This window comes from Stegodyphus dumicola, chromosome 7, assembly GCF_044657685.1.
Source record: "Stegodyphus dumicola isolate Sdum_Otavi_A_Nest chromosome 7, ASM4465768v1".
In the NCBI taxonomy this organism is placed as follows: domain Eukaryota; kingdom Metazoa; phylum Arthropoda; class Arachnida; order Araneae; family Eresidae; genus Stegodyphus; species Stegodyphus dumicola.
In genome coordinates, this window is record NC_140774.1 from 26,864,853 (window position 1) to 26,974,181 (window position 109,329).

General features: G+C 33.3%; 2 protein-coding genes across 2 annotated transcripts; one reads left to right on the plus strand and one right to left on the minus strand.

Annotated features, from left to right (window-relative positions):
- The first annotated feature begins 12,180 nt into the window (after nt 1-12,180).
- On the plus strand, nt 12,181-27,159 carry LOC118185761 (inosine triphosphate pyrophosphatase). Its single transcript, XM_035355667.2, has 4 exons — nt 12,181-12,405; nt 14,605-14,694; nt 26,483-26,695; nt 26,780-27,159. Exons 1-4 carry the CDS (start codon nt 12,391-12,393, stop codon nt 27,047-27,049), a joined length of 588 nt encoding a protein of 195 aa, XP_035211558.1. The 5' UTR covers nt 12,181-12,390; the 3' UTR covers nt 27,050-27,159.
- A 12,637-nt stretch (nt 27,160-39,796) lies between these two features.
- LOC146996136 (cytochrome P450 3A11-like) lies at nt 39,797-100,350 on the minus strand. Its single transcript, XM_085820003.1, has 14 exons — nt 100,126-100,350; nt 89,496-89,592; nt 85,632-85,684; nt 79,410-79,506; nt 77,354-77,470; nt 74,240-74,328; nt 68,838-68,983; nt 62,824-62,936; nt 61,815-61,983; nt 61,400-61,560; nt 56,353-56,441; nt 53,403-53,549; nt 42,503-42,665; nt 39,797-39,963 (listed from the first exon to the last, which is right to left on the minus strand). The coding sequence occupies exons 1-14, from the start codon at nt 100,176-100,178 to the stop codon at nt 39,850-39,852; spliced, it is 1,608 nt and encodes a 535-aa protein (XP_085676129.1). The 5' UTR covers nt 100,179-100,350; the 3' UTR covers nt 39,797-39,849.
- Nucleotides 100,351-109,329: the final 8,979 nt, after the last annotated feature.

Consider the following 109,329-nt stretch of genomic DNA (forward strand, 5'->3'; position numbering starts at 1 on the left):
ATGGTCCCCACACATTACATCTATTATCAATAAGTTCCGAGTTCGTAAAGTATTACTCAACCCTTTAATTGCTCGGAACAGTGTGTTATCCATAGATAATAAGTTACATATTTACAAGTCCATTCTCAAACCATTGCTTTGTTATGCAAGCCCTGTTTGGGCACACACTAGGAAGACTAATAGGCAGAGACTGCAGGCATGTCAGAATATCGCATTAAGGCAGATAATCAACGCTCCTTGGTATGTCAAGAATAATAGAATTCACCAAGAGCTTTGTATGGAGCAGCTGAGTTCACATTATTACAAGCTGGCAAAACATTTTCACGAAAAACAGGCCACTTTAAGCAATCCAAGTATCAAAATATGTAACTACGACTATAATGATCTTAACAATATGGATAGGCTTTTGGCCCAGCTAAATGTCACCATCATGTAACCCAAGTACCCACAGATTATATGTGCCATCACTTTTTATGTTATGTCTCTGCCTAGTTTACTGTATCTGTAAATGTAACTGTAAGTTGTAATGTTTGTATGTTTTGTACTGTTTTCTGGTTTAATATTTGATATTTACATAAGGATTCAGACTGTGAAAACTTGTAACTTACCATGTATGTATTTTATCACCAGCTCCACTGCTTCTGTGCCAATCCTTACAGCTTATCTTCCCAAAATCTCCTATTGAATGACACATGCAATAGTATAAGTAACACAGGCAGTTAAAGTTTAACTTAAATTAATTATGAATAATAATTAAAAAAATTAGTAGGATGAAAGTGCATAAAATTAACAAATAGTAGAAGAATTAATTAAATGCTTCATTGACAGTTAATCATGTCAACTTTCGCAATCACAAAGATTTTTTCTACAAGGGTTAGAGCCTAGGGTCAGGCACCCTGGTGTTGCAACACCGCTCCACAGAGGTCAGGGTGCAGTTTAAGTAATTATTTTATATTACTTATAAAGATAAAAATACAGTATACTCTCAAATATCCGGGCTAATTGCGGGGAAGCAGGATAACTGAAAAACGCGGATAATCCAAGCTACGAGTTTTCAAGCGTATTATATGTGATTATTTCTTAAAAAGATCAATAATTTTACTTTGTTTTATATATCTGCTCAAATATCACTGCGTATTTTTTGAAGTGCTATTTTATCATTGTGTTTGAATCACCTTCGTTTGAATTAATCCAACAGAGTTTTAATACGCGTCATTGCTGTCTCTGAGCTAATGAAATTATAAGTATTTGCTTGTATCATTCTTTGGGTCTTCTATTGTGACATGTGAAACGATATTTGAATCACTCAATCCTTAAAAGCCTGGCTCATTCGAATCGCCATCGAACCCATTTTTCTCAATATTTTCCAGATCAAGATTTTCATTTTCGTGTGATACAACTTCAGTTTTTGCCTCGACATTTTCATAATTGATAAATATGCGCAGAACGAATTGTACGAGCTAATCGTTGAAATTAAATCTAAAGACGCAATTCAACGGGTTAACTCAAAAACTAAAATAACTCAAAATCTGATGATTAGTATCGGTGGCAATGTAAAAAGTTTAAAACAGGTAATACATTCTAAGTGTCTAAAGCAGTGTTTCTTAACCTTTCTAGCGAGTCGCACCCCATTGAATCTAAAAATATATCTTCCGCACCCCATTGAAAAATGTGTTTTAATTTTTTTAGTCTAGAAAAATACATTTTTTGCGAAACTTATTGTTTATTGAAAAACATTGTACATTTTATATAAACACAAAACAATATTATTTTTATTAATGACTAGTCTGTTGTTGTTTGTTCATTATTATACTGGCGAAGCGAGGTTCCTTTTTTGAAAGACATTACGCGTAAGTCATCACTTGCATTTAAGCGATTTCTCGCTTTAGATTTTATATGCAAAAGCGATGAAATTCCCATTTCGCACAAGTAGGTGGTAGCAAAGGGTAAGAGTAATTGCAGTGCTCCGTTCGCCAACTCTGGATAACGTTGTAACTGTGAACACCAGAATTGTTGCAATTCTAATTGTTCGAATTCCATTTGAACATGTCCACTTGCTCGCATTTCAATAAGTTAATCTTTTTTTAGATCACTATCATCCGTCAAATTTAAGTCAAATAGAAATGGTCTCAGTATCCATCTCTGAGTTCTGTTATATTTCCGGTAGAAAAATATCCATTAAATGATTCTCTCAATCGTCTTAAATGTATTACAATGTAGGGTATAATTGTATTCTTTTCATTTTTCGCAATAACAGAATCAAGCAAGGGAAAGTTTGCAAAATTCCCCTTTTCTACTAGACGTATAATTTCGCGATAAATGAAGATAATTTTTCACTAGATATTATTATATTTATGCCAAATCCTTGCATTGACAGATTCAATTCATTTAAATGGCTAAATATGTCTGCTAAGTAGACCAGTCTCAGCACTGCATCATTACTCTCAAAATCTTAACAGTTGTGACTAGTCAGTAAATGAATAATTTCCTCATGCAATTCAAAAACTCTGTTAAGCATGCGACCCTTAGATAACCATCGTATTTCGGTGTGATATAGGAGCACGGTATGATCAGCACCGATTTCTTCGCAAAATGCACGAAAAATGCGATGATTAAGCTCTCGCCCGTCGGATGTCTCGTATTTTACTACATTTACTGCTGTAGTTAGATGTTGTTTTAAACTTTCTGGCAATGCTTTCGACGCAAGTGCATGACGATGCAACATGCAATGCGTTATTATAACTTCCGGTAATTCTCTTTTCATGTGTGAAAAAAATCCTGAATTTTTGCCTAACATTGCTGGTGCTCCATCAGTGCATATTGAGCCAATCACGTTCATTGGTAATTGATATTTAGTAAAAAATCTTTGATGCGATTGAAAACATCAGTTCCTATCGTATTCACCTCCAGTGGCTCACAAAATGGAAATTCTTCTATCACCTCTTTTTCCTTCACATACCTGACAAATACCAAAAGTTGGCTACAATTATCAACATCAGTTGACTCATCCAGTTGCATGCTTATTTTAGTGAACTGATTTTTATGTCTTCAATTACTTGCATTAAAATATCTTCACTGAGATCTTGTATTCGCGATCGTATAATATCATTCGATAATGAAATCTGTTGGATTTTTTTATGTGCTTCCGAATCTAAAACTGTTTTAGCAATAATTCAAGCAGAAGGTTTAATCAACTCTTCAGCGATCGTGTGAGGTTTCTTTTATTTTGCACATAAATATGCCACTTGATATGACGCTTCTAATAAAGGTTTTTGAATTGCTGGTCCGCACAATTTTAGGATAGTTCCCCTGGTATCAAACCGAGCCTTCTTTGACTTCAAGCTGTTCATGCTATGCGTTTTTTCGCCACCATGCAGATTATTGAAATGCTCTAATATCTTTGATGATTTGAGATTGCTGTTTGAAAATATTTTGGAACACAAGCTGCATTGCGGTCGTTGCGTGCCATCTTTTTCAATTGTGCAGGAAAATCCATAACCGGCATACTTATCGTTCCATTGTCCTTTTTTTTTTTTTTTTTTTTGGACATAGTGGGGTTCACTATAATCGATTTAATTATTTAGAAATAATGTAATATAATATATATAATGTTCTTACGTTTGTAACATCACTGAATCCTATTCGGCTTGAACGGGCAATTAAGAATGTATTAGTCTCAAGAGGTTTCTGGACAAGTCAGAATACACAATACACATGTCGCAGACACAATAGTTGACTCAACTTGACTCAACCTAACACAGGCGCAGTAGATGCAGATACAAATCTGTGAATTCGTAGTTCCATTGGAGTAGCACATATCGAACTCAGCGCATGCGCAAGCTGGGATAACGTTCTCCGCTTGTATTCCCACAAAGTTTTTTTTCTTTTCTTCGTCACCTAGCTGCCTGTTCGCGTTCGTTTGTAGCGTTTGATGCCTTTTCGTAGCGTAGTGTATACGCCCATCGGCACCGGCTCTTTCCTGTGTCTTTTGCCGATTAGTGAGCTATAGGTGCTACCAATTTTTATGAGCTTCAATATTGGGGACACTATTGCAGATTTCAAATATTTTATTATAAGAAATTTAATAAATGATATTTAATAATTGTTATGGTTAGGTAGGAGCTTCTCCCGCACCCCCAAAAATGTATTCCCGCACCCCCGGTTAAGAACCACTGGTCTAAAGGATTATCGATAATGACTTTCCTAAATATCCTTTTTGAAAACATAACGATATTGCAGTTATTCGCAAATAAATTCGATGAAAACAATAAATTTTAAGATCTGATGCTCGGAAATTTAGCTGTGATGTTAAAAAAGCAAACATTAAACAATTAAAAGTTCGGACACCCATGTAAACTTTCCAAAATGAAACGCCTAGAATTTTCAAGAAATATTCATTTGCTCTCTAACTTGTTTGTAATTTAAGTCATTGTAATGAGCGTATGAAAGGTACAAATTGCACTAGAAGCTAAAATAAAAAAAAAATTAAAATAATAATAATAATAATAATAATAATAATAAAATTTTGAAAAAAATGTGTATTTGGCCAAGAATCAAATTTCACTAGAAAGGAAATTATTTGAAAAATGACCGAAAAGTAGAAAAATATCCATATAGAATATTTTGACAATGTTTGAATGTTTCGAATATAAATTTATTAGTAAATTTATTATTAAAAATTTATGTTCGAAATTAATAATTAATATGTTAATAAATTAAAATTAATAATAGTACACTAAATTCGGTGTCATTTTCATTAAAACTGCACTAAAGAGTTTCTGGTAAAATATTGCTTAAATTTTTTAACTGGAGTTAAACATGATTTTGTCTCAGTCATTTGCATGATATGTAATGCAATGGAAGAAACAAGGCTAGCAGCTGTTAGGTTAATAAAAAGCAATTTATTTTTGAATGGTTACTTAAGAGATACTAAGGAAGAAATGCTCCAGTTAAAATATGGAAATTTTTCAAAAAAAAAAAGTCCTTTTTCTTCTGTCAGTGGAATATACACTGCTCGACACTGAAAATGTAACACCAAGAAGAAGTGGTCAGAAAGTGATGAAATTTGGAGAAAAAGACTGAGACAGCAAGCTGCAATAAGTGACCTTTAATTCAAAATGATAGTCAGAATACAGAGCAGAACGACGTCGGCTCAGCAGGATTAGGAACGGGGGACGTGGGTACTGTTATGGTTAATTGGTTTAGCGCCACGTCCTCCAATATCCAGAGCAAGGCCAGAATAGGCCACACGACCACCGCGGACAGCGATGCACGAAAAAACAAGTCTAGGCATAGAGTCAATAAGAGTGCGGATAGTGTCCTGAGGGATAGCTCTCCATTCCCTTTCAACCATTTGCCACAGTTCTTCTTCTGAACGAGGCAGGGGCAGAGTCTACAAACGCCGTCCAATCACATCACACACATGTTCGATTGGTGACAGGTCAGGAGAGTACGGTGGCCAGGGAAGCATCTGTATACCTTACAGAGCATGTTGACAGATGCGAGCACTGTGTGGTCGGGCGTTATCCTGCTGAAAAATTGCATTAGACAGCCCCTGAAGGTAGGGGATTGCCACCGGCCGCAGTACATTATCCAAGGATCGTTGAGCCATCATAGTGCCCTGAATACGAACTAGAGGTGACCTGGAATCGTAGGCAATAGTGCCCCAAACCATTATGCCACGTTGTCGCGCGGTGGGGCGTTCCACATTTACTGCTGGATTAGATCTGTCTTCACGTCGATGCCGCACACGTATGCGGCGACTGTCACTGGATAAACAGAAGCTGATTCATCTGAGAACACGACGTTTCGCCATTCTGTCATCCACATCGCTCCAGTCCGGCACCATTCTAAACGTTGGCGTCTATGCTGTGGGGTCAATTGCAGTCTTCTTAACGGAAGTCGTGAGAGCAGGCCACGTTGAAACAACCGACGGGAAATGGGTCTGGTCGACACGAGAACATCAGGGTATTTTGCACATGCTGCAGAATCGCGGAACAAGTGACTTGCGGGACCGCCACAGCTTGTCGGCGGATGCATCGATCCACGCGTGCTGACGTCACTCTGGCTGCACTTGCAGCCTTCCTTCTTCCCACATTTACTTGTTCCAACCATGTTCGTCATCGCCGATGCACCGTGCTCGCATCCATGTGGGTATCAGCTGCGTAAGGACCAACCCGCCCTTCTCAGTCCGATCACCGTACCCCTCGTCTATCTGGGGCTAAAATCGTCTATCTGGGGCTGGAAGTGCCTTCGTTGACGGCAGCCTGGCCATTCTCTCCTATTACACGTATCCTCAAGGACAAAAAATAACTTTCTTCGATAATTCGTCTGGCAGAAATAACGACACGAATATTGCCCATTCTGCACGTTCCTTCCCTTATATCTTACTTCACGTGCGTCGGAGATTTATGCATTTCATATCATTCGCATAACTCAGTGACGTGCGTCTACTCTAAAATTTGCATAAATTTCTAACCACTCCTTCTTGGTGTTGCATTTTCACTGTCGACCGGTGTATTAATATTACTGAAATGCTATTTAAAATAACATTTCTCCATCACGTCAAAAGAAATTATCACGACAAGGATTTTGCTGTGTAATGAAATTAAAGATAGAGAGAAAAATTATGCAAAAAAAAGGGGGGAAAGCAAATCTTCAAATTATTGAAAAAATTTAGATGCTATGGCTTGAACTTTAAAATGTCAATTCTGTTAAAACCTCAACATTTAAAATTTAATTTCACAGAAACATGTAACTACTGAAAAATTTGGAAAATTTTCTTTAATAAAAGTTTGTTTAAAAAATGCATATGTGTTGTTATTTAATTGGGATATAATATGGTCTTGTATACGCGACAGTCCTACATCCGAAATCATCGGGACTTCGACAGTCGCAGCTTTCAGATCATCAGTTCCAGTCAAATAAGATGACATATAGAAATTATAACATTAAAAATGTGAAATAATTGTTTACGAAGCAACTTGTGACATTACAGAGTTAAAATTTACAACAAAAAAACTCTCAATATTTATTTTACTTATTTATTTTTTAAATTTCTTTGAATGTAAGATGTTTAAGGTGTTTCCTTCTTCTGTGGTAATAGTTTCTGTCTCTCTCTCTCTTTTTTTTACAGTTAGACACTTGTTCAGTTACAAAGTTTCATTGTTCAAATCTTATAATTTGCTTGTCTGAAAATTCCCACTAAACTATCAATCGAATTTTTTTTATTCTCAAAAATATCTTTGCCGCTATCCGCAGCGGTATTTTATAAATTTAAAACCCCGCTACAGATTTTATAAATCGATCAGTTTAAGGCACCTCGAAGCCATTTCTGGTCCCCGAACTGTTAGTAATAACTATGGCAACGACATTAAGTGGTCAGAAGTTAAGAGGTAAGAAAATTTCTTCTAAAGCAAGCATCTACACTAGAAAGGAACGAATTTTTTTCTTTTTTAAGATGAACTAAATCATCAAAATAAATAAGCAATAATTGTTCTTTCCGACAAGAGCTCAGTTAGTTAAATTCTTATAGTGTTAATGTTTGAAAGATGTCTTTAAAAAGCAACTATCAAACACGGAAAAATTTTTACTTTTACGACAGTTTTTAATTTAAAAACAGATGTTACAGGAAGCTTTTTGAATACACGCAGTGTGTGCATTTGGGAGGGGGAGGTAGAAGCGGGATTTCATTTTTGAGTATCAACCTATTAGTAGGTGCGATGAAAGAAAAGCAGATTTCCCCGTCGGGTATACTTTCCAATCTCCTGGGAATGTGAACGAAGGGGGAAGGGGGTCAGAGATGGCTAAACAGCAATCCTTTGCTTAATGAATTACGAATACCCACGATACCCCTACGCAAAGGACGTAGGGTATCTGAATAAACAAAATTTAGGAATGGTCTTGGGAGAAAATACATGCTGGCGGAAGACAGCAATAAATCAGGTACTGTAAGTCTTATAAAGATAGTTTGATGTCGCCGTAAACTGTTATCGTCCAAATGTTTCCAGAAAGAGAAGACGTGAAAATCAGGAAGAAAATAATTAAACACAATGCAAGAAAACAGTGATTCAGTTTTCTGTTGAAAGCCTCACAAAGCTTTACATTTACATATCTGCATTCTACTAGTCGTATTTATTTCTAACAAAATCAGAGAACTCATTCTACAATTTCAAGTAAGTCTTGTTAAACCTTTTAAATTATTTAACCTTTCATTAAAACAAAAAATAAAAGTGCTAAAGCTATTTCTGACATGATTTTAAGTAAGCTGATGCCCTTGATATAATGGACTGCAGCGGTCAAACATATGATAATGCTGCTGTCATGGCCGGAAAGCATACAGGAGTGCAATAAAGACTCAAAGACATAAATCCTAATGCTGAATTTGTACCTTGCTCAAACCATTCGCTAAACCTGGTTTGTTTACGTGCTGCTTCAATCGGAACCAATTCTGTAACTTTCTTCGGCACTTTAGAACGTTGTTATGAATTCTTTTCCATGTCAACACACCGATGGGACATTCTAATTGCTGCTACAGGTAAGATATTAAAAAGAATTCAGGATGAACGGTGGAGCGCAAGAGCTGAAGCAGTAGATATGGCATGGAACCACTATAAGCTTATTTTGACTGTTCTAAAAAAATTGACAGAGCCAAGCGAAAACTTAAGCACACGAACAGACTCAAAAACTTTGCTAGTCGCAATGGAATCATTTTCTTTTTAGTGTTTTTTGGGCCTCTGGAAACCTGTATTGCATGAGGTGAATGATGCCCAAATTTATTTACAAACGCAGGGATTCAACGTGCATCAGTGTTAAAAAAAATAAGTGATTTGCAGGCACTGCTCAAAGAGAAACGAAATGAATTGGTAGAGGGTGCAATGAATTATGCCAAAACTCATTTTAATGGAACCCCCCAGACGAATAAGGAGGAAGCAAATTATTGACGACGGAAGTAAAGATGCAGCTTTGTCCCACGAAAACGAGTTGAGAAGAAAATTGTTTTCATCGCTGGATAAGGTAACTGCAGAAATTCATGAGAGGTTTCAACAGTTATGGAATTTCTCGAACAAATTTGCTTTTCTTATTGGATGTTGAAGACCAGGATTTCAATTTAGAACCCGTGTCTCATGACATTGACAAAAAAAGTTCAAGTTCGAACGCGTCCGGCTAAAGACTTGTTGACGCTACGGGCAATAAAAATGAATTAATGAATTCAAACCCGCTTGATGTGTTAAAGTTTATTGTGCAATTTAAACTGGAAGTTTCCTTGCCTAGTATAATAATATTGCTTCGAATATTCCTCACAACGTCAGATTGGAGGAATATCTCAACATAATTTCTTTTTCGTACTGTAGACGCATAAAAATATACCTAAAAAACCTAAAAGATCACTTACCTAGAAAACGAATCGCTGAAGAAATGTGGAATAATTAAAAATTTGGAGATAGTTTTCAAGCTCAGGTAATCAATGATATTTCCAGTCATTGTTTCGTTAGACAGACAGACAGACAAAGTAGACAGATGTCTTTTGTTGCACCCGCTAAGTCTTTCTGCACCGATGGGCGAAAAATCAAGCATAGGTGCGAAGGAAAGGTATATAGAAAGGGGGGCAATTTCGTATTTCAGAGGAGAGTAAAAAGGAACTTCGTATATTTTATACGAGTTCGAAAGGCCAGGAAGAAAAGATGGGACAAAATAAAGTAAAAAATAAATGGCCCAAAAGTAATGGAGAGGAAAAAAAATTTATTTATAAAAAAAAGGGCCTATAGAAAGAAAAGGAAAGGAAGTAAGAGAATTTTGTTAAAAAAAAAAAAAAAAAAAAAAAAAAAACACGATTGTGTTCATGAGTGTTGTCAAAGTTGTTATCATTTACATTAAATACAGTCTTCCAGGTGTGTGTAATGAGTGTGTTTTGTAAAGCTGAATAGAGGTAAAGATGGGGAAAATTAATAAATTTTGGGGGTCCAGTCACATAACAGTATAAGTCAAGTTTAGAAGCTAACTTTTGCTATAACAGGGAAACTAAAATTTATAATTTTTAAAATTTAAACTTTTATTTTTTTACATGGAAACCAATATTAGCCTCTACCTTGAGACACAGTAACAGAAGACACATAAGATCAAGATACATATAATATCATGCAAAGTTATACATTAAACTAAGTAACATCATCTATTGCGGTTTCCAACATATTTATATATTCAGAAAACACCATCAGATAAAATCATAAATCCAAAACAAAGCGAGAACATATCAGCAAAAATAAATAAGTAAATAAATTACGGAGTTTTTTTATTATTATTATTAATTAATTTTTTTTAAAAAAATAAGCATTTTATTTATTTATTAAGTTAATGGTCATAATTTATTATATGTGTACTATTTTATCAATTTGAGGCACACTGTATTAATATATGCTTTTAATTTAAATAGATAGGAAATATAGATTAAAGGAGCAAAAACTACAACTCTGTACATTCATTGAGGGCCGAGATCGTGTTTTTAGCTCTTGAGACATTCCTCAAAGGGGCCCCAAACAAGCGCCTGGCCCCAGCCACCACCCCAAGCTCTTATTGGACAAGACTTCTGATGTCATACAGTGACGAAAAGAATTCTCTGCAGCATTTTTATGCGCCAAAAGCTTGAGCTCGAGATCATTTTAGCGCTGAAACAGGCGAAGCAATGGAATAATTTGCCATATTTGCGAAAAAATTACAAAAATAAAAAGCAGCTTCAGAAATATAGTGTTAATATACATAATATTAGAAAAAAGGTGCAATTCGATGTGCAGTCGATAACCGTTTAGCAGTATTTTGGTCATTAGACGAATATCGAAGTCATTTGAGAATAAACACTTTTTATAAGATATAAAAGTTAAGAAACAAAACAATAATACATAAAAAAACAGAATGATAACTCCAATTGATAAAGTCAAATAAACGATATTATAAGTATTTTTCGATTTAAAAGTATCTTATCACTTTATCTAATTTTTAACCATAAATGAGGAGAAATTAATGCCTAGGATTAGAAAGTAAAAAATTAATCTGACTAACGAACAATTTTGATACCAAGCAATCTCTATATGACAAGCAATAAATGAAAGGAAGGTTATTTAATTATCAAACAGTTCATTTTTATAAAGAAAGAACTAAATTTTACATTTATATCACTTTTAAAAACACTTTTCTGTAAAATAAACCGCTAATTCATGAAAACTGCGGCAGACATTATTTACACAGTAAGAGTTAAGTGCTATTTCTTGACATTACTGACGAAGCAAATCTTGTTAATGGTCTCCTTTTATATGAAATTATAAAATACATTTCTTAAATATCAGTATAGCGCTATGAATTGCATTGAATACAGATTGCTTAGCCAAACACTATTTACGCATTATAAAGTTTTATCTATTCCATTAACATGATTAAACAATTTATATAAAAAGTGCCGATATATTTTCTTATACTGTTAGGTTCGTTTTAATTGCAAATATTCTGTTACATTGCACAAATTCACATTAACACAGGAAAGAACCAAATCCAAAGTAGTTATAAGTTCCCCTTGACATAACTCAAACGAAACAGATAATGGAATCTTTTCAGCCTGACGTCATAAACGGCAACCAATAAGAACAGGGGTGGTGGCTGGGGCCAGGCGCTTGTGGCCCCGATGGGTAGGGCTAACACTACTGATAAGGGCTACTGATAAGGATAGCGTCCCTACGAGATGGTAACCAAAAAAGAACCACATGATTTAAAGCAATTACTAAGTATTTAATGCCAGAACATAATAAAATGAGCATAATAATAATAATGATCATAATAAATGAATGAATTTAAAGGTACTTTAGTGACAGATATTTGATTTAGCTTAGAGAAAAGAAGTTCTACTTATCTGAACGCTCCGTCTTAGTGATGCAAAAGATTGCAAGGAAGACAAGACCCCCCAGGTACAGGAGAACTCCCGGCTTTGAGAACGAGACAATGCAGAGGATATTCGCGAAAATTTTCTGAAATAAATGAAGATTTTCCGGAAAACACCTTTGAAAATTCTGGAGCTCTTCCAAGATCCTGCCTCCACCGTACGTGATCACAGCGCCCTCCATATAATAATTCTCATTGTTTCGTTTAAGCTAGATTTCGGTTAAACGAAGTTCGGTTAAGCGGGGTTTAGTTGTAGGAGTGTTAATTTTTTTTAAACGCTAAGTGCAATTTTTTAAGCGCATAAATTAACTCCTCGAGTCATGTTAATTTATTAATATGATAAATTTAATGGCATCAACTTCTCTGTTGATTAATGGAGCTCTGTTTAAAATAAGCAATTTAAAGTCATGTGAGCAACTGGCTTCTAATCTAACAAGTTTTGCTATTTTTTGTTAATCTTCAAAGATGGGAGAAAGCATGGTAATTTTTTGGATTTAACTGTGTGAAATAATTGTTGAAGTCATTCAGCCAGTGCAGTTTGCATGTATTATTTCCTTTTTGTAAATTAAAACGATAATGTGAGATTTTGGTGTGTTTTAATAAATAATGGTTTATGCCTTGTTTTGGTGCATATAATTTATCAGATATTATACTTGCTATAAGTATTATACGAGGTTTGTTTCTTACTCTGAACTAAGCATATAATTTAAACTTTAAATAAAAAAGTTCTGATAATTTTTCAGTACGTTCTTTGATATTTAAATGAAAAAAGTGTTAATTAGTTAATGTTGCAAATTTTTGTTTTAATGAAAACGTCTTATGGAGTGCTTATGGAAGTGTGCATTTAAGTATAGATTATTTCGGTATTAATTTATTTTTATTAAATGTATCAATAACAAATGGAGTAATCTGAATGAATTTTCTTTTCAAAATATAATGTAGACTAATAAGATCTTGGTGGTCATAATCTTTAGTTATGATATTTTTATAAAAAAACTTCTGTATCTTCAAACTGGTATGTGCTGTATGACATTTCACACCGTACTACTATATCAAGGAATGGCATTCATTTCTGCAGCAATAAAATGATAGCCAGGTAATATTTCAGTATTTCTCAGTGATTGTTTGAAAGATTAGGAGTCAACTAATTAATTGCTTTGATGAGGCACACCTGACAATTTTTGCAAAATACGTAGAGAAATCCAACAGGAGCATGCTTTCAAAGTTTGGTAATTTGGGGCACAGACATATTTACTTCGTTGAAAGCATATTTTATGTAGTGGAAGCAGATTTTTTTCTGTCACATTGAAAAGATGTCATCTTATTCATAAGCTTCATTTTATATTCCAAAATGACTGCAATAAAAAATTATGCATGCCAGTTCAAGAAATTTGATCTTGCACAAGGCTGTACATGTTTATGATGTCATTATGACCTCAAAATCATATTTAAAGTAATTACTTAGTAAATATAAAAGTTAAAAATAGGAAACCTGATCTAAAATAAAGGTCATAGACCTTGATGACAATTACTAAAGAAATGAACAGAAAATTAATCATGGTTTAAGAGGAGCATTCTATTTTATGGAGGTGAAGTGAAATAGATCCCATGCCTTTGCTCACAGATTAAAGAGTTAATTAATATGTAAAAAATTTGTGCTGATTTTAAGATGACATATGTAAACAAGGAATGTTTGGATTAATGCTGCAGTTATAAATGCCACTGCAGCAAGTTTGTCTTGATCAGATTCCATGAATGTAAAGATTTTTTTTTATGTAGAAAACTAAAAGAAATTTAGATGTAGAAAACTAAAAGAATCTGTATATGACAGAAAATGTTTTTATAAGCTTGGAACCACCACTGGCTAAGAAGCCAAAGCTATGAATTTCTTCTGACTCAACAGGCTGACTGTATCATTCCATTTTTGATGCTTTTCTGTATTGTAAGTATTAGAAGTCGAGTTTCTTTTGGTTAATCCTCGGTGAAAGCATCCATCATAAAGCATATAGTACTCGCATGCTTTGACATAATGAGTAACTCCAATCTATTCTTTTTGAAATACTGCAGTTTAATAATGCAAATCTTGTGGTATTGGAAATAATTATGAAATTGCAGGTTTATTGGATAGTTGATCTAGCAGAATTGCATTTATGAAATCTTTACATGCCATGAATTCATATTTATAATTTCTTATTTTAGTATTTATTATAATAATGCGAGTTATTAGTTTAGTATCTATGTTTGTATTTGTTAGTTTATCATTAGTTTAAACCAAATATGATTTTACATTGTAATTACTTTTAAAAACTATTCATAATTCTGATTATATTCATGCAATCCTTTTATATTTTCTATTATGATTCTAAACTTCCATTACAAAAAATATTTTTTTCTTATGCTTGAAATGATAAGTAGCTTGTTTATAATTAATGAACGAACAAAATATTTAGTGATTCGGTGTAATACATTTTTGTCCAGTTAAGCTAGTGAATATTATGCATTAAAACCATGATAAAAATAAATACCTTAGATTTTCAAGTTGAATTATCTCTTTATATGTATAATTGTCTTTTTATTTACCATAGAGTAAAAAATTCTTTTTATGTGTGGCAAGAGTGGGGTGGGGTGTATATTGAAAAGAATAAGCTCTTGTTGATTCAACCATATTTTATTACCTAGTTTCCTTCTGCTGATGCCGTAAGTTTTGTGTGTGGTAACCCAGGAAAAATAAGGGAAGCTGAATCAATAATGAAGGACAGTTACATAAAGGTAAGACTATGTTAAAATAATATTTAAGGCCAGAAGGTTTCAGCAAAATAGCTTCAGAATTTTTGTCTTCAGTTTGTTAATGAAATGTGTGTGACATATAGCCTGATTATTATTATTATTATTATTTTTAAATCAAAGATTTTAGGTGATTACATAGTGAGGAATTTCTAAATATTAAATATCTTGACTCTTTTTTTTTTTTTTTTTTTTTTTTTTTTTGGCTGCTGTTTATATTTTAAATTCTGTCCAAATTTTTAAATACTTTCTGATTAGCTGCATTTCCACTAAAAGTGGGCCAACTCATTGGTAACTTTGTGATTGGCAAAAATTTTTGTTTGATTATCCAATGGCTCATGAATACTGTTCTCTTCCTAAATAATAATATAAAGAATCATTTATACTTATGTATTATCCTGTTGACCAGCCAAGTAATACAATTTAGCGTTAATTCTGAATGATCATGTCCTTTAGAATTTCGTAGTAACAATTGCTGACCGTTACCGAAATTTCTGCCAACGGTTAGTGGGATAATATGTAAGAACCAAAGCAATTTTATAAGAAGTTAGAAATTTAATGAGAAAAAAATTATGCAACCAGTATTTATATTTTGATACTTAATGCATTGCTACAATAACCTCAGCAGAAATTGCTAAATTCTGGCAACTTTTTGCATAACAGTTATGTAGTTTGGCAAAGTAAGTTGCCATTTTTGTATGTGTTCTTTTTGTTGTTTTCCAATTTCCAATGGCTTTTAGACAAAATGTGATATTTTTTATATTGAATTAAATTTTGAAATATGTAGGAGTGTGGTTTATGTAGTGCAGTGAAAAAATTGTAGTACAATTTCTGTGGGAATTTAGTATTTTGCTGCACAATACCTAAAGAGAACTACTGCTTTCAATTTATTCTTAGTACAATTACCATGAAATTTCCACCAGAACAAAAGAAATAAAAACAAATTTGATTTTCAGGATAAATATCTAATTGAAAAGGGAAATATGTATGTAACAATTTTTTTGCAGCTGCGAGTTATCTTTTTTTTTTTTTCCCTATTAAAATTTTATCAGTGGTTCTGCTAATACCAGTATATATTTACAGCTACATATTAATGATGTGTATTTTTACAGCTGCTTCATACTGAATGATCAAAGATGGTTAAACATAAAGCATGTTTGCAAACATGTGTGGGTTGCCTGTTGTTATATATATACTTGAAGATATGTCAAAGATCTAGCAGTTGTACTAAAAATTGAAACTGGGATGTGATCATCATCAGAAAGCACCACATTTTATTTTTTAAAGTAGCATTCTGCATAGTTTTATTGTAGATATTTAATATTTTTCATGTTTTTTAAAGTGAGATGATTTAACTTTTTAGGTCTTTATGAACTAGTGAAATTCTTTGCAGAAGCAGTAAAGTAGATCTCAGTATTTTGAAATACAAATCAATTCTAAACTTTCTGTACAAAATGTAGGATAGTGATTGCTGAAACTAAACACTTTTATTAATAAATGTATCTCTGTAAATTTCACTGTGTGATGCTGGAGTATGCTGAAGTTAGGCATTATAATTAGCTCCTTTCTTTAGACTTTTTTCATAACATAAATTTTGCACATATAGTGTATGAAGCATTTTCTGAATATTTGGATTACTAACATTTATTGAGCCATACTTGACTATGAATAAATTGTTGTAACAATGTACAGTCAAAAGTCGTTAATTCGGACACCCATAATCCAGACCTCAAAGCTACAAACTTTCTGCGCATGCGTCGCATTGACGCATGTGCATAGGCATTTATGTGTGCGCGCGTAGGACCTTTACCGCTGCGAATATGCGTGTGCGCGTGCGCATAAAACGTTTACGCATGTGCGTTTAATGTATAACGGACGGTAAAAGCTAAGCTAAAATGATCTAAATCAGTTAATGTTACAGATTGCGTTGTTCCTTAATCTTCTAATTGGATCCGGCTTATTATTTTTTGCTGTTAGAGAATTTTATAAAAATAAGCTTGAACTTTCGATTATACCAAATAGAATTTCCGATATATATTATGGGTACTTACGTATTATCGCAACCAGGTTTGCGCGATTTGTAAGTTTGAGTAAAAAAGTATGAATAGAAAGAAAATGTACATTTATTAATTACAGATAATTTTTAATACAGTTTTTATATTATTTTGTTTTAAAATATAAAATAGCAATTAAACCCTTCCGGTTTCGAATTTGAATAAGTTGCAGAATTATTTTTTCGGCGGAAATCTTTTGGCTATTGCTTTTAGCACTCATTGAAAACCGTATTCGCCATAACCATGTACACGTCGACTTATTTTTACTTAAAAAAACATCTCAGAATTGCACAAAAATGGCATTGCGCACACTCTTGACTTTATCCATGTACACTGTTATTTTGCATGTGGAGATTAACAAAATTTTCCTGCATTTTCGTGCAAATTTTTGTAATTTATGAGAAAATAGCAGTGTACATGGATAAAGTCAAGAGGGTGCGCAATGCCATTTTTGTGCAATTCTGGGATTTTTTTTAAGTAAAAATAAGTCGACGTGTACATGGTTATGGCGAGTACGGTTTTCAATGAGTGCTAAAAGGAATAGTGAAAAGATTTCCGCCGAAAAAATAATTCTGCAACTTATTCAAACTTGAAACCGGAAGGGTTTAATTGCTAATAAATTACAAAAATTTGCATGAAAATGCAGGAAAATTTTGTGTATCTCCACATGCTCTTTTTACAAAACTACGTATAACACGTAGGGTTGTCGTAAGTAGGGTCGCCAAATTTGGCAATTTATGCGAATTTTGGCCTGGTTGTGTTAATACGTAAGTACCATATTTGCTAATATGTAAAGGATCTAAAGCGAAAATATGTTTCGAAATCCGAAATCTGTTTATCAATTTCACGCTGCTCGGCTGGGGGAATGCTGCGGCACGCAATGAATTGGAAGTTGATTTGTCAGCACTATCCTCATCTTCAGGGCAGATGTTTTTATTTTATTTGGCTTATAATACCTTACTAAATGTAGTATTTCATCTCGATGTACTCCGTCTTTGATATGATTTAAAACAAGTTCCTCGTCATTATAATTCGCTTCCGATAGTGAAGAAAGTGACAAAGGTTATTGAAAATGAAAAAATTTCGATTGACAAATTAGTCTGTATTTTCGACACATTATACGACTTGAACAGCGGAATTTTGTAACTAAAGAAGAAATTATGTCTGTTTAATAGAATTAAAGAGAAAGTATTATCACATGAAACGAAGCAACTTAAACAACTTACGTTGAAAGAAATGTTTAATAAAGTAAACAAATAAATATTAAGCTTTTCCTTTTTGTAAATTTTGATACCCTTTAGATCATAATTGTTCTTTATTTCATAAATTACGGTTTTATATTTTTAATTTTGTAATTTCTGCATGCCATCTTACCAGATTTAAACTGATGATCTATAATCCGGAATCGCCGAGGTCCCGAGTCCGGATTAACGACTTTTGACTGTACTAGATATAATTTTTCAAGTGATATAATCTGACCCCCCTTCCTCCAAACATTATTATATTTATGCTAGGAACTACATAAAATTAGTTGGTTCCATGTAAATATATGAATACTGTAAACTACTGTAAGCAAAAATGTTTGAAACTTATGTAGTTTCCTCATCAACTGTGGAAACTGGCAGAGAACTAGTTAAACTTGTGCCAGCTAATCTGATAGAAGTTTGAAAGAATACATCACTCTTTATTTGATTAGGTAATCAACAGATATAAGTTATGGATAGAGCATATAAAATCTTGGTTCTTATGATTAACGGGTACCGCTTGGCGAAAATTGGCAATTTTTGGCAATACATGGATACCAAGTTTGTGCAATTCTTTGACTTGTTATTTTGGCAAAAAATCGCTGCTACATAAAGACAAAATAGCAAGTCAAAGACTTGCACAAACTCAGTATCCAGTACACATTGACCTATTTTCACTTAAAAAAATCACAGAATTTCACAAACTAGGCATTGTGCACTCCTTTCCTTGATTTTATCCATGTACACATTGACCTATTTTCACTTAACCCTCTCTCTGACTGCTCAATTTGTGGACCGAAATCGCTTCAAAAATTGTGGAATTTTTTTTTTCATATTTTAAATCTATATATATTGAAAAATTGAAAAATGCATTTTTCCTTTCTAGAAAATATTTTTTTATATAGATTTTTATCATGAGAACCTAAGTTGCCAGAAAAACAAATTTCAGATGATATCACCAAAAAAAATTTTTCTTTAAAATAAATTTCAGTCGAATTACAGTTAATTTCTATTTATTACATTATATAAAATTTAAGTATTCCAGAGCGTCACTCTTGGTATTTTGACTAATGCTCATTATTTTGTCCGTAATGAAGTGCTACATAACGATCTCAAAATTTTACCCCTTGATGCCTTTTTTTCGGCAAAATTCGGCCAAGTTTTTCAATAGATTATCTCAGATTGAAAACCCAGTCCTGCATTCACTTCCTGCATATGACCCAGCAAAACCTAGCTCTGCTAAGCGACCTAGGAGCGTTCTAGATAGAACATTTAGCATCTTTCCTAGCGGAGTCCAAGCGGAGGTGTTTGCTTGACTAGGAATTCTTTCTAAATTAAATTACAACTAGCACTTCACGGGCCTAACCCGGCGATCCTTAAATATTTCTAATCACCCACCGGACCTAATCCGGCCTCATTCAACCGGCATATTTATCCGTGCTGCTAACTATATTATGCTCCTCCATTCGCCAAGACCTCACCTTTTCACAAGTCACAGTCCAGACAATTAGGATTTAAATCTATAATGGGAAAATAGCTTAAAGTTTTAATTTTAACTTCCTTAATTAATTTATTAAAGCCCAACTTAATAATTTAAATTTAACTTAACTCATGAAAATTTTTACTTAATACTGCACCTTAAAATATTTTCTTTTCATTAATTTTTACTATTTTTACTTCCAACATAAACTATTTTAGCTTAAAGCTCAGCCATTTAATCTTTAATAATTTCTGTATGCCATCTTACCAGATTTAAACTGAGGATCTATAATCCGGAATCGCGAAAGTCCCGACGAGTCCGGATTAACGACTTCTGACTGTATAACCTAACTTTCAGAATTTCTAGAATGGGGTCACAATCACCCCTGCAGAGCTTAATTCATAACTCTTTTACATATATGTAAGATTTAACCCTCTAAGCACCATGACCGGCTTTATTCGGTCACGAGATTTTTTTTTGTCACTTGCTATATACAGTACAAAGTCTGAAATCCGGACTCATCGGGACTTCGGCGATTCCGAATTTGGGATTTTTCCAGATATTAGATCATCAGTTTAAATCTAGTACGATGACATGTAGGAATTATAAAATGAAAAAAATGAAATCATGATTTATGAAATAATAAAGTATTTATGATTTAAAGGGTATCAAAATTTACAAAAAAAGATCAATATTTATTTGTTTGTCTTATTAAGCTTTTCTTTCAATGCAAGTTGTTTAAGTTGCTTCGTTTTTTGTGCTAATACTTTCTCTTTAATTCTGTAGACAGACATAATCTCTTGTTTAGTTACATTGCTGAAGTCCTTTAACTGCTGTTTCGAGAATTCCGACTAACTTGTCTCTGTCACTTTCTTCACTATCGGTAGCGGTATTTTCTGGATTTAGAACCATACTACATATTTTGCCATTCATTAATTGATTAAAGATTGAGAAACATTGTCATGGCAATGAAAAACTTCTTTTATATCATCTTCATTTATTACCACTTCTCCACATTTCTTTACAAAATCTGTTAATTAGAAAATTTCACCTTTGTTTTGCGATATCCAAAAACCTTTAAAATTAGCGGCTATCATCATCAAATTTAGCTATACTTCATTATACGTGTTTGGCTATGCAACATGAGCTTGGCGACTAACGACAAGTTGTTCCGTTAAATTTTATCATGCTTCTATCGTGCGCTAAGACAATTAAGCCTGAAATGTATTAGTTTAGTTATTTATTATACTTATATTTATTACTTGCACATGCTCAAGGCTTGTCTAAGTTCTGAATATTCCCACGTATACTTAAGGAAGGCCGTCGCTAGATATCTTACTGCCTGATGATATCTCTGCAGGTCCTAAATTCTGCTACCAAGTGTTTTCCTTTGTCTTCTCTAAATTCTGCCACTCATTTCTGGCTTTATGTGAATAAGAAATTAGTTATTCGTAATTCAAAGAGCAATAAATGTAATCTTTTGGCCTACGAGTATCATAAACAAAATCCATTTTTAGCATATGGAAAGAAATTTTTCCTCATCAACATTTCTTAGAAGAAATTAGTTATTTGTAATTCAAAGAGCACTAAATGTAATCTTTTGGCCTATGAGTATCATAAACAAAATCCATTTTTAGCATATGGAAATAACATCGTCAACATTTCTTAGCACATTTAAATTAACTTTCTTAGCACATTTAACTTCTTCTTTATCCTCGTCAACATTTCTTAGCACATTTAACTTAAATCATCTGTAATCATCGCCAAACATAGTGTCAACATATAAGGTTACCATACTCTTCATTATTCAATTACTAGCACAAAAAAAAAAAAAAAGTTTAGTCATCGCTATATGAGTGATTAGTCAAGTTGTCATGCGTTGATAAACATGTGGCGATGAAAGCAAAATACAATCAAAAGTCGTTAATTCGGACACCCATAATCCGGAATGATCTATAATCCGGACCTCAAAGCTACAAACTTTCTGTGCATGCGTCGTGCGACCTTTACGGCTGCGAATATGTGTGTGCGCATGCGCATAATACGTTTACGCTTGCGCGTTTAATGTATAACGGACGGTATAAGCTAAGTTAAAATTATCTAATTCAGTTAATGTTGCAGATTGCGTTGTTCCTTAATCTTCGAATTGGATCCGGCTTATTATTTTTTGCAGACTGTTAGAGCAATTTTATAAAAGTAAGCTTAAACTTTCGATTATGTCAAATAGAATTTCCAATATATATTTACTAATATGTAAAGGATCTACAAAGCGAAAGTATGTTTCGAAGTCCATTAAACAAAAAGTGGAATTGCTGCAAAAAATGAATAAAGGCATATCCTTCGTTTCCCTAACCATTCCGAAATCTGTTTATCAATTTCACGCTGCTCTGTGGCGCAGAAGGGGGGAGCAAACGCCGCGGCGCACAATGAATTGGAAGTTAATCTGTCAGCACTATCCTTATCTTCAGGGCAGATGTTTTTTTTTATTTGGTTTATAATTCCTAACTAAATGTAGTATTTCATCTCGATGTACACCGTTTTTGATATGATTTAAATCAAACTCGACGTCATTATAGTTCGCTTCTGATAAAGAAGAAAGTGAAACAGAGATTATTGAAAACGAAAAAATTTTGATTGACAAATCAGTCGGTATTCTCGACACAGCAATTATAGGACTTGAAAAGCGGAACTTTGTAACTGAAGAAGAAATTGTGTCTGTTTATAGAATTAAAGAGAAAGTATTATCACATAAAACAAAACAACATAACTTACATTGAAAGAAATGTTTAATAAAGTCAACAAATAAATATTAAGCTTTTTTTTTGTAAATTTTGATATCCTTTAGATAATAATTGTTCTTTATTTCATAAATTACGGTTTGATATTTTTAATTTTATAATTTCTGCATGCCATCTTACCAGATTTAAAGTGATGATCTATAATCCGGAATCTCCGAAGTCCCGACGAGTCCGGATTAACGACTTTTGACTGTATAATAAATAATGATTCACCAGCTTGGTGTCAGGCATATAAAATATTAGTAAATATAAATTCAAGGATGTATCTATATAGAATGTTTCAGTTTCAGATGTAAGCCAAGCAGGTAATTTGGCAGCTACAGAGCCAAGTAATTGATGATACAGATTTATGTTAAAATGATTGCTTGTTGAATAACAAGATAATTTATTTAGTGTCGAAGTGAAATTAAGAATCGGGACTCTCCAGATGTTTTATTATGTGCGGAGGGGGGGAATCAAATGCGCATGCGTAAAGACTACGAGAAAAACGTTGTTGGTGGTTTTGATGTCTGGATTTTAGATCATTCCGAATAATGGACATCAGGATTTCGGACTTTGTACTGTATTAGCTTACAAATTAAAGTAATTTGCCTTCTTACTTTCATTAATAATATAAATGCCATCTTGATGAATGCAAGTTTATGAAAATAGAGACTGAAATGGGTAAGTATACATGCTTAGCTAATAAAGGCTCTTTACATTGTGTCCGCCGAAAACGTCGCGGCAAAAACATCGCGGACGAAAATCACACAAGGAGAAAACATTGCGGTACAAAACATCGAAAATAAAGTGGTTCAAAAGCTCTACAGTTTAAAAACATCGTCATCAAAAATATCGTGGTAAAAAATAAAGTACCTACAAATCATCACATGACGATAACATTGCACACATCGTTTTCAGGTTTTTGAAAGTTGTAAATGCGTGTATGTATAAAGATCATAGAGCACAAGAAGGAAAGAAAGTTCCTTTTACTTCTTTATTTCATATATTTGAACGAACTAATAAATTTTTGCTGAAAAAATAAGGAGGAAACTTACGCATTTAAAATTTGAAAATAAGTAGAAAATTAGTACAACTTAAAAAGCTTAATAGAATTTTTAATTTATATAGTTAATTAACAAAGGTCAGTAATAAATTAAGCATTTTTTATAAAGTTATAACGAAAAATACAGTCTAGAAATGCTTAGAAAAAGGAAGATAAATAACTGCATGAGGTTACTCTATAAAAATTGCTTAGTTAATGATCAAATTATTTCCTTTCACATTTGTTAATCTAATATTTTTTTAATGAAAATTACATAGTGTTTTGTTTCCGTTTAAAGTGTCATTAACATTTTCATATATGGCGTGCAAGCAATTTTTTGGAGGCCGATTTGTTAGTTATGAACGAAAGTCAGTTACATAATCTGTCATTATGTGATTTGAAAAATGTATGTATGTGATGTTATCGTCATACCATCATTTGTAGGTACTTTATTTTTTACCACGATATTTTCGACGATGATGTTTTTAAACTGCGAAGTTTTTTAACTGCTTTATTTTTTACCACGATATTTTAGAACTGCGATGTTTTCTCCCACGATGTTTTGTACCATGATGTTTTTTCCTTACATTGTTTTCTCCGCGATGTTTTCGGATGTAATCCTTTAAATACAGGTCTTCATGATAGATCCAAACACCCGGGCTGCTCAGAGGGGTAAAGTAGGGGCAGCATGCTTTTAATGTAAAGAAAAGGAAAAAATACTTTAATGTTTGATTAAATTTTCCAATTTTTAAAAATAATATTATTATAGAGATGTTTTGGTAACTTTTAAGAAATTTATTTAATGACCTATTTATATGGTACAAAGTCCAAAATCTGTACATCCAATACCTGGAATGATCTAAAATCCAGACCACCATAAACCTCTTTTTTTGGGGGGGGGGGCATATTTTACCCATGCATATGTGATATTTTTTCATAATGAAACATGTGAAGAGTCTCAATTTATAATTTCATTTTGGCACTAAATAAAATACCTCCATACTGAAGAAAAAAAAAACATTTATTTGCATAAATCTGTATTATCAATAATTTGGCTCCATAATCACATTTTTATTTCATATATAACTCAAACTGAAACATTTTATATTGAAACATGGATTTTACATCCCTGAAGCTAACCTGGCGAATCATTATTTGTTATATTTGTTTTCATCATTCATGACTGCCAACACACAGCAGCTAGAAAAATGACTCAAGGAGAGATGTCTAAACAATTTTTTAAAAAATACTAGTACATTGTTTAAAAATAAATAATTTAAAAATATTAGTACATTGTTGGTAGCAGCAACAGCATGGCAACCTTTTATGTTGACATTATGCTTGGCGATGATTGCAGACTTCAGACTCGGACTGTGCTACAAAATGTTGAGTTGACGAGAAAGAAAAATTTAACATAAATTTCTTTTCATATGCAAAATATAGATTTTGTAAATGATACTTATAAGCCAAAAGTGAGTGCTGTGTGAATGAAGAGTAACAGATTTGTTATTCGAGTTAGAGAGCTGGTGCTGGGTGGCAAATTTAGGGGAGGTAAAATTTTTAGAAATGAGAATCGCCAAATAACAAAATTAAGGAATGGTGAAATCTTTAGAATTTAGGCAAGGCACTGCATCACAAAATTTTTAGAATTTAAAGAGACACTTGGCAGCGGAATATAGGAGCTACAGAAATTGAACCACAAAAATGGTCAGTCCCAGATACGCCTTAAAGCTTGAAGCATGTGCAGGAAATAGGCATAAGTGTAATAAATTATTAAACTATGTAATTCAGAAATTTCATCAGCGTATGATAAAAGTAATTTAGTGGAACAAAATGTCTTTAGTCTCATTATACATTCCCAAAAGTCTATAGCAGACGCTAGTTAAGCTTTATGATGATAGCCAGAAATCTGAAGCTTATCAGATATTGCAAACAAAGTGAATCTTTCCATTTAATGGGATTTATGGAGAAGTGATAATAAATGGAGATGATATAATAGAAGTTTTTCATTGCGATGACATGGCCCTAATTATCAATCAACTAATGGGTGGCAAAATATGTAGTATGACCGTTAAATCTGGAAAATATCACTACTCATAATAAAGAAAGTGACAGAGATGCTGACAGGAATGAAAAAATGTTGTCTAGCAATTTAGTAGGAATTCTGGACATGGCAGTTACAGGACTTAAACAATGAACTTTAATTGAACAAAAAATTATGTCTGTCTGTAGAATTAAAGTAAAAGTGCTAGCACAAAAAGTGAAGGAACTTGAACAACTTACATTAAAAGAAATGTTTAATAAAGTAAATAAGTACATATTGAACTTTTTTAAAATTAAATCTTGTTCTTTCAAGGTCATAGATGCTTCATTGTTTCTACTATTATAATTTCTACATGTCACCTTACTAGATTTATATTGATGATTTGATTTCCAAAGTCACCTGACAAGTTCTGAGTCCAGATCTTGGACTTTATACTGTATATTATTTTGGCATTACAGTACTGTAACAGTACAAGAATAATATTTTCTACCAAGACATTTTAAGTAAAATATATTCAGATCATAATTGCTATACTTAGTCTCAACCCAATTTTACATATTTTAATACTTTGAATTTTAACCCTTTGACTACTAACGGGACATATATGTCCCACTAAAAGTTTAAAAATTACTGTTGGGTCGAAGATTGCTAAGAATCTCCTACATGTTGGGGATCATCTTCCAATAGTTTGTAAATCAAGATGTCACTGTGCTTTGTTGTACACAAATGAACACAGAGAAAAGAACAAGTATGAGTTGCCCAATATGTAATGTTGGGTTACGCAAAGAATGCTTTACCCTGTACCATACAATGTAAAAATCGATTTCATATAATAGTTTCTCAGAATAATAGGTACTTATAGCAAGTTGATCACTACATGTGAGAATTGTGTATCCCACCATTAACTATGGCTGGGACATATGTGTCCTAGCCTTTGACTTGAAAACCTTTTGTCAAAAAAATATAGAATTCTAAATTTACCTTATTTATGACATATTTTGTTCACTTGGATAGAAAACAGGGTAACAATTTTTTTTTTTTTTTCAATTCATAGTCAAAGGGTTAAATATTTGTAAATGTTTTGTTCATAAATGCTCAAATAGTAAATAATTTTTTATTTCTTTTTAAGATTCATTATGTTAAACTGGATTTACCTGAAAACCAGGGAGATTCAGATTTTGTATCCAAATCAAAATGTAAAAGTGCCACATCAGTTGTGAAAGGACCAGTTATTGTTGAAGATACTTCTCTCTGTTTTAATGCTCTACATGGATTGCCTGGACCATATATAAAATGGTTTTATGAGAAACTTGGTTCAGAAGGTCTTCATAGACTTTTGGCTGTAAGTGTAGTTTCTGTCAGGCTGTACCTACAGATGTTATTTGTATTAAAATGATACTTGAATAAATATTTATTTATATTTCAGGGATGGGAAGATAAATCTGCATCAGCTGTGTGTACTTTAGCATTTACTGAAGGTCCGGGTAAAGAAGTATTCTTATTTTCTGGAGAAGTAAAAGGCACAATTGTACCCCCAAGAGGAGATTATGGTTTTGGGTGGGATTCCTGCTTCCAACCCGAGGGAAGTGTGAGAACATTTGCTGAAATGAGCTCAGAAGAGAAAAATGAATTCTCACATCGTCATAAGGCTTTGTTAAAATTAAAAGCTTATTTGATATCCCAAATAAGTGGGTGAATTACTCAGATTTATTTGCAGTGGAATTTGTGAATTACTCATTAAATGTAGAGTAAACAATAGTTTTATAATGTAAATATATTTATATAATAAAACTATTTTCTAGTATACTGATAGTAGCCCTTTTTAGGATCATGATTATTTCATTCATTAAGAATATACATTTTCCCAATATTCAGTTCAGCTGTTGTTAAAGTAGCTAGTATTTAATCCATTTTATCTTTGCAAGATTGTAGTCATCATCAGATTATTTTGTAGTGAATTCAAGCATAACATTTTCATAATGCTTGTCAATGAACCACATAAAACAAAATTCAGTAGATCATTTTTTAATATATTGTTAAGTTATATAGATTATTGTAGTATATCAATATAATATTGTTACGAATTTGGTATTTAAATAGCTAATGTTGATTCAGTTATAAATTAAATGGGTTTTTTTCTCGCGCAGTGCAGCGCGTGACGAATATTAAAAGAAAGCTAAGCCGGAAAATTGAAAATACAAGAGCGCGTGCATTAAATAAATAAATATCTCCTTTTGATTTCGAGAAAGTACTGGAAAATTCTAGCGCGTGATTTTTAAAATCTTATAAAAGGAGGAAAACATCTCAGTTCGCAGTCATGACTGAGAAAGTCGCAGTACAAGTAGAATTCGATGAGATATTTACGTTTTGAGCTTGTTCTTTTCAGTTCGTTGTTATGATTTTTTCTGAAGAATTTGATCAAGAATAATCAGAATTTGATTTTTGAAAAAGTTTATTTGACTGATTAATTACCTTCGGGTAGAAAATGTCCTTTTATAGGACACCACTCGATAGTTCTGATGAAGAGGACTACCGAAGCGAGCGTTCGTCCAAATCCAACAAGACCTATCCATTGAAGAAAGAGGATTTCATCCTTATGGCCAAAGAAAAGAAAAGTAAAGCGAAAAAGGCGAAAACTATGTCAGATACGGAAAGCGAACAACCAAGTAAGAAGAAAGATGTTAAACCTGGTAAGGAAAAAAGAGACATTCAAACACCGAATGGAGAAGCTACTGATGAACAGACACCAGAAGATTTATCAATGGGAAATGATGAGGACATGCCAAAATTCAAGTCATGTTCTAAAGAAGAAATCCCGGACCAGATTGCGAAATTTGGATTTGCTGTAATTTGCAATTACTTTCATAAAAGAACTAAGGGTGAGATGGATGTAGAGACATTCACGAAAAAATTTTATCCAGGGCAGATAACTGAAAGAGGAACAGACAGCAGGGAACAAGAATGGAGTTCTCGTAAGAAAACCGCGAAAGTATCAGAAAACGAAGCTCCAATGGAAGTTACGACGGAAAATCGAATTGAGCAGCTAAGTGAAGTAGAAGGTATGGAAGAAGAAGGAGGAGCCGAAAAAGAGGAAACTCCACCCCCAATAGTTTTCCAGCAAAGCGAAGTGGATTGGCCTAAAATTCATGAAATCCTTATCAATACCTGCAGTGAAGAATTCGAAGCTGATATGAAAATGAAACTACTATATGTTAATTTAAAGTCAGTAGACGATTACAGAAAAGCAACTCTGGTTTTGCAGAAAAGAAATATACCATTTCTTACTTTCCAGTTACTCAGCGAAAAACCTATTAAGGTTGTTCTTAAGGGCCTCCCATTCACGATGAAGGAAGAAATAATCCAGGCAGTTCTGGAGAGAAGGAAATTCCTGATAAGTAAAGTCAAGCAGTTTTCCAGACGAAGAGGAGACGCTATCGAGAAACTTCCGATTTTCCTGTTGGAGCTGAAGAAAACGAAGGAAGGACGTGCAATTCATGGACTCAACAATATGTTAAGTGTTAATGTCAAGATCGAGAAGTTTGCCCCGAAAAAACGCGTAATTCAATGCTATAGATGTCAAGAATATGGACATTCGCAACATCTTTGCTCAAATCCTAAGCGATGCTGAAAGTGTGGACAGCACCATAGAAGTAAAGAATGCCCTCTAAAGCCAGAAGAAAAACCTAAGTGCATCTTCTGCTCACTACCGCATGTAAGTTCATACAGGGGTTGCCCCGTGTACAAGAAGCGGTATGAAGCAAAGAAGCCAGCAGCTAAGATCCCTACGCCGGCAGATTTTCTGAAATTCATCGAAACAGAGAAAGACAGCAGTAAAACCCAGATGAAACCTCTCTACAGTGATAGAGTAAAGAAAAAATTGGAAAACCCACCCACAGAGTACAAGGATATCATAAACTGGATCCAAGATCCTAAAATAAAAAAAAAATTCTGAACAGTATGGTTGAGCACATTGAGAAGATCCGCGCTGCAAAAACCACGGCTGAGAAGTTTACTGCCGGGTTCAAAGCAGCTATGACACTGATGAGATTTGCTGAAAGTGAAGAGTAATTACCAGCTTAGAAGCATTTGAGGGAATTTCACTATGTTTACGATTTCTTTCACTTTTTTAACACACAGGTTCCCCTGTTTACAGCAGCAGAGCTCGGGGTCAGTACTTGGGTGGGTGACCACCCACGTGACCGGCCTCGACGTATCATCTTTCTTCAACTAGTGAAGATACATCACAGGTTGTACGGCGGCCATATGCTTGAACCCTCCTTCTCCAAAGTCTACTTGAGCATTATTAGCACATGTCCCTTCCTCACGTGCATTATTAGCACATGTCCCTGCTTCACCTTTGTAGGTGCGGTGTAAATCACCTTAATTTTTTAATTCTTCCCAACGCCTTAGGGCATATCTCCAACAGAGACGGTTAATGTAGCAGAGGCTACTAAATGCCGCCTAACCATTCTTTCAATTTCGATTTCAGTTCGTAGTAGTTGCTTAGTTTGTTGTTGTTTAGAAAACTGCTGTTGTTGATTATAGCAAATTCGCAGATTAGCGTTCTTTAGCTGTTTTGAATTACGTTCTATTGTACATTTGAGTAGTTAAAAGATAACTACTGTGAGATATTGTAATACTGCATGATAATTTGAGAAAATTTAAGCATTTTTGTTGTGATAATAATAAATTTTTGTTCATTTTTCATCGGACTTGTGCATTCATTTCATAACGAACCCGTACGCACGCAACAATTTTTGGTGTCAGAGGTGGGATTTGAATGCCAATCACAAGAGCGATGGAAGAGCAGTTAAGACAGCTGATATCAGCCTTTCCTGCATTTAAGGAAGAAATGAAATTGGGCCAGGAATCCGTTAAGGAAGAAATGAAATTGGGCCAGGAATCCGTTAAGGAAGAGATGAAATTACTTAAAGATGAGATGAAAGCAGGTCAGGACGAAGTGAAAAGAGAAATTACCTGCGTAATAGAAAATAAATTTGAGGCTATGGAAGGCAGAATAGACGCGGTTGAAACTAAAGTTGGACAAATAGAAGAAAGAGTTTCTTCGGTAAAAGAACAAGTAGAAGAAAGAATTTCTTCTGTAAAAGAACATATAGAAGAGAGAGTTTCTGCCGTCGAACAACAAATTGATGATAGGGTTTCTGCTGCCGTCGCCAAAGAAGTTGACAGCCTAAAGAAGTGCGTAGTGACGGCAGGAAACAATTCTGAAGGTTTCAAATTTTTATCGATGCCTGCTCGTTCCGTTCTGAAACTATCTACATATGATAGGAAGACCTCCTGGCAGGTGTATAGGACACAATTTTCTATCGTTGCGAATGGATGGGATTCTCAAGATAAGGCCTGTCATCTCGCCGCTTCTCTGAGAGCAGACGCAGCGGATATCCTGCAGACGCTTACCGAATTTGGAGCTGCGCTTCGGCGAGAAATGTTTAAAAGACTACAGCAGGCTCCAATTAAAATCTCGTCAACAGAAGCTCACCGAAACACTTCAAAAGCTCGCCACGGATGTTGAAAGGCTGTCACATCACGCCTTTTCGGAGTGCCCGACAGAAACAAGGGAAATCCTGTCCCTGCAATATTTCATCGATGGCATCCGGGACCCTGAAATACAGAAAGCACTGCGAATGGCGGATGTTAAAGATCTGAAAAGCGCTTTAGTGTATGCCATGAAATTTGAGGCAGCCCAGCAAGCCAACCGTCGAGATTAATAGATTTTAATATTGATTTTGAGGGAAAATTGATAAAGTTCTCTCTTCATCAGGAGCAAAGAAATATGCAGTGAAGGGAAAGTCACAGTTGTATTTATGCCCAAAAGGAGTAAAGCAAACAGGGGAAGGTAGCGACATCTGTCAGCAGAAATAGTAATGAAAATTAAGGTAATAGAATTTTAAAAGCAGGAAAGGTTGGAAGGACTGGATTTGAAATTAAAGTCATTAACTAAACAAGATAAAAATCTTGTCAATTTTGTCTTTTTGGACGTAAGTCAATTCTGCCTTGTGTTCCTTGATGCAAAACTTGGACATTCTTTTTAGTTTAGTGGACGTATCTCAAGATGTCAGTTTGGTTTGAGATATATATAATTATTATAATAATAATTATAGAATATATAGTTCTTCAATGATTAAAGTCAGAAATGGAATCTAAAAATTGATCCATGGATTTTATTGATAGGTAAGAAAATGATTTGAAAATTAAATGTCTGAAGAATCTGTGCAATTTTATATTTGACAGGAGGATGAAATGGAAGTGCAACAAGGTTATTAATGTTATTGCTAATAGAAAAATGTCTTATTTGATGGCAAGATGAAAATTTTTAAAGGCTTAATGAATTAAAGGCTTAATTAATAAATGAATTACCATGGAAGAAAGTTCTCATTCAATGGCAACTAATCTCAAATAATTGAGTTCGTTAGCAAGCAAAGTTTCCGAGAAACAAACTTTGAAAGTGCAAAATTCATAATAATAAAAAGAAGCCTTTTTTTTTTTTTGCTTAGCATGGGAGAGGCAAATAGAAAGGGATTTACAGTAAAAAGTAGTGCTAAAATCAGATTGATTGCAGATTATAAGAGTATCAAGGAAGGGAAGGGTATCATCAGATTCAGTTTCAAAAGTGAACTGGATGACTAAGAATACCACGAGGAGTGCAGCGTGTCCAGCTGGCTCAGATAATTTTTTTTTTTTTTTTTGCCAGTACGGCACACCACATGAAACTTATCATAACATGAGAAGCAGGTTTAGGCTGGGGGTAACCGAAACATCGCACGTGTGAGAAACGACCAGAAGGTAGCCAAAACAGAAAATAGTCAGAATAAGAATAAACTGGATAGTTGGATCATTTGAATTTATAGCAGATAAAATCTGGGATAAAGCTTCTTCATTATCACTGAAAAGTGTGAAAATGTCATTTACATAGTCAATCCAGAGATGAAAATATTATTTTTCAAATAATTTGACCTCAAAATAGTGCATATGAGGGTCAGCAAATACAGTACTGAGAGAATACACAGCTTATCCTTCAGTTTGGTGATAATATTCATTTTGGAAAACAAAGTGTTGAGTTTGACTCAGACTTTAGCAAGAGAAAATAATTCTTTAATTTCAGTATGTATGAAATGGAATTCTCGAATCCTAGATTCAAGACATTTTACTGCCTCTTTGACTAGAACATTAGTAAATAGTGATTTAACTTTTAAAGAAACCATAATGGAGCACAGGAGAGAAATATCTTTAAGTTTATCGACAACTTCAAAAGAACTTTTAACATTGTGAATATATAATTCTTCAAGAAAGTAAAGGAGATAATGTGAAAATTATGTATTTGGCCAAAGTATATGATGCCATTCCTTAAGTTGGAAACTATAGGTCGAAAGGAATTCCAGTTTTGTGGACGTTGGGAAGAGCGTAAAAAAACTAGCGGTTAGCAATAGAATGAGTGATTTTTTAAACTGAGTATTTGAGACGATTTAACAGCTGTTTTAAACTTCATGAGGCCCAGATGTCAAGCATCTTAAGGGATCGAGCAGCATGAGCCCTCATTTATCAATTTTGCGATTCCATCAATGTATATATATTTGTCCATAACAATGATCTGTCAACCTTTACAGCTTTTGAAATAAATAATGTTACGATTAAAATGATTTCATATAAGGACTTTTTCCATTTTGTTTAAATTCATGTTATGAGTAATTAACTGTATCCTTCTGAGTTTCTGAAATTTTAGAGAATTTAAAAGCTTTTTCAATAAAAGTGATTATTTGAGGAACTGAAGGTTAATATTTTAATAATTTGATCTGATCATACAAAAGATTAACACCAGAGATATTAACAAGAGGATTAGTATTTACAGTGAAAAATTAAAGAGATGGGTGGGACTGGGCAACTGGGCTGTGAGCTTCATTCATTCATTCATTACAAATTATGCCGAAATACTGCATTTGATGCAACGTGTCTGGCTCATGACAAGTACGCCCAAAGGGCACATGACATAAAAGTGTCTGGACCGAGTGATAGGAGGCAATAGGAAATGAAATAAAGAGGGGTGACCACAGGACGCCACAAGCAGAGAATCGAACTTAAAGCCCAAGACCAGGAGAGACAGCAATGTGTGGAGTGTCAGAGTTTAAAGTTGTTCATGATAGGTATGCTACGAAAAAACATGATATATTAGCAAAATACAATTTTATTACATAAGATAAATACAATAAGTGAGCATATACAATACAAAATACAAAAGAATACGAGTTATAATACGAAAATTTATGTACAATATATACAAAAAAGATGATGTTGCATGAAAGACTGATTAAGTAGGAAAATTAGTGTCCCTGGTAAGGAAGGCCGCTAATGGTCTGATTTTGATATCTTCAGGAAACATGGTGTAGTCGAAAACTTTAAAGTAATTCATGTACGAGCAATTTCTCGCCTTATCAAAAAATTTCCGATTTGCATTATGGAGGAAATTCTCGATATTCTCTATTTTTAAATCTCTATGTAGAGTTTCATTGGAAACATAAAAATGAGCATTCGTGATTTGCCTTAAAAATTTGTTTTGAGTGATCTGTAATTTCTTGATTTCATTTTTCGAATAAGTCGCCCAGGCTGGAGACGCGTAAGAAAAGATAGGCCGAATAATGGCAGTATAAATATGTCTTTCTTCGTAGGTCAAGTTTTGAATTTTTTCCGATTAATGGAATAAGATCTCTGATAGCCGCAACTGTTTTGCCTCTTACTTTTTGGATGTGGTCTTTCCATGTGAATTTATTGTTTAATACAACACCAAGGTAGGTAGCTTTGTTCACAAGCGGAACTTCGACATTAAAGATTTTAAGTTTGTTTACAAATGGACTTCTAGAGTGCCTTTTTCCTATGATTATAAGCTGGGATTTTTGTGCATTGATGGCTATGCGCCATTTCGTGCACCATTGCTCAATTTCTGGAATTTTATCCTGCAATTTAGAAATGACAAGTTCTTGATTGTGAGACTTGTATGCAAGCGCCGTGTCATCGGCGTAACATCCTAAATAAAAATTAGGGTCTGTGCATATTTTAGGGAAATCAGCAACATAAAATATAAAAAGAATTGGTCCCAAAATTGATCCTTGAGCTACACCAGCATTGAGTCTTCTGGGATCAGAGTTGTCGTTACCAATATTGACAAAGAATTTTCTGTGTTTAATAAAAGAATAAATGAGTAATATCAGGTCTCTGTCAAAATCCAAGGATATAAGCTTGAGAATAAGCCCCTCATGCCAGACGCGGTCGAAAGCTTTCGCCACGTCGAGCATGAGTAAGGCGACACTCTGATGTTTGAAAAGTGCAGAACCGATGTATTCACATAGTCGGACAAGTTGCTTGGTCGTAGACAATTTCTTGCGGAAGCCAAACTGTTCAGGAGGTATCTTATCCATGTAAGGCTCGATTCTCTTATAGATAACACGTTCGTAGATTTTGCCCAGACCGGGCAGTAAACTAATTGGTCTGTAACCCTCCGGGGAGGTAGCATTTTTACCAGGCTTGGGTAATAAAATTACTTTAGCAGTTTTCCATTTATCGGGGAAATAATTATTCTCAAGACAGGCATTTAAAATGCTGACATATTTCGTGATAACATTAATAGGCATGTTTTTGATAGCGACGTTGGTGATGTTATCAAAACCGGGAGCTTTTCTTATAAGCATTTTCTTATAAGTCTTCATTCTTTTGATAATCTCCTTAACTTCATTAGGTGAAGTATAATTAGTCTTGTTTTTGGGTCCCGGGCCATTAATCCAGTCTTGAATAAAATAACTAGTGTCATATGAAAATAAAGGGTTGCTTGGATCTTGGTTAGGAACAAATTGTTTTTCTAAAAAGTCAGCCATTACATTGGCTTTGTCCTTATTAGTGACGGCTATAATATTATCACCGTAAATTGGTTTATTGTTCGGCTTTTTGCCTCGTAGATTCCTTGCAAAAGACCAGAATGCATTATTCGGTTCATTGAATGTTTCAATTTTTGCGTTCCAAGACTCATCTCTGTGTTTATAAATACTTTTCTTTATTTCTCTGTTCAGTTTATTTAACTCTTTTTTGATTCTAGGATCCCAGGCGATATGCCATCTTTTGCGTAGTTTGTTTCTTTGTGAAATCAGGTTTCTAATGTTACTAGGCAATCTAGCACTGTATCAGCGGGAATTTTCTTAGTAGCCCTGTTATATGCACTAAGTATGCTATTATTGAGAACATCAATTGCATAATCAATATCAAATTTTGTTTTAAGGTGCTTGATAGCCGTTTTTTTTTTGGTTTTCAATGAGGTAATTATAATATTTATTCCAGTCCGTAGTGATTTTAAATCTTTCATCAGTGTTTTTATTTGTACCAAGCGTAGCTAAAACAGGCACGTGATCTGAAGTTAATTCAACTTTCACATCGAGATAAATCGGGATTGAAGTGGTGGTAAGAATAACATCCAGGATGTCTCCTTTTCTAGGGTCATCAGGAAGATAGGAATAGTCAGCAGGAGCATAAAAATAAATAGGATAATTATTAATGAATTCGAGTAAAAGTTCTCCATTTCTGTTGGTGCGTCTGCAACCCCATTCTACATTCTTCGCGTTGAGATCGCCAGCTAAGATGATATGTTCCGAATTGGGCAGCAATTGAGCGAGTTTATGCTCATATATAGGAATGTGTGGAGGGTTATACAATGCAATGAAATAAATGATGCCATAATTTGGTAATAAAACAGAAGCTGTAACAGCTTCGTAGCCGTTTCCTCTATCTTCGCTAATCAGGCATGATTGCAAGGAGTGCTTAACGTAGATAGCGGCCCCCCACCACGGTATTCACATAGTATTCAGTCTGTCACACCTGTAACGGTATTCAGTCTGTCACACCTGTAACAGTTGTAATTTGCGATCTTAATATTCAAACATGGTGTCGCAAACGTTTCAGTGACAAGAGCAACATCAATATCATAGGTTAGTAAGAAATTATGAAATTCCTGGATTTTATTTAAGATGCTATGAGCATTCCAAATCATGATTTGGATAGGAGCTCTATTAATTCTGTGCGGGCCCATTATCAGTATTGTTGAGTTGATTGCTTTCTTGATGATTTCTATTCAAGTCCTTAACTTGTTGTGTGAGCTGGAAAAAACCAGCGGATTTTATTGCTGAAACCAGTTCAGCGAGATCAGTGAAAACTTTTTTGGCCTCAGTAATTGTATCTGTGTAGATACCTGTCGAAAGAGCAGCTGCGAAAGATTTACCTTCAACAATTCTGTTAGAAAAAGTTTTAGGCTTTTCTGTTTTATTTTTTGGAAATTTTTCACATCCTTTGAAACTAGATGTGTGGTTGCCACCGCAATTTACACAAACTAAAGGAACATCTTTCTTATTTTTGTCCGGACAGTCTTTAACATAATGATTTTTACTACACCTGACACATTTCGGTTCATAGTTACAACCCGCCTGAGTGTGGCCAAAACCCTGGCATCGAAAACATTGTAATGGTCCCTGTCGGCCTCTGTATTCTACAATTTTGACTCTGAGGTCGCATAAATAGCGTTCATGATATATTTGTTTAGAGTTTTCATTTTTAGGTAGGGTAACAAGGAAAAGTGGAAGTTTCTGAACTTCACCGCCTCTACGTCGTGACATTTGCTTTATTTCAATTATTTGATAATTTAATTCAGTTAAATTATCCTTAATTTCCTCAATTTCAGTCGTGAGAAGTAGTCCATTAATTACTACTCTGAGATTTTTATCCTCTGGCAAAATGTACGAATGATGCTCCACTTTCATCTCTTTTAAGATCCTAACAATTCCCTTGCTGTGAGCTTTTGGAATTAAAAAAAGGACTTTTTTTATGTCTTTACATAAAAAACGGTGACAAGCAGCACCGGTTCTAGTCCAAGATTTATAATCAAATGATGAAAGAGTTTTGTGTTTAGGAACATGAATCTTATGTCTGAAAATGTGAAATTAACAAGTCTGACAACTACTCTTAGTTGGAAATTTAATTACAGTTTTGATTTTGGGTTTGCAGAAATTATCAAAATGCTGCTTCCATTCGTGGACTTGGTTTTCTTGATGCTTTTCACATTCACGAAGATTCATATTGTTTAGTTAATTCTTTTAGTTAATTCCAATCCCAGTCCTTTCTAATGCTTTTAAAATTTTATAAACTTAATTCTATAAACTAAATTCTATAAATCTTAAACTGACAGAAGGTGCTACCTTGTTCAGTTTACGCCTTTAGAGTATAAATACAACCATTGCTTTGATTTGTTGCAGATTTCTTTGCTGCTGATGAAAAGGGACCTCTACCGGTTTGCCGTCGAAATATTTTTATTTTGAATAAAGCAAATGCTCAGTTTTCTTTACAGTAATAGTGTTAAAAGAAAGTGACCTTTTTTCGTAAAATCTAATACATTATTACTACTATGGCATATTGGACAGTGAGCAGATGTCCAATATGGTCACACACGACCAAGGAAAGCAACAACATGCAGAAATATTGTGCATAAGAGAATTGATTAAATATAGACTATGTCCTTGAACAGTAATCATTACACATACTTCAAGTCCCTGCAGATTTAAATCAGTTGCATTGTACCTCTTTGCTCAATTCCAAATGATGGTGTATTTAATTATGGCAAAGCACACTGGGGCTATCTGCCTAAGAGGAGGGATGCCTTTCGTGGAGGACTTTCTAAGGGAAACTGGCTCGTATACATGTTACACATGGGGAAAACCACGAAAACACAGCAGCGGCTAGTCTTTCTAATGATGAGCTCAAGGAATTAACTGAACAAGAAGAAAACAAAAATGTTGACAGCAGTGATTCAGAAGAAGAGCAAAAAGAACTTTCGATGGCGTTTGTAAAAAGGAGTTTGTCTACCATAACTGAAATAATGGATCAATTCATTGAAAATGATCCGAATTTTGACAGGAGCTCAAAAGTAAGGCGTGGTGTTAGAGATGCTCTATCCGTTTATGGAGAACTTTTAAGAGAACAATGCAAAAGAAAAAGGCAAACAACATTAGATGCTTTTGTCGCAAAAAGGCAGAACACTGAAAACGCGGAAGGCTAACTAACTGAGAATTTTATTTGTTTTTTTTTTTAAGAATATTCGTTTTGTTATTTATATTTTGTTTTTATTTTTGCAAGAAATAATAATGTGGTATTAATTTGGGCTTTAAGAAATAAATGTTTGGTTTTATTTTTATTAAAATAACATACTTTTTAAATTTAATACCTAACCAATTTCCTAGCCATCTTCCCCTAACCCCAATATTTACATGTAAAGATAGGCTCGTTTAGCGCTGTTTCGCATTACGCTCTACTTTGATGGAACGTATCCCCCGCGTTAAGCGGGGTCTTACTGTATTTAACTTATTACAGTACTTTTGTATTTTGCCGCCGCAGGCGATAAAGTTGCCAAAAATGGTACAAAGGATGCCAAATGGAATATCTTCGCTGGTAACCTTTTCCACCTCATTTTCAAATACAAGTCGCAGCCATTTCTTATAAGATTGATTGTTTCTTTCAAAATTGGCATACAGTTACATATAATTTTTACTAGATAGTTCAATTTTATGCCGTAAGGCCATTCGCAGTAATTAAGTCAATTATGATGCAATCACACAGCCCACCTGAAGGCGAAAATGTTGAAAAGGTAAAGTCAAGGGTTAAATTCATAAATTCTAATGAGAATGCACTAGTGAAGTAAAGCACTTCTGTTTTACATAATTTCTGAGTAAGCTTTCGTACAAATTGAAATAATTCTTGCATTTAAACTTGTATTCCATATTAAGATTTAACTTGAAATTAATGTAAATAATTAATGAGAGGGATTAGATTTTTGTAGCTTAGTTTACGTGAGATGAGATCACTTGGGGTCACGTAATATGAACTGGCGGATCAGGATGTTGAACCATGAAAGCATAGTAAATTTTTAAATTAATTTTTACAAAATTTTAAACAATATTAAGATAATTATGCCTTCAAAATAAAAAAATTCTTAGAACTAATTACTAACATTTTTTATGTGCATACTGTGTGTTGTCGGCAATAAAGTCTGCTTGGCGAGATTTTCGCCGCCAAAACGGAAAAGTACACTTATTAGGTTTTATTTATATCTTCTTAGTGATGAAATGTCATTTAAAAAATAAGTATAATTAATTCAGGTGCATTTTTTGAAGATTTCAAATTTTGTTTTATTTAATAAAGTTATTTTTAATTTTATAAAGCGATTTCCCCTTGTTCTTTTTTTGAAGAATTCAAGTTAGAGAACGTTTAAGGAATTTTGTATTCATGTTAGAGAAAATTTGTTATTAGTCTCAACTTTAATTTTCTTTATCAGTTGGGAATTTGTTGATGCCCAGTGGGCTCTAGAGTTTTATTAACAATATGCAGAGTATTAATACATACAAAGTATATGACATAGCATTTTAATGAAATGTTTAGAAATATGAATTATTCACAATATTATAAGCACTGTTTTTTTGATGCAAGGTTATTAATTGCTGCTCTTTCTTCAACCATCAGAGGAAGTTCTCGGACAATCAGAAGACCAGTGCCCTTTTTATACTGCAGAGGTACCTATTAACCAAAGAAAAATTTATCATTGCAAGAAACCACAACAATTGCTCATCAGAAAGATTTTAATATTATAATTAAAACTCTTCATTTACCTTTTTATGCAATATTGTAAGAAAATATTAAAAAGGGTATCCTAAATTTGAAAAAGAGGTACAGATGATAATATGCTTATGTACACAGTGTGTCTACAAAGTTTTATACATATATATATATATATATATTTTTTTAAACAGATTCCAGCCATTCTACTAAACAATAACTGATAAACACTTGTTGTTAGGATAATCTCATCTAATTTTTCCTAAAATAGCATCCGTCTCGTACAGCATTTTCTGTGATCATCATTTCATTGTTTATTTGGGTCCAATAAACATCAGCTATCATAAATTGAAATGTGTAGCAATGAACAGTAATAAAGTTTTCCTATAACGTGGGAATTAAACCTTTTTCAAAATTGCTGTTTTTAATTAATCTTTTTTCAAGTGAATTCACTGAAATTTAACGCTTTTTTTTATGATCCTGAGACAAATTGACAATCATTTGCTGCAATTGCAGACTGTTCATTATAACCACAAAAATTTCAGTTTCATAAATCTTGAATAAATGCCGTGCTGATAAGCTTTTTTGATTGGAAAAGAATAACTCTGAATAAATTCCTTCATAAGGGACAGTTGATGAACTGCATGTTTTATAAAGATTTAAGTCAGACTTCTGAAGAATCTGCCCTTTTCATTTTTATAAAACATGGCGTTACATCTGAAAAAGCTCAGTTCAAATAACTAGTTTGCTATTTGCCGTCATGTATTTCCATTCTGGTTAAACAGTTTTCAGAAAAGTAAAATGTCGCAGTTCTCAAACATTTCTCTTAATCACCTGCAGATTTGGCATCTGCAGCGTGCTTTCTCTTTTTCAAAGGGAAGTCTCATTCCAAACGCCATTATTTTAATAACACTGTGTGAGGAGATTCAGAAAGCAGTAACTATAGACAGTACCAAGTGTAAGGCTAGCTAAAAGCCTAAGAAATGTTATTTTCTTCAATGTTCTGTGAACAAATTTAGTCCTAAATCTTTGTAGGTGAACAGTGCTTTAGTGATTTCTTTTACTATTGCGAAATAATACTGTTTGAACAATTTTAAATACACTCATGAGTATTTGAAACTAGTACTATTATTACAGGATAAAATAGCATCAAACTAAACAGTCTTGTAAGACTTTAAGAATTTTATTTTACAATGCAAATTATTAGAATAGTGTTTGATAAAATAAATGCAGTCAAATTCCGATTCAAAGAATTTTTCCTTTTCCTCAATGAAAGTTAAGCTTCACGATTTACCAAATATTTTATTTAAATGCAACAGAAGTGGTATAAATTTCCAATTTTTTCAATTTTTAATTATTTTCGAAACAAAAATTTCTGAGAGGGACCCACTTAGAAACGCACATGGGCGGAAAACTAGGGAGAAATTGGCCAAATTCGCACTGTCATCTATGAATTCTGCCCACCAGCGGCCGAGCGGTAAAGACGCTGAACACTGGTAGTTCGGTCTGAGGTTCGAATCCCGCGAACGGGCTGGCTGCATGGGCGTTTTCGTGGTTTTCCCCATGTGTAACGTGTATACGAGCCAGTTTCCCTTAGAAAGTCCTCCACGAAAGGCATCCCTCCCTTTAGGCAGATAGCCCTCGTGTGCTTTGCCATAATTAAATACATCAACATCAACATCAACATCTATGAATTCTCGAGGCGAAACTGCGCTCATGGCCTTGTTAAAATTCATGAACTGTAATCTTAGTTTAATGTTGATTCTTATTTTGTGATTCTGTTCTAATTGTTGAATTTTAGGTTACGTCCGAAGACTGGAATTAAATTCCCATTAATGCTGATATTCATGTGAACATTTTAAATTTTATTTGTACCTACGAAGTACGCGAATGGGCTGGCTGCATGGGTGTTTTCGTGGTTTTTCCCATGTGTAACGTGTATACAAGCCAGTTTCCCTTAGAAAGTCCTTCACGAAGGCATCCCTTCCCTTAGGCAGATAGCCCTAGTGTGCTTTGCCATAATTAAATACACCACGTACCTACGAAGTATAAAATCTTCGTAATTTTGAATACCCGTTTGATCTTTCATAGATTACTCATGCTTAAATTTCTGAATATAATGACCACTCTTATCCTGAAATTTGCTATCACTCAGTACATATTACCTTATTAGTTAAAGGATTTTGTTTTCCTATTTCTTTTATGATATAAGATGATCCCAACGAAGGGAATGTTACAGAATCAACGTAAGCAGTTATACAGATTTGGCTAAAAAGTGATTTTAAAGCAAACTAATTTTTTCCATCTTAAACATATTCCGTTTTTATAGTCATGACTGATTATTTGAATAAAGAGTAATACCTGCCAGCAGTTGACAACACATGATATCACAGTTTGATTAATAGGGACATACACTACGCAGTTCTAAACGAAAAAAATGCATTGATTCATATAAAGTTAGGAAATATGAATTCTAATTAAAGCAATTTATCTGAATTACCTTTGTTTTTTGAGACTTTTTGAATCTGTAGTGACGTAGTATGTTGGCCATACCCAGTTTTATTTCCAGCAGTGCGAAACGCATGCCCAAGCAATTTCGAGGACCAGCACCAAAGGGTAAGTATGCGTACTGTGGATGATTTAACTTACCTGAATCTTTAACCCTGAAAAATAAAAGTAAATATAGAATACTTGAGATATCAAACAGATGAAATATAATGTTACGGATGTAGTATTTAAATAGCTAAAGTTAGAATAATTATAAATTAAATTGTTTTATTCTCCGTGCAGTGCAGCGCGTGACGAATATTGAGAGAAATCTAAGAAGGAAAATTGAGATATGAAAAATGAGTGACGAATATTGAGAGAAAAGACGGAAAATATAGAATACTTGAGATATCAAACAGATGAAATATAATGTTACGGATGTGGTATTTAAATAGCTAAAGTTAGAATAATTATAAATTAAATTGTTTTATTCTCCGTGCAGTGCAGCGCGTGACGAATATTGAGAGAAATCTAAGACGGAAAATTAAAAATAGAAGAGCGCGAACATTTAATAAATACATATCTCTTTTTGATTTCGGGAAAATTCCAGAAAATTCTCGTGCATTTAAAAAGCTTATATAAGCGGCATGAAAACCTCGCAATTCGTTCATTCATTCTGAGCTGTGACTCCGAACTAGTAGGTTGTGCTGTGGTTACGCTTAAGATTTTCGAATACTGACCAAGTTCCGTAGGCGGTCGGTGATTATACCTTTGACTGATTAGTTACCTTCGGGTAGAAAATGTCCTTTTATAGGACACCATTCGATAGTTCTGATGAAGAGGACTACCGAAGCGAGCGTTCGTCCAAATCCAACAAGACCTATCCATTGAAGAAAGAGGATTTCATCCTTATGGCCAAAGAAAAGAAAAGTAAAGCGAAAAAGGTGAAAACTATGTCAGATACGGAAAGCGAACAACCAAGTAAGAAGAAAGATGCTAAACCTGGTAAGGAAAAAAGAGACATTCAAACACCGAATGGAGAAGCTACTGATGAACAGACACCAGAAGATTTATCAATGAGAAATGATGAGGACATCCCAAAATTCAAGTCATGTTCTGAAGAAGAAATCCGGGACCAGACTGCGAAATTTGGATTTGACGTAATTTGCAATTACTTTCATAAAAGAACTAAGGGTGAGATGGATGTAGAGACATTCACGAAAAAATTTTATCCAGGGAAGATAATTGAAAGAGGAACAGACAGCAGGGAACAAGAATGGATTTCTCTTAAGAAAACCGCGAAAGTGTCAGAAAACGAAGCTCCAATGGAAGTTACGACGAAAATCGATTTGAGCAGCTAAGTGAAGTAGAAGGTATGGAAAAAGAAGGAGGAGCCGAAAAAGAGGAAACTCCACCCCCAATAGTTTTCCAGCAAAGCGAAGTTGATTGGCCTAAAATTCATGAAATCCTTATCAATAACTGCAGTGAAGAATTCGAAGCCGATATGAAAATGAAACTACTATATGTTAATTTAAAGTCAGTAGACGATTACAGAAAAGCAACTCTGATTTTGCAGAAAAGAAATATACCATTTCATACTTTCCAGTTACTCAGCGAAAAACATATTAAGGTTGTTCTTAAGGGCCTCCCATCGACGATGAAGGAAGAAACAATCCAGGCAGATCTGGAGAGAAGGAAATTCCCGATAAGTAAAATCAAGCAGCTTTCCAGACGAAGAGGAGACGCTATCGAGAAACTTCCGATTTTCATGTTGGAGCTGAAGAAAACGAAGGAAGGACGTGCAATTCATGGACTCAACAATATGTTAAGTGTTAATGTCAAGATCGAGAAGTTTGCCCCGAAAATACGCGTAATTCAATGCTATAGATGTCAAGAATATGGACATTCGCAACATCTTTGCTCAAATCCTGAGCGATGCTGCAAGTGTGGACAGCACCATAGAAGTAAAGAATGCCCTCTAAAGCCAGAAGAAAAACCTAAGTGCATCTTCTGCTCACTACTGCATGTAAGTTCATACAGGGGTTGCCCCGTGTACAAGAAGCGATATGAAGCAAAGAAGCAGCAGGCGAAGCCAGCAGCTAAGATCCCTACGCCGGCAGATTTTCCGAAATTTATCGAAACAGAGAAAGACAGCAGTAAAACCCTGATGAAAACCTCTCTACAGTGATAGAGTAAAGAAAAAATTGGAAAACCCACCCACAGAGTACAATGATATCATAAACTGGATCCAGGATCCTAAAATCAAAAAATTTCTGAACAGTATGGTTGAGCACATTGAGAAGATCCGCGCTGCAAAAACCACGGCTGAGAAGTTTACTGCCGGGTTCAAAGCAGCCATGACACTGATGAGATTTGCTGAAAGTGAAGAGTAATCACCAGCTTAGAAGCATTTGAGGGAATTTCATTATGTTTATAATTTCTTTCACTTTTTTAACACACAGGTTTCCCTGTTTACAGCAGCAGAGCTCGGGGTCATTACTTGGGTGGGTGACCACCCATGTGACTGGCCTCGACGTATCATCTTTCTTCAACTAGTGAAGATACATCACAGGTTGTACGGCGGCCATATGCTTGAACCCTGCTTCTCCACAGTCTACTTGACCAACTTACGTATGCATTAGCACATGTTCCTGCTTCACCTTTGTCGGTGCGGTGTAAATCACCTTAATTTTTTAATTCTTCCCAACGCCTTAGGGCATATATCGAACAGAGACGGTTAAAGTAGCAGAAGCTACTAAATGCCGCCTAACCATTCACTCGATTTCGCAGTTCGTTAGTTGTTTTGTTTAGAAAACTGCGGTTGTTTACTGTAGCGGATTAGCTTTCTTAACGTTTCTGTTTTGAATTAAGTTCTGTTGAACGTTTTTAGTAGTTTAAAAGATAATTACTGTGAGATATTATACGACTATCTGAGATAATTTAAGCATTTTTTTTTGTTTTATTTGTGATATTAATAAATATTATTCATTCTTCATAACTTGTGCATTCAATTAATTCATAACGAGCCCGTACTCACGCAACAATATTTTTCAGGAAATAAATTGTTAGCCAAGGATTAACCAATGAATTTCGAAACTTTCATAGAATTTGAAAATTACAAGTCAAACAAAATTTGCTCTTTTCTAATAGCACGTTTTAAGATATGTACCTACATAGGAAGCACTTTTTTTAAAACACATAAAATTTGAATTAAACATACATGTTTTTGAGTAAGATGGGGGTATAAAACTCTGAATTTAAATGGGATTTTTCAGGAATTTTCATTATTTTTTTAAATATAGGCAATTTTTAGAAACATTTTAGTGCAAATTTTCATTTATGCCACATCTCCTATAATAAATTCTAATGAATATACTTCAGTAATCTTTACACAATATATGATTATAATACTTATCTATGCTCTGTAGCAAAAGATTTGCTGTACTTATAAAATTTGTTGAAATATTCCAAACTTCGTACAAAAACTCAAAATTAACCCCCCCCCTCCAAAAAAAAAACACTTTTCTTGAAAATACTGTCAATAAAATCAATAAATAAATACAAAGAGGTCAGATTTTGCTACAGAACACAGTTAAAGATCAATAAAACATTTTGGCAAAATTTCATTTCAATATTCTAAATATAGTTTGAGAAATGAATGTAATCGCAATCAAAAGTAACACAAAAACAGTTTCTCAGAAAATGCATTTAAAGATTTTAATACAGCACAAACAATTTTGTAGCCACTTTAGACCTTTAAAACTCACCATATTTGTATGTTAGGCCCTCTTCTGCTTCATTTTAAACTAATTTTGACTTTCTTTTAGCTTTTTTCTAAATAATTTTGTTGCTTGTAGAGATTGGAGTTTCGATTTCTAATTTCGCTGTTTGTCTATTCCCATGTAGCTTTCAAACATAATGGGATTAATTTGTCCTAAATATCCTCAATTAAATAATAATACAGCAATATATGCGCCTAAAAGCAATGTTTTCTGTTGGACAAAAGTTTCTTTAGGTAAAATAGTCCACAAAAGGTTATTAAAACAATGATTATTGTTCTGAGTCGTCCCATGTAGGCATTTACCAGCAAATTCCTATACCACACAGTGAAAGATACGTTGCTTTTACAGCTTTTATATTGTTTAATAATTATAAATTGCTGTTTAAACTCATTGTTTACATTTTTATGACTCTTTAAATGCCAACTTCCGGTATCCGAAACTTCACTTCCGGTTTATTATTTATACTATAACTTTGTTTCTAATTATCGTGAAAACAAAACTAAAGCATTTTTAGAAACCTAAATATGTGGCCTATAAAATGAATAAATAAAAATATTTGAAAAGTTTCACCAAAACGATGATTTTAGGGTAGGTACATACCTTAAGAAACAGCACGTTAATACGTTAAAGTCAAAAAAGTGCAGCCAGTTAGTAAACATTCTTTAACAAGAAAACAAAAACAAAAAGAAACATTCATACGAGAAGGTCGTTTGATTGCCATCAGTTCCCTGAATGCAAATGAATATAACGTGAAAATGGCATAAACGTCAAGACCAGGGAGCGAATTATGGCCCATCATAGCGTATGAAGAACTACAATGATAAAGGGTCAATTATAAAGGGCACAGAAGTCCTGAAAACGGTTAAGTTTGAGAGACGCTGTAGAGCTGAGCTGAAAGAAAGGCAGTTAATCAAATCAACCTGTAACTGACGGTATAGTGATTTGGGGAGACTGATGCGGTACTGAACCGCCCGAGTTCGAATCCCGGAGAAGACATGAATGTTTGTAAATATATAGTGTCCGTGAGGCATGGAGGCACTTTAAATGTGCAGCGAGCCGAACGTCCTCTCGTGTGGTTTAGTGGAAGAGGAGAGGAGGTGGGAGACCTCCGGATCATCCCCTGGGGTGCTCTTTAACAAATTGGGAGGGGGGAACAGAAGTCCAACTTCTCTTTGGAGTACTACTCTTCCATATAATATGGACGCCACAAAAACAACCTAGTATATGGATGAGTGACGTGGTTAATTAAACGATGTTCATGCCAATGCACAAATACAGCGACACGTGCTTATTGGACTTCCAGGATAGGACAGAAATCGCAATATATCATTTTTGAAACCTGTATGAATATCATAGATGCCGTTGCTTTCCACTTTCCGGGGCTGCATGATGTCGTCCTTAGCATGTTATGTTCACCCGAGTCATCACGAGAAGTAGCAGAATGGGCCTTGCAATCCAGGCCACTTTTTCGCACAGGGTTCGTACACATTTCCTTACATGAAAATTAAGGACTTTTAAGGACCATCAAAGAAAAAATTAAGGACCTATCAGCAAACAAAAAAATGAATGGAATAAAGCAATTATCCATACAACCGACTTCATGCTTGTAATTTCACTTTAAGAAACTAACAGAAGTGTGTATTATGCACAATTATTAAATTCAATTTAATACTTACCATAAAACAATTTTGAAAATTAAACTAACTACCTACAAGTTATGAAGTAGATAACATTAAATTAGGAACATAATTTCTTGAAAAACATGTATAAGTGTATTTTACACTAATAACAGTCACTATTTTAGAGATTTACATGATTATTATTTAACTTTATTTATTTAAACACAGTCAACTACTATTATAATCACAATGTAAGAATATTTTGCAGATTAAAATAACTGATCTGTAAACATACAATTTATTTCCTTGGTTTTTTGAAAGATACTAGAATAATAAACTGTACAATAAAAGATACAAAACATTTGTGCTTTTTTTAAATCTGAAATCTTTTCAGCTAATTTAACATCTAATTTATTTATGTTTATTTCCTTTTCTTTAAATATTCTTCTAAGTTCATTTGCTTTGATAAACAAATCAATGTTCCTGCTGGTCTCAACTTCATCTGCTAAAGCATCTACTTTTTCATTAATATCTTTAATGTCCCTTTGAAGAAATTTTTTCTTCTGCTTCATATAATCAATTTCTTCCTCAATAATATTTCTTTTCCTTTTTGAAGTTTCAGATTTAGTTAAAGATTTTTGTTCTTCTAAATACTGAACTTCTAAATAACGAACTCCACTTCTTGCAGAAGCTGCTGCTGATCTTATTTCTTTATTAATTTCGATATTAAGAACACCTCCAGAAAATTTTATGTAATCAAATACTGTGCGTTGAAAAATGTATGATGAGTCACTTAAATTTTCAATTTTAATTACTTTATTTACAGAGAAGCCCCTTTCCACAGAGGCTTGTTCATGTGACAAGATAAGAATACTTGTCACAGTGAATACTTGAATAGTGAAAATATACATTTTTTACTATATATATATACAGTAAGACCCCGCTTAACGCGGGGGATACGTTCCATCAAAGTAGAGCGTAATGCGAAACAGCGCTAAACGAGGCTATCTTTACATGTAAATATTGGGGTTAGGGGAAGATGGCTAGGAAATTGGTTAGGTATTAAATTTAAAAAGTATGTTTTTTTAATAAAAATAAAACCAAACATTTATTTCTTAAAGCCCAAATTAATACCACATTATTATTTCTTGCAAAAATAAAAACAAAATATAAATAACAAAACGAATATTCTTAAAAAAAAAACAAATAAAATTCGAAGTCAGTCATATTTAGTTAGCCTTCCGCGTTTTCAGTGTTCTGCTTTTTGTGACAAAAGCATCTAATGTTGTTTGCCTTTTTCTTTTGCGTTGTTCTCTTAAAAGTTCTCCATAAACGGATAGAGCATCTCTAACACCACGCCTTACTTTTGAGCTCCTGTCAAAATTCGGATCATTTTCAATGAATTGATCCATTATTTCAGTTATGGTAGACAAACTCCTTTTTACAAACGCCATCGAAAGTTCTTTTTGCTCTTCTTCTGAATCACTGCTGTCAACATTTTTGTTTTCTTCTTGTTCAGTTAATTCCTTGAGCTCATCATTAGAAAGACTAGCCGCTGCTTCTTGAATTATTTCTTCGACATCTTCCACATTTACCCCTTCAAAATATGTCTGTACAATACCGCACCAAACAAGAAATACAAGTACACTCATTCAGATATGTATTTGAAACCTATCGCTGCATAATATTTCGGGGAATCCCCGTATGCTGCGAGCGATTTCGTGGAATCCCCGGGTTGAAATAAAAGAGCGCTAAACCGAAACAGCGTTAAGAGGGTTCTTACTGTGTATATATATAATTTATCAAGCAAAGCAGTAATAACAATTTTGGTCAAGAAAACATCTTGCGCAATATGCTGCAAAATAAGTAAAAAATAAAAATTGTAGAAAGCTCGCCTAAAAGTTACCAAGAGCTGCTGCTCCAAAAGGTTAAAGACGTTTTCAAAAATTAATACACATGAAAAGCAAATCATTAGACATGTAAAACATAAATACAATAAAATTAAATAACAGAAAAAGTTAAAAAGTAAGCGGAAAATGGTAAATTAGCCCAATTCGACATCCAAACAGGCTTTTCAAGGGAAATTTCAATTATTTGAACGTCGAATCAAGCTAACCCCATTACGCGTTTCGCCGAAACAGACAATTGAAACTTTTTCGCTAAAAATTTTTTTGACAAAGTGTCTTATATATATATATATATATATAATTTATTTCCTAAATAATATTGATTAATTGATTATATTATCTCCTAAGTTTAATTAAAGTAGAATTATTTTAAAAGAGTGAATCCATACTGGTAAGTTATATTTTGAAAGATGTATATATATATATATATATATATATATATACAGTACAAAGTCCGAGATCCGGACATCCAATATCTGGAATGATCTAAAATCCGGACCTCAAAGCCACCACTAACCAATTTTTTAGGGCTTTTTTGAAGGGAAGGGGTATGCTTTACGCACGCGTATTAGATGTTTTTCCTCATCATAAAAAAACATGTCGGAAATCCCGATTCTTAATCTCAGTTTGGCGCTAAATAAAATATCTCATTATTGAAGAAATAATTATTTTAGCATAAATTTGTGCGATTAGTAACTTGACTCCATAGCTTCGTATCTCCTTGGCATAATCTTAAACCGAAACATTTGTTTATTTTACACCAACTAATATTTTATATCCTTGATGCCGAAATCGCGAATCATTATTTATTGTATTTTGCTTTCATCACCGCATGTTTATCAACGGATGACAACTTGAGTGATGAATCATGCAGCGACGCCAAATAACAGAGTATTATCCGATTAAAGATTTAAGTTTAATGCGCTAAAATGTTGACAAGGGGAGATTTAGCAGAAATTTCTTTCCTTATGCTAAAAATAGATTTTGTTAATGATACTCATAGGACAAACGATTATATTTAGTGCTATTTGAATGAAGAATATCTGGTTTGTTATTCACATAAAGCTACTATCACATAAAATCCAGAAAACACAGCTACCGATAGTGAAGAAAGTAACAGAGAGGTTACTAAAGAGAAAAAATTTTGATTGACAAGTTATTCGGAATTCTCGACACAGCAATTACAGGACTTGAACAATGGAACTTAATAACTGAACAAGAAATTATATGTCTATAGTATTAGTCTGAAGTATTAGCAGAGAAAACAAATTAAACAACTCACATTGAAAGAAATGTTTAATAAAGTAAACATATAAATATTAAGCTCTTTTCTTTTGTAAATTTTGATAACCTTTAATTATTAATCATAAATGCTTCATTATTTCATAAATCACGATTTCATATTTTCAATTTTATAATTTCTTCGTGCCACCTTAGTAGATTTAAAATGATCTAATATCCGGAAAAATCTCAAAATATATATATATATATAATACGGAATGTATATTTTCAGTTAAACTTCAACCCAATAACTTTAGTAATTCATGAAAGTTAATTTTGCGTCTACTTAATTCAGGAAAATTAGTTTCAATTAGTTGTTTTCAGCTTTAAAAATATAAAAAAAAATTTTAATTAGTTAGTTATTTTCAACTAATAATTGTATCGCCATTAGCAAAAATTACGCGTTGCTATCAACAACATAGGTTTAAACCAAATACTTAATTGTCTATTGAAGCTTCAAAACGTATTTCCGAACTTCACTTTTTCTCGGCTAGCGTTACCGAATTTGCCCTTGGCGACCTAAAATCGAAATGGAGACAACAGATTTCTCGCGAAATCGATAACAGACCCTCTGCAGAAATAAACTCATAATTCCGATATCCCATACATATTACTATATGTGCAAAAAAGAATAAACTCCGTAGAAGGTGATAAAAAATTAATTTATGGCTTAATTGAAACAAACACAGAAATTAAGCTAAGCAAAACCGTGTAAAAACAAATTGAAATGATAAAACGAAACTTAATTTTCATGGGAATTTTCAGCGCTGACTCTCCCATTCTAGAAATTTCAATTTGTTTCAGACAAAGACCACTTTTAAGAATTGCCGTCCATCAATATCCAGTCTTTGTAGTCAGCTTGATGAAGCCACAGTTTATTGAAAATGCACTTTCCAGGCATCTCGTTCCTATTCGCGTCGGAAGGGTTGTGGGTTTCCAGGTTGGGATTGCTCTAATTTTGGCAAATATTTTCAGAATCCCCCCCCCCTTTTTTTTTCTCGAGCACCTTCATCATCACTTTCGCCTCTTAAAGAACTTCCGGCTTCACGCTTTCGTCACAATCTGCCTAAATTTATGGATAACATCTGTTTCGAAAGATTGGGTGAATAGCCAATCAGACACCGATACTTTCGTTCGGGTAGCTAATTGTTTTTTTTTATCGTTTGCAACGCAAATCCGCCAACAGATTGGTTAAGAGCCGAGTAATTTTAATTCCATATTCATGAGAAATCGTAATTCACACTTAGAATGGCAATCATTAGAAATGATAAGAAATGTCAAATGAGCAAAATTAAGGACCTTTTATACATTTTGGCCAAAATTAAGGACTTTTAAGGACCAAAAGTCATTTTTGAAAAAATTAAGGACTTTTAAGGACCGTACGAACCCTGTTCGCATAACAATCCAGGCCATTTTTTTCGTGTAATTGTTTGCAACAGCGTCTAATGCCCAAATAATCATGCGGTTTTCAGTGAAGGAGCAGGATTCGTATTGGTGGCTTCTTATACGTGTCTAAGAGACAAATCGGCCATCAATTAGAATTTGCACTCATTGTGAATCATCCATTTGCATTAGCATTTTCTTGTAACGACTTAATGGAATTTCTTCCGAGTGTTCTTGTTGGGAAAGCGGTCTTCATATCAGTTCTATGATATGGGTAAATTTCCTGCGAGGAAATAACGAATGTTTCAAGAAATCCTCAAGAAAAAAGAATGGACGCTGATAGGATTGCTCGAATTGAAAATTAAGATTGATATGAAATCTTTTCTGCTAGAACAATTTAACGAACTTTCTTGTATCTTGTCACAGAATTAAATTACGGAAATTCAATAAACACTTCTTTAATCCGTGTCAGACAAAATGATTATTGAACTTTAGTAAAATTATTCTCAATATTGCTTTCTTTTCTTCCGTATGTCAGGTCCATTTCTCAGTCACATCTGTTATTTTAGAATAAACACGTTAAAACCAGCCCCGTTCAGAACATACTTCATAAACTATAGCAAAAGCCATCCTTCAATTTTCTAGATTAATTTACAGTCAGCCCAAGCCAGATTAATCGGGCCCTATCTAAAAAAAACAATTAAGTTTCCTAACTATGGAATGGTGGGAAAATTATTATCCTAAAACACATTAATTTATATAATAAAACGAACTTATAAACAGATTAACGATAATTTTGGGTTATCCGTGGGGTGTATTATGCCGGTTAATCGGATGTTAATTGCATGAAATAAAAAAAAAAAAAAAAAAAAAAAAAAAAAAAACACCAGAACGAAATATATGAAGTTAATAAAAAAGAGCTGTTGAAAATAAAATTTTACCATCTCTCTGGATCGAACTTCTCTGGTTCTGTAAAAAATTCTGGGTCGTAATGCATAGCATATATTGGAATAGTGACTCTTTTCCCCTTTTCAATGATTATTCCAGTATTTCCCAATTTGTAATCTGTTACAGCCTCTCTCTCTGTTCTGAAAAGGGAAAAGTTTATTTTATAAAGTTTGATAAAATTTAGTTAATAGTAAATATAGTTTACTATTAACTAAATATAGTAAATATAGTTTGATAAAATTTTCGAGATAAATTTCTCACAATATTTGCATGAATAGCTTAAAAAAATTTAAAAAAAAAAAAAGGACTGAAATACCTAAGTATTAAAAGAGTTATGAATTAATCTTAAAAATCATTCTTCCCCTCTTTCGTCTCTTTTTTTCTTTTGATTCGACAAACAGTATGGTCATCGTTGACTTTTTCCAGATTCATTACAGCATGTATACACGACATTCAGACATACAGGGTTGTATAGTAGAGTCGTACAGGGCTGCATCTGGATGAAGTTCACTTATTTAACTGTTTACGATGTAATATTTAATTGCATAAAGATTATTAAATTACAGTTTAAATTCACCTAGACACAACATAAGAAAAATGGCCATTAAGATTAATTTAGACAAGTCTGTCTCTTTGAAAAAGAATGTGACTGACACAACTTTATATTAATCTTTCAAATTATTGACATTTAGCCAAAAGTTATTAATTAAAAATTTTTCCATCAAGTAAAATTTCTTTTTATAGTTTTAACATATAAATTTTAACTTAAACCTCACTTTTGAGTTGTAAAAGCTAAACTGTTTGTTTCTAGGTTTAATTTTTACATGAGTTTTAAAAAGTAATCTCTGTTTACTTTGTTTAATTACAAATATCTTACACACGCTTGTATATATATATGTTTTTGTGTGTGTAAGGTAACATTCAAACATTAATTTGCAATAATCCCTCAATTTTATTACTTAAATTAGTTATTCTTTCTTACTGCTCTAAAAATAGCAACTGTTTACAATAAATCTTTCTAAATTGTGTCATTTCAAAATGAACTCCTATCGCATGGCTCTTACAAAACACTTAATATGCAAATATATACTTAATGCAACAGTTCTTTTATCCAGTAGCAATGATAAAATTTACGGCCAAAAGCTTTAATAACCAACTGAAATAAAATGAAACTACAACTTCATTGACATACATATCCTAATCTACTCATTCTTCTGAGCTTCTCGGTCTTGATAAAATCTGCCATTTCTGTTGCTTATTTCAAATACATTTTGATAAATTTATGAAAAGTGCGAATGCAAAAGAATAAGGATGAACGGTAAGTTTTACGCCAGTTCAACAGTGTATTTTTTACTGAAGAATAATTTTCAAAAATAAAGCTGTGTTCAACTACCATGACTGCAACTATATTGTTATCCACTAGCTCCATTATCATGTTCTATGCAATCAGATAAAATTGTTACTACATATCATTACATAAAATTATCATAAATGTTCAGTCTGACAGCATTTTATGCGGATTAGTCTGCATCGTGATTTCCATGGCAGGAGGGCTTTTTGATAATTTTCAGGGGTATTAATTTCCATTCCTGTTCCACTACTTTCCAGATTCCATCAATTGTGGTGAGTCTGCGCTTAGGAAGAACTCTTTCAAACAAACCAAAAGCACAATACTGCCTAGGCGAAACTTCAGGGGACTTCCCAGGAATACGTTGAAAAGGTATACAATACCTGTCCCGGTTTTCATTTTGTTTTTCAAGGAATGCAGTGGTACTTTTCGAAGTATGACTTCTTGCTTTGTCTTAATAAGGTTTTAGAAGGTCAATGGGATAAAGAAATGGCATTTTTTTTGTTAATATCGGATGTAAACTTTCTCTTGATGACAGTGCATTGAGTTAATTTTAACATTTTTTCCCATTCTTCTTATTTTAAATTTCATTGTAACAGAATCCTTTAACAACCATAAACCCCCTCAGTGAAACTTTCTTAACGGAACCAATTTTGTACAATTTTTTCTGTTCATTTTCCATAATAAACAGACCATTTTTTGTTGCAGTTATTTAGATAAACCCATGCTTCATCAAAGGTTCCAATGCCTTTCCATTCATTTTCAGCTAAATTGTTTTCATACAGGGTTACGCACATTGTTCCGCGTTGAGTCACATACCTCGGCAAAAGCTGGTGAACATTCTGTTTTTTAAATTTTTAAGCTGCAAATCTTGATTTATTTATTGTTGCTACAGATAAAGCTTTGCAATTGATAGGCAGATTTTCTCTTGTTACCAACAATTTAACTTTAGAAACATTAGAAAGAGTACGTACCTTTTCAGGTATACGTTTAGAGTCTTCTTTCCAAGTAGAAGTAATGCCTGACACTCTTTCCTTTCCCTCATGATAATGTTGTTTATTTTGCTCTTATAAATTAATAACCTCTATATCACAACGTTTTTGTATTATGAAATAGGAATAGTTCTCTTTGAAAAGCGCAAAAACATACTCTTCAATCCATAGCTTGTTTAGGTGCGACATTTTGAAAGAAGAATAAATTTAAAAATAGCAGATAATATTTCCTATTTCAAGTAATAAGCTGTTGCCAGAAATTTTTATTCCAGATCATGTGCTTTTTTTAAAACTCTTTATTGAAATCTTTCTAAAAATATGTAAACACCCTCTGTATATATATCTATATCTATATATATATATATATATATATATATGATATAACTTTTGGTTTCCATAAGTTAAGAAACAAATTGAAAAATTGCAATACATTAGCTAAAAGAAGTTAAGTTCTTGAAATCTGAATGTGTTATAAATAAAAGCAAGCTCGTTTTTCACACTTGCTGCTCTGTCAAATACCCAATCGAGTTATACTTTTTTAAGAAGACAAATTTATGTAACTTTCTTATAATTTAAAAACGTATGCAGTTGTAAAATACTTACGCTGTCGCCGCTGGATACATTCGTAAAGTTTCTGAAACAACACAGTCTAAATACTTCATGTCCCTTACAACGTCATGGTCTATTTGACCCTGTAAGAAATGTTGAAAATGATAGTTTTACTAGAATACTGAATTCAGACTTTTAATAAACGAAAACTGCAGAAATGACCTTTAGTCTTAATTGATATAAATTTTACTTAAAACCTTAACTGAAATGCTATTTGAATATTACAGGACGGCAATACAGTTGCATTTCTATCTTTTTAATTCAGAAACAAAATGGTATTCATAAATTAATATCTAGTGAATCGTGATATTAATCACTTGATCATATCTTCGAGATTAAAGATACTTTACATGTTCTTTGCTGAAATATTAAATATTTAAGGGATATTCATACTTCAGATCTCTCCATTTCAGTTAGTGTAGTAATAGGAATGTGTTATGCAATATAAATGCCAGAGTAATCAGCTATATAACATTAGCTGTAATAGCTTAATGTAATACCCATTATTATTAATTTTCTGTCTTTTCATAAACAGTGTTTATAGCTCAAGATGGTATTTTTAGTGGAAATTCGTTTTATACAGCAGATTATGAAGTAAAAAAATTCATATTTTAATTGATAACGCATTCGATACTCAGAGCATTACTATCACACTGGTACACAATGCATCTACAATGATTTAGCAGTATTGAAACAAGATTCTGCGTTGCTTGACTTCGATGCGTTGTTTCACTTTTCATTCAAGTCTATCAAATTATAAGTATCTTTGAAATTTAATGTATCTGTTATTGATGAACAAAATATGTTATTTAAAAGCAACAGATGCACTTGCTTTACTATTGGACACAGAGCCGGATAAAGACTTTTACAGGCTTAAATATTTAACAGATTTTGGTTGCTTTCATATACAGTTACGTCTATTTTTTCACTACTCCTTCTTTCTCACTCTTAGTTTAGATGCACTGGATACGCATTGGTTAAATCGCAGGGAGAGCTTTTTGTGGTGCCTTTTTACTTTGATGTCCTAAGCACGTGTTTATATTGCTAATGATTAATTCAGCTCTGGATGAGCATCTATTCTCGTAGATTAGAACATCTGCGGATTCAAAACCTGAGCAAAGAAGCTTTACTGTCAAATGAAAAGTTATCTTCCTTTTCTCATATAACTTGGTGCTTTGTTTACGTTTCTGAGGCAAAACGGCAACTATTTGTTGTGTTGGAGAAGGATCATCGCGACTACAGAAACTTCGCTTGCAGAAATCTAGAGTCTCTCTTGTGGAACGGTGTTTACGACATCCGGATACTGGGACGCACCCTACCCCGAATCGAAAAATACAAAGCTTCGAAATAGAATCTCAACTTATGCGACTTCAGAATCTCAGACCTAAGACTTAACTTAAATGACTTGAGACTTAATCTCAAGACGAATTATAATAAAATTATACATATATATTTATACTAATATTTGTTTTTTCTTTCTAATAATATAAAAAGTATTAAAATTCGTACTAGAAAATATTGGATATTGGGGAGAAGCATCAGAACGAGCTGGTACAATCAGCAATGGTGACCAAATGCGAAAAGTCATACCAACGGTCGAAAGATCATAATTTTAAATTCGCAGTTTAGTGGTGTTACTATTTCTCATACGACAATGAAATCTTTCAGCAAGATGATAGTAAAATTCGGAGTTTGACAATGCCAAGCTTCTCATAAATAGTGTAATTACGAATGTGCCATGCCGCGTCCGAAATCTGCCTTAGAACACTGTTCTGGGCAGTTTGCAATTTTTTCCTGAAGATTTACATGAGTATACCCAGACCGGACAAGCATAACTTAGCATAGATTGCAAGACGACCTTATAAATGAGTAATTTGTTTTCAATATATAGAAAGCTGAAATCTAGAGTAGAGATCATGTTGATGACCTATTTTTTTAATTTGAAAAGGGATAATTGGCAAAAAAAAAATATTTTTGAGAAACAGATCTGAGGTCTTTTTTTATATTTTATAAAGACGAAATGGACAACCATGTGAACAAAATTCAGTGCGTTCGGCCCGAAAACTCAATCGAATATCCAGTTTCTACTGCACGATAATGCGCCGTCACTCACTTCCATTCTTCATCAAGAAGCTTCCATAAAAGTTTTACAGATCTCAAGCAACCCGTATTTGACCATTAGCATTTGTAAACTACATTCTCCCACATCAAGACACAAAAAGAAAAAGAAAGTACTACTCTCACCGCAAAAGAAATTATTTTAATAACAATGAAGATATTTAGAAAACCGTAACCAGAGACTTAAACTGTATTTCCAGAAATATATTCTACGAAGAAATGACGCAGGGTCTACTAATATATCAATCAAAGCATATATTTAAAAGGACTGCATACTGAAGTCACAGAAGTAAGAATATTGTTTTCTTCAACATTCGGTTTTATACGAGCTTCGGCATATAAAACTTTATACTAGATGCAGTGTACAAAATCTGTTCCTCCTCACAAAATACTACGTTACAGTTGCTAAGTTTTCGAGTTCGTTCTTTTTATACTTTGAGATTTTTTTTTAGTATACATTCACTGCAATTACTATGCATGACAAGAGATCAGAATGCGCGCTTTATTTTTTGTTTTGCATATGTTCTTTTTTATTTTAAAATTAAAGTTTTTTTAATATTTTCATAAGACTTATTCTGACAGTTTTCGAAAATTGAATTATCAACAATTTTTGTTTCTCTGATTGGCCTATCAACGCTATACAACTATCTATATAAGTTTCTAAAATTGATCATGAATTTATATTTCTGTGTTAGTTGAAAGAACAATATAGTAACGTGCGTACAATTTCGTAATGGATTGAACGCACAAAGAACCAATGATAGCCTAATAAAATTTATTTTCCCGAAAGAAAAACTTTACAGTTCTGGAACTTTTCACAAAAGTATTTGTGCAGTTTTTCTCAGCATGACAGTGCAATAGTTATCATTTCAAACTACTATGAATATTGAACACAACGCATCTAAAGAGCGAAGCTTACACGGAGAACTCCAAACTCAAATCTGAACTAAACACGAAGAACCGATGCTCTCTCTATTCTTATATAGTTTTCCCCCGCCGTAGAGAAATTTCCATTACCTTCGGTTTCTCGAAGACATACACAGTTTCAGTTAGATATAGAGTCAGATACAGTTACAGTAACATATAGGGGCATACAATTACATATATTTGTGTATAGATCAATTACAGTTAAACGGAGATCGAACTAAAATGTCGGCGAACAGTCACCAAGTACGGCGCTCATTTGTTGATTTCTCACAAAATATGGCGACAAAAATTAGTTACCGAAAACGTTGCCAGCTTGGCGCTATCTTGCAATTGTCGAGACAGTGCAAGCTATTTACCTCATTAACACTGAGGTAAATGGCGTATGATGTAATTGCCCCAGTAACTTTTCCAATGAAACTTCACTCTTTTGAGGCCATTCACGTTACATTATAGAAAAATTATTTACATATGTACAAAATTCGTAACAATATAGCGATTGTATTCTGAATATTATTTCTTAAATCCTTTATACATTACTTATAAAACACGCCTTGCCGAAAAAAAAAAAAAAAAAAAAGTCTAAACCGCATTATGAGAAAATTTAAAACAGACTTTAGACAAGCGCTGGTAATTTCTTTTAGCTATCATTACACATTAAAATATAAAATACGGACATTCATGACGAAGATTAGTCAACAATAATCATCATTATTTTCATCAATCAATTCACTTTTAATGGTAAATTGCAAATTATTGTAAAGATCAAAATTATTAAAACTGTTTATACGATTCAAAGTTGAAGATGAATTAAGAAACATATATTACTCTCGGAAATAATAAATACATTCTTTCAACAATTGCTTACTAAAGTATAAATGAATTGAGAGGTTGACTACGAATGTGTTTATTTTGTATTCAGGTGATTTTAAATATCAAAATTCTGTTTCAGAGCTGTTTGAATTTTTATTTACTATAGACCTAATCGCTAGTAATTGTTAACAACGTACAGTAAATAAACAGAATTATTTAAAAAACCGAATATTGCTTGTTATTATTACTTACGGAAAAGCTAATTTTATTCTCAGTCATACTTTTTAACGAAGAAGGAAAGAAGAGTTATAAAAATTTCTCAATAAGCGTACCTGAAGCATAACGATTTCAAACCGCCATTGCATCGTAACAGAAAAAGTTACGGTATCACTGCTAATGGAGAGAGAAATTTTTAGAATTTTTACAGACCTTACTCATTCTCGATGTTCTCCAGCATCGAATGTATGCCCTTCATGCCATCACAGTACATCAAATGTATAATCTCTAATTCAGCTAGGCCTATATTCGATTCTGCATAGCATTTCACACTGCAATTTTGCTGACTGCTATTTCAGTTCTATTCGTATTCAGGATGAGGCAAAAGAATTATTTTGTCTTTAATGCACCCTCAAAAGACTAGCGCAATTTGAAGTATCATGATGCCCAATAGTCGAAGAGACCAGTTAGGAAATGGTCAGTAGTCAGCAGCTCCCAGTTACTTTACCTATTAGGTAATTTACCGCTGATGTTATTGGAAAGTCATTTGAAAGCGAATCAGAATCTTATTAGCGTATTCTAAGGAAACAGATTTGTTGAATTACAATAATTATCACTCAAGAAGTTTAGACAATAGTGAAGCAAATGTGGGTCAGACTGGATTACAAGATAGCGAAAAAAGCTAACATGTCCGAAAAGCAAACATAGTAAGAATTTACATGGCCTGTTAAAAATCACAGAATATATCATTTCCTGTTACTATTACTTATTTTAACCTTTGCATTTCTGTTATGACTTAGTATATAACAGTATCGCAGACTATCAAGACTGATCTTTCTGTGTAATCACTTTTATTTTGTGGTAGGTTAGTCATCCTTTGCCATCATGCTTTTTACTGTCCTCATGCTTTGCGCAGCTTAGTTCTGTCTTTGGTTTTGTTGAAGAAATGAATTTAAGAAACTTTACTCACATGTTTATTGAAAGCATCATCTACTTCTTGTATGAGCTTTTCTTGACACTCTGGGTTTAAAGCAAGAGAATAAGCCATGTAGCTGAGGGTTGATGCAGTTGTTTCGTGGGCGGCAAAGAAAAACATCACAGACTGAGCAATGAGTTCGTCTTGAGAGAGTTCTGCAAAGTATTTTTTCCATAACCGTTACAAAGGAAACACTAGCTAAAAATTTCGGAAACTAGAAAACTAAAGAATTTTTAGTATAAATAATATTAACCAACAATTTCTAGCATAATTATACTTTATTAAAATTTCTGATATAAGTTTACAATAGAACAAGACAAAAATATGATGCTTTTATGTGCCACTCTGTAATCCATTTTCTAGAATTAAAAAGATTTGTTTTCATAAAAAGGAATAATTTTAGACTTACTAGTGTACTTCAAGGGTGCAGCTATTCCAGTGGTCGTCAAACTTCCGAACTGGTCTGCATCATCTTCGTTCGTCTCAACTGATTTAGAACCTGAACCAGCTGATTTTCCAGATTCTTGAACCTCTTCATCCGCAGCATCCATCATAAGTTGTAGAATATCATTGTATCTCTAAATGCATGAAAATAATATGGTTATTAAACTTTTCTCAATTTATATTACTCGGAAAAACAATTCATATATATAGAAGTAGTAACATTAAATAGACTAATTTTCGATGACACTAAAATGCCTAATAATAATGTATTTCATACAACGGAAAATCAACGTGTCTCGCCACGGAAATGTAACTGAGCACAAATATGCATAAGAATGGATAATGTGGTATCGCAAGACAGTACTTTTTCTTCTGGTTTTATTTTCCTCTTTAAATTATAGCTTAGTAATGAAAGAAAAAATATTTTTACATTAAAACAGAAGTAATAATTATGTTACATAAAACAGCTATAAAACATCATTGCATAAATCACTAAATCTACCAATTAAAGAGCATTATTGAATAGCCTCATTTGTTTGCGTTTCACCCGAAACACCAACTAGATGAAGTAGTGTAGATTAAATATTTTGATAGTTTGCCCAACAGAGTAGCTCCATTCGTGGTCAAATAGTGTTACAAGAGGCATTAATATATGGAATATTTCCAGTGCTAACAATGATTGGAAAGGGATTGTTTGTTAAGTATACTTTAATACTAAAGGAATTAATAATTTTTGATGATATAAATAGTTAGTCGTTTTTATGCCATTATATAACAGGAATACCAAAAGTATTTGCATGAAGATCTTATTTCTCAATTTCATACCGTATGATTATGTTGCATTATAAGTAAATGATACTATTTGAAATGGTAGTCTTACCGTTCGTTGGACAAAAGTTCATGCAATGTTCTCACAATTCCAGAAATGATGACTAAACTAATGATTCCATTTTTAATAACGTGCATTTACTCACTTGACCTGTTTTCTTTCTTTCTTTAATTACTTCTAGAGTCACATTCCGGAAAAATTCTGTTGACTTCATGCTTTTGATTCTTAAAGTCTCAACCAACCACCGCGGCGTCATCACTGAAAAAAAAAAAAAAAGTTTTTAAATTCTAAATATTAAATTTTTAAATTTAAATTTAAAGAACATATGTTTTGTTTTCATTTAAAGCCTTTTTTTCATGTTTACACTGAAAAAAAGAAATACTAATGAATTTACATTAATATACACTGCTGGCTATTAAAACTGTTGCACCACGAAGACATAACGATAACTTAACACCACAAAGACGTAACGATGAAAGAAGTGCACAATAATCCTAAAACAAGGGCACAGCATATCATAATATGAAGTGTTTCACGGCATACATGCGTTGCAAGCAAGAGTATCGAAGCGCTATAGAAAAGCAGATCGAAATGCCGATTTTTCATTCAGGTATCATGATTACTCTTTTTTTTTTTTTTTTTTTTTGTTTTGTTCGTGTGTGTGTGTGCTTGTTGGAGGTTATGTTATATCTCGTGTATAAAGAAGAAATTTATACTAGCGCGTCTACTAATTCGATCGCGGAAGAAACATTATAACGGGTCTTTTATAAGAATTTTCAAACTGGGCCATACAGCGCAATGCACGATTTCTCAATTGCCCACATTCATCTGTGTCCGAGACAACAAAAATTTGTCCACGTAGCTCCTGTGGATCTTATAGCCCCATCACTTATCTTGGGTCAGGAAACTAGTATATGTATTGCATAACCCAACTATCTGCAAGTAAGGTAACGCAACGGATTACCAGCAAGGCAACCATTACTTTGGCTTCCCTTGATGCTACAGCACAGGAATCAGCATCTCTAATGGTGCATTCTACGACATGCATGGACGCGTCAAAAGAATGACGTCTTCAATTCAGATGAATCGCGCGTTTGCTTATACCCCATCATCAGAACCGTATGCGTGTGGGGAAGGCACCAACGGAAATTAAAGTTGTAAGCTAACATTCTTCACTGTCATACCGGTCGATCATGTAGACTGTGTAAGGTACTACTGTTTACACATCTTTTTCACTCTAGCCCGCATATTCTGTTCTTTGACTAGCCACCGATATACTGTTAATATTTTAATACCCATGATTGCGTCATATTTTTGGGGCCTGTGTTGCCCAATCTTCCAACAAGGCCATGCGAGACTGCGTATTGTCCATTCTATCTTACGCTTCCTCCAGTGGCGTAGCTAAGGTTTTCAGCGCCCGGGGATACCTAGAGATTTTGTGCTCCTTTCTGTGTTCCAATAATGGAAAACATTTCATTCTGTAATGTGTATTATCAATTTGGCGCCCCTTGGATGCTGCGCCCGAGGACGGATGTCCCCCTTTGCCCCACCCTAGCTACGCCACTGGTTTCCTCGATAGCCAGCTCGCCTGTCTTACCTGGCGTGTTCTCAAGATCTCTCATTTTTGGGGATGTTTGTCAATATCTGCATAGAGATTAGCCTGACGATACTACGAAGTCAAGCAGTAGATTGAAGAGATATCGTGTTCCAAACTTGAAGCCAGAAACGACTCGGTTTTTCACTCCCACATTCCCTTTCTTTTATCGGCCTCGTGCATTTATTCATTCCAATAAGATGTCGTGTGCGTTGATAATCTCGACCATAATTTCGATATTTTTAAACTTAAAAGTGATACAATGGTTTGTTGTTCTGCTATAGGATGTTTAGAAAGAAATGATGTATTAAAAATGAAAACTTAAGCTTTCATAGTTATACATCGTTTTCTACATATAATGTAATTTACATTTTCCTTCCTTTTCGATGGTTTCCCCTTTTTTGCGTTATAGTTCCCAAAACGTTTTCGTTTTTGTATTAAAAGTGACTCTCTATAGTTTACATCAGAGATATGCTGGATGTAACGAATTATTTTAATGCTCTTTATTAGCATTTTAATAGATAATATACGTATAATAATGTCTTATAGCATGGTGTAATTATGGTTATTTGATTATAATTAATTATATGAAGCATTTTTTGGAAATGAAAGTTTTACTGATTTTATTTATGTAATTTTAAATTACCTAATATTCGTTTTGCGTTAAATTACGTAATTAAAATTAATATTTTTATATGCAAGTAAAATTCAATCAATTTTAGGTTGTATATTAATCACTAATTGATGGCCAACATTAAATATTAATAAAATATGTTCTGAGGTTCAAACTGAGTTCTCTTTTAATTCTTTTATTAGTATTTAAGCTGGATTGTATTTCGAAAAAACTTTTAATACTTATTTAAATATTTAACTATATAAAAGCTTTTTTATTTTATTCTGACTTTCTCTCTATAAGGAAGCTACTAAATTGTATGTAAAAAATAATGTTTCATTAGAAAATTCATTATCATCGAAACTAACACATATTAAAGCCATAAATTTTTCTAAGGGATTCGCATTATAAGACAAAAGGAAAGATATAACTTCTTAACATCGCAAATTATATTTGTTAATATTAATTGTGAAGATTTTAAAGGGAATTTTTTATATTACATACTGGACTTGATCTAACCAAACATTTTAAAGATTTGAAGGAATCTTCAACAGCACACATTGCTGGTTTTATCATTACAAATTTAGAAGCTCAACTGTTAAAAATGCAATTTTGCTCTTCGTACTAATGGAGATATTAACCTTCATTCATTAATCATGCAAAAGAACAATGGAAGCTTAGTTTTTCCATCGAATGATGGTTTGTATGTATGCAAAGAAACGGAGGAAACTTTTCAAAATAGTTTTAAATAACCGAAATAGTTAGCATATTATTGTCAATTATATTAGAATACTTTATTGGAAGAAACATTTTTCATTCTTTATCCTGCCATATGCTATATCAAGGCCCAACTGCAAACCATGTTGTGAACTTAATTCGAGCAATAAATAAGCATTATTTAGGGATCAGAAGCATATAATGGTGTAAAGAGATATCGGAAAAGTTACAATCGAAAGAAAAAAAATAAGATATATATTTAACAAACCAGTTCTATTTAAAGAATAATTATTACATTTATTAATTTATATTGAAGAAAGAATGTTAATAATAAAATATTCTTTATGTGTTATAAAAAAGCTTTGATTTTGCTAAAATTTAAAATTTTAGAGTTTTTACCAAAATGTAATTTGTTTAATTTTTACCTCATTTAATGAATTAATTTGGTTTACTTAATTTATTTTTAATCAAACTGAAAAAAAATCTCAGTTAACATTTTTAAAATAGTAAACATAAATAATATTACTAACATGAATAAAAATTTATGAATAAAATTATTATTATAATAAATATCTTTAAAATAACAATTTTTTCTGTTTTATAATATTTCCTATGTATTATAGTATGCATTTATATATACATATCACAAAGAAGATAATAAAGAAATTAGTTAGAAAGTTATTTGCATTGACTTCTGTAAGAAATACCTTCTCCTTAAAATTCTAGGATATAGCTCAAAACATTCTGCTTATTGACATAATATATATATTTAGTATTTTTTGCTAAATGTATATCACAATTCTTGGAAAATTTTTGATAATTTAAACAAGGTATTATGAGACAAGTATATTTAAATGCAGGGAAAATAAGAAATAAGAGGCTATATAACTTAAACTGTCTTCATGAAGTACATATTTCAGTTATAAATCAGCATTGTTTAAGTTTCAAACAATAATTGAGTATGTTCTTTTTCAGTTAGTCTGGAATGTAATTTTAGAAGTTTTATTATTTTAGCCAGAAGTCAATCTATTATTTTCCTACAAATATTTTAGAGCCCACCAGCGGCCGAGCGGTAAAGTCGCTGAACACTGGTAGTTCGGTCTGAGGTTCGAATCCCGCGAACGGGCTGGCTGCATGGGTGTTTTCGTGGTTTTCCCCATGTGTAACGTGTATACGAGCCAGTTTCCCATAGAAAGTCCTCCACGAAGGCATCCCTCCCCTTAGGCAGATAGCCCTATTGTGCTTTGCCGTAATTAAATACACACACTTCCTACAAATTTTGTTTTTAGTTAGACTGGAGGATTTGCAAAAAAACTATATTACGTGTACTATCAATTTTTATTACTAAAGGATTATTTATTAATGTTGTATCCAAATACGATTCGAATTTTACTACTGTCATTTAAATAATTCATCCATATTCATTTATGCAGCACAGAAGAAGTAATTCTTCGAAATTATATCACCGCGCATATCATTGCTATTTAAAGGTACTTGGCAAGTTTACTAGCTTATTTTATGTTTATCGCAAACTACTACTGCTCCTAATATTTAAATGTGGCAAATTAAAAAAAAACCTTTTTGTAATGACCCCCAATTTTTTTGATTTACTTACAAAGTGAGTTTTTATTAGCGAGCTTAAAACATGAAAAGTGTGTAAAATTAAAATTAAAATAGCAGTCTGACCGGGCTGATAACAATGAGCAGGATAGGAAAGCTTATCAGCGTGAGACTACAAACAATCCTACAATAGGAGTTGCTGGGGGCAGCCACTGCATTTACGTCTTATCTCCAGGGGCAAATACCCGCCAGTTAGCACAACAGATGAATTCTGGCGCAGAATTGAAGACGCGTGAACCGAACCTATAATTATTACCTAAAATCTATTCCGATTTCATAGCTAGTCGTTTAATAGCTGTTATTGGCCTAATTTCTGTATATTCTGTAATTCAAAATTACCTGAAATTCTAATCATTTCATCCGTTTCAGTATTATGTATTTGTAAATAAGATTATGCAAACTGTTTTCCTTAATGGGGTACTGGCACACACTTCTTTTCATCAGCATTCATAAAATATAAAACTGTTGTAATGAAGCAAAGATAAGGAGAAATATGAGATCGCATATTTTTAAATTATGAAAAACATTTAACAAAGTACGAATATATAAATATATATTTGTTTCCCAGTAGTTAACAAGCAGTTATAAAGCGGGATTAGAAGAAAAAGAACTTGTTTAAAAGCTTTTATGATTTAATAATCTTTCTACGCTATTTTTATATTATTATTTTCAATTTTAGTTTTCATCTTGTTCTGAAAGTAATTCTTTCTTGACATCTAAAATGTAAGATCAGCTAAAAAAAATACTAGATATTTGGAGTACATTTTTAAAGCAATTAAGAAATTTAAGGTAATCTTTTATGATATTGTTACCAATTTTTGTATATATGTAATTAAGTTTATTGAAATTATATGTGAAATTGTAGTACCTTTTGTATAATGCAACATGAAATGCTTAAAAAAGCAAAGCTCTGCCGTAAAAAAAGTGTTGCAGGGTCAAGTCTATTTAACATTGAGGTAAATGGCTATCTCGTTAAACTGGCGAGATATCGCCAACATGTCGATGATTTTGGTGACTAACAATTGTTGTCAAATTTGGCGAGAAATCACGAAAATTTTCCAAGCTTGGTGATATTTTTGTCTGTACAACTCTAATTGGCACTTTAATTGATCTTTTAATGTAACTCTCTTAACCGTACCCGGCCCTTATATGCAATTTTAACTGTATTTAACTTCTAGTAATTTCAAGAAATTGAAGGTACCAAAGAACTGGTTTCTCGGCGGCCGAGGAAAAACTACGATATACTCGTATATAAGCCTGGATAACTTTAGAACCTTGGAGAAAGCATCAGTTCTCAGTTTGTAGTTCAAAATAATAACTACTGATTGTGGTTTGTCGTACTGATAGGAGCTGTACGAATAATTATGCAGAAACTTCAAGAAGTTTAAAGTGTTTCTTTTAGAAAAATAAATTTTATCAAGCTATAATCGGTTCTGTGTGCATTCAATCCATTATGAATCGGTACACATGCAACCGTATTTTGAATGAAAATACTCTTAATTTCTCGTCTTTTTTATTTTCTATTTAATTTTGGGCGATATTTAACAATGGTAAAAATAATGTTTTGCACATTCGTATTATTCTCGGTTTTAATCTTCTTCCAAAGCATACTTACTTATAAGCAGAATAGTCATCGATGTAAATTCTTCTATAACTTTCCTTGCATTCTTCACAAAAATATTGTCAGCATCACTATGGCTATCTATTTTGGTTGCAAAAGCAGCATTAGCAATCACGTCCATTGTGAGAGTGGCAAATACCCTGAAATAAATATAGTAAAAAACGTAAAATGTTAATTCCACGCAACATGAATCCAAGGTTATAAAGTTAATGGTCGATTTAAACTTCTTCAATTCAATAGCACGAAAGAAATTACTATGATATTGTTTGAATGCCACACATAATTTAAGTAAATGAAACATTTAAAAATTAAAATTTTATTTAAATTATAAAACTTCATACATAAGAAAGAACTTCAATCTCATGACATATTTCACTTGACAATTTGACTTAAAATCGCTGCTAGACAAAATTCCGAAATTTGAAAATCCTGGAACCTGAAATATGAATTATATTCTAAAAGAAAGAAAACTACAAGAAGGAAAATGAGAGCTAAATGAATGGAAGAAGCTTACAATTTTAAATTTTTTTTTTCGTTTCTTGGCTAATAGTTAACTGTTATTGTGTAATTTACTTCATTAGCTCGATAATATTGTCAAACTAAGATTTAGAAATTTTCAACGGACTGAATGAAAATTACCATTAATTCCAACCAGAGTTCTTAAACTGAAAATGCGTCTTAATTGAGTTTTAATTCGAATATATATATATACAGTCAAAAGTCGTTAATCCGGACTCGTCGGGACTTCGGCGAATCTCGTAAGATGGCATGCAGAAATTCTAAAATTAAAAATATGAAACCCTAATTTATGAAATAAAGAACAATTATGATCTAAAGGGTATCAAAATTTACAAAAAAAATGGCTTAATATTTATTTGTTTACTTTATTAAACATTTCTTTCAATGTAAGCTGTTTAAGTTGCTTCGTTTTATGTGATAATACTTTCTCTTTAATTCTATAAACAGATATAACTTCTTGTTTAGTTGCAAAGTTCTGCTGTTCACGTCCCGTAATTGCTGTGCCGAGAATACCGACTAACTTGTCAATCGAAATTTTTTCGTTTTCACTAACCTCTCTGTCACCTTCTTGATGTCTTTATCCATTTTTTTGCAGCAATTCCACTTTTTGTTTGATGGAAATCGAAACATACTTTCGTTTTGTAGATTCTTTGGGAGCTCCAGCATCGGAAATTCTATTTGACATAATCGAAAGTTCAAGTTTAATTTTATAAAATTGCTCTTACAGTCTGCAAAAAATAATAAGCCGGATCCAACTCGAAGATTAAGGAAAAACGCAATCATCAACATTAACTGAAATAGATAATTAGATAATTTTAGTTTATACCGTCCGTTATACATAAAACACGCACGCGAAAACGTATTCTGCGCTTGCGCACACGCATATGCGCAGTCGTAAAGGTCTTACGCGCACGCGTAAACGCCTATGCGCATGTGTCAACGCGGCGCATGCGCAGAAAATTTTTAGCTTTGAGTTTCCGGATTATAGATTATTCCGGATTATGGGTGTCCGAATTAACGGTTTTTGACTGTATATATATATAACAAAATCCGAAGTCTTTTGGTTATACGTATTATTTTTCTAATTTTTTACATTGAAAACATGCACAATAAAAATATCATTTCAGAAAAGAGCCTTTGATAAAGTTTACTTTCTTTAAATCGTAGGCGTCAGTCTTTGGGAGCTTCTAGATCGGATGGATTAGATCTTAAAGCAATGAAACCATTTCGGTCAGATCAAATATCAGATATTTTCTGTCACACTATACAGCCTCATTGCTTCACCGAAGATTGTTGCATGGTAAATCCTTTTAACTTGAACATACTAGATCAGGTATTCATCGTAACGAAGAAGGAAATGTGGGTATCATTGGCAAAGCTCCTTATCCCCCCTTCCCGTCTCACTTATAAAAAAATCTCCGGCTCTAGTGTAGAATTCGGTGCCTCTTCGATTAGCGACAATTTTTTTTAAAATTTTGGCAATGAAACCTCACTTCTGGTTACCATGATAGTTTTATTGTATATGTGTGTGTGACTGTGGCAAAGCCTCGAGGGCTATCTGCCTAAAGGGAGGGAGAGCTTTCTAAGGGAAATTGAAATTCTTCTTTTCTTCGTGGAGGGCTTTCTAAGGGAAATTGGCTCGTATACACGTTACACATGGGGAAAACCACGAAAACGCCCATGCAGCCAGCCCGTTCGCGGGATTCGAACCTCGGACCGAACTACCAGTGTTCAGCGTCTTTACCGCTCGGCCGTTGGTGGGCGCCATGATAGTTTTAACTCTGTTTTAGCTTCCTGATTTTATTTAAATGAAAATAAATTGATGTGTACATGGACAAATTTAAGGCAGTGCGCAATTGCCTAGTTTGTGCAATTCTAGGATTTTTTTTAAGTGAAAACAGATCGATGTGTACATGGACACAGAGTTTGTGCAATTCTTTGACCTCCTTTTTTGGTTTTGTGTAGAAATTGTACCTTCCTGGTGCCAATCTTGGCATCAAAAAAGAATCGCCAAAAAACAAGGGGCACCCAATTTTAAACTTTTACCAAATCTCCTGCCGTCAGTCTTTTGACAGGACTTTCGGTTTGCCGTATTTTAAATGCCTCCGTACCATATACTTACAAGCATCCATATTTTCCAAGATTCGAGTGACATTACGACAGACGACTATCCAGCTAATATGTCGAATACAGCTGCTCCATCAAATCCGCATTTCATACCTATTCACGCTCTCCATCTTTGCTCCATTAGATAATTTTGACTATGGCCAAGCACATGAAGGCTGTTTATATAACAGGAATAAAACTGGACTGCACTCACGCTACGCCTAGGGAAAATCATATTAGCTTCCCTGCAGCCAGTCCATTCACTCGGATTTGAACAAGGCGAAGTACTAGTTTTTAGAGTTTTAAAGCCCTAATCACTGATTGGCCATCGTTTTCGGAATCAGATGATTGCCACAATTGACAACAAGTTTGAGATTCACTAGTTTCAACTTCCGATTTATATTTTCAATATTACATACCCATACATATGAGCTGTTAGGGCAGTAGGAAAAGTTCTGGGGGAAATATTGCATGGTCTACAATTTGAAAGCTGCTTATAGCTTTAAGAGGAATACATTTTTATACATTTTTTTTAGTATTTTGAAGAAATCCGTCATGAAAAATTTGACATTAATGTTAACTTTTAAAGCCCTCTTTCTTATTTTGATTTGTTAAAATGTGCATTTTCAAGACAGTAAGTGCTAGTTACTTTAAAAAAAGTCGTTACAATGCTAGTATTCATCGTGAATTACATACACTGTTTGATCTTGAACTTGTCTTTGTCCCTAAATGTTATCAATCTTTATCATTTCAATTTGTTGTTGGAAAATTCATTCTGGTTTTTATCATAAAAAATATATAAAAAAAGAAATAAATTTTATATAGACAAACGAGATTAAGGATATAACGCGCCAGATTTTATTTTTCCTCGGGAGCTTCTTAAAAGGAAAGGTGTATAAAAATAAACCACATAATAATTTATATGAAATGCAATGAAAAACGTCCAGTTTCAAAAAGTGAGCTTGATCGTGGCTTCGCACGGACGAATTTAATAGTGACAATAACGGCAGCTTTATTACATTTAAGTTGCAGCAAACTTAACGCTTATAAAAATGGTAAGTTTGAGTTTATTTAAACTTTTAGTGCGCATATATTCACAGTATTTGAATGGAAAGAAGCACAGGAATCGGGTACATGTTTATAAACTTATAAACACATTCTCATGCCAAGCTGGAAACTATTGCAAACTGCATAGTATAAGGAGAAACGCATGTTCTTAGTAAAAAATTTTGTTCATTCACAGCTTTTACTTTATTTTGTTTTTTTATGATTTAACTGTAAGGTGGCGATTTTAAAGGAATGTAAAAATTCAATTCAAAACATTATGATATAATATCCTAAGAAAACAATTCAATATAAATCTCTAATAGTATAATGCAATATTTAATAAGACAGTAACACCTTCAAATAAATCTTTGCATGTCCTCTCCAACAGATCATCGTGACTAATTTGCTGATGGTTGGGGGTGCTTAAGTACAAAATATCAAGAAAACCTCCGTTGCCTAGTAAAAGGTAACTGGTTTTTGGCATTATATAGTTTATCAAAGTGTTTTGTAAAAAAATACAAAATCCTACAAAAGTAAAATTTAAGACAAATACAATAACTTGTGTGATCAAGTTAAAATCTTTTTTAGAATTTTGGAAACTAGAAATGAATATTACCCTATAACAATAAGAAAGAAAAGGAAATTTTGTTACAGAATTATGTAGGAAAGAAAATTTTAGGTTTTCTAAAATTATGTGAAAAATATGCGTTTGTGTGTGTGGTAGCACTTCTGTGCCAAACTATGGTATTAAGGATAGTGGCTGGTATGGAAAGTATGCAAAACCCCAAGTCAGTTTCTTAGCCATAGTTGACTCTCCTAACAATAAAATAAAAAGATAAAATTTTGAGGTAGTATTAGAAGTATTACTTAGGGGAGCATCAGGTGGTCTGCACGCTCAGCGCGTAATTGAGAGGTCCGCGGTTCGATTTCCGGCGAAGGCGTTGCTAATTTTTCATCTCTTTGGCCTCCAAAAAAAAAAAATTCTAATGTCTCTACGTGACGCTCGAACTAAAAGGGTGTTGGATGGTAATTCTCCTCACCCAGGGTTTGGCGATTGGGTTCCCTAAAAACCCCAGTCGCCCTTTAAAAGGGGAAGTGTATAAGATATTTCTCCCGCCTTCGTGGTGTAGTAGTCTGCATGCTGGGCGCGTATTCCAGAGGTCCGTGGTTCGATTTCCGGTGAAGGCGTTGCAAATTTTTCACTTCTCCTGCTTCCGAAAAATTACCTAATGTCTCTACAAAACATTCGTCTTTATTGAGAATCTGGTACGAGGGCCAGATTTTCAATGCAATGCAAAAATGGGTTAGAGTTATCCTCCATAATAAGCATTTCAAATATTATTTAATAGCATGAAAATTTCTCTTGGACGTTATAAGAAAGTATAGATTTGACGAAAGCAGTGAATAATTAATAAATAATTATAAAGTAAAAAAATTGGTAAAAATTTATTTCTGTTGTTTATTGGTCACTACATGTATACCGATTACCGATTTTTATATTGCCTTATTTCCACTACAAATCTAACTCATAATGTTTGACGAAAAATTTTAAGTTCATCTAGTCACAGATACTTTAACAAAAAGAAAACACTTCAGTCTTTAAAAAAGGAATAAAAATTGTTATGTAATAAACTGCAGATTCTGCTAATTTTAGACTGCTGAGTGTAATAGAAATAAATACCGGAAAAATTTTAAAATTTTACTTAAATTCTATAAAAACTTACCTTTTACAATCAAATGATTCTTTATTTATTGCATATTTTTCCAAACTTTTCATCGCAGACTCTGTACAGTCATTTATAATATAGGACATCTGTAATACAATTTATTCTTAACAAAATTACTGACGCTATGATTTTTTTAAACTAGCACAAATATATTTAATAAAGTGAATAAATACATGCGACAAAGGTTTGAATCGGTAACAAAAGGATAGGAAACATTTCTGTTTCATGTTTATCCCCAAACTGTTTCATATTATCACAAATATAACATATCTGATGCAGATACATTTCAAATCTGTATTTGTTGAAATACGGTATTACAAAAAATTTCAAGATTTTAATTATTTGATAGCCGAGTTTACATTGTTTTTCCTTACCATTAAAATTGAACATGAATAACGAAAAATCTAAATCTATAAATCCATAAAAATATCAACAAATGGAGTTAATTAATTTATAAAGTGATATAAATCTCATTCAGAGATCTGAAAATGCAGATTTTATTAATATTTATTTGTGCTTGTTAAAAAAACAAATACACTCAGTTACGAATTTTTGCATTAAGAATAATAGCTTTGTTTGGGAATACATTTATATATTAGAATCGTTTTTTTTTCACAGCTAAAAATTAATAAGAGAAAAACCAGATTGATCGATGAGCATCTGTGTTGAAGATATTTTCAAGTAATTTTTCTCCAAACCTGCAAACTTTATCAGAATCGAAATGCTACCAAATATCTAGCTGTAGTAAAAAATAAAAATATTTATAATTATTTACACACAAACGAATTTTATTTATATGTCGAAGAAAAGTAATAAATAAGAGACTAGATTATGATTATTTACTCTCAAGTTTTATCCCTATTGGAATGTTTTGTAAACTTCTAAAGGTTTCGGTTGTTGGTGTATTTAATTATGGCAAAGCACACTAGGGCTATCTGCCTAAGAGGAGGGATGCCTTTCTAAGGGAAACTGGCTCGTATACACGTTACACATGGGGAAAGCCACGAAAACACCCATGAAAACACCCATGCAGCCAGCCCGTTCGCGGGATTCGAACCTCGGACCGAACTACCAGTGTTCAGCGACTTTACCGCTCGGCCGCTGGTGGGCCCTTCTAAAGGTTTCATAATTTATTTTTAGTTATTTAATGATTAATTAAACATGTTAGAATAATTTGAAAATAACTTCCAGTGTGAAAATTTAATATTCAGTTGTCAATATATTTGAATTACAAAGTGTAGCCAAAAAGAATGTCTTGCAAGTACCAAACTTTAAATTTTAGATAGAAAATAAACGTAAATTTGAATTTTTCCTTTGCGGTGTTATTATTGCTTATATGTGTTTTGATGAATATTTAGGAAGCGAAATTTAAGTTTATTTAGTTAATAAAAATTTTTCATTTTGTTTTAAACAAAAATTCTGGCCCGTAAGTTGTTTTCGGATCGTGCATTTGGTCTGCAAGCAACCTGAATTTGGGACCACTAACGCAGCCTATTAATGACATTCCTACTAGTATTTAACTATCCCCGTAACTGTTCTAAAATTAAATAACGAAGGTTTAAAAAATTACTTACAGCCATAAAGATAGCTAGGCAAATACTGTTCTCAGTTTGCAACATTATTCTTACAAATAGGTAAATTTTTCAAGTTCCTATTTTTTCTACTGTTTTTTACTGATCTCAAGTTCCTGTTCTATAGTTGCATAGCAGCAGTTCTCAGGTTTTACGGCAACACAGTGGGAATGTGTCCGTAACTGGCGTATTTCTTGTATAGTTAGATAAAACTATAGTTTTGTTAAAATTATTTGAAAGTATGAACGATGACTTTTTTCCCGCTCATGGACAATGAAGAAAAGGAAAGGAAAATAGGTTGCTATAAATTAAGAAGTTCGCCAAGTGAATTATTCTTGGCGCAAACTGAAAAAAATTCGCCAAGATAAATTTTTTAATTTCTCCATAAATTTCTCACCAAAAATTACAAAATTTAATATCTAGGCATAATTTGAATCGTAGAATCGAAATATGGGAAAAAAATTGGCGTGTTATTTCAGAAAAGTCCAATTTTGTGTCAAAATACCTATGTTAGAACAAATCTAATATATATCCTAAGTCGCGCTTTCGAGACATGGAAAACACAATTTGAATTTCGTCAATCGGCCCACTAAAACAGGCGATATAGAACTGTCCCTCCCCCCTTTTTTTTGCGTAGTGTACATAGAGAGGTGCTAAGCCGTTACTTCAATTACAGATGAATTCCGAATATCCGAATTAACAGCAATTCTAATCTACATGGATGAATGAGATGTATTTCTACGAATAAAATATGTATTTACTGTACCGAAAATGCAGACGTTTCATTTAACTATTTTATTTCAGGAAAGATTATTTAGTTATAAAATTAAATAGTATTACATTCCTGAACAAAATGCAAAACAATCGTTCTAGACGAAATTAAGCAAGAAAGTTAATTTCTATTAATGTTTTACTTAAGCTACTGATTATCCTAAAACTAAACTAATAACTTGTTTTAAATTATTTATTTCTCTGTAATTAATCATATTTCTTATTTACTTGGAACGTCTAACTTTTTTCCGTTCAATTAAGACTAAGCTTAGGCATTAATAATTTTGCAAAATGATAAAAATTAACAATTAAAACACATGATATGGAATTTTTATATTATATGGATTTAAAAAAATAGCTAAATAAATTAAAGAGTGTTATTTACCCTACACAGAAGAAAAAGAGATTTCGTAGTTTGAGTTACGTAAGCCTATCACTAGCCGAGTGATTATGACGGCTCAGTGATGGTACTTTGACTCGGGTTCTAATCGATTTCGAAAAAAATATGGAAAGAGCTTTTAAGTAAAGCTTAAGATTTAATAAAGTGAATGTTATAACAGAGCCTGATATTCATCAACGAACGAAAAACTCAGAAATTCAATCAATTAAATATGAAATAATCAATTAAATATGAAATAAACTCATTATTTTATATTCAGCATTTTTCAAAAATATATTTCACACAATTCTAAAGGCAGTAGTCACTTTTAAAGATCTCATTTTATTTAATATATTTTGATACATCTAAAATATTTTATTGGTAACTTACATTCCTCATCTTCTTAGAAGTGAAAGCGGGAGTCATTATAGTTCGAACCCTTTTCCAATCTTCGCCTTTCAGAAACGAAACTTGATAATCGATTGTCTGATTACCAACAGCTAAATCCTGTAAGATATAACCATTAAATAGAAAATTTTCATAGCATAATACTCTTGTTAGCCCCAGAGATGCTATTAGTCTCGAAACTCTCTTTTTGTCCGTTCCACTTTTGTGTCCGAATTACTTTCCAAATTGTTGCCACTAAATGTTATCGCGATGTATTATTTAAAAAACCAATAAAGAATTTTCATGTACAGATGTATGTTCCTTGCAATGTAGAAAAACGACGGCACCTAGAGCGAACGAATTTTTAATACACGCATCCTTCCAACCGAACGTGAACACCTAGAAGCCCGAATTTAGAATTTGTTTAATATTTATTTCGTGTTTCCTATAAATTTAACGAAATTTTGTTTAAAAAGCTCAGTGATTGAAAGTTAGAAGTGGAGACACTATTTTAAATAAAACAATAACAATAAATAAACTGTCTAACGTCAATCACACAATTAAGTAAGTTTATTATTGGTGTTTATTTTTCTTTTCTCATTTAGACTGTACTATTTGTTTTACATTCAAGAGTTTATTTACATGCGCTGTTACTTAAGCTTTTTCCTATTTTGACATATATCATCTATGTTTTAATAATAAAGTATGATTTAAAAACGCAACAAAGATATTTTTATTCAGCATTCACCATTCACCATCAGTCCATGGCGAATGTCTACATTTGCCGGTGTAAGTAAGAAATAAGAATTTTAGCAAATATTTCGGACATACACCAAGCGACTCCGTGAATGTCAATGATGACATTCTCCAGATTCCGATCTTTCACAGTAACATATAATAATAATAATATATATAAAAAAAAGAAAATCTGAAGGTTTCAGATTTTAAATTACGTCCAAAGGGGTGATTTTTTAACATTTTGTGCGTTACCATTATTTATTAAATATCATGTTCTTCGCACTTCCACCATAAATTCAGTTCAAGAGCAATATTGAAAAATACTTTTAAATCGAGCATATCTTTAGAATTTCCGATAGTCTCACGCGCTGGAGATAAAAATGTTTTTTCTGTGCAATTACTTGTTGCCATTGTTCGCTTTGAAATCCCTGAGTTTGTTAATGAAAAATTTGTTAAAGTTTTACAAAATATGAAATCGATAATAAAACAAATTCCAAATTCCAAATTTGGGCTTCTCGTATTCGCCCATATTCGCAGTAGGATTACGTCATTCAAAATTCGATGGCGCTTTGTACCGTAGTTTTTCTAACATTTGGTGGCAACAGTTTGAAAAATGAAATGGACATTTATAGGGAAGCAACGCAAAATCGCAAAACGAAAACAATAGTCCTTCAAAGCCCCTTTGGACAAAAAAATGAAAGAAAGAAAAAAGATAAAAAAACCACAATGTTTCAAAAAAGGCTTTCAAAAATCATAAACATTTTAACAAATCATTTTTTATTATTTTCAATTTTTACAAATCTATCTATAATTTTTGGTATTATATATATATAACAACCATGTTTTTTGTATAAATGTGGAATGATCGAAATCGGTATGAGGTTGATGATGGAGCATTTCTCCAAAGGTTCATCACAAGTGGTAAGAGCTGAATACGCTTTTGAGAAAAGCAGAATTCTCTGACGACTGTCTATAATGTTCGGAAGCGTCTATATGCCTCGTCAAGCGTTCTTGCAACTGCGTTAAACTATATGAGAATTATGTTGAATATTGATAATATAATTATTTTAGCTCTTGTAGTACATATTCTGTACAAAAAAACTCTGCCTTTACTTTAAACGTAGCAATATATCCAGCTACTTTTCTTTTAAAATTACTGCTTAAGTACCTTTTAACATTAGAGAAGTATTACAGAAAAGCAGTATAATTTCATAAAATATATAATTTGAAGCTGATATAATCGCATTGGTAGAATACAATGATCGTTTTAGCTTTTAAATATATAAAAATCATTTAAAAATATTATGAAAAAAAAGCTTACCCTTCTAAATGGAAAGACATTAAAATCTTTGACCATTATGTCTCTAAGGAGCTCTGGATCAGAAACTACAAGCTGTGGTGTCCAGAATGAGAAGGTGCTAATAGTAGAAAGATATAAATAACTTTAAGATTAAGTTAATTTTTTCTCATTTCACACGTATAATTGAACTAAACTTTCAAAGAAGAGACCTCAATGAAAGCGTTATGAAAAACTAACATTAATAGATGAAAAGGAAAGGAGAGTCATTGTAAAAGAGGTTAAAAGTTACATAATTTACACAAAAAAATGTATAGCAGTCATATCAGGCGAACGCCTGGCTGTGTGGGCGTTTTCATGGTTTTCCCCATGTATATAACATAGATACGAGCCAGTTTCCACTAGAAAAGTCCTCCATGAAAGGCATCCCTTTCCTTAGGCAGGTAGCCCTCGCGTGCTTCGTCATATAAGCAATATACACGAAACTAAAGAATGACCTACAGCAAAAAACAATTGTTCATACATACCTTGTCTACAGGATATGTGTACATATACAGGGTGTCCCGTAAATATTACGACAAACGCCTGGTGGAAGTAGGGCACATCATAATGATTAGGAATTGCATAGGAACCCCTGCTCAGAAACGCCACTGTACGCCGACAGGGAGTGTTGTATGGGAGAAAGTTAGTGGAAAGTGAGGATTGCCTCATTCGAGCGGTAGGCAACATACGAAGAGCATGGAACGCTATACGAACGGAGAGCGTGTGAACATGTGGTTCCAACATAATGGGGTGTCTGTTCATTTTGGACTGGATGTTCGTAGCCATTTGAACAGATTATTTCCGTATCGATGGATTGGTGTTGGTGAATCAGTTATCTGGCCCCCATGCTCACCGGATTTCTCGAGCCTTCATTTCATTTTCTGTGTAGCCATCAAAAGTGTCCTGTATCAAAATCCTGCTGTGCCTGAAATGGATCTCGTGCCAAGACTCGCCTGCGCAGCTGCTACATACAATCAAAAAAACTGCCGGTGTGTTTGAACATGTCCGGCAATCAATGGTCCGTCGGTGTCAGGTATGTTTGGCATCTGATGGTGCAAATTTTGAGCATCTGTTGTAATATTCAAGCTTTCGTACACCATCTGTATCCATGTCCAATAAATGTTTAAAATTAATCACTCTCTTGTTTCTTTTCCCATCCAGAGAACCTTTGCTACCACTTACCCCTGATACTTCGAGGCATGGTTTCCTTCTGCAATTCTTAATCCTTATGATGTGTTCTACCCCAGAAGTTTGTCGCAAAATTTACGGGACACCCTGTATATAAAGAGATTGCCTACAGTATATGTACAGGGTGATCATAAAATATTTCCCGATATATAAACCCCTAGCGGCATATCCGCTCAATCAACGAAAACGAAATTTCAGATACTATTATTTGAAGGTATTTATTTAAAACCAAAGAGATCTCGCGGATATAATGAAGCTTTTTCGAAAGGCAACGCCTTTTTTTCCCCTGCTCAAATTGATCAGCGCATTGAGAAATCATAAACTGCGCTAGAACGTTATACGCATAACGAACATTGCCGGCGTAAAACATAAACAAAGAGGAGGATTGCAAAGAAAGGCCCAATGACAACACAGAGAGACAAATTCCCTGATTGATTTGCGTAGGAAAAAAAAGTGGATGTTGTCATTCGAAAATTTCGAAGTGTTTCTAGTGTAACAGTCAGAGCTCTAGTGTTTTAAATGATCGCAGACTCGAGAGCATACCTTTAAATAACAATACCTGAAATTTTATTTCGATTGGTTACGCGGATAGGCCGCCAGAGATTCATATATTGGGGAATTTTTTTTACGACCACCCTGTATAAAGAGACACCATTTACGCCAGCAGATAACTGTACCTACAGCAGCATATCATCAATGCAGATGAGCTTCTTGGAAAAAAACCTGAGCTCCAGGACGATGTTAAGGCTCGATATGTGGTGCATGGGGATTGAGCATCCATCAGAAAGAATGCTTTTTGCCCGAAATATATGCTTTCTCAAACGTTGGTGTAAATGCATTAAATCGAATGCCGATTACGCTGAACATTGATATTATGATGTTTGTGTAGTTAATGCACTTGTTTATAAATTTTTATAATATTCTGGATAGCAGCGATGACATTCAACTTCAACTCTTCCAAGATGTGTCTATTGTTTATAAACATAGCTTGATATTTGATAAGAGTTGGAGATCATGTTGGTCGTAATATTTATGTATAATTATGTCGTTGAAATGCTCCCTCTAGCAAACTTCATCCTGAGTCTTCTTTAAGAATTTTCATACCCTCTTGTTACATTTAGAAATGATTTTTATTCTTCTGCAGCAAGGCAACGAATTGTCAAGTAATATCTTGAGTAAGTTTTAGGGCCCACGATTGTTCCAAAGCAAAAGGGTCCGACAATTCTTTGCTAACAAGACACATCAAAAAATGACTTTCGCAGGATGCAGAGCAGATTCGACAACAAATAGAGGGTATTAGAGCTCTACCTTCGCGCATGTTTATAACGAATTTTCTCTTTCTTCATTGCATGTCTTTGAGGTGTCTATGGTCGGACGTCCGGAAGATCCGAAAATCGGAGAGGGCACAGCTGATTTTTCGTGTTTTCTGCTTCAATAAATACCCGAATGTCAATGTGGTGACATCACGTCATATTTAGTTATATATTGATTGAAGTGCTATATGTAATTCTTATCAATGCTTGTATTTGCATAACATGTATCCTCCACCGCCTATCCCATTTTCTGCCAGCACGTTCTAAGTTACTCAACGTCTGGAACCAGACCCATGCAGCGTATGCAACTTATTCTCCCTACACCGCCACTTACCTACGAGAAATTTCAAAGACACGGTAAAGAACACATTGGCTAAATGCTTGCGCACCACCACGATTCACGAGGGTCTGAGTTTAGAGGAGGCACAGAAAAATACCCCGGAGACTAAGGATTGCTTGCTTAAGATAAGAGTGCAGTAGGCACATACCATACTCGTCTGCTGCAATGATTACTTGAGTGTAGCGTCTTATGAAGTAAGTTCTTGTGTAAATGAGTGTACTATGGCAAAATAAAAGACTATTACAGTTCATTCTCATGTGGCGTTTTCTTGTGAGAACCAGCAAGGTTACAATATCCCTTCCACACCTAATCGCTCTACACGTTTAATCACATACATAATTAATTCGATTAAATCACGTCTCACGTGATCTAAAATGGGAAGGTTCCCATGAATAAAATTTTTACAATGCAATGGTCCTTTATGCGACAAATAATATGAAGTACTATCCCCAAACATCAAATTAACACATACATCAAATTATATTCTGTTTCCAATGAATTCGTGCTTCCTGACTAAAGTGGTTTATCAGGTTCTTACACGTGGCGAAACTTTACAGAAAGCAGAAAACAACTGCAAGCAAAATATGCATAAACTGTACAAATAATCCTCAAAGGCATGGTTCACTTTTAAACTGAATTTGGTAACTGATATCGATTAGATATTGAATTTGATAAAAAAAAGACCGATTACTCACAAACGTCATAAGTACACTCTATCGAATATTTTACCAAAAGGCGACTCATTCCTTCTTCTGTTTGTAAACAGAGTTAGTTTCACAATTATTAAAACTAGGAATTATCCAAGTCAAATGCTACGCAGGATATTGTTTTCAAAAGACAAGAGGAATGCAGGATAAATATATGGACTTCTTTTTTTTTTTTTTTTTTGGTAATACGGGAGTCACACGTTTGCATTTTACTTTTATATCGAGTATAAAAACTTCCTAAAATTTGGGGACCAGAAGAACGTATAAAAATTTAGATTTCGCATAAGATTCTTTAAAAAAATTGATATTGCAAAATATGAGTATACGCATCATTTAAAATGTTTTTATAATCGCACGATATCTTACAGCCAACGGTTGTGACCACAAAGACTGCATAAGGACTTTTCTGGACGCAGAGTATAATCGCAATATGTTTCGATTATCCACAAGATGAATTCAGTTAAATAAGGTTTCTGCGCAAGGGAGATAATAAATGGCAGTCAAAGGCCCTAAACAGAAAGCCATGAAGTTATAAATTATAAAGTGTTATATAAAATATATCATCAGGATATGTTATATATGACATTAACCAAGGATATGCAATATACTATGACGTGGACCAAGGACAGGGAGATGTGATGTAAACAAAGAATATGACATACATGACGCTAACCAAAGGATATACTACACACGTGACATTGACCAAAGACAGTGAAATGAGATGTAAAAAAAGAATATGATATACAAGGTACATCAATATAGCGATGACAAACTTTCAGGAGAGACAGAGTACACCTAGACGATGGGAAATCACATAGCAATTGCATGGTCGGAAACGCTTTCCTGGCACGAGTAATGACGACATAAAAAACAAAAAAAAACATGGAGACAAAACAGTGAAACAAAATATGTTTTATTATGTTTAGTACAGCAGAAACCTACAAATAAGAACAAAACAAACAACGATCGTCATTAAAGAAGGTGTTCGAAATTACGACCCGGACCGCGATGCAGGTCTCACAACCCCGCATGGAAGATCTGCCTCACGGACGAAAGATGCATGACGACGCGTGGTTCCTGCATCACGGTCCGGGTCATAATTTCGAACACATTCTTTGATGATGATCTTTGTCTCTTTATGTTGTTTTCTCTTTGTTTTTGTTATAATAAACATGTTTTTTCACCCTGTTCGAGTCCTTTCTTTCTTGACTTTTGTATCGTCACTACCGCGCCAGGAAAGCGTTTCCGACCATGCATTCCTATGCGATTTCCCATCGTCTAGGTGTACTCTATCTCTCCTGAAAGTTTGTCAATGTTATACTGATACACCTGTCTCTGTCCCTGTACTGATACACCCTTGTATATGTATGTATATGACGTTAACTAAGGATAACTATAGCCTTTAAATTAAGGTTAACTGTTAGCAAAACTTAAAAGTAATTGTCAAATTATGAGTTTACAGTTTTTAAATATTTATTGTGTCTCAGTAGGAATCCTTAGGCAAGTAGCACTCAGGACGACTTGTCTAAGGAGAGATACTTTCGAAAATGATGATTTAGCTATTTTATACTTCGACAGACCAAACAGAGCTATAGAAACACGCTGTTAGAGATTATGCTAATTCAGAAAGGTGAAATAAATAACTAGTTAGTATTTTTTCTGAATAAAATTCTAAGCATTTAAAAAAGTGTAAATCCTTAGTAGAGTAATTTAAGAGATAGTCATATTAAATCGGAGATTTAGAAAAAAAAAATAATTCGCTTTCAGATATAACTCCCACCCCTATAGTTTTACTGCTTAAAATATCCTTTAAGATATTCTCACATCCATATTTGGCACTTAAACGTTTGGATAAAACTGTTCTTACTGAAATTGCAAGTATATTTATTGATAAATGGCGTTTTATACGTATTTTAAAAAACACTGAAATATCAATTACAGAATGAAATGCTATGAAGGATTATCGAAGCCTCTCTGTTATCTAAATCAAACGCGAATTCTCAAACATTATCGTAAAGCTACATTGTGAGTAAAAATTATAATGATACTAAGCTTAAAGAGCTAATGGTTACATGAAAAGTTTTTAAACATGATTTATTTCTCTGTGTTTATTAGATGTAATTGATTGCATCAACACATAGTATAATTTTCTTTTATAGAAGGTTTTTAGTTTGGTTTAATTGATTACGGCAAAGCACATTTGGGCTCTCTGCCTAAGAAGAGAGATGCCTTTCGTGGAGGATTTTCTAAGGTAAACGGCTCGTATACACGTTACACATCGGGAAAACCACGAAAACGCCCATGCAGCCAGCCCATTCGCCTGGAATCGAGCCCAGATCGGAACTACCCACCGTTCAGAAATTTTACCGCTATTTATAGAAAGATAAATAGGCAGAGAAAATGGTTAGCGGAAAGAGGTTTTGCTTTAGTAATTTCGTTGAAAGTTTTGCGCTTCTACTTATTTCATTTATTAATGTATTGACACGGTATTTCACAATGAATAACATACAATATTTCCTGTCAGAAAAGAAAATAATCTTCTTAGTAGTAGTGCAGGTAAAAAACAATATTAATAGATGCATTAATTTTTATATCCATTAAAATAACTGAACATAATTAAAGATTCCAGTTTTAAAAATCGATTAAATGCATTTACCCAAATATCCTTCCATATTGTCGACATCCTAGCATAACAAGTTCATGCGTTGGCTATAGAAGAGACAAAACAATTATTAATGAGTTCAGTACATGACAAAGTTTTGATTTGCTTGTAATCAAAAGTCACTGTTATGTGTTTCATTTTTTTTGTTGGTATCAAAATGGTTTTCAAATAAACTTAACATGCAACTGAAATATTAAAACATCCATTGACAATAATAATCTAATTGAAGCTGGTAAATATTTAGGTGCATATCCTAAATATTTTATAGGCTTAAATAGAACTCCTAGTTTCTAAATAGAACTGATTATCCGAGTTCCTAAATAGAACTGACACGTTTTTCATATTTAAGGTAATAGCAAAGAAGCGTGTGCGAATTTAATTTATATTTGGCATAGTTATTTTACTTCAAAAGGAAAGACAGGCATGTAGGGAGATTTATATTTAATTTCATTAACTAATTGAGTTTAATTTTACGTTTTTCCCTATAAGCCTTCATTCCCCTAATTGTCAATGCCAGAATATTTAAATTTGGTAGCGCGCGTGATGTAATGCAACTTCTACCTTGAAGAGAAAAGGTTTAAATACTGAGGTTTTAGAAGAATGCGCAGAAATTTGTTTTGCACTACTTGTAATTGATGCAGTTGAGTTTGAGTGACCGTGTTCCAAGCAGGAGCAGCATAACAAAGTATCGGTCGAATGCAAGTGGTATATATATGTTTTTTGGTACGCAAGCTAAGATTTGAATATTTTCCAATGACCGGGAGAAATCTGCATATTATGCCCATGGATTTGCTCTTGATACTATTAATGTGATTAGACCATGTGAGCCTTTGGTTCAAAATAATTCCTAAGTATTTGGCCTTTGTGACCAGAGGAACAGCTTCCTGAAAAAGGTAGAGATCTTTAAAAGCAATGGTTTTCTTAGTTTTGCTAAGAATTAAAAGTTGTGACTTGCTAGCATTGATTTTTACGCGCCAATTTGTGCACCAGTCTTCTACGGCATAGAGGTAATTTTGCATTTTGTCCATCCAAGCTAATCATGCAATAGACATCGATTCATGCAATAGACAATCCTCTTCGAAGATAGAAGCGTCAGACCACTTGCAGCTCACACCTTCATGGGAGGAGACGACAACATTTCACTTAGATCCTCCATTGGTAGCTATTTATACTTCTAATGCATTTGATTTTGATTGAAGTTCTTCTGTAGCTTCGTTGAATAGTTGTATTTAAATTGTGTTGTATAGTTGTTTTGTATTGTGTTGTATTTAGCACTACTGATTGAGGTTGTTTTATTGTATTTGAATTGCCATTAGAACTATTGTAGTGTATCTTCTCCTATTTTTGTCATTGATTTACATTGTCTTGGGTCCTCCTTGAAAGCTATGATCGCTCGTCACGTATTGCGAATTTGTCCGATTGGATTGTCTTGCTTCTTTTGGTACTTCTCTTCTTCCCCTAAACTCCGTTTTCTCATCTGAGATTTTCTCCACGTCCGGATTTCTTTATGTCAAGTGCCCTTGTGCTTTAATTCTGGAACCGGCAACATTGCTCTTCGCAATAGCTCGGTCAATTATAGAGTCTAAGGGAAAGTTAGAGAGTTTATGCAAGCGCTGTATCTCGGTAGCGTGAGCTTCTGCAGTTACTGCTGGTTAAAATGTGGCGTAACAGCTGTTACTTTGCTGCCACTGGATTTTCGACTCGGTTTTAGGCAATAGGTTTTATCTGAGCCCTGTACAGTAATTTCTACTACTTGTTAATATGTTCTGAGTTTTAGTTTAGTTCTTATTATTTGAGTTACCGCCCGAATATCTGACTATTTTGTTTTAAAATAAAAAATTGTGATACTGCTATATATACGTAATAAAAACGAATTTAGAATGTGGAAATGTGTGCTAATGTGGAAACATAGAAATGTGGATGGAACATAGAAATGTTGAGGGCGTAGCACGCAGATAGCTTAGAACGTAGATCCATACTGAAGAGGATGAATGGTTATTGCGTAGAATACTAAAATGTTGAATCCATAATGACTAGGAAAACTTAGCAGCTGAGTAGTATTAAATATTTATTTTTATTTCAATTGACATTTGTGGTCACAATTTACTTGGTGCTCTAATCGTGTCTATTCAAGCACATTTACAATTTTCATACTATCGCGATAGGTAGAGAGCACAGCGAAATAGCGTCATTATAGCAAGATAGGTAAAAGCAATATATAATAGCAAGATAGGTGTACAATTATCCAATATGGAAGCTCACAACGAGAAGGTTTTGGTTTAGATTAGAAAGGTTTCAGTTCTCGAAATTATCAGTTCAAGCTCCGAATTAGCTACGTCATCAGATTGCGCAAGCGATACGAGATGGACTGGTCTAGAAATGACGTAATCCGGAAAAGTCATTACGATTTTTGAAATAGAGAGGGGAAATTAAGAACTATTGCTAATTATAATTTTACGTTACATATTTTTTATCTTACATATATATATTATTTCCACTCTGTTACCGGGATCGGTGAGCTGAGTTTTTTCATTCTTATATGTTGGTAAATTGTGCATTTTTGGTTTGAATTTTTGGTGCATTTTTGGTTTGATTGAATTATGTTGTTATTATGCTCCGGTTAAGTCTTTTATTGCTTTAGTTAATCTGCATGCAATAGTTGTAGGATTATAAACAATTTAAAAATTATGAAGTGCGACTAATCCTTTACATTTTGAAACTTTTATTAGAATAGCGAAGTCAGTTTATGCCACAACAAACATTCAGTTTTGTGCCCCGAAAAGATTTGTCTTACTGCCCACTGGCCGAATTGCTTGTTTTTGCGTAGAAATTCTAATTTGAATTATAAAAATTGTTTTTTTCAACTCTTTTGAACTGTACTTGGTGTTTTAAGTTTTCTATATTTTACAATTTTTTAATGAAGATGTTTGAATGTTTATGTATTTTTGGCTTGCCGCGAATTGAGAACTAAATTAATTGAACGAGAAATATATCTCTAATGAAATTCGAGGAAATAAGTTTAAACGAAATTCAGCAAAAATGTATATAATTTAATAAGCCATACAAGGAAGTCATGTGGTGTCCACATCAGATTTAAAAAAAAATTGGACTCATTAAATAGTACACCGGTTAAATAAATTAAAATAGTACAAAAACAAGCTATATTTGTCACATTTTTGAGAACATGAACCTCTTGATGAAGACATCATAAGAAATGCAAAATTAAAAAATGTTTATTCTTTTTTTCACTTTTATTAATTAGATGCAGTGGTTGTTTACACGGTTTTGATTAAATTTCGTTTATTTTTCAACTTTGCTGCATCTGATTATGATTTTTTATTTTTCTATTAATTTCAAATTGACATATATATATATATAAAATTGAAATAGAAATTGGAAAGGCTACAAGCAATGTGACGTTAAGACCTATTACACAATTATTAAAAGAGTAGGAAAAGTCGGAGTTTATATGAAAGTTTACAATTTCTTTCCTATGGAGGCCCTAACCATTTTTTTCTCGAAGAAAGTTGAACCCAAAGGTTGTACTAGTAAAAATTAAACTACAAATACTGATAATATACTGAAAGTAATACACAATAAAATAACAAATAAAAATGAAGTATTAATCTCCTCAGTTCAACGCTTCAAACAGAACTTATCAAGGAAAAAGCGTTTTGAAATTGATTAATGAGTTCCGATTAATTAATTCGGAGCTAAGCTGATTAACGAGCTCCGAATACATGTTTCGTTCCTATGAAACACATATTTATATATATTTATATATATATGCATATACACTGTGAACTGCGTACCTCCTAGTATAACTGGAAGAAAATTATAAAGGAATCTGAAACTGACCTTAGAATATAGCGCTTTCAACACACTTATAATGCTAGTACGTGGAGCAAATGGAACACCACGCTTTTCCCAGTAATCATCATTTCTTCCAAGATATCTGTGAAAAAAGAACAGATTTTTGAAAAAATTACTAGCAATCTGATGATTTCAGTTCACTCTCAAATACACCGAAAATTTTATCATTAAAGTTGGCAACGTTAAAATACATTCAAGAAGTTGAAAAATATAGCTGCCCAGCCGGTTTAGTGGTCAGGGAAGCTGACTGCGATGTCGAAGAGCCTGGGTTCGAATCCCGGAGAAGACATGGTTGTAACTGTCCGTCCCTTCATAGGAAAGGCGATGGTGGCCCACCTATTAGGTGCCTCCATAATAAAAAGACCATCACATCCGGCCTTGTATAGATTAAATGGACTAGGTTGCGTTTGCAATTGTTCACAATTTGCCATTGAAAAAAAAGAAAAATATAATAATCGTAAAATTATTAAATTACAATCTGGTTTTTGTATGCTGATTTTTTTTTGCTTTCAGGCTTAAAATGTTTAAAGCTGATTAGTTATATTTAGCCTACTAGCTTATCCTCAGGAATTCAAGACACAACTTACAATCACATACAGACTGTGTTTACACATTCTTAGAACGATTTCGGGGCCGTTTAATAAATGTTTAAAATGCAAAGAATGTTCTTTTAAATGTTCGATATCTAGTAGCCTTTTTGGGGTGTTGTAAGTCTCAATCGTGTTTTCATGACAGAAAGATTTTTCCTAAAATTTTCAGGGGTATTGATTCCCATTCCTGTACTACTACTTTTCAGGATTCGTCAATTGCGGTAAGTTTGTGCTTAGAAATTACTTTTTCTAAGATACTAAACGTACAATAGTCCATAGGTGAAAGTCAGAGGACTTTCCAGGAGTATACTGAAAATGCACAATGCGAAAAAAAAAAAAAATCTGAAAGGTTTCAGATTTTAAATTACGTCGAAAGGGGCGTTTTTTTTAAAGTTTTGTGTGTTACCTTCATTTATTAAATATCATGTTCTTCGCACTTAATTTCAGTTCAATAGCAATATGCAAAGTAATTTTAAAATGAGCCTATCTTTAGAATTTCCGATACACAGTTCCGCGCGCTGGAGATAAAAAAATTCCTCCCCCCCCCCGTAGATTGTTGCCATTGCTCCCTTTCAAATCGTTGAGTTTGTTACTCAAAAATTCGGTAAAGGTTTAGAAAATATGAAATCGCTAATAAAACAAATTCCAAATTTCAAATTTTGGCTTCCACATGGCCATATTCGCAGTAAGATTTCGTCATTCAAAATTCGATTGCTCTATTTACCGTTGTTTTATCACATTGCGAGAAATATACCTACATTTATGCAGACTTTTCATTATTTAATTTCTTCAAATATAATGCAGGACTAACATTTTGTGGCAACAGTTTGAAAAATGAAACGGACATTTATAGTGATTCAACGCAAAGACGCAAAACGAAAACAATAATCCTTCAGGGACAAAGCCCCTTTGGACTAATAATAAAAAAAAAAAAAAAAAAAAAAAGGTAGAAGAAGAAGGACAGTTCTATATCTCTCGTCCCACTGGGCCGATTGACAAAATTCAAATTGCGTTTTTCATGTTTTGAAAATGCGACTTAAGATATATATTAGACTTATGTATAGCATTGTTCTAACATACTAGGTATTTTGACACAAAATCGGACTTTTCCTGAAATAACATACCAATGTTTTCAAATATTTCGGTTCTAAGACTGAAATTATGCCTAGATATTAAATTTTGTAAAATTTGGTGCGAAATTTACGGAGAAATCCACAAATTTACTTTGGCACAATTTTTTTTTTTTTTTTTTTTTTTTTTTTTTCAGTTTGCGCCAAGAATAATTCACTTGGCGAACCTCTTAATATGTGGCAACCAATTTTCCTTTTCCTTCCATTATGCTGGAGCGAAAAAAAAAGGGCACCTCATTCCTACCTTTTTACATTGTGTATGATCGGGAAAAAAGTCACTGCGTTTCTGCTTCCAAATAATTTTAGAATAGTGTCAAAACCACATTTGATGTTTGATCGCTTTCAACAAATATGCCAAATTTTAAAACGCGCCAATATATAAATTGACGTATATCTTCGGAAATTTTGAATAAAAAACTGTAAATTTTTGCAGGTATGCTTAGAAATACGTCTAGTTTAAGATGATGGTAAAAATGTTATAGATTATAGTTCAAAATGTTTTTAAAAAAATTATAAAAACTATTTAAAAATACAAATTTTAAAAATAAATCATAAAAAATGGATGAGTTTTATTTGGAATGAACCTAAATTTCTAAATGCGAAATGAAAATAAGTTTAATAAAAAAAAGAGAGATTAATAAATACACTGCTGGCCACCGTAAATGCAACACCCTGAAGGAATCATGCAAATAACATGAAATTTACCACATGCATTAGCGGAGGTGAGATATGCAAATGATTAGAATTTCAGCGCACACGCACATCACGCGCGCCTGTGGCGCCACTTTAAAGCGCTATTTAAGGCTTAAAGTTTTCAACGATTTCAAGTTCGAGAATTGTGTTTTTCTTGTGGTTAAAAAAAAAAAAAATCAATTATGCCTCGTAGTAAACAGCGATCATCGTTTGATCAAGTATTCGAGTTCGACAGAGGAAGAATAATGGCCTACCGAGAGTGTGGATTATCTTTCAGGGAAATCGGTAGTCGTGTTGGACGAAACCAAACAACTGTAATGCGGATATGTGACCGTTGGATGCAGGAGGGTACGACGGACCGATGTGTTCGATCGCATCCATCTCAGTGCACCACTTCACGTGATGACAGGAACATTGAGCGCATGGCAGTGATGGATCGCTCAGTCACATCACGAACCATAGCACAACACATTTAGTCTGTACGCATCATCCAGTGCCTGGGCGTACCATTCGACGCCATTTACAACAAGGTGGTCTGTCCGCAAGACATTGCTTCGTCTACCCTTGACGCAGAACCCCAGACGTCTCCGCCGCCAATGGTGCGATGAAAGAAAAATGCGGATGACAGAATGGAATGAAATTGTCTTTACTGACGAGTCACACTTCTGTCTGCAATACCACAATGGTCGGATTCGAGTCTGGAGACACCGTGGAGAGAGGATGCTGAACAGCTGCGTTATGCACCGTAACACTGGTCCTGCACCGGGTATTATGGTATGGGGCGGTATTGGATATCACTCTCGCACTCCTCTAATACGCATTGCCGGTACTTACAGCCAGCGCTACATCTCCGATTTGTTGGAGCCAGTTGTCGTTCCTTACCTTCAGGGCTTCTCCACAGCCATATTTCAACAGGATAATGCGCAATTACTCGTAGCAGGCATTGTCCAAGGGTTCTTCGTCAATCGCCAGATTGAATTGCTTCCCTGGCCTGGCCGGCTCGCTCTCAGGATCTTTTGCCGATAGAAAACATGTGGTCCATGGTTGCTGAACGATTTACCCAGATTACATCCCAAGCTGCCACACCAGATCAACTTTGGCAACGTGTGGAAGCTACTTGGTCTGCTGTACCCCAAGAACACATCCAAAGACTCTTTGAATCAATGCCGAGGCGTGTGGCAGCGGTGATCTCCAACAATGGCGGCTACTCTGGCTATTGATTCTTGAAGGAACCACACTTCACTATAGTCTATAAATTTAATCATTTGATACTTGGTCAACATGTTATCTACTAAATAAATTTTGTTGTGATATCTCTTGTCTTTCTTGGTGTTGCAATTTGGGTGGCCAGCAGTGTGTATACCAAACTCAATTAAAATTAAGGAGGTAAAATTTTTAGGGCTAATTTTTTAAAAACTATTCGTGCGATTTTTACAAAACTTGGTAGTTTGGCGTAATTTGAATCGCAGAACTGAAATATGGAAAAAAATTGGTATGTTATTTCAGAAAAAGTCGGATTTTGTGTCAAAATACCTATATTAGAACAATGCTATATATAAATCTAATAATCTAATAAATAAATCTAATACATATCCTAAGTCGCGCTTTTGAGACATGAAAAGCGCAAGTTGAATTTCGTCAATCGGCCCAGTAGAACGGGAGATATAGAACTGTGGCTTTTTTTTTTTTCGCAGTGTACATACGCAATACCTGTATCAATCTTCTTTTCTCCAACGAATGCAGTGGTACTTTTAGAAGTATGACTTGTTGCTTTGTCTTGATGAAGTTTCACTCTTTGAAAGTCATTCGGATAAAGAAATGGAATTTCTCCTCTAAATATCAGACGTAAAACCTTCCTCTTTTATTTACATTTTTTTCCATTCTTTTTATTTTTAATTTCCCATTGTAAGAGAATCCTGCTACAATCATAAATTCCTTTATGATGCTTTCTTCACACTGATAGAACCAGGTTTGTACATTTTTTTCTCTTCGTTTCCGATAATAAATAGACCTTTCTTATTGCAGTCATTTAAACTCCAGCTTCATCAAGAGCAAAATGTACTTCATTTATCTCCAACTAAATAGTTTTCATACATGATTCTACAAATTGTTCTGCCTTGAGCCACATGCTTTTGCAAAAGCTGGTGAACATTAAGATGTTAGCTTTCTAAAGTTCTAAATCTTTTATATTAATTTATTTATTGTTGCTACAGATGTATATAAAGACTGGATTGATTTCTGCATAGGCGGATTTCTGTTGTTACCAATGCTTTAACTTAAGAAACATTAGAAATAGTATGCATGCTTTTCCGGTATTCGTTTAAGTCTTCTTTTCCATGTTGAAGTAATGGCTGACGTTTTTTTCCTTTTAAATGAATAGTGTTGGTTATTTTGCACTTAGATATTTTAATACTATGCATTTCACCACATTTTTGAATGATGGAATAGGAACATCTCTCTTCGGAAAGCGCAAAAACATATCTTTCAATTCACATCTTACATGAGACATTTTCTAAAGAAGAATAAATTTAAAGGGAGCAGACGATATTTCTAATTTAAACAAATAAGCGGCTGGCAGATATTTTTATTCCGAAACATCTGCTATTTTCTAATTCTTTATAAAAATCGCTCTAAGAATGTGTAAACACTCCGTGTATTTATTTAAAACGAGCTGTTAAAAATACCAATACTACAAGGCAGGAGTAACAATTGCTATAATATAATTCATCAAACATTTTAGCCATTTAGAGACATAAGAGCCATACACGCTTATTTCATACTAATAAAATTTAATTATTTTAGACGTAGTCGTGCATTTATTTTATTAAATAGCTTCCTGTGAAGTTTGCAACAAACGCTTCTCTCTGAAAATATTTTCTATTTGGCAGGACCTAAAATCCGTTTGCTGAAAACAATTTCTCCTAGGACATTTAATAACATGAATTTTAAAGCTATTGAATACGCTTGAGAACAAAATATATTCAGTTATTAGTTAGAATTTTCATTTTTTTAACTCTCTAAAAATCAATATATAGACTGAAATACACCGTCGCTCATGGATCAAAAAAGATATTGGCTAAATATTCTTCGCCTTATGAAACGAATTTAACAATTGCTTATCGATATTTTCTCAATGCTTGGCATAAATTTGCCATTTCCTTAAGTATTTTCTTATAGTATCTTCAATCTGCGTAATTAAATGCGTTTACTAAAATGTTTTAATATATAATTTCTTGAACCACATTTAATAGCGAGTTGACTGTATTCTTTGCGTAAAAATTTTCGGTCTAAACATTTCCGTTGTAAAGTGGCGTAGGACGACATACAGTGTCTCACAAAAGTGATGGGACACTTGTGCTTTACAAAAAGAAACTGTAATAAAATAAATTTAAAAAAAACATGTAAAAATACTTTGTGGGTGTGTTTCATACTTAAATTTAGTAACAATTATTACATAACGTATATTTTCTCAAAATATTAAATTAATAAAAATACAATTGTTTAGAAAGGAGCAAAAAATGCCTCACATAAGTGATGGGACACCATTAGATACTACTACGTACTACAATAAAAATATTTTTTGGGGGTTTTTATTTTTACTTCAAAAGCAATTGGGAATAATTTATAAAATCGTCTGCAGTATTTCTCTCCAGTTTGTTTTGGAATTTTTGTGTTTTTTAGCTCTGTGCAGCCATGAATGCTAAACGAAAAGAAACTTTGCCTGAAATTCAAAAATTAGTTATTAATTTGCATATTGAACGTGGAAAATCTATTAGAGGAACTGCTGAAACAGTTGAGTTATTCAACAGTTTTCAATATCATTAAACGATATAAAAAGAATCATATGATTCAGGATAAAAGAAGACCTGGCCGACCATCAAAAGCTATCTAATCGAATAAAGCGAATTATCGTTCGAAATATTAAAAAAAATCCAAGAATGAGTGCTCCTAAAGTTGCTGCTGATTTACAAGCATTATATGGAGCAATTGTTAATCCTGAGACTATTAGAAGAGTAATTCGATCTGCTGGATACCACGGTAGAGCAGCCAGGAAGAAATTCTTTGTAAGTGAAAAGAATAGAAAACTCAGACTGGCTTTCGCAAAATCCTACATAAATAAGAAGTATGATTACTGGAATGAAGTTATATTTGCTGATGAGAGTAAATTTAATATATTTGGTTCTGACGGTAGAATCTTGGTGTAGAGAAAACCCAGGAAAGAATTTCGCAAACAGAACTTGGTGCCAGCAGTAAAACATGGTGGAGGAGGAGTTATGGTATGGGGGTGTATGTCGTCCGCTGGAGTTGGTAATCTTGTTTTTATTGACAGTATAATGGATCAGGACAAGTATATTGACATTTTAAATCAAAATTTTAAATCTTCAGCACGAAAATTGACCCTTCATAACGATTTTAAATTCTACCAGGACAATGACCCCAAGCACACTGCTTTGAACGTTAGACTCTGGCTGCTGTATAACTGTCCTGAAATAATAAAAACACCACCACAATCTCCAGACTTAAACCCCATAGAGAATATTTGGCAAGAATTGGAATGAAGAATTCGCAAACACATTATTTCTTCAAAACAACAATTAAAATCGGTGCTTCAAGAAGAATGGGGTAAAATCACTCCAGAAATCGCAAAAAAATTAGTCGAATCCATCGCAAGAAGATTAAATCATGTTTTAAAATTAAAAGGAAATCCAACAAAATATTAAAACCTTTTAAAAAGTAAAATTTTTGTTTAAATATTTGATGGAAAAGTAAGTGTCCCATCACTTATGTGAGCCCTTTTTTGCTCCGTTCTAAACAATTTTATTTTTATTAAATTAATATTTTAATATTTTGAGAAAATGTATGTTATGTAATAATTATTACTAAATTTAAGTGTGAAACACACCCATAAAAAATTTTTACATTTTTTTAAAATTTATTTTACTACAGTTTCCTTTTGTAAAGCACAAGTGTCCCATCACTTTTGTGAGACACTGTAAACAGATGTGTGATGATCAAAATCGTAAAAAACAACCTTGTATTTAGCGTAGGTATAATGAAACACTCAATCGGTTTCGAGGGCAGCTAAAGGTCCCTCCTCATCAGGAGAAAGAAATACATAGAAAGAAGAAAATAGGAGTCACAGAAACACGTAGTGCTTATCAGCACTGCACGTGGTTATAACTAGATTTTTAATCAGAGTTGCACTGGCCGCCTACTTTTACTGAGCCAGGCTGTCTGATCAAGCATAAAGAAATATTAGCGAAATATTAGTTAAAATAGGGAGCGAGGGGCAAATGCACATTACGCTCAAAATCTGAACTTCAAATAATGAAAAGCAACCACTGAACGGATTTTTATACCCTCTGGTAGTACCAAGCGCGAGGAGGTAACGCCATCTATCGGCAAAAATAATTGAATTAAGATAGTAGAATTTTAAAGGCATTAGGAAGGACTGGATTGGACTTCAAATCATTAACTAAACTTTCTAAATTTTTGTGAATGTGAAAAGCCTCAAGAAAATCCAATTCGCCTATGGAAGAAGCCTTTTGGATGATTTTTGCAGACCCAAAATCAAAATTATGATTAAAAGTCCAGCTATGATATGCTATTGAAGACTTGTTAATTTCGCCTTTTTTGACATAAGATTCATGTTCCTTGATACGAAACTTCAACGCTCTTTTTGTTTGGCCAATATATCTTAAACCACACTGACATGATATACTATAAATTCCCCAAGAATTCAAGACAGAAACGCAATCTTTTAGAATCGAAGGGTGAATTTTATTAATAGGGGAGAAACCGACTTGAAAATTGAATTTCTGGAGAATCCGTGCAATTTTATAGCTAACAGAAGGATAAAATGGAAGCACGACAAGGTCATTAATATTATTTCTAACAGTGGAATGTCTTCTTTGATGGGAATCTGAGAATTTTTTGACGGCTTTATCAATAATCACGGGAGAAAATCCACGGTCAATCGCAACTGCTCTCAAATAATTAAGTTCATTGGTAAGCAAAGATTCAGAGGAACAAACTTTTAGCGCGCGGAAAACATAATAGTAAAAAGAAGCCATTTTTTGCTTTGAAGCAAGTAGAGGAGTTTTCTCCTCTACTTGCTAACAATATTCACACTGTAAAAAATTCTGTTGACGTCATTGATAAACTTAAAAATATTTCCCCACTTCGTTCCATTATGGTTTCTTTTGATGTCAAATCATTGTTTACTAATGTTCCGGTCGAAGGAGCACTAAATTGTCTTGAAACTAGGCTTCGGGAATTTCACTTCACACATACTGAAATTAATGAGTTGGTTTCGCTTACTAAAGTTTCTCTAAGTCAAACCCACTTTGGTTTCCAAAATGCATATTTTCGTCAAGTTGAAGGATTGGCTATGGGTAATCCTCTCAGTCCGGTACTTGCTGACATTTATATGCACTATTTTGAGATGAAATTATTTGATAAATTATCTTTTCGTCTTTGGATTCGGTATGTTGACGACACTTTCGCACTTTTTGACGGTTATAAAGAGGATTTATCCGAGATTCTATCTATTATGAATTCAATTGATCCAGCCATCCAATTCACTCTTGAAATTGAATCCAACAATTCCCTCCCCTTCCTCGATATTCTTATGATCCGCAATGAAACCGATTTTAGCACCACTGTGTACCGTAAACCCTTTGCAGTTTGTTTACCACCCCATGCCAAGTCATGCCACCCTGTTAAGCAAAAAATGGCTTCTTTTTACTATTATGTTTTCCGCGCGCTAAAAGTTTGTTCCTCTGAATCTTTGCTTACCAATGAACTTAATTATTTGAGAGCAGTTGCGATTGACCGTGGATTTTCTCCCGTGATTATTGATAAAGCCGTCAAAAAATTCTCAGATTCCCATCAAAGAAGACATTCCACTGTTAGAAATAATATTAATGACCTTGTCGTGCTTCCATTTTATCCTTCTGTTAGCTATAAAATTGCACGGATTCTCCAGAAATTCAATTTTCAAGTCGGTTTCTCCCCTATTAATAAAATTCACCCTTCGATTCTAAAAGATTGCGTTTCTGTCTTGAATTCTTGGGGAATTTATAGTATATCATGTCAGTGTGGTTTAAGATATATTGGCCAAACAAAAAGAGCGTTGAAGTTTCGTATCAAGGAACATGAATCTTATGTCAAAAAAGGCGAAATTAACAAGTCTTCAATAGCATATCATAGCTGGACTTTTAATCATAATTTTGATTTTGGGTCTGCAAAAATCATCCAAAAGGCTTCTTCCATAGGCGAATTGGATTTTCTTGAGGCTTTTCACATTCACAAAAATTTAGAAAGTTTAGTTAATGATTTGAAGTCCAATCCAGTCCTTCCTAATGCCTTTAAAATTCTACTATCTTAATTCAATTATTTTTGCCGATAGATGGCGTTACCTCCTCGCGCTTGGTACTACCAGAGGGTATAAAAATCCGTTCAGTGGTTGCTTTTCATTATTTGAAGTTCAGATTTTGAGCGTAATGTGCATTTGCCCCTCGCTCCCTATTTTAACTTCGCTAATATTTCTTTATACTTGATCAGACAGCCTGGCTCAGTAAAAGTAGGCGGCCAGTGCAACTCTGATTAAAAATCTAGTTATAACCACGTGCAGTGCTGATAAGCACTACGTGTTTCTGTGACTCCTATTTTCTTCTTTCTATGTATTTCTTTCTCCTGATGAGGAGGGACCTTTAGCTGCCCTCGAAATCGATTGAGTGTTTCATTATACCTACGCTAAATATAAGGTTGTTTTTTACGATTTTGATTGTCACATTAGCGTGTTTCTCTTCTAGTCTAGATGTGTGATGGTTTCGCTGTAATGCTTTGTAAAGTTATGATTAGGTTAGATTATTTGAATATGTTAGAGCATAAGAAGCTATCTACTTTATTAAAAAGTTAAGAATACATTTTGTGCACTTAACAGGAAAGCATGTTTTTATTTTGAAAAGCAATCATCGTGAATAATATTCTTTAGTAAAGAATAAACTAAAAATAAAATTTTTATTGAAAGCTACTGAAACAATGATTTATAAGTAGAATACAAATTTTATAAATTCTTTTTAACATTTGACAACGAAAGTACTATACAATTATGCAAAATTATCAATTATTTAAAAAATGCCATACATTATAATTTACTTTACGATGATTTATTAGCGAAAATCAGCTCTTACTTACCGTAACAGCAGAACAATTACAACCGCAACAGCAGTAGCAACAGCTAACCACATGTTGACGTTCACTCTGGATGTGAACTTCCAAACTTTACATGAATAAATTAATATCTGTCAAATCACCAGTCACAGGAAATGACGAAATAGTGACGTGTACGATATTCCTCGGCCTTTGAGATGGCAACCAGAAATTAATACTCACGAGTGACTTTTTTTTTTCCCCTGTTCAGTTTCGTATGCGCAAGGGTATTAAATTCGTAAACAGTTCGTGCGCATTTTTTTTTATTAAGCGATAAGTAGACAAGATTAAAGTTATCTTCGAAAAGTAGCAGGCATAGTCGATTTTTGAATGGGGTTGAAGCCTTTTCCACTTTAAATTTTTAATATACGAGTAATTATCTTTCTCTTTAAATTATAGATTTATCCTTTCTCATTTTTCTCCAGAAATACAGAGAACGTTAGCATATTTTCAGAACGATTTGGATAACGCATTCCGAAAATCTAAGTGTTATGGAATGAAGCATTTCTGACAACAGTTCATAGTTGATATGAGAAACATCGTCTGTTACCTTGAAAATAATTTTTCTTCCAAAACGTAACTTGTAAATTAGCTGTAGATTAAAAAGCTATGTTTTTGACTCTCCTGAACAGAAATGTTGTTATCCTGAAATTGAATGACTGTGCCAAATACATGATATGAAAATTTCTAAAAGCATAATAAGCACCAGTGTTTATTAATCAAAAAGAGAAAAATTATCAGTCATTACTTTTATTTCGAAAACAAAATTAAAATTAATATTCGTAAAGGTAACAATCTTTCTGACTTTTTTTAATGTTTTTAATAATCTGTATTTAACAGAAAATTCTCCGACACAAAAATCAGCTGAAAAGTCTTTAAAGGCATTCTACAAGAAGTTAAATAAAATACTAAACAAAGATTTTCAGTTTGGTAAATCTAAAAAAGAAAATGTTCACCGAACTTTTCTGTGGCGTGTGGCTGAACTTAGAAAATGTTGTAGAGTTCAGTATGAACGATATTTAACATAAGAAAAATGGAAATACATTGTAACACTAACTGACATGATAAATGCGCCAGAGTGACAGACAAGTGAGAGAATTTACAATACAACAACATAGTGACTCTTGATAAAAAAATGGGTGTAACAAAAAAAAAAAAAACTGAATTAATTATTGAAAAAAAAAAAAAAAAAAAAAAAAAAAAACCCAGCGGAAAAAAGATACGCTGTAATCGAAGGAATGGCACAATTTACGACGTGCAGACGAAATGTCTACAAATCGACACACAAGGAAGTTAGAATAGACGGAGTAACATGGATTTTCTTATAAGGTCCATTCGGAGTAAGCACTGAAGTCACAAACATGAAGCCAAGAAAATGTCAACAAGATTATGGCCGCCATACAGCGTAAAGGGTAGGGTACGAACTGCGCCAAATTTGATCGAAAATCCTTGTCCCCCTCTTTTCTAATCCACGAACTGCGCGACGTTTCTTGTCCCCTATTTCTTTACCAAGAAGATTGGGTGCTACAAAAAGTCATTTATCGCCATTAATGGGACATTCTATTCAGACTGCAAGCCTTTTTTTCGTTTATCAATATTGTAAAAATTGTGCATGCAAAACAAATATTAATTTAAAGTCTGGCGTGTGCTAAGGTAAAAATAAATTTCTTTTACACTCATTTTAAAGTTTTATGATGCTTAAAGCAATGATGAGACAGATCTTTTTTATTCTCTGCAAGAATTAAAAACTTTCCAAGTTGTAGATTTTAGTCGCTGATAGATATATATATCAGTTTTGAATAGTAAACTTGATAGATTAATGACATACACAAAACTGATACATAATCAACCTATCAAATATCGGATTTGTAGCTCACCTTAAATAAGTTTCTTGTCTAGATAAATATTAACAAATCTTCTTAGATAGCAGAATGGTTTTAACTTTCAAATTTACCATTTTAGGTAAACAGTTCTAATTTAATTAAAAAAATTCTCTTTATTAAATCTAAAAATTGGACTTCTTAAGTCGTTCTAAATCCACACTAATATTATTGAAATATATTCCCGTATTAAATTTCCATTTTTAGTCATTGAAGTTATTTTAAGGTTATTTAACTTTGTTACAAATTCCATATTTTAATACTAGAAACGTTTAAATATTTATTCTGTTTTCCATCTGATGTACTTTGGCAGACATTTAATTTCTAATACACATTTAATAAATAAATTAATAATTATGAGCGTCTGCAGAAAAAAAATCGAACTCCCTTATATTCATATCCTGGGATTTTCAGTTCCCTTTTAATCCATTCCTTTTTCACATATTGTTGCACTGTACTCAAGTTTTCATGTATGTAGAATTTATATACTTTGTATTGTATTTATGCCAATTTATATTTAAATGATAATTTTTACAAATTCTTGCATCACAACTCTAGTTAACAAAAGATGTTTCTAACACCTTGGCAAAGCTTAATCTTCAGCATGTAGCTTGTTTTCTAACCTAGTTTCAGGTTGAATTATTCGTAAAATTAATTACTTGAAATTATTTGTTAACAAAGATGGTCGCTAAATCACGCTAATAATATTTCTAACTGTTGAAATTTATAATGCAACGAGTTCCTATGATTTATAATATAATTCATTTATAATTTTTTCATCAGTATTGAAATTAATAGCAGATACTGATAATGGTATACATTTAGATTACAATGATTTAGACTGCCGTTGCCTTCTTCACTCATGCTTTTATGCTACATTCCTAATATTTCATAATGGCATACAGCTAAGTTTAACTCATTCATTAAACATGTAAATCTCTAATTCAGCCCACTTTTGTTCTTATGTGTGCTGTATCTTCTACTTTCTTTAATATATTGTTCAGCCTAATTTCAAAAGGTATTATGATGAAGCGGAAAAGTCACTAAACATTGGTAGTTCGACCCGATTTTCTAGTCCCAGTGAAGTTTATATGAATATCAATAAATTAAGGATTATTTCTCTATCTAATTTTCTTAACATGTTTAATCCAGAATTTTATTTTCACACTGTAGCGCTTAACTTTATGAGTTTTCTATAATCATTCAACTTCTCTAGCCATGGCAACTTTGTATACCTTCTGACAAGTAGTTATATTTTTAACCACTGTATTTTAATTCCTGTTGACTATCAGTACATTATTCACTTGTTTCACAAGTGCAACTTTTATTTTATACGCAAATCTACGTAAAATAGCATTAAAACTTCAGTTACGCGGAGCTCCTGATCGATTGCTTGTTTTAAATTGAATGAAATTAAGCTTAATGTTATTGTTAATTAGCTTGTTATTAATTTAATTATACATTTCTAATTAATTATATGTTCTGATATTTCCCAGTATATTACTCAAACTTTTGCATCCCAGTTTTTAATTTTTGGTTAAAAAAATAAACTTTTATTTATTGAGAGGCCTGATTGATTATATTAAGTTGCAGTATTGTTTATCTAATTCCTTTCTTCTAGATAAATTTTAGAAAAAACTTCTTAACATAATAATTTAAATTTATTTACAATTTATACGTCAGTGTTCCAAATGCATAGTAATGTTGTTATAATAGATTTCATTCTAAGTTTTTTTTTTTTTAAATTTAACTAAATTTAATTTTTGAAAACATTTACATGATTACTTTAATTAACAAAAAATATTTTTAGCACACTTTGATATGGAATAATTTTTTGCACGCCAGTGAACTCTATTAAATTTTCCGGTCTAGTTCAGACATCTTGAATATTATTGATGTAATTTATTAAAAATATAATTTGTATGCTTTATAATTATTTAATTTATGATATTATCATAATAAATGAAAGATGTTTGTAATGCTTATAATGTCTGTTTACCAATACCTTTTATTTTCTTTGTTAGCTCTCGCATTTATTACTGTTATTCAAGTAATTAACCTGCTTGTTAGATACTCGTATTTTTTACTTGGTCTTGTGATATGTAATTCTATTTATTTATTTTTATTTTCCTCTTGGCTACAATTGGCTTCGAAAAGTTAAATTGTAACCCTGTAGGCAGAAAGGGGAAGAAATTTTGATTGGCGCAGTTGGACTATAGATAGACCGGGGGGGAATTTTCATTAGCACAGTTGGAGTACACCCGCGTAAAGATAAGATTTCGAAACATATTGTTAAATAAAATTACATTGATTTTGAGAGCAACTATCAGCGTCCACAGGTTGAGAAGGCATAATTTGCATAAAATAATATTGAAACTTTTAGTGGTCTTCCAGGTTTTATCATGTATACCTTTGTCTTATAGTTATCATTCACACATTTTCATGTACCTAGATTTTATTAAATTTGAAACAGTTATTCGTAGTCTTTGCGATTTTTCTATAAACTAAGTAGAAAATAAATTATATTAAGTATTAAAATTAGAACGGGAGACTTTATAAACGTTGAATGTTGTATAGGTAACATATAGACAGCACAAATTAGAATGTAAACTACCATCAACCAGAAGTTCGCCTATGGCAGCGGTCATGATTAGTTGTGACGCCATATCGTAACGTGTCATGGCTTCATTTTCATTGCATGGGACACACGGCTTGCTCTATTTATTCTAACTTTCTTGGTAAACACCTCCAGAAATACCAATAATTATCTTCCTATGTACCTTTACAGTCGATTCAGGCCGATGTAACTAAATACCAGGAATGAAAATGGTCTCAGTATAGAATGATGCTCGATTTATAGGACACTCCCCAAAGTCTGAATTCACACACCCGTCTAATATTGGTAGGGCTTATCAATTACCGTGGTCAAAGAATATTTGGCTTATCTTTATGCCCTCATGCGTTTCAAACTTTCTTCCACTCTTGCTTTTAGTATTCACGCTTTCTCATTGGTGGCAAGTTATTGCAGCTCTCTTATTCTTCAAAGTTCTGATTTATCCCAATAAGGGCAAAAAAATGTAAGAAGGTTGATCTACAAGTGTCTGGAAGCTACGATTAGGGCTACTATTCGTATACTGTTAGAGTTAGGAAAATAAATGATTCTTATTTCTAAGATTCTTTCAAACAGCATTTTAAGCTGCAGAGTACAAAAACTAGGTGTCTTCATATCTTTCTCGCCTTTTGCAGATTAAATTAAAACGTTAGAGCCTCTTATTTCCGTAGGTATGAGAGAGAGAGAGCGAGAGAGTGCATTGTTGTATATAATATATATCACGTTACTTTACTTCCTAATGTACTATATGATGCATTGTAGTGTACAGAATACTTTATTATTATGTTATTTCATGATGATAATATTATATTATATAATTCATTAAATAAACTTAACCATAATTATGTATGTTATACGACTATCTTGTTAGATATAATGTCCGCTATTATCCTAAGGAATATCCTAGTCTCGTCTAAGTAAGATAAATCTTGGGAACGCATAACCTGCGGATATGACGACACTACTGTACTAATCTGGTTCTAAAAAGACAGAGGTGGTTAAAACCGCTGAATTCTAGTGGTTCGACTCGGGTTAGAGCAAAGAACTGGCTGCGTGGTTGTTCACTCCAGAACATTCCAACACTTTACCATAAGATCAACAATATGGTAGAAAATGTTTCGGAAAAAGCCAAGATTAGCAGTAACTGTCACAAAATAAGTCTTTTCTGACGGTACATATCCCTCAAAACAATAACTGCATCAACTATTTTGCTAAGACAGTATAGATCCCCTGTAGGAGGCATTACTGGATTAGCAACATTGCGAGACAGTACCTGTATTACCATATGGTGAAATCCTCTTGTTCCGTATATTTATTCTTATTCTGAGAAAACGCAGAGCAAGATGAGCAAAATGCGGTCTTGCCTTTATTACGATGAAAAGTGGAGTAATGGAGACCTTAACAGGTATGGCACATTTACGAGCATTAAAACTTAAGCAATGCAACGGTGGTTGGTTAAAGTACCGGATATGCGCATTAGAGATGAATGGGATGCGTACTCAATGGCACTCTTCACCATCAATGCAAGTTCTGAGCAGAAATAGCGATGAAGAATGCAAGCTACCTTCAGTGTCTCCATCCTCGGATACAGCCATTATGATGCTGTAACCAAAAGCGGAATTCATCAGAAAGGTGGCAACAAGCAACTGATGCATGTGCCGCTTGTTTCCGTGCTGTAGTACACTGGTTTTCAAAAGCTAAGCAACAAATGGAAAACTGATGATAACTCAAAACGTATGCAAGCAAATTTGACGAAACTTGGTGATAGTATTTATTATATCATTTGTAATATACAAACACAAAAAAAATTACACAGAATATTTACATTTTGGGATATCAAGAGGAACATAAAATCTTTTAAATTCGGACACACAAATGAAATATGAAAAATATTTTCGATAGTGAATATGATTACCCGAATAACAGTACACATCTGAGAGCAATGTCTCGTGTTGTTAATGATGCTGTCAATGAGCTGCATGGTAGCAATTCCCATTGATCACGAAAAGCAGTTAATTAAGCCCATATAGGGTTTGAGGAGGAGCTTGGAACCTAGCAATACTGCCTCTCCAGAGCGTCCTATACATGCTCAATAGGATTAAAATAAGCACAGCGTGCTGGCCATTCCACTTGGACTACAGTTTCTTCTTCAAGAAATTGGCGCACGAGGCGAGCAGTGTTAGAGTGGACATTATCTGCTTGATGAATGAAGATATCGCCAATTACGGCAGCACACGGACGAACAATAGGGTTCAGTATGTCGTCTCTATAGTTTTGAGCATTGAGAGTTCCATGTAGGAGCACATGTAGGTCTGCGAGCCCATTTCAATATACTCCTCCCGTACAAAACCACTACCTCCTGCTCAAGTATCCTTTTCTCATATGTTAGACTGAAGGGTTTGCTTCTCTCCATATGTATCACAAAGTGATTCCCCCTGAGAATCACTCTGTGAAGCAAAGCGTTACTTATCAGTGAATAGAGCTGAACTGATTTACGTGTGCAATTTAAACGCGCTTTGCATTTTATACATAGAACTAACAATACAATTCTAGAATAAAAAACTGCTAAAAAGTTGGGAAATAATAAAAACAAAACTCAATTTTAATAATGGGAGGATAAACATTCTATTCTCCCCCAAAATGAGAATCGAACATTCCCTGCTCGCTTTCAACAAGCGCTCTCGGAAAATTTTAAAAGAGCTATCTCTCTTTTTTGACGAATTAGTGTTCGCTGCTAAAAAAAGTGAAAAGGTTCTTTGAATATTCGCGAATTAATAGCACAACTCTACTGGTCACAAATATAAACAAAAAACTGCGGACTTTAACACTATCGTAATATTCGTTCATGCTTCACTCTTTGAGAAAAGAAATTCGTAAATTTGCCAAAGTAGCATTTCAGACTCTATTTTTAAATGCTAATATGAGAAATTAGCTCAGCATTTCTCCTTCATGTGTTATCCATCTACCATTATTGAAATCACATTTAAGAAACTTTCAAGAAATCCATCTTCTCAACTTTATGTTTTCAAACTAGGACTCTTCAGTTCCATCCGTTTGCTTGCCATTCGTCCTAAACGTGAACCTTTATTTTAAAAATGCTTCAAACAGCATGGTTTTTAAGTTTTTTTTTAAACTTCTAAAAAAAAGAAACTCTTCATTCATGGACCATTTATAAAATTCCTTGTGAGCGCTGTCATGCTTAAATAGGACAAACCCGAAGATCATTAAAATTTAGATTGAAAGTATACACTCGTATATGAAATAAGAAAAGCCAAAAGATTTTCGATTGATTCCAATTTTGGAAAAGAAACTATAATTTTTGTTTCTTGACAGGCAAAATTATTCCTAGCACTAATTCACCTTTCAATTTAGATTTTCTAGCAGTTTCCGAAAAGTTTTACACAATAATCTGATTAATGACATAGCTTTCACTACATTTCTATCAGGAACCTGATGAAACTTGTCCTGAGTTCCAGCTGTTCGACATCATATTGTAACTTGTACGTAAAACATTACGATTTCTGTTTTTATTATTGTAATAACGCTTTGCTGGAATAGTTCAGACGAAACTGCAGTCAGCGAGATTTTTCATCTTTTATTTGTGCTAAATTTTACATTGAACTACCTTTTATTTCGTCGTTTTAAGTCCATGTGCCAGCTAAGCAAGCAGAAGTCGGTTGCAACGGTACGAAGAGAGAAAAGTAAGTATGAAAGATCAAAAGTTCCTCCTGAGATAAGACATTCGGAAATCTAAAGCCGCTTCTAAATGGGAAATTTTCTATGTAACAATACTCCCGATTTATTGACCTAAAGGACAATGAGATTCAAGATGAATAATAAATCTTGATGTTAAAAATACCTTCATTAGCGGCCGCTGTTTCCTAGATCACTTGACGCCTATTCACCCCTATTATTGCAGCCAGTTGCGAAATTTTCTTTTTAATTCATACAACTGGTCAGCTTCATTTTCATAACATTTTCTGAAATTGCCATTGATTTTTAAGGCATTTGAAAACTTTCGACTTATGCTAATGTCATAAAGTTTCTTCCATACATCATAAGTTTGCATTATATGGAAATTAATGCTCACATTCTATTCCAAAAATGCTGTTTTTCATCGCCAATCATAAAAGATATTGCTCATAATAAGAACCCCCTGATGTAATTGAAGTAATTGGAAATAAATGCACCTCAGTATGGGAGTGAAGAGATTTTGCCCTACTTTGTCGAATATGGTATTATTTTTCTGTGAATATGTGTGTGTCGAATACAGTATAAGCCGATTAATCCGGTTATATCATGTAATTGTAACATGTCACAAATGGTCTCCTGCATATATGCAAACTCCCATGCATGCAGTTTTCGAAGCATTAGATCATACAATGCATATGGCAGACGATTATTTCAATGGTCTAGTTAATAGACTTCAATTAAGAATCGGTTATATCATAATTGAAGTATCCAGAGAAATATCAGGTGCTTTATATTTCTTTTAAAGTTTAGCAACCCCACAGGTCGAGTAACCATTTTTTAACATTTTGGAAAATTATACTCAAAATTACGCACTAAACTCCCAAAATATCTTCCAAGCCATCGAGAAAAATCTTAACACTCACAGCCTTTCTTTAAGCTGTAAAAAATTTCACTTTTTATTTAAAAAAAAAAAAAAAAAAACGTTTCCGATAAGAAACCTACATT

What these genes read in the sequence shown, in the direction of transcription:
- LOC146996136 (XM_085820003.1), bottom strand. Translation starts at nt 100,178, where the DNA reads ATGTGGTTAGCTGTTGCTACTGCTGTTGCGGTTGTAATTGTTCTGCTG. An exon ending in GTAATTGTTCTGCTGTTACG is followed by an intron (nt 89,593 to 100,125) that starts GTAAGTAAGAGC and finishes CTTTTTTCACAG; the next exon opens with ATATCTTGGAAGAAATGATG. An exon ending in GAATCATTTGATTGTAAAAG is followed by an intron (nt 68,984 to 74,239) that starts GTAAGTTTTTAT and finishes TATTTATTTCAG; the next exon opens with GGTATTTGCCACTCTCACAA.
- LOC118185761 (XM_035355667.2), top strand. An exon ending in TGAAGGACAGTTACATAAAG is followed by an intron (nt 14,695 to 26,482) that starts GTAAGACTATGT and finishes TTTCTTTTTAAG; the next exon opens with ATTCATTATGTTAAACTGGA. An exon ending in GTCTTCATAGACTTTTGGCT is followed by an intron (nt 26,696 to 26,779) that starts GTAAGTGTAGTT and finishes TTTATATTTCAG; the next exon opens with GGATGGGAAGATAAATCTGC.